This window comes from Nothobranchius furzeri, chromosome 1 (assembly GCF_043380555.1).
Source record: "Nothobranchius furzeri strain GRZ-AD chromosome 1, NfurGRZ-RIMD1, whole genome shotgun sequence".
In the NCBI taxonomy this organism is placed as follows: Eukaryota; Metazoa; Chordata; class Actinopteri; order Cyprinodontiformes; family Nothobranchiidae; genus Nothobranchius; species Nothobranchius furzeri.
In genome coordinates, this window is record NC_091741.1 from 97,053,133 (window position 1) to 97,189,873 (window position 136,741).

Here is a 136,741-nt window from a genome sequence, read left to right on the forward strand (position 1 = left end):
AGGAGGGCAGGAGGAAGCCCTGCGCCCCTGCCCAGGCCTGCCGACAGGCCATCTGGACCGGGGAAACACATGCAGAGTACCTGGCCAGACCTGGAGCTCAACTCTGACTCACATGATCCCTCACACACACACAAACGGCCCATGACACACACAGCACATCAAGGACAATTAGACACGTATCAAACACTCAAAAATAATATTATTAAAGCTGTTATGTCTGGTAGTTCTGGTTGCAGCTAGGATTTTAAACATCACATGTTTAATCAGAACTACAAACTCCCACTCAATCCCACACACACTCTTCCCAGTCTACGCTGATGCTGAGCCCCTTCTGATCACCCTGCCAATGAGAGTTTTACATATGGTTAAAACTGATTCTGCCTCTGTTGCTTTGGAGAGTGCTACATTTGGTTAAAAGCCATTATTATGGTAATGTGAGGGTGCTTGAGATAATGGCAAGATGAGAGCAGCTCGACTGCCTGTGACATAACAACCCTACTCTATCCATCTCTTCAGCTTCTTCTTCTCCTCCTGGCTAGCTCGCCTTGTGTACTGTATTCCACTCACCCTCCCCTCCTCTCTCTGACTCACCTCTCTTGCTGATCGAAAAACTGTTTTTATTCCCTCCCTTTTCTTTCTAGCTTTGTGCAGCATAGCTATTTTGTCATTATAACGAAACATCACAGTGTGCGAGCTTTTGCTGCGACCACATTTCAACCATGTTTAAAAGACTGCCTTTCCTGTGTTGCAGTATTGGTGAAAATTGCATGGTATCTGGTTTCAATCTGTTGCTGTTGAACCCGGTTGCTACCTGTGTCATGAGGAGCTGAGAGAGTTTATCCCTGGGATGAGAGAGCACAGCAGGAGCACTGCTGGTGGCAGAAATCAGAGTCCTGGATCTCGCCAAGCTGCAACACATTGCAAACAAGCAAAATGTCTCAAAACGTTCTCGACAGTTTGCAAATTTTTGCAAAGCAAGTTTTTTCTGAATAATTGCAGCCGTTGCAATTTAGTTCACATGATTCAGAAAGTTCAGCAAATGTGAAAAAACCTCTGAAACAACTGCAACCAAACAGCAAACAAACAGACAAACCTACGAATAATTCCCAACAGAAACTGTAAAACTACGTTTGCCTCATATGTTAACATGTGCTGGCAGTCAGTTGACCACCAGAGTCCTGACCGGTGAGGATAAGAAAGGTTCAACGTCCGGCGCCCCCCAGGGATGTGTCCTCTTCCCACTGCTCTTCTCCTGCTACACACGTGCTGTCAAAGCTTTGGCTCAGGACCACACTTTTAATCTCTCAATGCAAAGCGGGGTGTTTTAAAACTATCTCCAAATATCTGGTTAAAATTCCCAACAACACATTTCAATCATAATTCTCCCAATGTCTTAAAACTGTAGTTAGAAAATGATAGAATTAATAACACTATTGTTGAGGCTTTTTGGTTTTATTCTGCCTTTAGTTGTTTTTTGGCTTTTTAGTAACATTTGATTTTTCAGTCAGTCATTTTTGCAAAACAATGCCGTCAATTTGCAAAAACGCCGTGGTGGCATCAGTGGTCAGACTGTGGCAGTAATGTGGCGCAGTTGTGTCTTTTTATAAAAGACTAGGCAATGGTGGCATACAAGTGGCATGGGGCGGTCCCTGCACAGCCGAGGACTTCTGTTTAACTTGGACATAAATTGTGTTTTATTGCGACTGAAGCCACAATCGTTAGGTTTTTTAACAAGTCAGTCCTAAAGGTGTCTGTCCTCCACAGTCCCCGTGCAGTCTCTGGTGATCTGAGCTCCAGCTCTAACGGAGAGAAGCTCCAGGAGTGCTGCATTGCTCCAGCTTGCCTTCTCAGCTGACTTTGTTCAAAAAGCTAAATTAACAGCCCCTGTTTACTCTCATGTTCAATTAGGTTGCCAGCCGAAGCTCAGCATAAACTCCCTACGTCATCATGACACCTCCCTTTGTCACGCCAAAGTGCAATCGCCGTTTATGAGGCAATTACCGCAGTACTACTACCAAGCGAGGTTGAACACATGGTACAAAATTTGTGAAATGCCATGCCAGCATGGCGCTTTATAAGACACACAGTTGTGGTAATATTACACCAATTTGCCAGCACGGTGTGTTTTGTAAAAAAGACCAGTAATAATTAGGGCCACAAGTTTCTTTAATAGTTGCTTTGTGAGTCAGAGAGTGGAAGGCTAGTGAACCACTGGTCCATAACAACAACAACACCACAGACCCAGCTGTCAAACTCCTGGAGTTTACTGATGACATCACAGTGATCGGTCTCATCCAGGACAAGGATGAGTCTCCATTACAGAGGGAGGTGAAAACTGTGGAAGTGACCTCTTCCACCAGTTGGGTTACCTGTGGAGACTTCCTGGAAAACACTATCTGTTATTATTTGAAGTGGGACAGCAGCTTGTCTTCCATCCTCCAAAGGCCTTTCTGGAACAACAGAAAGGTTTGGTCAGCCAAGGAGCTGCTCATCCAGTTCTACACATAAAATGGCGGTGTGCTTCTTAATAACCATGGGGTTTGACACAACCACCAAGCAGAACAGGAGCAGACAGCTCTCCTCCCTCCCTCCAGGACTGGTTCACCTCTAAAGCCAAAAACTGCCTGATTCCACACATCGTACTCACTTTGAGCTTTTTTATTTATATCTTATAGAAGATTCCTTCATGCAACCACTCTCCCTGTCAGTCACTGTCTGGAAATAGTTACTGTTTGAGATCATCTAGATCAGGGGTGTCAAACTCAAACTCACACAGGGCCGAAATGAAACTCTGGGACGGAGTCGAGGGCCAAACGTAATATTTTTGAAAAAGTGATGGCAAATTTGCACGTTTTCTTTATCAACATATATGCAATTTTGAGCCTTTAAATTAGGAAACAAACTTATTTCTGCATTAACACTGAATGTGGAATAACCGAATTACACATGAGCAAGTCAGTTTTAAATAAAAGGCATCAGTGGTATTCATTACTTGTGGTTTAATCAGCATTTTTTAAATCTATTCAGGATTTATGTTTTCTTGTTTATTCATTTTTCTTATTTTTATTCTCCTTTTTTCTCCTGTAATAAGTGTCATCGCTGCTGTGACGTCTAGCTTTCCCCACTGAGGAACAATAAAGGGATTTTCTATTCTATTCATCTATCTGCAGCTTTTCCACTTCCTGTTTACTGTAGGTTAAATCTTTGCTCACGGGCCAACAACAAAATAAAAATATCATTTTATCTTAAATGAAAATGCAACATCTCACCTGTTAACTTTCATGTTTTGGAGCAGAAAAAGAGCATAAAACCAACATATTTAAAGCTCAGTTAGCTCCACTGGTTTACTGTGATGCTCACCTGTTCCAGCCAGATAACTGCATCATGGGGTTGATCTGAGCTGAGGAGGAGACTCCTGTTGTTTTGTTCATCTTCATCATAATAATGACAACATTAGATGACAACAGGTGCTCACATAGGTTTGTGCTGATGAACATGTCTGAGCAGCTTGACCACGTTGTTGTGTGTCGGGGAGGAAACACAACTCTGCAGCCACAGAGCCGTGCTGGTTTGAGCGTGTCGCTGTTCGCTGGAGTTATATCAGCTCTGTCTGGACGTTAGTTGGAAAACTTTCTCTTTCAGTCGTGAACACATTACTGAGCGGCTAGAATCTCCATTTCTGGGCTTCAACGGCAGAAAATAGCTGAGTGAACTCGACGCTGAGTGAGAGGAATGTAGTTTGTCCGAGACAGCAGAGCTGCAGACACCGGCAGCAGACGCTGGAAAAAAAACACAAAGGAGGGGGCGCGTCGGCTCTGCGTTGACGCAGCAAAGCATCATGGGAGTTGAAGTATTTGCGGTAAAATTGGCCAGCGGGCCAGTTTTAATATATTTTTTATATTTATCTCGCGGGCCACATAAAAATGCTCCGTGGGCCGCATCTGGCCCGCGGGCCTTGAATCTAACATATGTGATCTAGAGCTAATTGTCACACTGTGAGTGGGGGAGATTAGGACCCAAGATGCAGAACCAGGGAGACATGAGGCAGGAGTTGGAATAAACGTAAAAACCTTTATTCGGAGCGATTGTCCAAAAGTAAATCCAAAAGGCAGGAAGCCAAAACCGAAAATCCAAAAATCCATCTATGAAAAAAACCAAGAGACCTAGAGACAAAGAGCTCACTTAAAGAATTAACCTGGGGCCTTTGAGACAACACTGACACAAACAATGGACCAACAACACATTGAGATGCAGACAGGGTTTTATACACAGGGGCAGGATGATTGGGAGATGAGCTGCAGGTGTGTGGGGAGAGAGAAACCTGTGGAAATCAATCTACTAATCAGGGAGAGGATACTAAGCTGAGGAGGGGAAATAAAACATGACCTATGAATAATAACCAAACCTAAAGACTAGAAGAACAAGACAAATAACTAATGATCTAAGGAGGAAAGGAGAACTAATAAACTGGTGGGGAAGGGCCTAGAAGAAAGCCTGAACCTAGGAACCTACAGGGAAAAAATTTGCTAGATAATATAAATACAAAGAAAACTAAAGAATAAGTGAACCTGGGAAAACCTGGTGGGAGCTGGAGACCTAAAGGGGCACAGAAACCTAAGGGGAGAACCTGGAGTGGGGCTGGGGAACACTAGGAGACACATAAGGGGAACCTAGAGGGGGGCTGGAGAACACATGAGGGGGACGCAGGACGCAGACCATGACACCAATTTTCCAGGGTGTTTAAAAAACTTGGCCAATAAATCTAAATCTGATGGGAGACAGTGGCAGAGGAGTTAACCAGAGGGTTGCAGGCCCTCATACTGCTCAGTTTGTCGCAGTCGTTGTGTCCTTGAGCAAGATACTTCACCGTCCTTGGGGCGACGGTGGCACAGGAGTTAAGTGCTCGCCCCGTAATCGGAAGGTTGCAGGTTCGAGCCCATCTCAGTCTGTCGCTGTCGTTGTGTCCTTGGGCAAGACACTTATCCCACGTTGCCTGCTGGTGGCACCAGTGCTCGGCAGCCTCGTCTGTCAGTGCGCCCCAGGGCAGCTGTGGCTTCATTGTAGCTCATCCCCACCAGTGTGTGAATGTGTGTGTGAATGGGTGAATGACTGATTGTGTTGTAAAGCACCTTGGGGGGTCCCAGGACTCTAGAAGGCGCTATATCAAATACAGGCCATTTACCATTCCGTGCCTGCTGGTGGTGGTCAAAGGAAACTGATGGTATCAGTGACATCTCCACATTCGGGACCAGACCCCACGAGAAGGCGCTGTGGAGTTCTATGCTCGTTTAAAATAATAAGAGAATAGAGTTAGAGAACAGAATGGTTTGTTTTAGAGTAATATTAAAAATATTTTCTGTCACCAAGAATATTCTGTTTTAAACATTTGTGAGTTTTTATCTAAGTTTGTGTGTGTGTGTGTGTGTGTGTGTGTGTGTGTGTGTGTGTGTGTGTGTGTGTGTGTGTGTGTGTGTGTGTGTGTGTGTGTGTGTGTGTGTGTGTGTGTGTGTGTGTGTGTGTGACGATCGCTTGAGAAACTGGAGATGGGGCTGTTGTTGCGCCGGCCCATCAGCGTTCGAATCTGAAATCACAGTGTGCATGCTCAACTCATGCTCAATAGCCGCGGGTGTTTATGTTCTGTGGGACAGCTGCAGCCACGGTGGTTTTGCTGGTTAGCCAACAAGAAGCAACAGGAATAATGAGGAGAAATTTGCCAGTTTAACAGAAGTTAGAGATTAAACTATTAACTAATCTTAGTAGAGTGTAACAATGTCACCGATTGCTGGTGAAGGTTCTCAGTCATCCAGGTCATTCCAAAGGCAAATGGACTTCTTTGGTTTCCTGGAGATTTTTCACTTCTCATCTGAGGAACGTTGTCAATTCTGACAGGAATATGGGAGGATCGAGGTTAGGGATGGAGGCAGCTGGGGGTGGAGGGCTGCTGTACACAGGTGCCCCATAGCTCTAGATGGTGCTGTGTAAATACTGGCCATTATTACCATTTAATGTAACCCATGTGACACGGCCACTAAGAAACTTTACACATTTCTTACAAATAAACCAGTTCAATTTGATTCCCGTAGAAGGTTGGTATTTTTTGGCTCAAGGGTTTGAAGTGTGTCTCCTAATCTGTGGTCTGCAGATTCAAACCCACGCCCCTGCAGTCCTGCCAGTCTTTGGGAAAGACACTTTACCCTTGCCCGGTGGTGGTGGTCAACGCATACGACAGCCTCAGTGTGCCACAGGGCAGCTGATGCTACACTGTAGCTCACCACCAGTGTGTGAATGTGTGTGTGAAAGGATAAAGGATCCACTGTAAGGTAAAGCGCTTTGGAGTCGTCTGACTCTATACAAGTGCAGCAGTTTTGTGTAGTCGCCAGTAGATGCAGTCCAGAGTTTATCATCACCAGCAACGAATGTTTCTGGTCACTAAAGCTGAACAGTCAGGAGGAAAATGCGATGATGACAGAAAAGGGGCTGAAAGAAATGAAGTTTGAAAAATAAAAGTCAGGGAGATAGAAGAAGAGGGGAAACTGAAGATGGAGAGCAATGTAATGCCATGCACATCGAATTTCCTCTAATATGATTTTGTGTTCTGTGTCTATTCAAGTCAGCTCTGATTTGGCTGTGTACATAATCGCATCAGAGCAGGGATTTGCTCTGGCTCTTTCCTCCACTGTTGTGTTGGGTTTTTTTTGGGGGGGGGGGGGGGGTCTCTTATTGGAGTTGGCATCAGCCTTTATGACACAAATCCCTTCTGATAAATTAAAAATGATTGATTCAGAGTCAAAGATGGAAACTGCGACGCAGGCTACAAGCGCGTGTCCACGCCACAGTCCGTGATTAAAGCATGTGCGCGAGCGATGCCCCGTTCATGTGAGCGTGTTAAGCGCCATCGCCGGAGACGATGTGTGAGCGCAGATTTGTGGGTAATGTAAGGAGAAGGATGGGCTTACAACATTGGTTTCCTGACACTTTTTAAAGAACGTGAGAAGACGGCAGATATCCGATGTGTGAACCTCAAAGCCATCAGTGTGCATTTAATGCTCTAAGCTGCATGTCTTGCCAGCATCAACTAAAAGTGTGAAATTCTGGACCAAAAAGTGTGATCATCCACCAAGAACACGGAGTGAGCTGGGAAAAAAGTACCTACATTAGCTCAATTACTTACATCTATACACCAACGCGCACGGCATACAGGCTTAATTAAGTGAGCACATATAAGTCTACTTTGTCTTACATTCACTTATTCCTTCTAAAACAGACACACACACACTCTTTTTGACACACAGACACCCTGGTTGTGGGCTCTGGCTCTCCCAATTAAACAGAGGAGTGTTCCGGAGCATCGGTGTCGGGGGACTCTGCTTTCTTCTCCTCTGTCAGGACCCATCACAAAGGCTCCTCATTAGTGTCAACCTCAGCTGTGCCACCACTTTCTCCTTCCCTCTCCCCTTCTCCCTTTCCCCCTATACCGCTTTGACTTTTCCTCTTTGCCTGCCGACGTCTCCATCTCTCCATCTTCCCCGTTTGACTTATCCACATTCCAACACCTCTCCTGAAAGCTCCTGTTGTGTCCGACATTGTTCACTCAGCAAATCCAGGCCCTCACACAGACATGGGGGGCCGCCATGGAGCAGCCTCCACCGCGCCAACAACAGGTGTGTTTTCACACAACTTTAGTGACGACGAGTGAAGAGACAAATCAACAAAAAGAAGCGGCTCGAAGTTAGTCTCGTCATTAGACCAGCAGAAAAAGGATGGAAGTTGATTTGTGACTCCACATGTGGCATCACAGACACAATGATGTTAATGATCAACGTGCTGCGCGCACAGCGGCGCCAACTACATGTAAACAAGGCAACAGGGGAGTTGGCGTGGAAGCGCTGAGTTCAGAGATCACTCGATGCCAGCGAAGGACGAGATCGGGAGGAAAGGCAGTGAGATAAAACACATGATTGTTGTTTGTTTGTTGTTGCAGTTCCTTCTTTTTTCCCTGGAGCAACGGTTCCCTCTACCCTTCACCCCCTACTGTTCCTGTGCTCTTCCATCCTATTATCATCCTTGTAGTCCAACTCCGAGCTTTAGTCTGCTTCTGCGCCTCTCTGATTTCACTCTAATGAAGAAATTGAGCTTTGATTTCAAGGAAGGGTTATGGGTGCCATATTGGGATCCTCCACTCCTCGAGTCCCGGTGTGAACCTCCACATCGCTCTGATGCACGCTTCCCTTTTCTGCACAATTTGGTATCAAAGACATGATAATTAGGCTGAACAGAAGTTCATCTGGCTTCTATTATTTCTCTTTAATTAATAGTGTATAAGTTACTCCAATGCACTTTGTAACGTGTGTGTGTGTGCGTGCGTGCGTGCGTGCGTGTGTGCGTGCGTGCGTGCGTGCGTGTGTGTGTGTGTGTGTGTGTGTGTGTGTGTGCATATCTCTTGGAGCACACATAACTTTAAACACTGAGACGCCACACAGATAAAAGGCGCCAAGTGTCAAAAAGCTCGCAAACTTTTTCTTTCCTCCCCCCTCCCCCCCCCCCCCCGCTACACACACATAACCTCCCTCCTCTTTCTTCTCCTCCCTTCTCCTCTCCTCTCCTTTCCTCTCCTCCTCTTCTCCCCCCGTGCAGCAGCTCCCTCCTCACAGCGTTCGCAGAGACCTAATGAGGACATTTCTGTCACGCTCCTCAATCACACGCACAGCTGCCAGCCGCAGCCAGCCATAAGTCCCAGGTATCTGAGACTTTCACCCTCTTTTTTTTCTCCTGGAGATGAAAAACAACAAATAAATAAATAAACAAATAAAAGCATATTTAACGCAGTGCAATGATGTGAAGTAGGAGGAATTTGGAGGGGGGGGGGGGGTAGAAGAGAGAAGACTTAAAAGGAGACACAGTAGGAACAGAGCAGGGTTGACTTCACTAATCTCCAAGGATGCATAAAGTGAACATGCCAGCCACCTTCGGCTCGGAGAGACAAACTATTGGTTTGGTGATAAATAGGATTTAAGTTGGGGTGACAGCTCCTCTGTATGCATGCATGTGTGTGCGTGAGCGTTAGTGTATGTTTGCCTTTTGATTTTTCTGTGTCTATGGGCACATTCAGATGATACGCAGCAATGGGCATTCTTCCAGCCAGCCCCGGATGCTTTGCTTCGCGCCCGTTGAGAATTATCTCTCAGAAACAAAGATGGATGTGTCAGTGCGCTTATTAAAACATGCTTTTAGCCCTGGCCGCCACTCTTCAGGAGGAAATCGCTTTCTGGGGGAGATTGACAGAACAGAAAGGAGAAAACAACATCCTCATTTAGGCCCAACATCTCAGACATGATTGCTCCTTTTAAGCTGGGTGTTCCCACTGAAGATTTTTTAATTGTTGTTTGCTTCTTTCGCTCACATGGCTCCACGTTCAGCAGCCAGGCGGCCATGGCTGAAATCTTTAATTACCTTCAGTCCACCCCCCACCCCCCCTTCCACCCCCACCCCGTGTTTCAAACAACTGCATGACTAAATGTTTTCTTTTCTTCTCCTTTTTCTCTAAAACAACACAGTTAAGTCAACAATTTTCTTGTTTGTTAAACTGTTGAGCGTTTTCTTCTTAAAGCCACAAGCCAACAAACACTCCACTTGTATGGTGGCAGGGCAGCAGCCCGCTTTACTCCAACGCAGCCCACTCAGATTCAATCCAGCTTTGCCTCTATCACATTATCGCAACGACACGATGGTGTCAGCTTACAGAGGAAATGAAAAGATTGCTGTTGACAAATCATCGCTGACAAGAGTAGCTGGAGAGATCCCTCCAGCTTCACACAGGATTAGTTGTGTGCCATCTTAAAGACAAACACAGTGGCCCATGTGTTGCTATTTCCATCAGGGATGAAAACAAAAGCGGCGAGGATGGGGGGAGAGAGGAAAGGCTCGTCTTAAGTCGTGCAGAGATGATGGGCTTTCTTCATTCAGTATTAGCAGATTAGACATGTTTTATGAGCCAATCTCTGCGGATGATGTGCTGGTGAGAGTAAACGCGGGAGCACAGCAGAACAACAAAGGCGCGAGGTTCACTTTTGGATTTATAATTAAAGATGGAAAACAATATGGAGCGGGAAATGTTGTCATCTGTTGAGATGCAGCCTCACAGCGATTTATCTGCTTCATCCTCTGAAGAGACTGTCAGCTGAGTTCTTGTTATGTTTGATCTTAAATAGATATTTTATTCATGAACTGCACAATCTAGCCATTTAAACGTGCACATCCTGTCCTTTACGTTCGCAACATTCTTCCAGAAGAAAAAATAAAATAATAATTCAATCATTAGTTTGGCCAAACTTGCAGTCCTATTTTAAGCTGCCCGCAAGCCACAATGATTTTACATTTCCAGTCACGCGACAGTAATTCTTTGCCATCTTAGTCCCCGTTTTTCTGTTTTTCTTCTGATGTCGTGCCAGAGTAATCGAGGTAATCTCTGGCAAGAGAAGGGTGGAAAGGAGAGGAGAAGAGCGAGGAGAACGGGCAGGGAGGTTCTGCCAGAACACGGGATCAGAGCTTTAAAAACAGCGGATTAAACTCCTTAAATTCACTTTTCACACACACTTTTCAGCCAATGGCCTCAGTTTGTTGCTCTGACGTTTGTGTCAGAGTGGTCTTCAGGCTGGAAGCCCAGCATCCATTCCCCTCGTCACACGGACACCAGTGGTTCTTCTCTCCCCATGCTCTTTGTGGAGCTGAACGTCTCACCAAGTCATCCTTAGGTTTACTAATTACTCTCTGATGTGGAAGAAAAAACTGTGTGAACAAGCAGCAGCAATATAAGAACCATATTATATAGCTTTCCTACTGGCTACCTGTTAAACTCAGAACTTTAGGATGCTCCTTCTCACATACTAGAAAGCTCTTAATAATCAGACTCCGTCATGGATCAGTGATCTGATTGTGAGAAGCTACACCAGGTCTGGTGTTCTGCTGAGCTGTGATGACCTCCTGGTGGGGGCCATTACTGCTGCCAGCCACCAGACATTCTCCTTCTCCTGATGTTAACTTTTACTTTCTTAAACATAGAATGTGCTACTACTAGTTCATCTGTTTTTGCAGATGTGCTTTGTCTTCTCAGAGCCCCAGTGCCTCGATGCAATCTGCTGAGTTTCCTTACATAGGAAACGTCTAACTAATAGGCACAATGAACTGGAATCAGAGCCGTAGATAAATACACTGTAAACCCGAATAAGTTCCCAGAACTCAAAAATTTTGAGGCAATCAATTGCCTCAATTTTTTTCAGTTTTGATACTGAAAATTTTAAGTTTTCCTAAATAAAATTTCTTAATAAATTTTTCTCATACATTTGAAGTTTATAAAATTAAAATTGCTCATCCAATCTGTTATGATTCGCCCCTTTTTGTGCTTGTGTTTAACTTTTTCTCTGTTGTTTTTGTTCAGGTCAGCTGCAGCTCCTCTCAGGAATCCTCCCCTTCCCTGTGAGCCTCCTGGAGTGCTGCAGCTGAACCACATCATCTTGATTGCCCCTCACCCTATTTCAGGCCACTGCTGCCAGTCATCAGTGTGGAGTTGTCTTTGCTGAGTTGTACATGTATGGATTGAGTTTGGTTTTGGTTTTTGGTTCCCACAGTCAGTGGAGGAAGTTTTGTTTATTAAATCTTTTTGAACTCTGGATAAAGGATCTTTATTCCTGCAAATGGGTTACTGCAGAGGCAAACCGTGACATTACAACTCCACCAAGATGTCTGACCCAGCAGGAAGAACCCAGAGACAAGACCCTTCCTTACCTGCCTCTGGTGAGGGTGCTGCAGGAGAAGCCAGCCTTCCTGTTCTGACCCAGGAGCTCCGCAGCTGCATGTCAGGGTTGCAGCAGTTGCATGGACGTGTAGCCAGACTGGAGCAAGCGCCTGCTCCCCCTCGACAGGTTCGTTTGGGTCGTCCTGAAACTTTTTCTGGTACCGCAGAGGATTGTCGACCATTCCTCACCTCCTGCCGGCTCCATTTTGACTTTAATCCAAGCGAATTCCCCTCGGAGCAGAGCAAGGTGGCTTTTGCCTTGAGTTTCCTGACGGGCAGAGCCAAGAGGTGGGGGCTGGCTGAGTGGGATCGTGGAGCGGAGGTGGTTCGTTCCTTCCGGGCCTTTTCCACTCAACTCCTCGTGGTGTTTGATCCCTCAACACCGCACCGCGCGGCTGCTTCTGAGCTGCTCCGGCTCAAACAAGGAGACGACAGCGTGGCGTCCTATGCAGTACAGTTCCGGACGCTGGCGGCAAGCTCCCGCTGGCCTGATGATGCACTGGTCGACGTCTTCCTTCAGGGGCTCTCCAGCGAGCTCAAGGACGAGCTAGCCGCGAGGGAGGTTCCTGAGGAGCTGGAGGATCTTATCGATCTGGCTGTACGCATCGATCGGCGGAGGATGGAGCGCCTTCATGATGAGCTCCGCCCACTGACTTCTTCACCTCGTCCTCACCCGATTTCTGTGAGTGTTTCTCACCTGGGCAGTGACGCCCCGCCCTCGGAGCCCATGCAGCTAGCGGGTCGGGTGTCATCCTTTTCTCCGCCCTCACGACCGCCCACCAGTGTGCGGTTGACATATGGGACGAAACACGGTGAATATGACACCCTTATTGACTCCGGCTCTGATGGGGATCTGATGTCCCAGGCAGTGGTAAGCGAACTTTTGATTCCAGTCGAGGAGGTGTTTCCTGCATTGTCCATCCATGCTGTAAACGGTTCCCTTATCCACAAGGTGACTGCACGCACTGTTCCTGTCACTGTGACGGTCTCTGGGAACCACACAGAGCGGATGTGTTTTTTTGTGGTTGACTCTTTAGTGCCTCCTGTGATCCTGGGTTACCCCTGGCTAAGCAAACACTGTCCCCATATTGACTGGGTTTCTGGCCGCGTGTTGACGTGGAGTCCTTTTTGTTTATTGAACTGTTTGTCTGCTGCTCCTGTTCGCCCTGTTTCTAGCCAGCCTCCCTTGGAACCACCTGACATCAGTAATGTTCCCCCCGAATATACAGACTTGGCTGCGGTGTTCAGTAAGGTTCGTGCTAAGAACCTGCCCCCTCACCGTCCTTACGACTGTGCTGTGGACCTCCTTCCTGGTGCTCAACCTCCTAAAGGCCGTCTCTATCCTCTGTCCATCCCTGAGACAACAGCCATGGAGGAATACATTCAGGAGGGCTTACAGGCAGGCATTATTCGGCCATCCTCATCACCTGCGGGGGCAGGGTTTTTCTTTGTGGGCAAGAAGGATGGGGGTTTACGGCCGTGTATTGACTACAGGGGTCTGAATAGCGTCACGGTTCGTAACACTTACCCCCTGCCTCTCTTGCAGTCTGCCTTTGACCAGATTAGAGGGGCTCGGGTGTTCACTAAGCTGGATCTACGGAACGCTTATCATCTGGTGCGCATACGGGAGGGGGATGAGTGGAAAACTGCCTTCAACACCCCGTGCGGCCATTTTGAATACCTGGTGATGCCTTTTGGACTGACAAACGCACCAGCTGTGTTTCAGTGTTTTATTAATGATGTGTTGAAGGACATGATTAACAGATTTGTGTACGTCTATCTGGATGACATTTTAATTTTCTCCCCAGACCGTAAAACACATGTGCAGCACGTCAGGGCCGTTCTGCAGCGCCTACTTGAGAACCAGCTTTTCTGTAAGGCTGAAAAGTGTGAGTTTCACACCACCAAGACTAAGTTCTTGGGGCATGTGATCACGCCTGGAGAGGTACAGATGGACTGTGACAAGGTCAAAGCGGTTCTCGAGTGGCCTACACCTACTGGTCGGAAGCAGCTTCAACGCTTCCTGGGGTTCGCCAACTTCTACAGGTGCTTCATCAGAGGTTTCAGTGGCGTGGCTGCACCCCTCCACAGACTCACCTCGGCTAAGGTACGTTTTGTCTGGGACACTGCTGCCGACATGGCCTTTGCCGAGCTCAAAAGACGGTTCTCTGCGGCCCCTATCCTGACCCAGCCTGACACCTCCAAGCAATTCATTGTGGAGGTTGATGCGTCTGAGTCAGGGGTGGGTGCTGTGCTGTCACAGAGAGCGTCTGATAATAAAGTACATCCCTGCGCGTATTTCTCCTGCAAGCTCACTCCTGCAGAGAGAAATTACGACATAGGGAACAGAGAGTTGCTAGCTGTTAAGCTAGCACTCGAAGAATGGCGCCACTGGTTGGAGGGTGCTGAGCAGCCGTTTTTGGTGTGGACCGACCATAAGAACTTGGAGTATGTACGGACTGCCAAGCGCCTTAACCCCCGCCAAGCACGGTGGGCTCTGTTTTTTGACAGGTTTAACTTCAACCTCTCCTTCCGTCCGGGCAGTAAGAACATTAAACCTGATGCCCTGTCCCGCCAGTACCAGCAGGAAGGTGAGGCTTTGGAGTCAGAGTCCACGTTCATCGTGCCGCCCAACTTGGTCCTTGGGGTCTCTCGTTGGTCCTTGGAGCGCAGAATCAATGCTGCAGTCCGAGACCCCACTACCATTCCGTCTGGATGCCCCCCGCACTGTTTGTTTGTTCCCCCAGGTTTTCGCCCGGCGGTGTTGAAATGGGGGCATTCATCACGCCTGGCCTGCCATCCTGGGGTAACCAGGACTGCCTTCCTGGTAGCGCAGCGGTTCTGGTGGCCTACGGTGTCGTCTGACGTTCGAGCTTTTGTCTCCTCTTGCCCAGTGTGTGCCAGCGTCAAGTCACCCAGAACTCCTCCGGCTGGACTCCTGCAACCTCTACCTGTTCCCTCCAGACCTTGGTCCCACATTGCAATGGACTTCATCACTGGACTACCCAACTCTAAGGGTAAGACTGTGATCCTGACTGTAGTGGACAGGTTTTCAAAGATGGTGCATGCTATACCCCTGCAGAGATTGCCATCGGCTCAGCAACTGGCGGAGGTGGTGGTGCGGCATGTTTTTCGGCTGCACGGACTTCCGGAGAACATCACCTCGGATCGAGGACCCCAGTTTGTTGCAGCTTTTTGGAAGGAGTTCTGCAGACTCCTTGGAATAACGGTCAGTCTGAGCTCTGGTTTCCACCCTCAGACAAATGGTCAAGTAGAGCGCTTTAACCAGGATCTGGAGACCACCCTGCGTGCTATGTGCCTGAAGAACCCCCAGACTTGGTCCTCTCAACTCCCCTGGGCTGAGTATTCGCACAACACCCTGGTTAATTCTACTGGCTTCTCCCCCTTCCAGGCTGCCTACGGGTACCAACCACCTCTCTTCCCCCATCAGGAGAGGTCGGCTTCCACCTCCGGTCCTGCAGCATTCGTGAGGCGCTGCCGTCGTACATGGACTGAGTACCGTTCCCGACTGGTTCGGAACCAGGAACGGTTCACCTCCGTGGCTAACCGCCGGAGGTCTGCTGCTCCGGAGTACAAGGTGGGTGACAGGGTTTGGCTCTCTTCGGCTGATCTGCCACTGAAGGGGGGTGCCAGGAAGATGCAGCCCCGATTCATCGGACCCTTCCCCATCACCAAGGTCATCAACCCAGTAGCCGTCAGGTTGGAGCTCCCTCGGGCACTGAGAGTCCACCCTGTGTTCCATGTGAGCAAGCTGAAGCCTGAGAGACTCTGTCCCCTGCAGACGCCACCTGCGGTCCCTCCAGCTCCCCGCATTGTGGATGGCGGTCCTGTCTACAGCGTGAATAAGCTCTTGGCCTCGAGGAGAGTGGGCAGGGGCGTCCAATACCTCGTGGACTGGGTGGGTTATGGCCCGGCGGACAGGCAATGGGTCCCAGAACGCCACATCCTCAGCCGTGATCTGATCGATCAGTTTCACCGGGAACACCCCACCCAGCCGAGACGTCCGTCTGGGAGCCGGACTTTGTGAGGGGGGTTATGTTATGATTCGCCCCTTTTTGTGCTTGTGTTTAACTTTTTCTCTGTTGTTTTTGTTCAGGTCAGCTGCAGCTCCTCTCAGGAATCCTCCCCTTCCCTGTGAGCCTCCTGGAGTGCTGCAGCTGAACCACATCATCTTGATTGCCCCTCACCCTATTTCAGGCCACTGCTGCCAGTCATCAGTGTGGAGTTGTCTTTGCTGAGTTGTACATGTATGGATTGAGTTTGGTTTTGGTTTTTGGTTCCCACAGTCAGTGGAGGAAGTTTTGTTTATTAAATCTTTTTGAACTCTGGATAAAGGATCTTTATTCCTGCAAATGGGTTACTGCAGAGGCAAACCGTGACACAATCAACTCAAAAGTTCAACTGTAATGTTTACTTTGTGAAGAGCTTTGAGACAACTCTCGCTGAAATTGGGTGCTTTTTAGATAAAACTGAATTGAAATGAAAGCTCTAGATTTACCGGTTGATCTGCGTTACCCTCACCTGTGGTCACGAGCTTTGGGTAGTGACCGAAAGAACGAGATCGCTGAGATTTTCTCCGCAGGGTGTCTGGGCACTCCCTTGAGCCCTTTTCAGATTGACATTCTGGAATATGTGTGGACAATTCAGTCCGGTTTTTAACCAGAGCTGTGTTTTCAGACACACCACTTTTGCACCTGAACTTGTCCTCTCGGCTGCCTTCACACAGCAGGGTAAAGTTCCAGATGTCTGAGGGGGTGGGAAGGCTGTACCCGGATATTGTGTAAACATAGTGCGGCGGGAGTACATGCGTCATTTACCCAAACAAAGCTATTCAGTCAAACATCGCCGACGAAGAGATAGAATTCCTCTCACTGATCGGACTTATGTTAAGCATAATTCTGCGCACACGAAGACGCATAAGAGACCTGGATGATGAAGCTCAATGGCTAATAAAGGAATCACGAAGCGGTGTGAAGCGCTCTGTCGCGCGTCTAGGAGGCAGTACCGTAGGAGGTGAGCTGCCATGGTTCGCCGCATGCTACAGGAGTGAGCTACCTAGGTGCGCATAGCGTCCACCGGTCCCCTCCTCCTCCCTGTCCGGAACTCGACCTCACCAGTCTGAAGCAGCCACTCTGTCCGTGACAAGTCCGGTCCTGTTACTAGGGGCATTGTCCGGTTTAATTACGGAAAAGGTTATCCGGATATTTATATTCAGGCACAAGGGTCTTAAGGACAGAGTCCCGAACATTTCTGTTTTTCATGGCCTGTCTGAAGGGGGCTTTAGAGATAGGGTGAGAAGCTCGGTCATCCGGGAGGGGCTTGGAGTAGACCTGCTGCTCCTCCACGTCGAGAGGAGCCAGTTGAGGTGGCTCGGGCATCTGGTCAGGATGCCTCCTGGGCGCCTCCCTGGTGAGGTATTCAGGGCACGTCCAACCGGGAGGAGATGTGAGGGAAGACCCAGGACACGTTGGAGGGACTATGTCTCCTGGCTGGCCAGGGAACACCTTGGGATTCCCCCAGAAGAGCTGGCCCAATTTGCTGGGGAGAGGAAAGTCTGGGCCTGTCTGCTGAGGTAGCTTAATTGGCTCAACTGGAGTCAACAACGCTTAATTTTTCTGTCAGAAAAGTTTCCTGTTCACTAACCATGAAGGGGGTGGGGCACTTAAATGCAGCCAACCACTAGAGGGAGCTTGATTTTCTCTGGCTCAAATAACCACAAATGGTTTGATGATGAAACTGGACATAAATGCTGAATTTATTACAACACTTTCCAACCTTTAAGCCTCTTACCCCAGAGGCTTCACTGATCCTGTAAGCATACATAAAGGACTCTGTAAGGAGGCTTAAACAGGCTCTGGAGCAGCCCACAGGGTGGAGCTGCTCTGACACCAGCATCAAGGCATGTTCAATAATGCTTGACTTGTTTGGTGGAGACAATATGTTTGTACCGCCAGTCTTGACAGATCCATAGGAGCTTTTTACTCACACTGTCACTCACTCACACACCCTTGTGATTCTGTCCTCGTGAGGATATCATTTTTCACCGTACCTACCTGAAGCAACACCTGAACTGTTGTTTGTTTGTTCTTTCACACTAAAAGAAAAGGCATGTTTACGCAGCTCAAGTGTCTGATTGTCACCCTCTAAGATTTTAACTTTAAATGCAATATCAAGTGTTTACAGATAAAAGTATGAAGATTCTGCAGGATTTACAGGTGCAAATTGACTTCCCCAGGTAAATATAACGACTAGTCTGTGTCTTGGGACTGCAAGACTGGGCGCAGCGCTCTGTTTTTTGTTTTTTTAAGAAAAACTCAACATAAAATATAAAATCAATGAAAGATCAGCAACTGATTTGAGCAGTTACAGGTTTTTCTTTTGGGTTGTGACATCTGTGACTGACTGAACACTGATGGAAGACGCTTCAGAATGAGGAAAAAAACGCTGTTTTTTTTTAAATGTCAAAATCTTAGTGGTGAAAACCTACAATTTTTTTAGTCAGAGGGATTTAATTAAAAGTATATTCTGCAATTCCCACAGTGATGCCTGTTGAAGCTGTTATTAAGGACAAATTCATCTATGTTAGCTTGTATTTGCTAGTGTGAGCAGCTACCGTGGAGACAAAGGTATACTGAATTATAAAAAAGAAATACTTTTTTTTTCAGCCACAAAATCTATTAGTTTCCATCAGCCCAAACTCAAACATCGTCACTGCGAGCTTCCACTGAATCTTTTTAAAAATAAGTAATTATTACATTTCCTCCTGATTCCATTAAACAGCTTTTTAAAGTAATTTTGCACTTAAAAATGAATAGACTTGCAATTGTAGACAAATCAATCCATTGTTTAAGTCTCAGAAACAATAAAGTCAAATTAATTTTGGTCTAAAAGGCTTTAAGAGAAAGATAACTCTTTTTGACAGGATTGCACTTTATCTGAAGACTAAAATCCATCAGAACACCATTATTACCAGCTCATAATAAAAGTCGTCAGCCTTTAATGCGGATCGGAGTTCATGAGAGAAAGAATTGTGATGGATGCAGCCTCCTGCCCATGATAGAAACGCCTCTGTCTGCTTCCTGCCATGTCCAGAGGGGACAGTCTTTACAAGCCAGCTCTGGCCTGTCCTGTGCCCCCGTGCACCACCCTGCCTATTCGTGTGGACATCTGCCATTCTGACTGGTGTCAGCACCCGTTGCATCTGTTTGGCTAATGGCTTTTGACACTCCTGCACCCTGGGCGCCGCGCTGCTCTGAGTGTTAGGCATCTCATTTGTGCAGCGCATCTACAAACCAGCACATTGACCTATTCTTTTGGCTTTAGCATCAATGTCAGACTACGGCTCGCTGCCTGTTTCAATCCAAATACCACCAGATAGGCTCAGATGCCAGATAACCCTTTCTCTGGGAAACATCAAAGAGACAAATAAGTGTGCCATTGGACATGGCTGTCGGGGAAGATGTGGAGTTAACCCTTTCAGCAGAGCACCTCTGGGATGACTTCAAACACTTAATGATGCCACAGGCAGGAACAACTACTGATTACCACAGCAACTGCCTACATTGGTTGCTATAGGGACAGCTCAGAGAAAGCCAAAGAAAAGCTGAACAGTAACTCAAGCCTGTTCATGTTGGTGGCTGACTATAAACTTTCACAGAACTGCTATCAGCAGAAGTTTCGACTAAACTTTGATGCAGTGGAAAATACTGTGGGATGCATATGCAAATCAGCACATCGGGCTCCTGCAGGCCTGTATTAAATGACTCTACTGTTGACCAACAGCACGATGGATCCTCTGTGTGCCATCCATCCCAGACATATTGTTATATAAGTATTAGCTTGGGGGCAGCTTGCTCTCCGATCGGTCTGCCAGTCCTGCCTTCATACTCACCCTGAGCATGCTTTTTTTGTTGTATCAAACATCATGTGCTTCTATTTCTGTTCACGCTGCCTTAAGACATGGTTTTAATGCCTCTGTGCTCTCAAGCGAAGCCTCGGTGTAAACACAGAAAGATGAGGGAGACGTTCTACGGTTGTGTCCTGTGCTGCTTACGTCCACCTCAAAAATGTGACACAGTCAAGAGATTAAAAACAGAGCCGGGTGGCTGAATATTCCCTCCAGTTTTCAAGACTATCAAGCCCTGGCGTGTGGCCTCTATATTAGATCACTGTATACACATTATTAGAGAGAAGGGGCCAAGATGTATTTGTATGAGTCCCAGGTATGGCAAGTTTTGATTACCTAAGGTGGGATAATTCTCAGCTTCATAAAAATAGAGCAGCATCCTAAGGTGTGTGTGTGTGTGTGTGTGTGTGTGTGTGTGTGTGTGTGTGTGTGTGTGTGTGTGTGTGTGTGTGTGTGTGTGTGTGTGTGTGTGTGTGTGTGTGTGTGTGTGTGTGTGTGTGTGTGTGTGTGTGTGTGTGTGTGTGTGTGTGTGTGCGTGTGTGTGTGTGTGTGCGTGTGTGTGTGTGTGTGTGCATGTGCTGCTTGTGAGGAAGTGGACATGCATGTATGGATAGGGAGGTGTGTGAGACTAGAGAGAGCTATGTCACACCAAAAGATCCATTTAGAGGTAATATGATCTGTCTATCTGAAGGAGGGAAAAAGAAGGAGGGAGATGAAAGAGGACAAGGAGAGACAAGAGAATATGTGGACTTAAAAACCTCTGGGCCTTTAAGAGATTACTGCCTTATTGCTTTGAGACTATCCAATCTGACATCAGCTATGTAGCACTGAGAACAGCTGACCACACACACACACACACACACACACACACACACACACACACACACACACACACATACAGAGCAAAAGAGAACTAGCAATAAAGATAGAAACACAAGAATCAGTGTGAACAGGAAGGGAATGACGCACAGACTCAGCCAAAAACAGCTGAATCTTTGACTTTACCAAATAAAAGTTACCAGTAGTTCTTAGAGGTATGATTAAAAATGTAATATCAGTTTCACTGTGTCTTCTCCTTTTTCATGACATTAGTTGTTTGTTTCCCCACAAATGAGCGTAGCTGATCAAGTTATTCATCCGGGGACTTCAATCATGGCACTGTGTAACCGCAGGAATTCTGTATTTACGGGAGGTGCAAACACTCCAGTTGCAGTCAGCAGATCTGAGAAGTAATGAACCCCAGCAAAGTCACTGGGCTACAGATCTAGCCTTCCAGCTGACATTTTTGAAAGATATAGACAGAAAAGAACTGTTTTTGAGTCATATAAGAGTTGTTGGATTCATCCACATGAGGCATCGAAGGAAGCTTGTTTTAGCTCTCTAGATGATACTGTTTCTGTGTCAACGTCTTGTGGTCAAGCATTTATGGAGCTACAATGCTATTGCTTAAGTATTCAAACATAGTAATAATCTACTTTCAGAAAAACGTCTTAGTCCATTCAAAAGGGTTATAAACAGCCAAGCTCAGTTTACCTACTTTTGTCGGGACCTCTCATAGCTGGTGCCAGGGGGAGATCCAGCCTGTTTGCTGTATCTGGCTTTGTTGCAGTCACAAGGCTGGTTTCTAGCTTTGCTGGAGAGGCACATGAAGACAAAACAGATAACAGGTCCATTTGCTCAACTTTGGAAATTTATCTGGTGGCATTTCCATCGTTCTAATGCTTCACAGCATTGGGTACAAAGGATTTAGACCCCCGTCAATTTTTAACTCTTTCTTATATGGCAGCCATTTGATAAAATCAATTAAAATCATTTTATCTTCATTAATGTACACACAACACCCCATATTGACCGAAAAACACAGAAATTTACAAATTTCTGCAGAGTGGGCCCTGGGCTTTTGCAGCTACACTTGTCTGACCTCCATGCACCGTCATTCACCTCATCAGCCTTCATGCCACACACCTGCCTCACCAGCTATATATTCCTCAGTCAACCACCAGCACTCTGCCAGATTATTGAACGCTGATGCCAGTAAATTCTCCAGCACTCCAACCTCTGCCTGTATCATAGCCTCCTGACCTCGTTTCCACGCCTGACCCTTGCCAAGGACTGCCTGCCACAACGAAATTCGGCTGTCCACGACCATGTCTCTAGCCTCCACCCTGTACCTGCTTCGTCCCGATCTGGCTTCGACCCATGCCTGCCTTCGACTCTGCCCTTACCTGAGTATTCCTCAGGTAACACCTCATCATAGCTCAGGCAAAAAAAGACTGTTAAAACGTCTTACTGTATTTGGTGTCATCACGGGTCCTCTGAGTTCTGTTCATCACAGTTCATCCATAGTCAGTTCTATTGCACATTCATTTTGTTAAAGAGATTTGCACTGTTAGATATAAAAAGATTGGCTATGGGTAGTTTCAAATTACACTTTCAATGTGCACTGCAATTTGAAATTAGGTAGAGATAGCTGTTTGTGTGTAAAAATACTGCCCAACTAAGTCAGTCTCCTGCTTAACTTTCAGAAAATAAATAGAATAAAATGTGATTTGTATTTCATGGAAAATGTTTATGTAAAGCATAGAAAAGGCTGAAATATTTTTGTTATTATGCTCGCGTCATTTAATTTGTCAGTGTCTGGTCTTCAGGTGGGCAGTGGATGACCTCCGGTTCTACCTCCTGGGTCAGCCCTTCACCCTCTGTTCGGACTACGCGCCGCTGCAATTGCTCCACCGCATGAAGGATACCAACGCCCGGATCACTCGTTGGTACTTGGCGCTTCAGCAGTTCAACTTTAGGGTGACAGGTGATCCACAGGCCGGGGGCCTGGGTGGCTGTGGCTGACTTCCTCTCCCGCCTTGGGGGGAGGGGGTTGGGTGGTCCACCCAGGAGTTGCCCCGGCCTGAGTCGGGCAGTGGAGGTATGTGGTGGCGCGCCAGGTTGACTGCGTCTGAGAGGGAGGAGCAGGTGTGTCCGCAGAAACACGTCTGGACACAGCGGGAGAGAAGCTCTAATCAACCAGCTGTCTACAAATACTGGGGGAGTCGCGGGAGGGAGGTCTGTAAAAAGAAGCAAGGTACTGGGAAGGAGACGAAACGAGAGACATGGAGACTGAACTGTGGAGAGGAATCTGCCGGAGAGGCTGTGAGAGCGTGGACAGTGGCTCGTTAAATAAAGGAGTTGAGACTAAACCGCCTGTGTGAGTGTGTGTTAGTGCACGCACGCCCCGTTGGTAGTGGGGATCGCTACAGACTGATTGTGTTGTAAAGTGCCTTGGGGGGTTCCAGGACTCCAGAAGGTGTTATATCAAATACAGGCCATTTATCAATACCATTTACCATATAAGTGTTGGTTCCCTGGCCATCCAAAGTACCTTTTTCTTGGGCTTTTCTGGTTACAGTCTCCATGGGGTCCCTGCACTCTGGGGCAGTTCCTGGTTCTCTGGGGCTTGGAGCTCCCTCCATCTTTTACACATCTTTAAATATATTTTTAAACATTTTCTAAATGCATTTTATATTTTTACATTTTTTTTTTTGTTTTTGTGAAGCGCCTCATGATTTTTATCTTGTGAGGCGCTATAGAAATTATATTTTCTTCTTCTTTGGGGGCAGATCTGTGGCCCCTCACACTCTCTATTGGACGCTTCTATAGAGAAACCTTGCATATATAAGTGCATTTACACACACAGGTGCTCACATGGTGCTCTCATAAGTATGGACTTGGGCATTTTCAACACATGTCGGCTGTAGTTGGCACCAAATGCACTGTGATTAATTATCGTGTGATTGTTCAGTAAAACAATGTTTTTACATTTCCTCATCAGGTTGATGCAGTGATAGCTTGCTCTTGTTGTATTGTTGTACCCCTTTTTTCTTTAATATTCTCTTTCTGCAGGTCTAGAAGCAGACTCTTGTTCATTGATTGTTTATTTTTGTGGAACCCTAACCTATGTGCCTAACTCATACCCTAACCATAACCAATGCTGATCTAACTAACCCCTAATTCCTAACCCTAACTAAAACTTAATTCACTCTATACCTATAACTGGTATAGTGAGCTTCTGGTAAGCTTCTAAAAAAAAGTGACCTAAAAGATGTCCTCACTTTGAAAAATGCCCTCACACGTTGTAGGGAAAATGCTTAGAATGGTCCTCAGTATGTAGTATGTACGAGAACATACACACAGAGAGAGAGAGAGAGAGACTAGCTTCGGGCAACAAAATGACTATTCAGTGTACAGTTAATTCAATATTTACGAGTGGGCACACCGGTCTTTTAATGAAATGGCATTATTTATCGCATTTGGGCCCTTTACCAGGACTCTTGGGCCGTTGTGAGCCCCAATAAAGTTTAATTTGCTTTTAAAAGGTTTGAAGTTTCCAGTTGTAGGAAAATCTTTCAACAACAGCGGCCAGGGTAACATTACAAGCAATTATGCAGAGTGTCACTGGGTAGAGGGATGTTTGGGTTTCCCTCTTGGACCCGATTCTTTTCTGGCCCATGCTTGGATAAGTAAGACAGAAGTGGTTTGATCTGGTTTAAAAATAAGAGAAAAAAAATCGCACCTGAAGGAAAGTTCCCAGCACTAGGTAACTGAGTGCTTTACACTGACATGTTTGTAAAATGTGACTAATAAAGTTGGGCTGGTCCATGAAAAAAACAGAAACAAATACAAACAGGACAGGACAGCCTCGAGCCAGGTTGGTGAAGCTTTGATTGGGCAGAAAGGGTCTTTTCTCAGACATCTCCAGAGTTCAGAAACCTCCTCTCAAAACCAGAGAGCAGGAGGCCGGCATGGGAGCTGATCCAAGGAAGACCTGAACAAAGATTTAACTGAGGACACAAGGTGAGAGTGCTGAAAACTGGAGATGAGAAAAAGATTGTAAGTCTGAGAGAGTGAAAAAATATTTAAGAGTGGGCACATGAGACACAGGAAGAAGGCGGGGAGTACAGTGACAGAGAGGTAGTCCCATCCATCGCCCCCTCAACTCAGAGACATGAGGACAGAGGAGAGCCTGGCTGCTGGCAGCCACCCACAGAGCAACAGTAACTAGGGGAGAACCTTTTTCTGCCTGCCTCCTACTCCACATACAGTAAAATCCAGTACCTTTCCTCCCACCACACTCTACTTTCAGGCTCTTCTTGTTACCTCACCCACACACACACACATCACACTCACTGTCTCTCCACACACAGGCAAGCCACTGGTTAGTCAGTAATGGAGTGGAGATACTAAAAACAAATGGTGTGAACGCTGTTTTATCACATGGAGGTGTAGTGCTTCTCTGTGGAGTTTCCTCTGGTATTTTATCAGTGGGCCTCTGACTCTGAGGATCTTGTTTGTTGTTTTGCAAGCAAGAGTTTAATCTCATGGGCCATCAGAGCAGATTCACAGGCTGGACGACATCAAGACAAGTGGGATATTTTGTAAGTATTGATAAGAATCAGCTCACCTGAACTGAAGCATTTCAGGGAGTCAAACCAAATATTGGCATGCAAAAACAGCAGCAGCTTGAGGCCGTTTCAGTAGGAGTATCTCCACATTTCTGTTGAATCAACACTAAATTAACAATGGCGTAAAGTTAAACAGCTTTCACATAAACTGCTGCTAGAAATTTGGAACTGAACTGACTTTAAGATGGCAGCATTCAGGTTTGCAACCCCACTCAGGCCATTACCTGGGGAATCTGATCGGAATTACTTTACACTTCGTCTTAAGAACTGGCTTTTAAGCACAGAAAAATGTAAACACCTCTCATAATAATAATCATCATCATATGTTAGTTCCTAGACTTCATTATTTAACCCATGGTATATGCATGAGAGATTGATGGATGTGTTGCTATGGTTACTTTTGATTCATTAATGAGTTGCATAGTTATATGAATGTATGTTTTTATGTTATTGTGTTTTAATGGAGTAAGTGCAATGGCATAATGTTTTATTGTTGTATATTAATTGTTGTGTTATTTAATATGCTCATTTAATGTGTTTTCTTCTTTTTAGCTGTCATGTGCTTAGTATAACATCTTGCTAGTGGACTACAGTTGAAAATCAGCTTGCTGGATAACACTAGCACATTTACAGATATGTTGATTAATGTGCACTGTCCTTAAATAAAGTAAGAAAAGTAAGAAAATTACATTTTGTCTGCAAAATGGATCCAACAAATCTTGATTTGACACCTTCCCTCTGAATTTTGTATTTTATAGTAGAAATTATTTGTTTAGTGTTTATTTTACAAGCCTGCATTGTAGTCTTATACATAGGTGGGTTGGGGATGTCGTATTCGTTTAAGTTATTTAAATATTGACAGTCTCACTTTAATTTGGTGACTAATGGAAACTGATTTTCCACCCTTTTGTGTTGTAGGAAAAACATTTCCAGACCAAGAAGGTTTAATTTTCTGACAAGCATTACTTTGTGATGGACACTTAAATGCATGTTTTCACACAAGAAAGCCATGCTCTTATTGTGAAGGAGGGTGGTTCAGGAAGTGGAGAATTTCTGACGCGAAAAGAGGGGAGAAGAGGAAAGTTCTGGTTCTTAAAAAGGCTGTGCCCTCAGCAGTCTGGGAGGCGGCAGTGCAGGGTTTCTGCTGTCCCCCAGACCTCGTGTCGGTTTAAACCCCTTCGAATTGATGAGTTTTAACCTTTACTAAAAAGAAAATGGTAGAACTCTGAGTTGATCCAAAGGGATATTTTGTTGATGTCAACCAAGCCCCCACAATGCGGCTCAGAAATTGGTCTCAACCCGGAAGTACCAAAAATTGCAGTTCCACCCTCATCCACTGGGGGCTGGTGTCAGAAGCGAGCAAATCCTCATTGACTCCCATGTTAAAAATACCAATTTCACAGCAGAAATAAACATGTTTACAGCCTGGTACCAAAACATGTTTTTGGTTTAAATGATCTAGTTTACACTCATGACAACTCTGAGGGGGGTGAATTTTTTTCTCACTCTTCTGTTTAAGTGTATTAAAAGCCTAAAATTCTGTATAATTAATGAGCATCCGACCCACGTGACCACAGAGCTAGCTCCGTGGAAAGGCCTCAGTAGAGCCTCGGTCTGGCTTGGAAACTGTTTTGGGATTTTGAGTCTCTGTGTGTGTGTATTCTTTTTGGATATTATTTGTGCAATTTTGGACAAAATGACTTGCTGTGGCATTAATTGCACTAATAGAGCGTCCAAGGAGTCTCCACTTCATTTTTTTCAGTAAGTTAAATTATATTTATGTATTTTAGGTCACTGCCGCCTTTAAACTAGCTGAGTTTATCGAAGTAGCTAGCTAACTATCATTTTAACATGTAGCATGTGCTGTTTAACCATGAAATTTAGATGTAAAATATGGTAAAATAATTAATAGGGCATATGTCGATGGGTAAAAGGGTAAAACCCAGTGCATTTAACATAAAAATGGGTTGAAATACTACAGAGCTCTTGGAGGGATACTTCTGTGTTCCATTCTTCCACCCGGTTCTCCCCAGCGGTCAGCCCGGTGCATGTCTGACCGATGCGGCGCCCAGCTGCTGCACGGGCTGACCGCTTGTGGAGCTCTCGGACTCTGAGAGAGACCTGACCGCAGAAATACTGCAGCTCAATACCCTACCTGAATGCAAAGTTTGAGAGACGTGGTTCACTTCATTTAGCTAATATCAGTCTGCACTGCCTTCGGGCTGATTTGTCAAGTTCACAAAATGTGGAACGGGATGTAAGGTTAGAATCAGCGGCGAATGGGAACATAGCTCGAAGCCCTGGCCGACGAAACGGTCCACATGACTATTACTGTCAGGCTCGGAGAAAATTCGGGTTGTTTTTGTGTCAGTCGGTAATTCTGCAACAGTGGCTCTAACTAACGCAGCACTGGTTGACAGACCGCATTACAGTGTGAAATCCAGCTTTACACCACAGCGTGACCCGGTTCTGTGAGGAATTCTGTTCAGGAGGTCGCATTTCAGGCTCTCCACATCATACGTGACTGACTTTTATGTTATAATAACGATCACACACTAGGAATGTTATAAAGCGCCTATATCTGACAGTTTATTTTATATATTATCTGACTTTATAAAATCCAACAACAATGTGCTTCTATCTTTTTTTCAGGCTAAATCTACCCAAGACATTGGCTGTCAGACTGATTTAGTAGTCTGCAAGAATGCACTTGTCCAGGCTGACGTGAAGCCTTACCCGTAGCAAAGGTGAATTATTTTTAATAATCGTCTATGTAAACATTTTATTATCACCTTCTAGTTTTAATTTGTTTTACAGATTATTGTTACACGTGATTTTATGCTCTTTTAAACATTTATATATGTGCTGTTTCTTTGTTTTTTTATATAGCCACCCAGTTTAGAGCTCCCAGCTGCTGTGTGTCTTGTGACACAGGGACCATGATGGAAATTCATCTTCCAGAAAGTCTGGCTCATCATTTAGCCAGATTTCGAAGGTATAGGCCAAAGATGTTTAGGTTAGTTTTGATAAGGTCTGTGCATCTCTCATTTCATGACGTAACTTTTCATATTTTAGTTCCTGGGTGCCTTCAGTGTGCAGGGACTGTCCAAGCAGACATTCTATCGACATCAGGCAAAGCTCTTAATTCCAACAGTGAGCTGGCAGTGGCAGCTAGAGAGAGACCCATTTTAAATCAACTGTCATGTTTTTTATGTTACCCCCTCCTTGACATTTTAACAGCACATGTCGGGGTTGTAACACCAGCCGAGCCAACTCCATCTCTCAGTCGTGGTACACTTCTCCATCCACCTGCAGCTGGTTTATGTGTCACCCTTTAATTTTCTTCAGTATTTTCATTTCTTATTTAAATAATGACAGTGTTAAATTTGTTGACAGTAAAAATGAATCACAATTCTTTTTTTTTTACGTTTACAAAAGCAAAGCATGCTGGGAAATCTATACATCCAATCAGCTTTATCCAAGTTTCATCAGAAACGTCGCCGAAAAACCAACTTCTAGTTAACTTTTTTTTGTGGAGGAAAGCTAACAAGCCGTTAGTGTAGCACCAATGTTTGGAGTACAAATCAAGAAAATAAAAGGCAGCGGTGGCCGTATTATCTTTTTAAAACGATCATTACAGTTACTGCAGCGGTTCGGTTCATCTATTCGTGCGCTGTCAGATGCATCTGGAACTTTCCCTGTGAGAACAGAGTGAGGATACTGGATTTCCCTTTCATCAATATGTTTGCTGCATAGAAGAAACGCAGAACCTACTCAAGCCAAGTTTAAACTTCTTTGTCTGCCTCAAGACGGACGCACGCAACGCCATTATCCGTCCTTTCGAGGGCTCTCCGACAGGCTCGCAAGGACGGACGGAGTCAAGCTCTCTTTTCTAAACATCCGTCCGTCAAGACAGAGAACGCAAGCTTGTGATTGGTCAGGATGTCGCTGTCGCCTACAGTGCTGCCATCACTCTCGAAAACATTAAGAGAGAAGAATCCCTCGCTGAAAAACTCAAAGTATAAACGTTTTAATCCACGTGATTGGAGGAGTGAAAAGAAATGCAGCAAGCATTTTATTCATGGACGAAAATGACAGGAAAGACGGGAAACATGGGTTTAGAGGTGGCGAGCATGTGAAGAGGTTGAGGAGGATGAGTAACAAATTTGTCCGTGTTAAAAGTTTCTTAAATGCAAAAAAACTCAATATAAACACACTATCTTGGATCGGATACATGACAGGATACCACAGAACAGCACTACACCCCCTGTTGTCCTGGCGGGGAATTGCTTTGCAACAACCAGGGAGACGGAGAAGTATGAGGGCAAAATGTCTCCATCCGTGTTTGTGTGTCTCTCGGAGAAGTATAAATTAGGCTTCAATGAGCACAACCTGTGTGTGTGTGTGTGTGTGTGTGTGTGTGTGTGTGTGTGTGTGTGTGTGTGTGTGTGTGTGTGTGTGTGTGTGTGTGTGTGTGTGTGTGTGTGTGTGTGTGTGTGTGTGTGTGTGTGAGAGAGAGAGAGAGACCTGGTGTGTTTCCTTTTTTTATATATTTATTTAAATAAAAACCTGCACATAGCAACTCATTTAGTCCAACAAACAGCTGGGATAAAAGTTGCATGTAACCGTAAAAATGCAGGTGTGTCTCTTAAAGCAACAGTAATGCAAGAAAACTTTTCTTAAAAATTTCTTAGCAATTCTGTTCGTTTATTTATTTATTTTTTGCAGAAAATGTTTTGCATTTTGCAGAAAATCATAGAATTTTTCTTTATTGTACTTTTCTTTTTCAATTTGAGCTGATTATTGTCACAATAAAATATGTATTATTTATATATATATATATATATATATAGATAGATAGATAGATAGATATAGATATAGATATAGATATATATATATAGATATAGATATAGATATAGATATAACTTTTATATTCATATTTTAATAAAACATTAGCTTTGGGTCAAATATTCTTGAATATCTAAAACACATATGTCAGAGTCAAGGCCCGCGGGCCAGATGCGGCCCGCGGAGCATTTTTATGTGGCCTGCGAGATAAATATCAAAAATATATTAAAACTGGCCCGCTGGCCGATTTTACCGCAAAGACTACAACTCCCATGATGCTTTGCGGCACCAGCGCGGAGCAGACGCGCCCCCTCCTTTGTGTTTTTTCAGCGCCGAGGCAGTCAGAGGTAGTTGGGTGTCTGCAGCTCCGCTGTCTCGGACAAACTACACTCCTCTCACTCAGCGCCGAGTTCACTCAGCTATTTTCTGACGTTGAAGCCCAGAAACGGAGATTCTAGCCGCTCAGTAATGTGTTCACGACTGAAAGAGAAAGTTTTCCATCTAACTTCCAGACAGAGCTATGGCGTTTAAAGCGTGCCACAACCCGTGCACGCGCATTGGGTCCACAGCGCGCGTGTGAACGGGACTCGCGAGCGCAAATATACATGGCAGCGCGCATGTGAACGGGACTCGCGAGCGGAAATATACATGGCGAGAGGTCATTTGTGCACTGAGAGGGAGCAAACTGTGTCTGTGAGCGCACAAGGATGTGCACAAGTGACAAACCTGCGTGCGCGCGTTGTCAACGAGCACACGGCAGAGGAAAACGTGCGCGCGCGGCAGCCTCTGTGCGCGCTCGGCAGCCTCTCTGCGCGCTCGGTTTCTGACTCCTGCTCGCTCGGCTGTAAGGGCTTTTGGCACTCTGGAGGCGTGGCCTGTGGCAGATCTTCTCTGTCCTCTGATTGGTTAGTTTACCCCGCACTTTACCCTCTATCTATATAAAAAAGTCTGATATTAAGTAGTTTCTGGCATAGCTCAGCTGGGAGAGCGGATGACTCTCGCCCCGAAAGATTCCGGGTTCGAGTCCGGGCAAGGAAAATGCAGTAGATGTCTTGTTAATTTTTCTTAATTTCAGGTATTTTACAGTTGTGACCGTTCAACTGTCATTAAACGTCCGAATGTTTGCTGGGCAGTGTTTTAAAAAGTGCACATAAGCTAGATGGTTTTAACCAAGCCCCCACAATGCCGCTCAGAAAATGGTCCCAACCCGGAAGTAAGAAAAATTGCAGTTCCACCCTCATCCGCTGGGGGCTGGTACCAGAAGCGAGCAAATCCTCATTGACTCCCATGTTAAAAATGCCATTTTCACAGCAGAAATAAACATGTTTACAGCCTGGTTCAAAAAATGGTTTTTTGTCTAAATTATCTAGTTTATACTCATGACAACTCTGAGGGGGGTGAATTTTTTTCTCACTCTTCTGTTTAAGTGTATTGAAAGCCTAAAATTCTGTATAATTAATGAGCATCCAACACACGTGACCGCCGCCTCAGACCCACGTGACCACAGAGCTAGCTCCGTGGAAAGGCCTCAGTACAGCCTCGGTCTCTCCTGGAAACTGTGTCGGGATTTTGAGTCTCTGTGCTTGTGAATTCTGTTTTGGATAATATTGGTGCAATTGTTGGACAAAATGACTTGCAGTGGTATTAATTGCACTAATAGAGCGTCCAAGGAGTCTCCACTTCATTTTTTTCGGTAAGTTAAAATCTATATTTGTATTTTCAGTCACTGCTGCCTTTAAACTAGCTGAGTTTACCGAAGTAGCTAGCTAACTATCAGTTTAACATGTAGCATGTACTGTTTAACCATGAAATTTAAATGTAAAATACGGTAAAATAATTAATAGGGCATATTTAAATGGGTAATAGGGTAAAACCCAGTGCATTTAAGATAAAAATGGGTTGAAATATGACGGGGCGCGCCGCTTGGGGGGACACTTCTGTGCTCTATTCTTTCATCCGGTAATCCCCAGCGGTCAGGCCGGGCAGGCTGATCGATGCGGCGCCTCGCTGCTGCGGGCTGACCGCTCGTGGAACTCGGAGACAGATCTGACCGGAGAAATACTGCAGCTCGTTGAGAAGTCTATAGGGCATACAGCGTTTCCCTTAAATCCCACTGCCACGCCGACAAGATCCCAAGTTTCTTTGTTTTTGTTGGCGCTGTTTACCGAAGAAGCAGCGGGAATACCAGCAACTTTCATCAGACTCATAAAGTTAGTTTTTGCAGGGGACCCCCTGTATTTTACTGCTCCCTCCTGCAGTCTTCCCCTATTAAAATTTAAAATGTGTAACTTCATGTATTGGGATGAATGACTAATATTCATGTTAACTAAAACGTTAGGTATTTAGGGGGAAAAAACAAAATAATAAACATTATACAGATGTCAAATAAATCAAACTGTAATTAAACTATATATTTTCAAAGTCTAGATTCTGGATAAAATCCAACAACATATGCTTTATAAATAAACACTACGCATGGCTTTTACACACACACACACACGTTACATTGTGATTTCTTAGTAAATATTCTATTTGGCGAGAGATAAACTTTATTGTATTTATCCTAGTGAATCTATAATTAAACGGGTAAACTAGCAGTAGTACATCCAACATCAAAGAAAGTAAAATGTTATTATCAGGAGAGGGAGAATGATTAAGTGGTTAGCAGCAGTGTGCTAGCCGATGGTCCCCTCCATGAGGCCACCACAGCTCAGCAAAGCATCATTGTTGCTTCTTCTGGGGAGAAAAACACTTACAGAAAAAATAAAGTTAACAGCTGAAATAGCAGGAAATAATACAGTTAAAGAGCAGATTGTAGAAGAAAGAAACCCCTGGGTTAAACTGGTCTGTCTACTGCATAATGCTGAACTCTAACATGTGTCCTCAGGGAAGGACCTGATTGGTGTCCAGAACCTGCTGAAGAAGCACGAGGCTCTGCAGGCTGAGATCACAGGTCATGAACCTCGCATCAAGGCTGTCACCCAGAAAGGAGAGACCATAATGGAGGAAGGTAGAGCAGGTCTGGTCCTGACATGTTTCTGAGGTGTCTGCAGGTTCTGGCTCACTTTGTTTGGGTCCAGGTCACTTCGCTGGTTCAGAACCCTCGGCCCGTCAGAACATTCTTATCCACCACGTTCTAACACCAGACCTGTTAACCCGACAGCAACAAGTGGCTCCAACTGACGATGAGACCGGGAAGGAGCTGGTTCTGGCTCTGTACGACTACCAGGAGAAGAGTCCTGGAGAGGTCACCATGAAGAAGGGCGACATCCTCACGCTGCTCAACAGCACCAACAAGGTTCGTGTGCCCTTCACAGCCGAGGAACGACCTCCAGCTCAGAGCGAACATCTCCACACCTGCTTTGTGTTTGTGTGACTTTAGGTTGTTTTACTTGAACTCGCGTCTTTAGCTGAATGAGGATGGAGAGACGGGTCGGACCTGGAGCAGGTCGAGGTCTTGCAGAAGAAGTTTGACGACTTCCAGAAGGTCGGACTTTTCCTCCTCTCTGTCTTCCAGCAGCAGCTGTCAGATCAGCTCAGGTGATAATCAGCAGGTGCTTTTGTCCTGCAGGACCTGAAGGCCAACGAGTCCCGCCTGAGGGACATCAACAAGGTGGCATCTGAACTGGAGTCAGAAGGTCTGATGGCTGAGGAGGCTCCTATGGTTCAGGCTCAGGTGAGCGTCACCTGTCTGCAGCAGCTGGTCCCTCTCACTTCCTGGTTTGTTAACTCTGCTCGTCTCTGTTTGTAGCAACAAGAACATCTGGGTTCTGCTCCTGGAAAGGTGCGTGTTGTCCTCCGCCTCCACCAGAACCAGACGTGGTGTTTTTGTTACCACTCATTTGTTTGTTTACAGGATGAAGCCGACTCTAACCCCGGCTTTCCACAGGAGCCGTCAGCAGCACGTTACTGCAGCAGCACGTCATAGCTGCTGATAGGAACCGCTGTGGTCAACAGAACCTTTTCCACTGGAGCCGTCAGCAGCGCGAGTCGGCCGCGTCTCAGGAGCAGCATGTCGCGGCCTTTACGCGCCGGTTCTATTTTCTACGCGCGACGCCTCTGAAACGGGTCAAGTTCGACATTTTTGGGGAAGGAAAGACAGGAAATCGGACGCGGAAATTGAGAGAAGCTACCGAGATTTTCAGAATAAAGAACGTACTGCCTTCCGGTTGCTTTACTTTTAAAAAAGGTTACTAACTGAGCGGCCCCGTGAGAAGTTATCACCTAGCTAGCGGTCTCCTTTGTTTTTCAGGTCCGTATTGGCGATTATAAAACGGACAGAACATAAAACACAAACCATGTTGTAGTTTTCTCCTGCTTGTTGTTGTGTTTACTGACGAAGTCACTCGAGTGACTTCGTGCTCGGTCGGTGAAAGCTGCTCCCGTGCTGCTTCGCGTCTCGTGGGAAGGGCCAAGCAGCAGCTTACGCGAGCAAGACGTGCTGCTGCAGTAACGTGCTGCTGACGGCTCCCGTGGAAACCCGGGGTAACACGGCGTCACCCTAGAAGGTGAGTTCATTCAGCTGATCAGAGGTCACCTCTGATGGCCGCAGTCACGGCCGACCGTGCTGACATCACATAGGAATTCAGGTGACCCGGCAGGCACCAGGTGCTGGTGAAAGTGGGGACATGTCAGCTGGTTGCCATGGCTACAGTTATCTTTATGCATCTGTATGACTGCTGACTGGTGTGTGTTTCCTGTGACCTTTGACCTCAGACCGTACGGTTGGGCGTTCAGACGACGGCTAACTTTAATTCCATCAAGGTAAGAGGAAGCTCTTCCCTTCCTGTCTGAGCGATCCGTCTCCAGGTTTCCTCGTCCGGCGTCCAGCCCGCTGGCGTCCACCTTCATCTCACTGGGTTTGGTTTCTCTCCAGGAGCTGAACAACCGCTGGCGCTCGCTGCAACATGCTGGGCAGCGCCCATGAGGTGCAGCGCTTCCACAGGTACCCCGCACACTTATGCGCCGCTTACGGGTCAGTAGAGTTTGGACCCACACTCAGACGGAGTTCTGATGTCTTCTCAGAGACGCTGATGAGACCAAAGAGTGGATCGAGGAGAAGAACCAGGCCCTGAACACAGACAACTACGGCCACCACCTGGCCAGCGTTCAGGCTCTGCAGCGTGAACATGAAGGCTTTGAGCGTGACCTGGCAGCTCTGGGTGATAAGGTCCGCATTCCTGATCGGTACCAGGACCCGAGTTGTCTCTGGAGACACGTTCTTCATGGTTCTGGTGACTCCACCCCAGCCGTTCCTGATCAGCGATCAGCGGGGTGCTTTCCTATTTAAGGTGGATGGAGGACAAAATTTGACGCCAGAAGATTGCCTCAGTTTTGGTAGTAACCAGCCACTCGTGTTACCTCTAGTGTTCCTAGGATTAATGTTATTTCGTAGTGTTTTTGCTCTTATATTGGATTTACCATTCTTCAGGATTCCTGTCGACCTCATTGGATACTGACCTCTACTCCAGGATTTGGATATTCAACACACGGACCTTATCACCACCCTCCATAACCCACCTCTCATCTCACCCAGTGCCCCATCCACCAGGACGCCCCGCTTCTCTCCACCTCTGCTCCCTCTCCTGCGCTTCCTCTCTACCTCTCTCTCCTCCAGCCAACACGTACACCCACCACAGTAAGTCTGCTGAACACCTCTGCCTGCCTACAATGGATTTTGAAACCAGAACCTAAGCTCACCTGTGTTCTCCCTCCTCCAGATGCTGAGCTGTTGTTGCAGTTCCAACCACAGACTTATCTGTGCACCTTAAGTTCCTCCTTATAAATAAATCATTTTTTTCCATCAGTTTTTGGTCAGTGTTGTATTCTGCATGTCTTGGGTTAAGTACCTTCCTCCAAACATGACACTCCTCCTCAAAGAGCAAATCTGTTCAGCACATTCTGACAGACAGACCACCATTCTTCTGTCATGATGCTGTACAGGACATTTTTAGAGTTTTCCTTTTTAAAGATAAATAGGATTACATTTAAATAGCAATACTTTCACATTATCATTTTCCCACACTTCTGTATAACTGTATTTTGTTGTTTTTCAATAAAGAATGACAAACTATTTAAGTTTGGATTTGTTGCACACAAATATAGATCTGTAAAAAATATCTACAAAGCTAATGTTTACATAACAAGTATGATTGGGTTTTGCAATACGGCACTCAAGTTTATTTTAGTAAGATTTTTAAACCAAGTAAAGTTAGTTAAGAACACATTTCTATTGGCTGCTAAGAAACTGTTGGGATTTAAAATGGGCCTGTTGTACAAATAACTTGTAAATGATTATTCCTCACTTTTGTCTTAACCAAAGAAATTCCAGTAATTGAGCAAAAACATTTATTTTTAACACTACAGTTTATAAAACAGGGCGCAAAGTGTCGGCACATGTATGTATGTCGATGGTCCGCCCCAACCGAACCAGGAGACACAGACGTCAGGGAGGCCAAGGTTGTCTCTGCAGCTCTCTGGGCACCACGCCTCACTCAGCTGTCTCCAATGATCCAAATGGCTATGGAGAAAAAATAACAGGTTTGTCATAATTGTTTAAAGTACAAAACCATACATGAAGTGGTGAGACAGGTATGTGGAACTTACACTTGCTTTGTGTAGCTGATGTTGGAGACACACAGGCTGCCATGGTGACATTTAAACAGATCTAACAAAAAAATAAAAATGAAAATTAAAAACTCCCAGACCTCATGTCATATTTACTAATCAGCTATGGCTGATTTATTGTTTGGATCACAGTGAGTTACACTAATTCTAATATGTTTTTATTTCTATTATACATACATACTTTTTAACTGTTATTTTCACGACTGTTATCAGGCTCTCTTGTTCTGGTTCTGATGATAATTCCGTGTCTTCCAGTAAGTTATCTTGTGCTTACTTCATCTGTAGAATGTCTCTTTACTTTTGGTAAATTGTACTGAGTCCAGAATAAAGACTAGTTGGCTGTACAAGATACAAACAAGTATCACATTTTGGAAATATATGAAATGTATTTAGGCTGCTAATTTAGCTCGAATACTAATAACTGCCATATTTTCCGGACTATAACTCGCACTTTTTTACATATTCTGGCTGGTCCTGCTACTTATACTCCAGAGCAACTTATATAACAAAATATGTAGGCTACACCGCGCTGCTGCGGGCCGACTCCGACCCACACAAGAATGAGTTCCCCTGTCCCGCTGGGAGGGTTTCAAACACCGCCAGCATCTGTTAGAGCCTGTGGCGGGGTGCTGAGGGCCGGCTCCAGCCCAGGAATGAGCTGTCCTCGCCGGCCGGGAGGGTTTGAAACACCGCCATCCTCTCCTCTGCTGGCTGTTGTTCATTCTGTTATGGTTACCGGTGCTTGTGTTGCTATGTGAAACGCTTGGTCTCAGATTTTGTAAGAAAGATAATAAAATGTCCCCCCAAAATACGACTTAAATATATTTTCTCTTATTCATGATACATTTAATGGCTGGTGCGACTCAGGAGTGATAGCGCCGAAAAAAACTGTACTGAAAACTTGCTCAAAGCAAAATGTTTTCATTACGGAAATAAATTATAAACTTACCGATTTAAAACTTTTTTAATACTGGTACTTCTCACGAACAGGCGCAGAAAACCTCCACCTAAACTCCGTGTAAGGTTCAGGTCGATGGGTGTTCCAGTTAGCTCCGGTTGGGTTGAAGCTAGGTGGCTACATCCGTTAGCTCGGCTCCCACCTCCGCTTTAGCTTTGGGTTAGCCAGGGTTAGCTTCAGGTTAGCTCGTAGCTAGTTCGCCTGGGTGTCGTCACTCGAGCCCAGCCTTACAGCCACACCCTCAGCGCCTCCTCTCTTCCCTTTTATGGAATTGTCTGGGCTGGACGGAACCTGTGACACGGTCAAAATGGCGGTGGTGGACACCTCCCATTATGGACAGATAACGTGTTATTGAAGCCTATGGAATCGAATTGTCCAGTATATGTACAGTCTATGGTTTTAACCATATAAAATTACATTTTTTGTGATACTGGAAAAATACATACTGAAATAAAACTACTGATTGAAAACTTTATGACTGTGGTTGTACAATATATGACTCACTAATACACTGCAAACTCCCTTAGAGTGGGGCTTCCAGAGAGAGAGAGAGAGAGAGAGAGAGAGAGAGAGAGAGAGAGAGAGAGAGAGAGAGAGAGAGAGAGAGAGAGAAGTTCTTGCCTCATTAATGAATTGTTTATTTTTTTTCAGTATTTAATTGACAAATTATCCTTTCAAATAATTAATTGATGAGTTACATAATTGTCCATTTCATAAAGAAACTGCATATCAAGCTTTCATTCAGATGACCTTCAACAGTGCTGCACCCTGCTGAGGGACATCCGAGTAAAACCTTGAGATGGCCATTTTCTGTTCACTAACTTGCTTTAGTAAATCCTTACTGTGGTTAAATAAATCAGTTGTTGAACCCCCACTCCTCTGTTTGGTCTCCTTTCTTATTACAGCCCACCACTTCCAGTCTGGGTTGTAACAATCTGCAGACAGATTTCTGAGTATCTCCTCCTTTGGTACACAGATCCTCACTGAGCCATGTACTGTGAACAAATAGTTTCTCCATGATATTATCCAGCAAGGTTCCGTTTTTGTCAAAACAAGGGTGAGGTAATGAAAAAATTGAAATATTTCATTAAATTAACATTTAAATTATTTATATGCATCATTAAAATAAAAAAAACATGTTTTGAAATATATAAAGTGCACCAAACTTGACTCAGTCCATTCAACAATTCTAAATGGACAATTATGTAACTCATCAATTAATTATTTGAAAGGATAATTTGTCAATTAAATACTGAAAAAAATAAACAATTCATTAATGAGGCAAGAACTTCTCTCTCTCTCTCTCTCTCTCTCTCTCTCTCTCTCTCTCTCTCTTTCTCTCTCTCTCTCTCTCTCTCTCTCTGGAAGCCCCACTCTAAGGGAGTTTGCAGTGTATTAGTGAGTCATATATTGTACAACCACAGTCATAAAGTTTTCAACCAGTAGTTTTATTTCAGTATGTATTTTTCCAGTATCACAAAAAATGTAATTTTATATGGTTAAAACCATCTAGCTTATGTGCACTTTTTAAAACACTGCCCAGCAAACATTCGGACGTTTAATGACAGTTGAACGGTCACAACTGTAAAATACCTGAAATTAAGAAAAATTAACAAGACATCTACTGCATTTTCCTTGCCCGGACTCGAACCTGGATCCTCCAGGGCGAAAGTCACCCGCTCTCCCAGCTGAGCTATGCCAGCAAATACTGAATATCAGACTTTTATATATAGATAGAGGGTAAAGTGCGGGGTAAACTAACCAATCAGAGGACAGAGAAGATCTGCCACAGGCCACGCCTCCAGAGTGCCAAAAGCCCTTACAGCCGATCGAGCAGGAGTCAGAAACCAAGCGCGCAGAGAGGCTGCCGAGCGCGCACAGAGGCTGCCGCGCGCGCACGTTTTCCTCTGCCGTGTGCTCGTTGACAACGCGCTCACGCAGGTTTGTCACTTGTGCACATCCTTGTGCGCTCACAGACACAGTTTGCTCCCTCTCAGTGCACAAATGACCTCTCGCCATGTATATTTGCGCTCGCGAGTCCCGTTCACACGCGCGCTGTGGACCCAATGCGCGTGCACGGGTTGTGGCACGCTTTAAACGCCATACAGAGCCGATATAACTCCAGCGAGCAGCCACACGCTCAAACCAGCACGACTCTGTGGCTGCTGTCGTGTTTCCTCCCCGACACACAACAATGTGGTCAAGCTGCTCAGACATGTTCATCAGCACAAACCTATATGGTGAGCACCTGTTGTCATCTAATGTTGTCATTATTATGATGAAGATGAACAAAACAACAGGAGTCTCCTCCTCAGCTCAGATCAACCCCATGATGCAGGTATCTGGCTGGAACAGGTGAGCATCACAGTAAACCAGTGGAGCAAACTGAGCTTTAAATATGTTGGTTTTATGCTCTTTTTCTGCTCCAAAACATGAAAGTTAACAGGTGAGATGTTGCATTTTCATTTAAGATAAAATGATATTTTTATTTTGTTGTTGGCCCGTGAGAAAAGATTTAACCTACAGTAAACAGGAAGTGGAAAGGCTGCAGATAGATGAATAGAATAGAAAATCCCTTTATTGTTCCTCAGTGGGGAAAGCTAGATGTCACAGCAGCGATGACACGTATTACAGGAGAAAAAAATGAGAATAAAAATAAGAAAAATGAATAAACAAGAAAACATAAATCCTGAATAGATTTTTAAAATGCTGAATATACCACAAGTAATGAATACCACTGATGTGTTTTATTTGTAACTGACTTGCTCGTGTGTAATTTGATTATTCCACATTCAGTGTTAATGCAGAAATAAGTTTGTTTCCAAATTTAAAGGTTCAAAATTGCATATATGTTGATAAAGAAAATGTGCAAATTTGCCATCACTTTTTCAAAAAATATTAAGTTTGGCCCTCAACTCAGTCCCAGAGTCTCATTTCGGCCCCTTGTGAGTTTGAATTTGACACCCCTGATCTAAAATGTAATTAATCAAGTTTATGTCATGGTCTGCGTCTGTGTCTTTCCCCATGTGTCGCCTGATGTTTTCCATCCCTCTCTAGATTCCCCTTTTGTGTCTCATAGCGCCCTCATGTGTCCTTTGTCTGCGTCTCATTTATGTGTCTTCTGTTTGTAGCCCTTCAGATCATCCCCAGCCCCTCCAGTTGTAGCTGCAGCCTCTTTGTCCCCAGCTCGGTGTGTGTGTGTCATTCCCCAGCTCAGTGCATGTGTGTATGAGTGTATGTGTGTGTTAGCGTGCGTGTGTGTGTGTGTGTGTGTGCATGTCCTTTCCCCAGCTCAGTGTGTGTGTGTGTGTGTGTGTGTGTGTGTGTGTGTGTGTGTGTGTGTGTGTGTGTGTGTGTGTGTGTGTGTGTGTGTGTGTGTGAGTGAGTGAGAGTCCTTCCCCCAGTCTTTAGATTTAGTTTTGTGTTTTATATAGTTTTAGGTTATCTGCCCTCCACTGGTTCTCTTCCCCATCCAGATAATTGTTGTCACCTGCCTTCCCTCCAGCCTCACTCCACACACCTGCTTCCTGTTTCCCTAATTGCTCCTCCCAGTCTATATAAGCCCTGTCTTGTCTCTGTGTTGTGTCGGTCCATTGTTGTTAGTCAGCTTTGTTTTTGGTGCTTTGTGTGAGCTTCCTGTCTCGTCTCCAGTTTGTGCTCTAAGTGAGCTTTGTTCTCCTATTTCTGGATTTTGGATTTTGGCTCCCTGCATTTTGGATTTATTTTTGTTCATCCTACAATAAAAGGATTTTTACTTTATATCAACTCCTGCCTCGTGTCGTCTGGGTATCTGCATTTTGGGGCCTAACCATCCTCTCAAAGTGACAGATTAATTACAAAGCCTCTAAGATAACTTTGCATATGGATAACTTTTTTTAATCAAATCCCATCCCCAATATAAATACTACAGTGACTTTAAAACATTGTGTTTGTATTAATCAGTATGATAAAAGTTATTTTTAATGAGTACGATCACAAAGAAACCATTTTTGTGTTAAATTACAATAGACCACTCTGAGTTTCACATGCAAGTGAATTGAAATAAGGTGTGAATAATAATGAGAGTTCCAAACTGACTATTTGGACAGATAACTTTTCAATTTGACAAGAGATAATCTCCATTTCTTAGGTTAATCAGATATCAATGAGTAAAATATATTTACAATGTTTCTATAGACCTCTAAAAGAACCATACACCCCTTCCACACTAGGGCCACCTCCACTCCTCTCCACTCCGCACAGTCAGCCCCAGCCCATCCCAGCCTGGTAGGTTGATTACACACATTCTTCCACACATCCTTATAAATGCCTATGTGACTGAGCATATGGGTGGGTTGCAAAAGTGGCGCGAAAAATTGCCGCAAGGGTATCAGTGATGTCATGAGTGCATCTTCAAGAATGTGGACGGGGCAAAAGGTGCGCAGAGAAGTCTGAGTTGTCTTCTTTTAAATTAAACAAATTTGGCCATAAGCAGTTTTGCTTTTGGAGACTCTGACTCTGATATTGCATCCTGCTCTGCTGTGTCTGTCCTGGCACAGCTCAAGTCTGGAAGCAATCTGTGTGTGTGTGTGTGTGTGTGTGTGTGTGTGTGTGTGTGTGTGTGTGTGTGTGTGTGTGTGCGCGCGCGCTCCTCAGAGAGATACAGAGAAAAAGAGACGGCTTCGGTCAGAGGCTTGTTTCCTCCACAGTATCCAGAAGAAGAATAACTTGCTCCTGCAGGAAGCCCCTGCTGGCTGATTCTATCTGCCTGGCTGAGGCTCCACCTAATTGTAGGCATGAATTTTAGCCAGCTAATCAGTTGGTAGAGGGTGTGTTGGACCAGTTCAGCCCAAAGCAGTCTGCCTTGGGAAGAGGGCTGAAAAAACGACTGGTTGCATGTGGTTATACATACCCATACCCCATCTGGAGCCGGTGCTAGCGTGGAAGCCCTTTAACCAACTTATATAAATATGGGACATATGCAAATCTCACCTTTTGCATCACGTTGTTTTGCCATGTGGGTCTCTACTGCCTCTGTAAAAACTCCAAACTTTGCAACAACAAAAAAATACACCCATCAGTTTCACGAATTATGTGTATAAAATTGTACTTCATGAATATGTTTTGTATCGACCACAAACCTTTTATAACTTAAGTAAAAAAAAGTCATAATATGTCCCCTTTCAGTGTTGTTTTAACTAAATCATAAAGCACCAACTGACCAGAGGAGAATTGTCTTGAAACTGGGAGTTAATTTAGTTCTCTAAATATTTTATGCTACCTTTTTCACTTTGTGGAGCTCAGGTTTGTGCCGTCTTACATTCATGCACTGAAAATGCAGGGTTGAAGGTGTTAAATAGAGTAAAAGTCACCTCTTGTCTCTACAGGTGTTTTTGAGATCTCATAAGAGCTCCAGTTCTCCTTTGCAGACACACACAAACACACACATTAGTGTAGGAATACCTGGGCTGCACTGAGAGCTGAGAGGCAACCGATATCAAACCTCGTCTGTGCCCTTGGGTCGCTGAACAGAGACAAGACCAAGCTGACACAGATTTTGAGAAGTGGCACAGAGAAAAGAAAAAATAGATGGAGAAGAATAAAAATGTGACAAAGACATAGACACATGACAAGAATTGGTGACTGTGGTCATTCGCAACCCTGAGTCGCGCTACCTTAATAGAGATCAGAGGGGTTACATGAGGATTGGATCAGGTGGAAGAAAAAAAGGCACTTCAGAGTTACCCTCCACAGGGAGGGCAGCTTATATGTAAAAAAACACCTCAGACAGAAATGCAACTGACTTCAGACATTACACAACATAAGTGTCCACTAGGTGGGGAGGTAGGGTTTGGGACTCTCCACATGTCAGCAAAAGCAGCCGCGATAAGCAGCGCTCTTCCTCTCAGTCTGGACAGGGGTGGGAGGTTGTTGGGTTTAGAGGGCACAGTGACTCCTGGAACGATTCAGCGGCCTTCACAGCTTGCAGTGCCGCCCAGGCCGGGATAGGGAGACAGAGTTGCCATGGCAACAGCAGCATTCCACATTTCTTCTGAGGGGGGGGGGGGGGGGTATTTGTTTCAGCCTCACAGGCTCAAGGGCACCAGATTCAATCCGTCTCTGAGCTCTGGGAGTGAGCGAATATTCCTCGACTGCTCGTTAATTTTCCGATAAGTCAGGTAACCTCCCAGGCCAAATAGCAGGAAACCTGACACCAACACCACGAATATCCATACGTCTTCAGAATCCTCTACAGACAGCTGAGATAGGCAAATCAGGTTCCACTGTTTCCAGGAGTCCATGATGTGCCCAACTGGATCTGTCCCAGAGGGGCACCCGGGAGCCCCTTCTCCCGTTCTCATCGTTGAGAAAATGTTGTCAATCGCGTTGAGTGGCCAGATGACCAGGTCCATTTTTAATAATTTCCAGTTTCCAGAAAAAATGTAGAAGCTCCGTACACCCAAAGACAGACAAAGAGCCTTGGAGATAAGATAGGGAGGAGGGGAGGAAAAAAAGCATCTGTACTCTCCAAGAGACAGAAGAAGGTACACAAAGGGTGTCCCTGAAGCTACAACTGCTGTAAGGTCTGTGATAAAACAGTAACATTCAGAGGTGTTATACAGCAGGTAAAACATACATTATGCACCAGCGATATGCTTCAAATCATGAACTAGCTGTCAGCACTACTGTAATATAAATGTGTGTGCTGTGACATGAGTAATCCTGCTGATAGGCTCTAAACCATGCTGAAAGAAGTCATGCTCCAGGTTGGTTGTTGCAGTCGCTCTAGTTTGCGTGGCTGTTTTCAACCAATAAGGTAAGATTACGAGGAGGGGGAACCCATTAATGTCAGATCACTGATGGAATATTTATGAAGCCATATTAAAAGGCTCATGTTCATTATTTAAGGCAGCAGGTCGTGTGTGTGTGTGTGTGTGTGTGTGTGTGTGTGTGTGTGTGTGTGTGTGTGTGTGTGTGTGTGTGTGTGTGTGTGTGTGTGTGTGTGTGTGTGTTGTGTGTGTGTGTGTGTGTGTGTGTGTGTGTGTGTGTGTGTGTGTGTGTGTGTGTGTGTGTACTCCAGGGCAGATGTAGGCGAAAAAGGGCTTTCCTCATGACACTGAATAGTGAGATGCTTTATTCTATATAAACATGGGCTCTTAACTGTAAAGCAAACACACGCACACACCCTCTCTCTCTCTCTCTCTCTCTCTCTCTCTCTCTCTCTCTCTCTCTCTCTCTCTCTCTCTCTCTCTCTCTCTCTCTCCTCTCTCTCTCTCTCTCTCTCTCTCTCTCTCTCAGAAATAAAACACCAATCTCGGTGCAGACTAGCAGCTCAGAGCAGCTGTTCAATTCTATTTCAATTTAATTCAAGTTTATTTATATAGCGCCAAATCACGACAAGAGTCGTCTCAAGGTACTTCACATAATAAACATTCCAATACAGGTCAGTTCATTAAGCCAATCAGTAAAAAGTTTCCTATATAAGGAACCCAGCAAATTGCATCAAGTCACTGACTAGTGTCAGAGTCTTTACAACAATCCTCATACTAAGCAAGCATGCAGCGACAGTGGAGAGGAAAACTCCCTTTTAACAGGAAGAAACCTCCAGAGGATCCTGGCTCAGTATAAGCAGCCATCCTCCACGACTCACTGGGGATCGAGAAGACAGATCAGACACACGCGCGCGCACACACACACACACACACACACACACACACAAATATACATGCCAAGTAGTAATTCTATGGTTGCATTGTGATTTCTAAGTAAATATTCTATTTGGTGAGAGATGAACTTTATTGTATTTATCCCAGTTAATCTAAAATTAAATGGGTAAACTAGTAGTAGCACATTCAATGTCAAAGGAAGTAAAATGTTATTATCAGGAGAGTGTAGCATGGGCAATCTACATACTAGGATTTAACACTGTTTGCTATCAGCTTGGTTAGATCTTGAGAAAAGGATCAGGCACATTAGCATATGAACTTATATCATGCATAAATATGGAGTCACACTCCTTTCTATGTTCTATTGTTCGTGTGTTGAGTTGGCGTCCGGTTTCTCCTATGTATGTTTTATTGCAGAGTTAGCATGGGATTTCGTAAACAACTCCACATTTAAGTCCAGCTGGTATCTTGTCTTTTGGGTGCACTAGTCTGTTTCTAACTGTTGTGTATGGTTTTGTTGGTGTGTTTATGTTGTGTTTTTTCATTGTTGCTCTTATTTTTTCTGTTATGCCTTTGATGTATGGTAGGGTTATCACTGGTTTTGGTTCTTGTCTTTCTGGGTTTCTGGTTCTTTGCTTTGGTTGTTCTTTTCTTTCTGTTGTTGTTTGTTGATTTCCTTTGTTTATTGGCCATGTCGGGTATCCACAGGTCTTTAAAGCGTGTTGTATGTGTTTGTCCTCTTGTTTACGGTCTCTTTCTTCTTTTATCATGTTTGCTCGGTGAAATTATGCTCTGATTACTGACATTTTGTGTATGGTAGGGTGTTCTGATGTCCATAATAGATATTGGTCTGTGTGTGTTGGTTTCCTGTATGTGTTTATGTTTAGGGTCCCGTCGGTCTATCTGGTTTTTTTCATGTCCATAAATGCTATACTGCCTTCTGTTTCTGACTCATAAGTGAACTTTATGCTGCCTGTGTCGTCAATGTTGTTTAAGTGTTGTGTTAATGTTTCTGTTTGTCCTTTTGGTATGATTTCCAGTATGTCATCTACGAAGCGTTTCCATAGTTTTATTTTGCAGTTTGGGGGGGGGGGGGGGGCAGTGGCTATGGCTTTTTGTTCTAGGTCTTCCATGAAAAACTCGCACAGGGTGGCTGATAACAGGTTACCCATGGCGAAGCCTTCCAGTTGTTTGTATATTGTGTTGTCGTATGTGAAGTAAGTGGAGTTAGCTACCAGTGCTATCAGTTGTGCTATGTCCTCTGCTGTGAGGTTTGTTCTTTTGTGTAAAGTCTTGTCCTGTCTGATTCTGTTAACTACTATGTCTATGGTTTTTTGGGTTGGTGTTTTTGTGAACAGGGATGTGACGTCATGTGAGATGAGTATGTTCTTGTCTTCTATTGTAATCTCCTTTAGTTCTTTTGCCAGTTCTATACTATTCTTGCAGTGTTGGTCTGTGTTACCTAATAACGGGCTGATGATTTAGCTGATTTCTTTTGCCATGTTGTATGCTGGTGTACCTATGCTGTCTACTATTGGTCTAAGTGGGGTGTTTTGTTTATGAATTTTTGGCGTTCCATATATTCTTGGTGTTATGTTTGCTGTAGGAATCCAGTGTTTGTACATTTTTTCTGTTATTTTGCCTTTTTCTTGTAGTGGCTTCAGTAATTTTTTCATGTTTTTCTTAATGTTTTCTGTTGGGTCTTTTTTTAAGTATTTTGTATGTATTTTTGTCCTCTAGCATCTGGTTCATCTGTTGTTTATATTTTTCTCTGTCCATAACTACTGTAGTTCGTCCTTTGTCTGCCGGTAGAATAATTATCTGTTCATTTTTGGATAAAGCTGTCATGGCTGATTGTTCTTCTTTTGTAATGTTGCTTGGCTGTTTTTTAATATCCCAACTACATTATTTCTGAGTTCTGCTTTCTTTCCCTCATCTGTGATCTGTTGACATGCTAGTTCTGTTGCTACAATGAATTCATCATATGGTATTTCTTTTGGTGTGACTGCAAAGTTTAAACCTTTCTTTAATATGTCCTCTTCTGCTTCTGTTAGTTCGTATTGTGAAATATTACATACCCATGAGCTTTGTGTGGAGTTACCTTGTATTTCTCCCCTCTTTTTCTTGTTTATGAGTTTGTTTAACTTCTTTATGTGTCTTTCTTTTACTTTTGTGAACTCTTTTTCCTGTTTTTCCATCATGTGCCCTTTAATTAGTTCCTCCATTTGTTTATCAAGTTTGTAATTCCTTTTTAAGTCCAGGTGTCTTCTTTCCAGTTCATCTTCTACTTGCTTCTGTTTGGTTATAATAACCGCGGATAAACGGAGAAGAAAGTGACGCCGCCATCAGCGTCAGCCTGAGGAAGTTTGCAGCCACAAACGAAACGTAGCGGGAAAACAGGTAACAAAACTGTTCTGTGTTTTAAAAAAGAACTACAGCATGGAATTTGGACCAACCAGATCTGAGAAATTTGTATAGGCATTTACCAAGAGTCCACAAACACCCCCTTTCTGAGATGCTTAGAAAGCTTATTTTATGCTTTGTTGATAAACTGATATTAATATGTGAATATACTGATAATAAATCATTATTAAATTCTACAAGTAGACTCATTTGTTGTATTTAAGATCTGAAATAAGTCATGAAATACGGTAAACATTTACCGTATGTTAATTCATTCATTACTGTGAAGCAGTGAAGGCATTATTAAATTACCTTGGGTAAAACAGTCATTGTAGGTAATGTAATTGTAATTAATCTGTAAAGTGAAGAAATAATTTTATAAGGCAAAATAAGAATAATTTTGTTTCAAGAGAAAAGAGTCTTCATGAGACCTTGGGTTGCAGCTCCATGTCAACATGGGAGATTATTTTGACGAAGTCTCTAGACCAGTGGTTCCTAACCTGGGGTCCCGACCCCCACAAGGGGACGCCAAAGCCTCTCATTGGGTCGCCAGGACCTCTCCACTTTAAGGGGTTAAAACTTCATTTATTACTTGTTTATAGCCTGCATTTTGCTCACATTTTTTTCATGAGTGAAAAGTTTACAGCTATTAAGACAGGAAATAATTAGTACAGAAAAAGTAACACACTTTTAAGAACATTTTGCTCAACTCACTGTTTTATTTTCAAGTGTCAAAAGTTCATTAAAGATAGGACTGGTTGATTAATCACAGCCTTTACAGTAAATAATCTAGTATAAACGGTAATATACACATTTAAGTACATTTTGCTCAGTGTATTTTTTATGTGTCAAACGTTTATTGAAAGGAATGATTGATTTATCAGTGTTTACAAGAAACAATGTGTTCAGAAAAGTAATACAAACTGTCAAGCACATTATGCTCTGTTTGGTTTTGTTAATGACTTTGTTCTGTACTGGAGCCTACTATTACTGTTATCTATTGAATCAAAGCATATTAAAATGTGCTTGAACAATTTTATCATTTCTTAATAATGTTTGTACTTCAAGAGAGAATGGGAGGGGGTCGTCAAAAATTTGACTGGTAAAAAACGGGGTCCCTTGGGAACAAGGTTGGGAACCACTGCTCTAGATGGTACAGCTAGAGAAGGTAAGCAGGGAATTGTTTTGGTATGGGGAACAACACGATATTCCTGGCAGAAGAAACCTGCCGGACACTTGAATGTCTGTTGACCTCTGACATTGATAAGGCAAGCTGAGGACAAATGATCTTAATGGGCTTCTCCAACGCTACACTGACAAAAATCAGAATGCAAGAATGAGAAGAAAGACTGAGCAAAACCGAGGAGTACACACACTGGGACTGGAGACAAGTGAGACCAGATTGCAGATGATTAGTGAGACAGAAGTGGTGTGGAGATGGACGGTGGTAGATCTGGGGATACCTGGAGGGTAACATACTCTAAGAATGACCAAAATACTATAAACCATAAATATCCCTGAACAATAATCAACTCAAAGCACTAAAACAATGGTGCCTAAAGCTGCACATGTATTCCCTTCATTTAAATGACTCCTATAAACTGTGTAAAGTATTTAGTCATGCTGCCGTTTGATGGTGCCTTTTTACCGAGAGGCAGCCTTTCATCTTTCAGGTCCAATATTTACTATCTTCACCCTTTCATCTCCAAATGTCTCTCTTAAGCTGCAGCGTTGTTTACCATCTCGCTGAAAAGCACATATGCCAAGTCAAGTCACTTTTATTTACATATAACGCACTTTCACACGCCCAGTTGGGAGACCAAAGTGCAGTACAGACATAAAACAAACATACACACGCACAACAATAATTCTAAATTTGAATAAAAAATGCAATTAAATAGAATGTAAAACGCAATTAAATTTTAGAAAAGGTTAACGCATCATTCATCTAAACCAAAAGCTAAAGAAAAATAATGAATGTTAGGGGCTTGTCTATGGAACTAGGATTGGGACAATATTACATGTAACTTGTACCAAGCTTTGTAATCTGTAACATGTTTTGTAACTGTAACTTCCATTGCATAACTTGTAATTCTTGTTTTGTAACACAACATTTGACACGTAACATGAAACTTTCATTTCGTATCTTGCAGAAAACAATCACTGTACAAGTTTCAAATCACAGCTCTCAAAACAAACATCTCAGTCTACAGTTATAAAACTTAAGTCTACAAGTACAAAACATTTTGTCCCAATTCTAGCTTCCTTCCCAAAGAACCAATGACAGGCTTTGTCTGACCAGCCAATCATGAGTCTTGGATTCCTGTCCAAGACAATTCCTGTTGGAAGCAAGCTAAAATTGGGACAAGATGTTTTGTACTTGTAGACTTGCGTTTTTTATCTGTAGACTGAGATGTGTTTTGAAAGTTGTGATTTGAAACTTGTACATTGATTTTTTTTCTGCAAGTTACTAAATAAAAGTTTTATGTTATGTACCGAAATTACATGTTACAAAATGAGAATTACATGCTACAAAACAAAAGTCACAGTTACAAAACATGTTACAAGTTACAAAACTTGGTACAAGTTAAATGTAATATTGTCCCAATCCTAGTTCCATAGTTGCCTAACATTCAGGGGCAAGGCATTCTACAAAGTTGGAGCCAAAATGGAAAAGGCAAGATGCCCTCGAGCTTTAAGTTTGGAGGGCTGAATGATGAACAGGTTCAGGTCAGCTGAACGGAACGACCGGGCTGGGACCTAATCATTATGCGTGGCTCTCACATGGGAGCAATACTGTTCAGGGCCTTAAATGCAAAGAGGAGAATTTTGAAGTTAATTCTATAATTGATCGGAAGCCAATGTGGGGATGCCTAAACTGGAGTAATACGTGCCCGCCTTGGTATATCCATCATGTAAACAGGCTGCGCTGTTCTGGACCCTCTGGACTCTCAAAATGGCTTTCTGGCTCACGCATGTATAGACAGAATTACAGTAGTCTAGCCTGGAGATGATGAAGGCATGAGTTAAAGTTTCTAGTGATTGTTTAGTTTAGACAAAAATGGTTTGATCTTGGCAATATGGTGAAGGTGTAAAAACAGGTCTTCACCATATTATTCACTTGACTATCAAACTTCAGTGCACTGTCTAAAATAACTCCCAGGTTTGTAACAGATATTTCCTCATATGATTAGCAGTTCCCTGCCTGTCATTTGGTCTAAACATGATAGCCTCAGTCTTATCCTCAGTGAGACCTAGAAAATTTAAAGCTATCCAACATTTCACATCGGCAATGCAACCTAACAAAAACTGGATTGCGGTAGTACAGCCTTGTGCCAATGCAGGTACACCTGGCAATCATCAGCGTACAAGTGAAATTTTATTTTGTACTTGTGAAAAAGAGCACTAAGTGGAAGAAGGTAAAGGGAGAAAATTAGAGCAACAAGAACTGATCCCTGTGGAACCCCCAACTGAGGTTCGTACGTGCAGATGCAAACTCTTCTACACTTACTGAGAAGCTTCTTCCACATAGGTAAGACCTCACCTATTCAAGGGCTGATCCCTTAATACCCACCCACTTCTCAAGCCTGTCAATCAGAATGTCATGATCAACTGTGTTGAATGCTGCAGATAAGTCTAGGAATAGTAGCAGTACTCTATCACCTATATCAGTAGCCCAGAAAACATCGCTCAGAACCATCAAAAGAGCAATTTGCTTCCTATAATAGGTCCTGAAACCAGACTAAAACTCATCCATGATGCCCCACTTGTCAATGAATATCATTAATTGTTCATGTTCATTATCCTGGAGATAATTGTTCATAGACAGATTTCTGCACATGTGGACAGCAAATCGCTGTTGGATGTGTTTCAGTCCACCTTCAGGCCACACCATCACACTGAGTCTGCTTTGATTTGAGTGCTAAATAACATTCTGGTGGCATCTGACTCTGGGTCTAGGGTACTGCTGCCCCTGCTGGACCTCTCGGCGGCTTTTGATACGGTCGATCACCATATTTTATTGGACCGGTTTGGGTCTTGGGTTGGGGTGACGGGGGTGGCACATCAATGGTTCCACTCCTACCTATCCAAACGATCCAGCTCTGTCCAGATTGGTGACTGTGCATCGTCCTGTCTTCCACTGCCTTGGGGGGTGCCACAAGGCTCCATTCTTGGACCACTGCTTTTTTCTATCTACCTTCTGCCTTTGGGCAAAATCCTGAATCAGCATGGCCTGAGCTATCACATCTACACTGATGACTGCCAAATATATGTACCAATGGATGAGGACAATGCAGGTTTGCAATTTGCTGCATGTTTAGTAGATGTGAAGGGCTGGCATCCATTTTCTTAATGTTAAATGATAGGAAGACTGAGTCTATGGTTTTTGACCCCCGCAACCACCATGGCTGTCACTCTGTTCGTGACCTTTTAACTTCCAACCCCAAACAGTGCGTGACAAGTCTCGGGGTAAAGCTAGATGCTGAAATCTCACTGGCCCCACCGATTGACTCAGTCGTGAGGTCTTGCTTTTACCAGCTTCGCCGCATTACTCGCCTCAGACCAATCTTGAAGCGGAGGTATTTGGAGTCAGTGATCCATGCTTTCATTACCTCTTGCCTGGACTATGCAAACGCTCTCCTCGTTAGTGCTCCGGTCTCTGCCCTGAATCGGCTGCAGGTCGTCCAGAATGCTGCTGCCAGGTTCTTGACAAACACGTAGCTATATTACCCCATCCTGGCATGTCTTCACTGGCTCTCCTGTCATTTTCAGAGTACATTTTAAGCTAATGACTTTTGTCTTTAAAGCACTCAACGACCTGGCACCTCCCTATCTCTCTGACCTGCTCACTCCCTATGTACCCACGCGCACGTTGGGGTCAACTGGCCTCCTGCTGCTTTCACCTCCCCGGGTGCATTACAAATCATGGGGTGAATGAGCATTTGTACATGCTGCCCCAAAGCTGTGGAACTCTCTACCTATTATAGTTCGAAAGGCTCTATAATTGGCGGCTTTTAAATCTTGTTTAAAGACCCACTTCTAGCAATTTAGAGATAGACCTGTAATTGGCTAATACCGATGAGTCGATGCCAGGTTTCTTTAGAAGATTCACAACAACATGTTTAAATGGGCTTGGTATGACACTCAGCAGCAACCTACTGTTCAGAATATTCAAAATTAGCTGTCCCAGCAAGTAAAAAAAATGTCCTTTAGAAACCCAGGGGGTAAAAATTTTTCAGGGGAACCAGACAATTTCATATCTTGTGCCATTTTGAGCGATTCAGCTCGAGAAACTGGATTAAAAACCTCCAGAGAAATAATTGCCTGCTGCTGAATGCAGGTCTGACTGTCAACAGGAAGGTTGTCGGTTCAAAACCCAGCTGTGGTCTTTCCGCATGAAGTTAGAGAGTTCTCCCCATTCATCTCCGGTATCCCTCCCACAGACATAAAGATGTGTGTCAGGTTGACTGGAGGCTTTAAATTGTCCCCACAAAAGTTAGTGTCTCCATGTGACGGACTAGAGACCTGTCCATGATGTCCCATCGTCTCTCCATCAGTGAGAGTTCATCATTACATAGATAAGTGATGAAAAGATAAGTCTCCCAGATGTGAGTTAATGTTTGTCAGCTGCAACACAGAGAACCGCGGCTGAGAGATGCATCTCTGTTAGGTTATTTATGATAAACCAGTAGTCACAGTTTGGAACTTTTTACTGGTTTGTATTTACAGGCTGTTCCTCCCGTGTTCTGCCAGTTAATGCTTCCTTAGATGTGTCTCAGAAACAGGAAGCTCAAACACACTCCCTCTCCCTGAAGGACCAAATCCAGAAATGTTCTACAAACATTTAATTAAACAAAAACACTGAAATCACAGTCAGGAAACAAGACTAACACTGAAACCTCTAGATGTCAACATATAAGCAAAGGTGATTACTTTAGTCTGGGTCCCATTATTGGTTTTTAGGCATCATAAGTGGGTGAGAAAGGGAGAGTGGATGTTGGTGTGTGTTCTGTCATCCTTGAAGTTTCTCCTCATCATTATTGCAGCAGGTTTGATGCACAGAGAATCCAGCTCAGCGTTGGTGTTTGTGTGGATCTAACATGTAAATTAAAAGCCTCTCCAGTATTACCAGCATTATTAAAGCACAGATTACTTTGAATCTTAATTAAACTCTGCTTTATGTTTCATTATTATGTATTTATGCTATAATCAAGCAACAGTGTCTCTCTCCCCATCTCCCTCTGTAGTCACATCTCCCTCCATCCTGATCTGAACCTTCTTTAGTTCTTTTTCTCCTTTCTGATTCTGTTTTCTTTCCTGTCTGTTCAGCAGGTTGGACCTGAGCAGAAGGCTCAAGGTTCTGTGTGTAATTTCATCGATGTTCACAGGCCTGTCACAGAGAAAGGAATCTGTTTGTCTTCATTATGTTTTCTCCAACCAGACAGCATGAAAATCAAACTGACAACGATTCCAGACACCAGTGACAACTCTGACATTATTAAAGGGCTTGCTTTTAGCACACCCTAGTGTCTGTTGGTGAAAGCAAAAGTGAAACTTATCTCCTTTCTGTGCGTTTGTCTTTTTAACACCTTAGGGCTGGAAGATACTTGCTGTTTAACGAGGCGTACGAGTGTTAAAAGTGGCTGCCACGCGTAACTTGTGCTGATTTCAAGCGTTGTTTGAGCATGTCCCCCAACATTAGCATGACATGTCCAAACGCTGCAATATAAAAGTAAGTGGGGTTGGCTAACCAAACAAGACACACTCACCATGGCATGGTGACTCCATCTCTGGTTTAGAGGTATTTCATTCCATCTATGTTACTGCTGCTGTCCTTTGTGATCTCAGAATAAACCAGTTACAGATCTCTTCTATTGATTGTCATGTTTGTTTTAGTTGTACACTACTAACCCGGCTTTATTTCCTGTCTGAGTACTCTATTGTGCCCCCAGCGGAATCCTCCAGTACTACATGCAGTGCAGTTTGGTGCAGCAGCAAGTATGTGAACAAAAACAGCCTGCTGCCTGCACCAACGCAATATCAAAAAGCAAGTACCGTATATTCCAGCCCTATCTCCTCAGCCTTCATTAGTGTCTACAGGAGCAGCTCATCACTAAATCAAACACATCAGCTTTGTTCACGAATTAAAACATGCAGAAAACGTGCTGGAAGCTGACTGCAGTGCCAGGTAGGTCAGCTCCACTTTTACTAAGTCCAACAGGGAACGGGCCGGCACTCTGAAGTTGCAAGTGTGACATTCTGACCACACTGGGCAGTAGGGGTCTGACTGACATTTCACTGACCCTGTAAAAGGTAATTTTAGCAAACACTGGCTCAAGAAAATGATTAGAAAATATGAAAAATTAGCATGGTATGGCTTTAATAGAACATGATACACTCGTACACAATTTTCAAAATTCCAGTGGAAAGGAAAAGAAGAACGCTTGCAAACATTTTGAGAAACTTTAGAAACATTTGCACAAATGTTGTTTGTAATCACCAACATTGCAGCCCGGCTCTTTTTGTGTTTTCTGACATTAACTGCACATGGATGTGTGTTTAAAAAAGTTACATTCATGGAATCGGATGAAGATGTTTTTCTTAAACAATAAAATTGTATTGCAGATGTTTAAATAAGAGTTATGTTGTCAATGGGACCTACATATTAATATTTTAGCACATTTTCAAAGATAAATTTGAAATTCAGTTCAGCTGATTTTTCTCGATTTTTTCCAACTTTGTTTATTGAACCTTTGAAGTATTAATAAACATACAGAATGTGTTGTACATAGAAAAATACATATACTTAAGAAATTCCGCTGTATGCTAAACATTTATCTCGATTTTTAAGCACTTTACAAAAGGTTGATTTCATTTCAGTTGCAAACACAGATGGTGTTTAGTGTAAGAGGGATGAACAGTATTTAGCATATAAACAGGAACGCTCTTTTTACTAAAAATGTTTAGCGTGACTCTTCAGTTTAACAATAAAACCAGAACACAACCTAAAAAGAAGCCACCTGCAGACATCATGACAGCATTTAAACAGGGGTTTGCTCGTAGAGCAGAAAAAGCTCCATCCTCTGACAGTAAAACAGAAAACTGCTCCAGGCTCTGAATTTACAACTCAAAATGTCAAAGATTCAAAACAAAAGTATTTAATTTAGCTGTTGAATATTTCAGCTTTTCAATTTATGCTAAAATAAAGAAGTTTTGCAATTAATTGATTTTTCAGCTCAAATAAAGAAAGAAATAATTAAATCTTGAGCAAAATGAATCACAATTAGTACTTTGTGGCGCTTCATCAGGCTTCCTGACAGCTGGATTTTTTTTAGATTTGGATTCAACTAATTAAAATAAATAATCGTAATCAGTCAGGTTCAGGATGGAGCCTCATTAGGGGCCGCCATTTGTTCGTGTGTGCATTTCTATCATACATTTGAATCAGATTGAGATCCAGACTGTTTGCTTCATTGGTCCTCTTTCATGTTTAGAGGTAAAACATCTTCTCAAGAGGGAAAAATAACATATCAACCTTAAACTTTGATGAATGAAATTATTAAATGTTGTATATGCTGGGACAGCAGTAGCTCAGGAGCGAGCGGGTTGTCCAGTAATTGGAAGGTTGCAGGTTTGATCCCGGCTCCGACCAGAGAATGCTGCTGTTGTGTCCTTGAGCAACACCTAACCCATGTTGCCTGCTAGTGGTGGTCGGAGCCTTTGCTCAGAAGCCTCGCCTCTGTCAGTGTGCCCCAGGGCAGCTGCGGCCACAGTGTAGCTCATCCCCACCAGAGTGTGAGTGTGTGTGTGAATGGGTGAATGACTGATTATGTTGTCACGTGCCTTGGGGGGGTTGTGGAACCCTAAAAAGGCCAAATAAAATCACAAATCATTTACCATAAGATTATTAACCTCAAAGACCTTCAATCAGAACCAAACTAAAATATTAGGCTTTTATTTTTATCTAAAGCAGAGTATTATCGTTAGTGCTATCATTACTATTATTAGTAGTATTGTTGTTATAGCGTTAACCCTTGACATCAGGGCATTTCCAGATTCTGACGTAAAATTTAAGTTCTATTTCAGTACGTTGATCATTTTTCGGCTGAATTTCACTGTCTGTTTTTTGCTGTTTTTTACATTTTTCTGCATAAAGTTGTTTCTTCTTAATTTTATTATCAGTCATTTAATTCAGAGAACAATCAGGTTAAAGAGGGTTTATAGTGCTGGTTTCCTATTGGCCAGCCAGGTGCCACAGCTCCATCCGGTCCTTTACCTGCAGACTCGTCAAGTATTGAGACTTGAATTTTAAAGTAAATTACTGATTATAAAATGTTTGTTTTATTTTTAGGTATGTTTCATTTATCCAGGAGGTTAGCTGTTATATAAGTGTTTTTCGTTATTCTTGAACCCAGTGAAGCTCACCCAGACTTTTAGTTTTCTCGGTAAATAAAATCAAAATTTCATTAACATGTCATAATGATAATTAATGCTGATTATGTAGCAGGGATTGATTTAAATGGCTCCATCTGTCCTGTATCAGATTAATTGACTTAAACAGGACTTGTTTTTAGTTTGCGTTTACTTTTTATGGAACATTTGATTTGATTTTTTGTTGCCGTCAAAATGCTCAAAAATATAAAAAGACCCAAAAATCCCCACTAATGAGCTCAGGAGCAGAATCTGAACTTTCTGTTACAAAACATACAAAATGTACCCTTTAGTTTTTCTCTAAGAGGAAACATTTTCTAAATTTAAAACAACACTATTGATCATAAAGGCTCCGGTATCACCTCTTGACAATCAGAGGAAGAGTCTGTAAACAGTTTAGTGGTAAACCAGGAAACAAACATATAAAAATCACCTGATATAAAAATACTTCCTGAGTGCCTTTAGTTCCTTGCTGCTCAGTGGAGGCCCTGTGGAAGATAGAATAAAAACTAGAGAGAAACTCTGGACCTCTCCCCCCCTAACCCTGAGATCAGTGGACTCAGTGGTCTCCTTTAAAAAGCAGCTGAAGACTCACCAGTTCAGACTTTGATGTGACCTTCATCACCACCCTCCCCTTATTCTGCTCTTCCTACCAACTCCACCTTTCCCGGGATCCACTGATTTCCCTCTTTCCTATTCATTTTCTCTCTCCGTTTCCTTACATTTTCAAGCACAAATTTTTTTCTCATTTTAAACTTTTTTTTGTATTTTTGTTTTCATATTTTACATTTTTTGTTTCTGTGAAGCTTCTGTGATTTTTATCTTGAGAAGAACTTTATAAAAGATTGTTTTCTTTCTTTCTTTAAAGTCAAGATCGAAAGAAATTAAAAATTAGAAAGCAAATCAGGAAAAGGCTGAACCACTGACACGATGGGTTCCTGAGTAGAACAGGAAATCTGTAGCATTCCCTTTTAGTTGTTCTATTAAAACGTGTGCCTCAGTAAGAGGGGGGTCTCTCCAGTGATGCTGTTTAGCTCCCGGCTCAGAGAGATGCCACGGCCTCCCGTTAAACATCCCCATGTGCGCGCCACTCAGCATCAAGAGAGAGGATATCCTCTTGTCTGCACACGCACTAAATCCCACACTGAGCCTCACCCACGGCCAGCAGCTCCCCCCTAACCTCCCCCCACCTCTGCCCAAAATCTGTGTCGGTTATGTAAAACTTGGAGTGAGGGCTATGAGAGAGGTCCCCGGAGAGCAGCGCTCATCATACATTAAACAGCACCCCAGGTCTGACTAAACACCGGCTCATTAATAAATAATGATGGCAGTGGTTAAAAATAGATCCCCCACAGCCCCCTACCCCACCCTGCGTCTCCCTTCTCCACGTGGGGGGGGGGGGGGGGGGGGGGGGGGGGGCTCTGTTCTGCTCCATAATGTTGGGATCAGCACCTTGGAGAGGGCCGCTGTGACAGCTGATCAGTGTGTGTGTGTGTGTGTGTGTGTGTGTGTGTGTGTGTGTGTGTGTGTGTGTGTGTGTGTGTGTGTGTGTGTGTGTGTGTGTGTGTGTGTGTGTGTGTGTGTGTGTACACCAGGTGTACTCAAATTCCCCAGTAAACAACAGCTGAGGAATTAAAACCAACCCTGATGACAGCAACGTTGTCCAACTCTCCTACCTGATCTCTTTTCTCCCATCCCTCTCTCATCCCTCATCCTTCACTCTGTCCATCTTCCCTCCCAAAGCTTTGCTTCGCTCTATCCTGTCTCCACCTCTCTTCACTCTCATGACTTCCTGTCCTTTAATCCATCACTCTTTTGCTTTTTTCCTTATCTGAATACGCCTTCACCTCCACTCTCTGCAGAATACATCCATCCTTCACCTTTTTCTTCCTTATTTCCTAAAGAGCTCTATCCGTTCTTCTGTCTGATTCAAGCTGCAGGACTATTTTTTTACTCTTCTCCCCCAAAGGGCAGACGGATTTCTTTTCATGAGCGCTGAAAACAAGAAAGATGAGGGGAATTTGAAACCCCACGGAGAGGATGAAATGGGTGATGGGTAGAAAACACTTTGGCAACCTTTAGCTAGTAGCTGGAGGGTCTGGGAGAGGGGGTGGGGGGTTGAGGCAGACCTGGGAAAGTGGGGATTTTTTTTTCTTTCAAAGTTTCATTCAGAAAATTTTCTGTGAGGTCTTTAAAGCCTCATCATGATGATGGAGGAAAACTAAAACAGATTTTATATAAGGAAGCCCTCCAGAAAGTTCCACTTATATCTCCTCCTTCCAGACTTGATGTTTCATGACCTCTGACCTTTACCTTTTCAAAGTGAGGCCATGCAGTTCCGTTGAGTTGTGGATAATTTTGTGCTTTAATTTCTTCAGGACAGATTTTACTTTTAGAGATGGTTTGGCTGCCTTCGTGTTGTCACACATGTTCCACCAAAGTGATTGGTCAGGTCTGCAGGTCTGGGTGTGGCTGAGCTCAGGTTTTCAGCTTTTTCTCAGATAATCGTGATTTCAAAAGTTGGGTTGGATAACTCAAGAATGAAATCACTGTTTGAAAACAGTTTTTTTTTTCACATTTGTCCAATTTGTCACTGTCTGAATTTAGAAAAAATTAGAGGTGGACAAAGAGGAACAAGTGGAAAACTGTTTTTCACATTGATGTATTTGAATCCTGCTTTTGAAACAACATTCCTCCTCAAGAATCCACATGAAGGTCTCCAGGTGAGTCAGTCAGATGCTGCTGCAGTGATCTGCTTGAAGGCTTTTGAAGGTCACAGCCTCCACCTCTGGTTGGCAGCCAGCGGACACACTGCCGGATCAGGTGGAGCACTTTCAGGAGCCAAAATCCTTCAGTGAAGCTTCCATCCAACAGAACAGGGCTGAAAAGAAAGTACAGGGATGAGCACAAGGCTGAGAGGAGAGCATGAAGAAGACACTGGGAAACGCAGAGGAGGGACAAGAGAGAAATGAGAGTGAGGTGCAGAGGTGAGAATGGAGGAGCAAAGTTTTTGAGAGGAGGAGAAAAAGAAGTGAAGGGTGATAGAGGAGAGGAGTGGTGGATGATGAGGGAAGGTGAGCCAATCGTCCCCGCTCACTTGACCTGTCCAATTACCACGGCGACGGTTAATTAGCACCAAGGTAAGCTCCAGTAATTACCACATTGTCTCGGACAAGAGGCTGCTCACACTGATCACACACGCACGTGTTGCTATGGAGACCTACATTCCTCTCCATCGCTTTGCTGCAAAAGAAAGAGAAACAAAGATGGAAATAGATAAAATAGATGAGAAGAAATAACGAGAGCAGAAACAGGAAACGAAGAAAGCAAACAAATGCTCTACAGAAGGCAAAGGAAGTGTGTGTGTGTGTGTGTGTGTGTGTGTGTGTGTGTGTGTGTGTGTGTGTGTGTGTGTGTGTGTGTGTGTGTGTGTGTGTGTGTGTGTGTGTGTGTGTGTGTGTGTGTGTGTGTGTGTGTTAACAGCTCTCTCTGTTGAGGAACAGCTGAAAAAAGCAACAAATTGATCGTCAAGCCTCACAAACTCTACACTGGTGCAAATAGGAAACGTGAATTAAACCAACTAAAAGAGAAGTAGTTAGAGGAAAATAACACCACACAATTATCAGCTTGACTCTCCAAATTGCCCGTTAGTGACATTTGCTCCTCTGAAGCTCACGTTTCCAAGGGCAACCCTTCATCAACCTGCGTGGATCCACACCACCTCTAACACAGACAGGTCGTGACATCCTGACATGGATCCTCACCCCTGCCAACACCTTCAGCCTTTGGAACGCTGATACTGTATGTCCTGAAACACACATGTGCACATCCACACACAGAAATGTCTCCCCTGTTTAGCTGAAAAGTTGCATAAGCTGTCCAAAAGTGTGTTTCTCAGAGGTAATGTGTGGAAGGAAGAGTGGCCTGCTCATATATCTGTGAGGGAACGGTTCGGTAGCTGTCTCTGATCTGTCTTTGGGTCAGAAACACTCACCTTATTTACTATGCTTAAGAAAATTAAGACAAACAAGAGCTGATGAGGTTTATTTAGCAGAAATAAATGTCACCTTTCCAAAAAATTTTAAGTCATTACAGTAGGAGAACTGCAAAACTTTTTTTTCTGTTTTTAGAGGAAGCCAAATGCTCCACACTCTAACACTCTCTATCCTCTCCTGCATGCAGACCAACCCTCTCCAGGGCTCCTCTCGTTCTTTGCTGGACAGACAGCACCATCATGTGGTCAAAGGCAGCACTGCATCTGCAGAATAAATTAAATACACTCTTTATATCAGCAGACCGACAGTGAACATAGTTCAATAGCATTTTATTAATAAGCTGCTAAAAATAAATCAAATGAACATTTTTATAAAATTTTATTATCAAGTCAGTGAAATTTAATGGATGTTTCTCTGATCTGTTAAATAATAGAGGGGTTGTTACTCTGAGCCAGCTGTTTTGACAAAGGGTCAACAATGAAACAACCAAAAAAAGAAAAACGGAAAACAAAGATAGCTTGCATATGAAGGTCACCAACGTTCTTTTTTGATTTTCAGAAGTTTTGCATGTGACTATTGGGTCTGTCGGTGTTGGAGCCTGGTGATACATGGATCCTTCAGATGTTACGTCTTTCACCAGCACCCGGATGGAACATTAGTGTGTGTCATGACCAGGAGTTTTGCTGTTTCTCCCAGTACAGTCTCAAGCACACGGAGATTCCAGGAGACCGTTACTGTAGGAGAGCTGGGCAGTGCCATCATAGGTCCTTAACCTAAAAAGAAAAAAGAAAAAGTGGTTCAATATTTTAAGTTTTCCCTGCAAAAATTTGAAAATGTTATTAGATAAATGATACATTTACAAGAAACAAGATAAATTGGTATGCAACAAACTAATTGCCCTTTGGAACCAATGAAGTTTTCTGAATCTGAAAAATATAGTACAATATATTATCAACTGAAATATAACAAAAATATTTTCCCTGCAAAAAGGAGAAAATGTTATTAGATGAATGAGTACTTACATGAAATATCAATAAGAAAATGTGGCCCAATATTAAAGTTTTACTTGCCAAAAAACTAAATGGGGTCCAATTATGAAGTTTTCTCACAAATAAATGAGAAATGTGGTCCAATATTGAAGTTTTCCCTGCAAAATTTTGAAAATCCATCCATCCATTCATTATATTCTGCTTATCTGAGGTTGGGTTGAGGGGGCAGCAGCCTGAGGAGAGGCCCAGACTTCCCTCTCTCATCCTCTTGGGCCAGCTGCTCCAGGTGAATCCCAAGGCGTTCCCTGGCCAGCCAAAAAACATAGTCCCTGCAGTGTGTCCTGTGTCTCCTTTAGGTCTCCTCCTGGTTGGACAACCCCAGAAAACCTCACTCAGGAGGCATCTTAACTAGGTGCCTGATCCACCTCAACTGGCTCCACTCAATGTGGAGGAGCAGCGAATCTACTCCGAGCCCCTCCTGGATGACTGAGCTTCTCACCCTATCTCTAAGGGAGAGCCCAGCCACTATGCGGAGAAAACCCATTTCAGCCGCTTGCATCCGTGATCTTGTTCTGTTGGTCACTACCCAAAGCTTATGACCCTAACCCTAACCCTGGACTGAAATTCCTCAAACAGATCATTAGAGTTTAGATGCTCACATACAGCCGCTTGCATCCGTGATCTTGTTCTGTTGGTCACTACCCAAAGCTTATGACCCTAACCCTAACCCTGGACTGAAATTCCTCAAACAGATCATTAGAGTTTAGATGCTCACATACTTGGTTGGCCATTATTTTCTCCAGGACTTTGGATAAAAATGAAAGGTTAGATATTGGTCTATAATTCATTGGGTTATCTGGATCCAGAGAAGGCCTCTTAAGTAAAGGTTTGATTACAGCGACCTTAAAATCCTGTGGTACATACCCATTTACTAAGGATAAATCAATTCTATCTAGAATGGGGGCAGTAACCAAAGGAAATGCATCTTTAAATAATTTGGTTGAGATTGGATCTAAAATGCAAGTTGAAGGTTTAGATGAAGCTAATATTTTCGATAACTCTGAAAGCTCAACTGGATCAAAACGGTTCAAACTAGGGGTTGTATGAACTAGTCGACTAGTCGACTTCACGGCTCTGTAGTGACGTTTTATGCTTGTCATCGACTAGTCGCTGTCACGTGATAATGACTGACAAGATGCAGTCCTCGGAAAAGACAGCAGGTGATGAGCCCCTGCGTTGGTTGCCAGAGCGTCGGTACTGACACCAGCGGTAAAACAGACATTTAACCAAACTGTGACCTTCCCCTCACCCCCATCCTAATCTTAACCAGTTTGCCATGCAAAGCTCTGATCGTTGATGCGCTCCAGACATCTGCGTCCTGAGCACCGCCAAATCAGGTGTCAGCACCTCAAAAACTAATTAAACACGCGATCGTTCATGTCGGCTCATTTCCTTTAATGTTTTCTGTCTGTTATTTGTGCCTGATGCGTTTCGCTGCTGCGGAGCGAGGCACATCACCTGTTTTGTTCTCCGGTGACACCCCCCCCAAAATTCCACTATCTCCGCTCCGGCACGAACTCCGCAGCAAAAACGGTCCCGTTGTAGTCGGCCGGCGAGCAGCGGCACTCCACTGTTTTTCTTTAGGATTGAGAGGAGATGCAGGAAGATAATAAACAGACAGGACAGAAAAATAGTCAAATAAAAACAAGTTTGTTTTTGTACCTGGTGGTTGCAACAAACAGACACCATTGAAGGTAATCAGAAGTGAGGAACAGAAGATGAAATAATTATTTTAATGTTAAGAGCAGCAGGAAAGGCTGCAGGCGCATCAGTGAGTTTGCGGCTGCTGCGCAGGGGGAGGTGGGAGAGGGCTGAAGTAGGATGCAGAAAGTACCGTTGTTAAAAGAGATGTGTTAACTTAGAAAATGTGGGCACAATTTTAATTGTCAAAAACTCCAGCGAACCTACCGCCCCCCGCCGCTTCAGGTGTATGACGTCATCAACGACTAGTCGAAGTCGACTCGATTTTCATTACTTGGCTGTCGACTTTTTAAAAAAATTAAGTCGTGCAACCCCTAGTTCAAACACAGATGAGGTCCTACAGTTACCTCTGATGCTGCCTCACTTACCGAGGAAGAAAAATTTGCATTAGAGAGGATGCTAATGATTTTGTTTCTAATAGAATTAATTTTACTCATGAGCAATCCCGTAAAGTCATTGTTGCTGAGGGCTAAGGGAATAAATGGTTCAGAGCTATGAATCTCTGTAAGTTTGGCAACTGTACTGAAAATAAATTTAGGATTCTCAATTACCAATGAAAAATAAGCAGTTCTAGCTTGTCGAAGCTTATTTTATAAAGTACTAGACCACTTTTCCAGAATAAGTAGGACTCCTCCTGATGTGTAATGCCATTGTCTCTCCAATATCCTAGAGTTCTGTTTTAAAGTATAGATCAGAATTGAACCAGGGAGCCAACTTCCTGTGCTCAATTACCTTCTTTTTTAAAGGGGCAGCATCATCTAATGCCACACGTAAAGAACATTATGAACTAGATCGTTAATTTGTGAAGGGCTAGAAATTGTCCACTGCTAAGTTCTTCTGACATACTGAAGACCGTAGATGGAATAGGTGATTTAAAAGATGCAACAGCGTTGTCAGAGTTCGACTATAGTGAAATTTACTTTCATGTCTAAAGAAGTTATAATAAACTCAAAGGTAATCAAAAAGTGGTTAGACAGATTGTACGGAAATACTTTTACCTCAGTGGTCTTGTCCCTGTAGCTCCATGTTGGTACACACATAATTTAAATCACATTTAACTTTTAAATTCTACTTTCGCTTTTGTCATTTAAACTCTACAATTGTGACCAAAACAAACATATCTGCTCTGCATTCTCCAGTGAAGAGGGCAGAAACACTGTTAAAACAAACAAAAAATACATTCTCATACTAACAGTGTGAGCAGCTCAGTGTGAAAAATGACAGTTTAACTTCCTTTATTAGCAGCAATTTCTTTACTGATGAGCAACCGTTTGGAGGCAGAGCAGTCCCAGCACACACTCTGCTTTCCTTTTGATTTACAGAATTGGCACAAACAAAATACAAATTTACAACTGTGCTCAATACTGACTGTAAACACAAAATAAGATATGATACAAACTCAAGAGATTTTTCTGCAGTTTCTTTAAGTTTAGGACAGGAAATACTTTTTTATTCATGATGACATACTGTTAGTTTAGAAGGAATTATTTCTCTCATTTAGGTGTGGAGGAAGTCAAAAATCTTCAAGAAATTGAAAGACAAAAATATTTGATTAGTCAAGAAGGAAAAAAATCTTAAATGTTTAAACATGAACAATAAATAAGGTGATAAGGGTCATAGTGTTTGTACTCTGTGATTGATAACAGACTTCTGCCGTTTACAAACAGCTGAGGTGGAGTTTGTCTCCCCCTGCTGGTTGATAGTATCAGAACTAATGAGGAAGAGAAGCTTTCCAGATGCCTGCAGCTTGATCCAAGTCTGCATCTGTAAATACAGAAAATAATTCCTCCTGACCAGCTGATGATTTATACAGTAAAATACAGTAACAACTGGAGAAAGTGCAAAATTTTATATTTTACCATGAAAAGCTAAAAGTCATCAGTTTGCTCAAAGCAGAAGCGTTACCTCAAGAACCGATGATGTAAACGACTAATGTGTTTATTTAAGAAACTATTAATAATTTCACATAAAGACGACACAATTATACTTATTACAAATAATACATGAAGTATGCAGAAGTGTAATAAATGACAGATAATTACAGTCTGAGTGGTGATAAAAGAAACCACTCCACCTCCTGCAGCAAACTGAACTTTATGTGAAAATTAAAAACAACCGAGTGACATCTAAACATAGCAGTCAGATCCACTCAGCCACAGGACACCTTCTGGAGACAAATACAAGTTTGAACTCCTACACAAGATTCAGAGTAAAATAAAACAATACAGATTAACAAAAGGCTGCAAGAGTTCCAGGTGAGACAGTTGTAAGGAAACAACGATAATAAACGTTTATTCCAACTTCATCTCAGCTTCATTGGGTGTCTGCTCCAGAGACCAAACTTTAGAGGGTTTCCAAATCAGTTTAGTCAGAATGTAAACATAAGACACAGGAACCATGCGTAATCTGGCCAGAAACACACAGATGAAACAATATCCTAACTTATCAAAAACAGATGTCTGACATACTTGATGTCAAAAACTGACATTAAATATGTCCGTGTGAACCAGAAATCTAAACAGATGAAGAAGCATTTCTGATCTGATTATTAACCATCATAAAACTCTAAGTTCACAAAAGGTTAAACCTCAGGTAAACTGACTAAATGCGAGGAAAATGTGCAAAGGGAGGGTTTCTGAAGCACTCTAAAACCTACAGTTAAAAGAAAGCTAAATCTACTCTTGGCTTTAAAAGCCAACAGGGGTGACGTAGAGAACCAACGGGAGCGCCTGGACAGCTGGACTCATGGAGGTGTCTCCATGTTATTAGAAGTCGTCTTTTTCTTTACAGGCTTCTTCACCGTCTTCTGTTGTGACTAGAGGTGAGAAGACAAGCAGGTGGTGGGCTTAGGGGTCATTCTGAATTTGGAGCAGATATTTGTGTCTTTCTCTAGTCCTACCTCCGTCTTCACAGCTGCAGGTTTTTTTGTTGTTTTTGTGCTGGTGGCACGTTTGGGAGCTTTGTCTCCTACGTCGTCATCAGAGTGTTCAGTCCTCGTGTCCGACTGGTCGGAGCTGTGTTGAGACGACGTGTCTTCAGTAAGAGACGCAGCTACCGAAGAACGGGCTGCAGGAGTGGAAAAGATCGTGTTAAGAAAGGAACAACTAGAAAGTTGTCATTCACCAGAGGATCTGATTTTACACACACACACACACACACACACACACACACACACACACACACACACACACACACACACACACACACACACACACACACACACACACACACACACACACACACACACACACACACACACACACACACACACACACACACACACACACACACACACACACACACACACACACACACACACACACACACACACACACACACACACACACACACACACACACACACACACACACACACACACACACACACACACACACACACACACACACACACACACACACACACACACACACACACACACACACACACACACACACACACACACACACACACACACACACACACACACACACACACACACACACACACACACACACACACACACACACACACACACACACACACACACACACACACACACACACACACACACACACACACACACACACACACACACACACACACACACACACACACACACACACACACACACACACACACACACACCAGCAGCAGTGAGGAGTCATATCCGGAATCCCATGCTAACTCTGCAATAAAACACACACAGGAGAAACCAGATGCCAACTAAACACAAGAACAATAGAACATAGAAAAGAGTGTGAGAAAGAAACAAGTCAAAGACACACGAGAGCAGCGACACAGGAAGCAGAAAGTACAATAAAGAAATCAGTTGTAATAGACCACTGCACAAGAGAGAATCATATAATGCAAACACAGAACAACAAAAATACAAAAGATGGATCAAGGACGCCACAGAAATGAGACATGGACACACAACCATGAACAGAGACAATGGGGTCTACACATTGGATAATGCATGGGACTGTGTTAGAGGACGACCGATATATCGATCGGGCGGTCGATATATTAAATTTTTCTATATCCGCCATCAGCTGAAATTATCTTTAACAGAAAATTTAAAAAAAACTTCTAGACTAAAGAAAGGACCGGAAGAACCCCAACACACTGGTTTCTCTTCATGCTTTGAGTTTGTTTTATAATTTAAGTTCAATAAATATTTAGAGATGTATTGGCTTATTTAATTTATATAGCCTACTGTGAGTGTTCAGTTGTCTTTCACAATGTGCTGCTAAAACGTATATCTATCGGCCTAGCTTTAGATATCTGTAACAAAATCCTTTAAAAGTTGGTATCGGCCTTAAAAAATAAATAAAACATATCGGTCGGTCCCTAGACTTTCATCAGCGAGGTGAATGCATCGACATGGGTGAATGCAGGCAGCAGAGGGCAACACCGTCCTCTGCTGCCTGCGGGTAAATGGAGGAGGAAGTGACGCCACCAACATCGACACAGCTCTGAGGATGGTTAAAGTAAGCCGAAACGTTAGCAAACCAAGGTAAAGAACAACTTTTTATTTTCTGTGTTTTAAAGATATTGGCCAGAGGCAAATTTCCTTTGAACGGCATGTGTGAAGAAGTATTAAAACCTCAGATGAAAAAGGTTTGGGGATTTTCACAGCTGGAATTTTAAGAAAAACTGATGTTTTTGACCGGCGCGGGAAAAACAGAAACCAACTTCCAGTCTAAGCCCTGGGCAGCTGGTGACGTTTCACAAGGAGATCTGCTGAAACAGCTGTAGAAAACAACCTCCGACTCCGGTGTTACTGCGTTATAGTTAAAGCAAAGAACAATGTGTCATTAGTCAGATGTAGCTTCTGAAGCCTCTGCTAGGCGGTCAGATTAGGTTTTTTCTCTGGGATACGGCGACGAGAACAGATATTAGATTACCGAAGTTCAACCGAACTCCGATCCCACCAGCTGGATAGCTCTACCGGAGGTGCAGACATGTTTCAGAACGTTTGACTCTGAAGATCCGATTTGAACATCGAGGTGAATTCTGTTCATCTTCAGAACCAAAATTGATACAGTTTGTTTACTTTTGTTAAATATTTCATTTCTTTGCTCCACTGGGAGCTCTAAGCTGATGAGTTGCCAGCTGGTCTTAGCTCCATCATGTGTCCCAATATAGTTCAGTAATCTACAGATATGTGTGCTGCCAGTTTTACCGCTCCACATATACATTGATATAACTCTGGAAAATATATAACTAATAGCTCACCAGAATAAATCTTCCTGATGCTGGAGTAACTCCTTAGTCTGACTCGTTTGCACTAATCCAGGATGGCACGGAAGTTCTACTGGTCCATGGAGGATCTATTGTTGATATGGGGATCATCTTTTAGATTATATCTGTGTGTGTGTGTGTCGTAGCTTTCCCAAATGACTTGTTTTATTCCTTACCGGAGCTAACACAGTTAGCAGTGTTGCTGCAGTCATGCTAACAGGACTCAAGAGTCCAGAAGTACCGGTGTGGCTGTAGATGGATTTATAGATGTAGGTTAATATATTATATGTTGTGGCTTAAGGTTCAGCTTTAGTTTGAAAACCAGCGAGTGCAGTTGCTTCCACATCTCTGTGCTCAGACCCACACTAGCAGCAGTGCAGTGAGACAAAGAGCTCTCCTCCCACTCAGACACATGCTCTCGCCCACAACCCTCCACCCCCATCTTCCTTGTCTTACATCACAGGCCTCCACTTGGACCAGCCTCTGACTTTAAACCACAGAAACAATCTTTGTGGACAACTTCAGTCCTCGTGCTACGTGCATGAGTCACATGGTCTTACTCTGCCGTGTGGTGGCGCTCTTTGAGCGGGGAAGCGTGTTGACCCCGGAGCTCATCTCGTCCATGAGGTCTCGCCTCATCCGCACCTCTGAGGTGTGCAGACCCAGCTCCTCCTCTGTGTTTATGAGAGTCAGATCCTGCATGCTGAAACTGCGCAGCTTGTCGGACAGAACGCCCTGCCCCTGAATGCCACAAAGAAAAATAAAACATTTGTTATGAGACGAGATGAAAACACGTTTTCTTTTTTGAAGACCAGTTAAGTAAAGGTTCACCAGATGAAAGGTTTAGATGAACTGAATCCAGCAGCTCATTCAGTGTTTGTCTTAAGGGTTACATCTCTAATAATTTATTAAGCTGGACTGAATTTCTAATAGATGTTTAGGATCATGTGACAGAACACTTGATTTTTCTGCAATGAGCTCAACAAGCATGCAGCAGAAGGCTGATGACATGGGCTCACCTTGGTGGCTGCAGTGACAGCAGCATTAGCGGCGAGGTTGAGACCCCGTTTTCCAAACCTCATCATGGTCTCATAACTCCGGTCTTTGGCCTGAGCTATGTACTCGTCTATTTCCTGCAGAGGAAAGATGTTAGAGATGAGAAAACAGACATCAGGGTGTAGACGTGTGTGCAAAGATGACTGAAGCGCACCAGCTTTGTGATGGTCCTACCTTCTCTTTGTTGGACAGCGTTGGGTGGACAAACTTGCGGTAAAGGACACTGGAGCCTTTAGTGTACGGGGAGAGAAGCCAGATCACAAATGCAATCTTTAGCTCAAAATAAAATGGAAACCTGGAGGAAGAAAAGGGCGAGCATCAAGAGAAGAACCAGGACGAACCTCTGAGACTGAAACTGTCCCACACTTAAACAAAAGTTAGCCAATCATAAACACACCTGGACATTTCTGTTATACTTGAATTACAAATCTTGAGTTTTCCCAAATCTAATCAAAACAATAAAATACCTCTAAAATGACTGAATCCTGGTGTGTCTGTTTATTTAGTGGGGTTGGTTGATTGTAGTAAACAAAGCTAGTAAACAACCAGAGAGCCAAACTCACTTCATTTTCCAGCAGGACTTGGCACCTGCACACAGTAACAAAGCTAGCAGTACCTGGTTTAAGGACCGCGGTGAGATTAGCCTGCAAACTCACCTGACCTTAACCACATAGACAATCTATGGAGTATTGTGAAGAGGAAGATGCAATACGCCAGACCAACGATTCACAAGAGCTGAAGGTCGTTATCAGAGCAACATGGGCTCTAACACCTGAGCAGTGCCACAGACTGATGGAGTCCATGCCACGCCACATTGCTGCAGTAATCCAGGTCAAAGAGCCACAGCTAAATATTGAGACCTGTACATGTTTATACTTTTCATGTTCATACTTTCAGTTGGCCAACATTTCTAAAATTCTTTTTTTTTTTTTTGCATTGGTTTTAATTAATATTCAAGTTTCTGAGAAACTGAATTTAGGATTTCCTTTTGCTGACAGTTAATTATCAACATTAAAAGAAATAAAATTTTGAAATATATCAGTCTGTGTGTAATAAATGAATATAATACACAAGTTTCACTTTTTGAATGGAATTACTTAAATAAATTAACTTTACCATGATATTCTAATTAAATGTCCAGCAGCTGTAGTTATTTTACTGAACTGAGTTACTATACATACATAAATCCCTCAGTCCTTCATACAAACTATTTTATTAGAAATCTGAGAAGACTCACCATGATAGAAGCAAGTCTGTGGCCGTCTCTGCTGTAGAAAACAACGCAAACACTATCCAGTACATCATCCACTTTACCTGCAGAAACACAGAAAACAGCACAATCATAAAAATAGCACGTGATGAACACACACACACACACACACACAATCTAAGTTTATCTGAACCCGCTGGACTAAAACTAAACCAAGTTGATTAAAACTGATTTTAAATCATGTTTATTAGAATTGGAAATAGAAAAAGACACTATAGGATTCGGGTGATTTAATTAGTCAAATAGCAGAAAAAGGAGGCTCCAAATATGGCACCCCCCTTTCCCTCTTCATCTCTCTTCCTCCTGTCACACGCTGCTTCTGCCTGAACAGCAATGGAGAGAGAGGGTTACCATGGTAGCCAGCCAGAAGGAGCCCGTTTCTAGGCTGAGCTCCTCCTCCTCCTCCAACTGATGCAGCTATGAGGTAAGCAGGAGGAACCCCACTTATACCATCAACACTGCTGGAGGTTACCGTATTTTCTGGACTATAAGCCGCTACTTTTTTCCCACGCTTTGAACCATGCGGCTTATAATGAGGTGTGGCTTTACTGAAGATTTTCCTTCACCTGCCAGGGGGCGCTTTAGCAGAACGTGAAACAGGTGGAAGTCAAAAGTGGAAATCGAAGAAAGTGCTCATTTTAATTTAGCACATGCAAACAGCCGCCACGAAGAATTTTTTCTAATCCATACCCCCTCATCATGGTAACTAAACGTATGAGTTCATACGTTGCCGCATTTAAGTTGAAGGCCATCGATCTGGCAGTAAAGGAGGGAAACAGTGCTGCCGCACGTAAGCTTGGCATGAATGAATGAATCCATGGTTCGGCGCTGGAGACGGCAGCGGGAAGAACTCATTCATGCCAGCTTCACCCCGGGATGATGACAGCAACACAGACAGCGACACTGACATCGCCACAGAAAAGGTATGTGACGAAGCTCTTCTGAGGCTGTTCAACTCCGACACTGAACAAGAGGACTTTAATGGCTTTAGTGCGCAGGAGGAAGATGAGAGCGAATGACTTTTTCTGGTAGGCAAGTGTTTTATTTACTAACCAGGCATGTTTTGTGTGCAGTTTTTATTTTCTAATCATCCAGGGTTTATTAATGCTGTGTCATCACTGTTCTTCTAAACATGCAAATTACCGGTAATAATGTGTCCGTTCTGTTTTTATTTTATAACCATCCAGAAATATGAATGCTATCAGTGCTGTTTTCTTTTCTAAACTTGCAGGCACGCTCACTCGTGTTTAAAATTCGTTTTGTTGAATTAAAACAACAAGGGAAAACCTACGTGTAGCATCTTTCTGTCTAATTATCTTATGTTATGGCCATACATGCGCTGTGTGCCGGAGACCTGCATGTGGCTGCTGCGTCGCGGCTTGTATTTGAGTGTGGTGTGTAGAAAACTTTTTTTTTTTTTTGTGTGTGTGGCTTATGTCGAGGTGTGCTCTATAGTCTGGAAATTACGGTATTCCCTTCTAGTTGCCCCTAGCAACAAGGATTCATTCGTTAGCTTGTGGGTGATTTTTGACATTCTCTCACAGATCAAACAACCTGGAGTGAAGAGGAGTTTCTATAAAACAGCAGATTTACAAAAAAAGAGAGGGAGATTATTTAACATAGATGATGTTTGTTGTGTGGTTTCATACTGTTGATCAGACCATCACACTCCATTGGTTAGGTCTGAAACTTTTAAGCCTGTTTCCATTTTAAAACAAGCGTGGCTTGCATCTGTATTTCCTCCACACACACCATCTGTTGAGTGGAAAAAGCTGTAAAACAACAACACAGCCCTAAATCTAAATGCTAAAGTTAAAACATTTACAGAATGCTAAGTTAGCCAAACTTGGACTAAAGGTTTGGTAGGATAAACCAAACATGAGCTGAAACGTAACGCTGATGTACAAAGCTGCTTCATGTGACAGACCACACACACAGAAACCAGAGCAGTTGTTCTACATCAGCATCGTGTCTGCCAGGCAACCATTTAGACCCAGACTCAAGTTGTGTGATGCTGATTAAAATCATTTTAAAAACCACAAAATAACGAGTGGAGCCAAAAGAAAATGGCAACTGCTGATCAGAGGAGGCAAAACTGTTATCTGTGCAGCCATTTCTTCACCAAAGGGTAATCATCGGGGTTGGGGATTAGTTCAGGATCAATGGCATCCTTGATGCTGAGCAACGCAGCAGGTAATTAGAACTATTCATCCTGGAATATGAAGAGTCAATGTAACAAGTCCTGGTTTGACAAGTCCTGGTCATCTAGTTTGATTTGGATTACACTTTGATTTATTGGATTGGATTGTTTACAACAAAGAAACATTCTTATTTTACCGTTTGTTTCACAGCATTAGTCCAGCAACAGAGGGGTTTAATAAAGGGAGAACCAACAAGCTGATCCATGTTGGAAAAGATTCTAGAAGAACATAAAGACTAGGGATGTCTCGTTCCAATATTGATATCAGATATCGGCCCAAATACACTGTATTGGATTATATCGGACTGCATCAAAAATCTCTGATATTAGCAGTACGCTTCGCTTTAAATTTCATTCCAGCAGTGCCCAAATTCAGCATGCAAAGTCCACGTGATCAGGACGGTGCGTGTTAGCAAAGTAGCAAGGAACAATGTCAGCCATGTGGCTGTATTTTTTGTTAAAGTCAGAAAAAGACAGTTTGGCTCAGTGCAGCATTTGTCATGCACAAGTTTCCCATGGTGGAACAGAACCGGGGAAGATTAATACACCCAGCCTCATTGTGCATTTGAAGCAGGATCACAAAACATTGCATGAGGATTTTCTGAGTGTGTGAAATTGACACTTTAGACACTCAACTGGTAGCAGTTGGTCAGTGAACAATATTGTGTTTTCCCAACCTCAGCTGTTCACATTTATGTAACCAAAGGTTAATAAAAAATTGGTCAGTTTTTTATACTTACTGATGCTGGCTTTGTTTTCTGTTCGAGTAAAATCACTTGATCAAGCCTTTTATACATTCCGCACTATAAAATAGGTAAAAGTATGTATGATTTGTGCTGATATCGTATCGGGCTGATATCGGTTTTGATCAATAATGAAAGCTGCAATATCGGTATCGGAGGTGAAAGTTGTATCGGGACATCCCTAATAAAGACTTTTCAACAATAACTAGAAGAAGACTATTCTGACTTTCTTGGGCTTTTTGCTGCAGTCACCAGACTTCAGCTCCACTGAAAATCATTGAAAGAGCAAGAGAAGCTCATCAAGCTTTCATGTGATGGGACATTTAAGTCATCAGGTTTAGCTCAAGCTCGTGGAGTTCCTACAGCTTGAGCGCTGCTACATTCGGCAGCCAGTGACCCAACACCAAACTGTAAAGCTGCATTTTAATGAAAAAAGAAAAAATATATATGTACTTTTGTAAAAAGTACATTTTAGATCCCCAAATTCTTCCAATTACTTTCCAAATCTGAAAAATCTCATTGATCTTAATCTGAATCTTGACAAACCATGATGACCTTACTCTTCATGAGAACATACATTAAACACTAGATTAAACTTTAAAAGGCTGCACTAGCAACAGCAGCTATAATTTCATCTTTCTGTGTGCCGACACCATCACAGCGACCTTATTTGTGTCCTATTTAAACTTCTGCTCCGTAGCTTCAGCTTCATCTCAGATAAACTGATCAAAGTGTTTAATATTAGCATGCATTACGTCACACGGTTGAAGTACTGCTCACAGAAATCAAATCTAGCCATTAACTCTGCAGCATCAAACCTGTGTTCCCTCAGTTCTAAACAGGAAAATACAAAGAGTATAGATAGAAAACAACAGCCCAAAGCAGAAGTCAAACGAGACAGAAAGGTCACCAACGGTCTGCTGCGACAGCATCCAGGGGTGGTACTCACATATTCCTTCACATTCTTCGTTTTGACAGCCTTGTACGAGGCGTAAGCCGGGTACAGCGTCCCAAAGGCGAGGCTGGAACACCAGAGGAGAAGAGAGGAGAGGAGTTCCAGGTCAATGCAAGAGGATTCAGCAAAAGGGCACGACCTCTGGGTATCGACATCTAACAAACACACTCCTTTACCTTAGCCTGGCCTAACTGAGTTCACGTAAACAAAAGGGATCTTTCATGCTGCACCACTTTCCAACTTCTGCTTGAATGAGGACAGTGGTTTTCCGTTTGTTGATTTTTTTTTAAATGGAAAGTAAAATGATGGATGGTGGCTCATGAACACACGCTGGACTGATGACCAATAACAACATTAGAATGGAGATCTGGGAGTCAGGAAGACTGCAGTGGGATAAAATGGAAAAACGCACAGGTCTGCCAGGGGTGGGGCACCATGTGTTAACAAACACACCCACCTTTGGCTGCAACCTTTGCTTTTGTGGGGAGTTCTGCTGATGTGACAAAAATTAAAAAAGGGACAGAAACAAATATGCAACCAGAAAATCACCAGTGTGACTCTGAGCTAACAGCTGTGTTTGTGACTAAAACACTCATTCTAGGGATTTAAATGTGCATCACACTGGGAATTCTTATGGAATTTGTGCTTCCAGTTGAGCATATCCATTTTTTGTACCCTATTTTGAGCTGTGGCTTCTCGGTCGTGCGTGCAGAGCCTAGAGCTTTACTAAGTGACTCGTAGCAGCCTCCCTCAGCTGCCTGATGCCACAAGCCTCTTTAGGCCCTCATCACAAGTTCACCTCCAGGGGTTTGTTTGATGCCGTCTGCTCTTCTCTCGTTGATTTCGACAACATTGCTTATTATTATTCACCTGTTTTTCATTAAGCTTTGACTAAAATGAAATGCAGCTGCATATTTATGGAGCTGAGAAAGGGATGCGGATGTGTTTGATGCGCTGAGGTCATTATAATGCATATCCAGTCATGCTGTTCATCTCCAATCCTCACATGACTACCTGAGAAAGGCGGAGGAGCCAGATGAAAGAACTAAAGAAACCATTTTCACCGTTTTCCTTACATAATCCAGGAATATTTAAAGGTTTACACTGCTTCCTCATTTTGATTGCACGGGGATTGTTGTGTTTAAGGTGCATTTGATTGATTCTAGATGAAACACTTATCCATCAACCGCCACAATAACCCGTTTAAAGCTTCTACAAAGAAAAACATGAATGTTTCCCTTGAAAGGCAAGTGAAGTTGAGGCCTGAACGGCATCTGATCACTTAAACATCCACGCAGTAACAATATCACACATCTACTGATGAGTTTGGGATGCGCATTCCTACCATTGGCTGCAATATTCAGCTAAACCATCACATTTAATGAACCATGTCAACACTAAACTGTACACAAGCTCGAGAGCCCAGCCAGGCGGTTTTGTTTGGTTCACTAGTCCGCAGCGAGGCTTGCATATTGATCAGGCCGACTTGGGACAATACAGCAGTCTAAAAACACGACCTGCTCCTTTAGTATGCTAGCCTTGTGTGTGGTTAATTATTGAACGTCGTTAGCTGCCAACGGCTAACGCACGCGCTGGATTGTGCTGCATCATCCCACAGATTACATTGAAACATTAAAACAATTAAGCAGCAGCTTTAAGTCGGCGAACAATCACCAGTCTGTTCGCGGTATGTGTCTACTTTACCAAAAGCACTAGCTCATGTATTCAGACCGAGTGGCTTCTACACCACACCGTGATGAATGGAGAAGCCACTGATGTAGCTAAACACTACAGCAGATGGAGCCCAGCCCATACTCACACAACTATCCTCGAAATAATCCAGGACACCATCTCACTGGCTGTGAGCTCCTTTTTGTTAGATTCCGGTCCAGAAAACTCTAGCTGGCTAGCGAGCTGGACCCCATTCCCCGTCCAGGACTGGGAGTGTTGAGATCGACCAGGAGGCTCCTGCCGCTGTGCTGTCAGGTGAGTAACGGCTGCCGCTGCTGCGGTCTGCTCTGAGCGCTGTTTCTTAAAGGGACATGCCCCTTATCGATACTCATTTCAACTTTCCAGCACAAACGAACAATTGGGTAGTTAGAACGTCCTTTATTTCAGCATTGTTCAGCAATGCAAATAACTTAATTCTCTGTTTTTGGCTTTCAGCTCGATCATTTGTAAGGAAAATCCACATTTACATCAGCTAGTTTCGTAATGTTCTGGAAATTGTAGTTCATTTCAGATTAATGGGTAAATTATCCTGGGAATAAGTGACATATTTCCTATATCCAACTAGCATGTCATTTAACTAGCATGTCATTTTAATCAGTTATGTCGATTTTAAACTAACCTGTGATTATATGACACAACAGCCTGCCTAAATGAAGTTTGCTCAGGACAATAAAACGGTGGGCAGAGCCATGTTTTAATAAGTACATGTGTGAATAATAGCTTATAAGCAGTAACACGAATAGCCGTAGACATGTTTACTGCACATATTAAACCTAACATCTTTCTTTGAGTGACCTTGATGTTAAAAAGCACAACTTTTAACATCATTCAGTTTGAGAAGTGGCCTTAATGAGTGTTAGACTACTTAGATTAACAACAGATCTGGCAGGCTGAAAACTAACACTCGTAACCTACTGGGAAAGCTAGCACCTATTGTCTGGTTTCAGGTCTACAACGTTCCACTTTTTAATTTAAGACAAACAGGTTTTAATATTTTGTGTTGTGCTTCATTCTCATAAAAACATATCAGTTTGAAATATGATCCATACAATAATCTATAATTTGAATTCATTCAGAAAAATCTGCATCTTCAGAATAAAATAAGAGTAAAGGAAAATCCAAATTTAGGCTTTTTATTGCATCTCAAAGTATTACAGACACTGATTTTGCACAAAAATGGTCTTTTTAGAGAACAATAAGAATTAAACCAAAGTCATTTTTGGAAATTTTATTGTGAAAAAAAAATCAGACTGCTAAGATCAATATATATATTGATACAATGTTAATGGCCAGTAGTTCTGTTCAGCTGCAACTGTGATCCTCAAACATTGCTGGAAGTCTGCAGTTCACCAAACCTCTGGGACAAACACATGTTGGAAAAGTAAAACAAACTGCCCTCTTCGAAGCTTTCCAGATCATTATCGTGTGTATAAAAGTAAGGTTTCTTACTCTAAAAATAGAAATAAGAAAACTAAAAATACAAAACTTTGGTCTGCTTCCCTTGGTTGGCTGGTTAGTGAAGTAACTCCAGCCACAGACAGCAGAAACAATCAGCTGTTGAAAAACTAAAACAAAGAAAAAAACCTACAAAAACAGATTAGCCTTGCATCTATTGAAGAAATAACTTGTCATTGAAGGATAGCCCAGAACTCAGGATTCATCAGTTGCTTCTATAGTAGCTGAACCTCTGCTCTAAAGGCACGTCAGCTTTTTTTTAACTCCCTCACTCAAACATCTTACATTTACAATGAAAACAACAGAACACACTGACCTTAAATACAATGTTAATCAAAAGAGAAATAAAAAAAACAACTAGACAAATTTGAGCATACTGTGTTACAGCGATGGAGGAACCCTCCCATCGAAGCGTTGATTAGCCCCTCCCTACCCAACCTCCCCATTACTGAAATGTTCTTTTTCCCAAAATTCAAACGTTCACTGCCCCCAACAACATACACCATCTTCAATGTGTGTATGCTGCAGCTCAGACTTGTGTAGATATGTGACGTATGCTGTGAGTGTAAAGTGGAGTGGTCTCAAAAGGCCCTAGGGGGGACGGGGATTAAGGGCGTGACAGCTTAGGTTCATGTGCCTTCAGTGTTCCGACAGCATCCTTCACTGCATGATAGATGATGTTCTTCACCTACGGGAATGCAAAAAATGGTAGCGTTAAAACATGACAGACAAGGAACTTTAAGCTCCAACAGCTGCCAGATGTTGAAGCGACAGTAGTAGCGGCGCCGTGATACAGGCTACCGCAGCGTGTTTTTCCCTAGCTGTCTCCGTGACTGTGATTGGTCAAATGGCGACTCGAGACCCACTAACAAAGATGGTTTGTGAAGAGGATGAACACTCCTCATTTTTCTGAAACTGATTCTTATAAAGAGCGACTGAAACCCGACTAAAGACTCACCTTCCCAAAAACAAACTCTTTGATTCAAGTGAACAAATTTGGTTTCATAAACGGCAATTTTCACTGAAAAGCATCAAGTTTGCAAGTATGAGACGAACGTATTTTAAAATCACGTCAATACTAACCAAATTTAAGACTTTACTAAATAAATTTAAGACTTTTAAGGGTCTTAATTTTCCTTTCATCAAATTGAAGACTTTTAAGACTTTTTAAGACCACGCGGATACCCTTACAAAGTACTGAGTAACTATTACTAATTACTTTTTAAAAGTGACATTCCCAACACTGGTCCCTAATAACATCAGTTGATGCACACATTTCCTGAAGGTGAATCAGCTTTTGAATCTGAATTTAACGGTTAAATCTCAACTTTGTGCACTGCTCAGTGTTGGAGTCAGACACCTACATTAAGTTACTTTACAGTATTTATCATGCAGATGTTATTAATGAACGTATAAATACATTAAAATTAATTTCTGCAACAGCACCTGGCTGGCCGAGGATGTGCCTGACTTTACTATAGACAAATATCGGCTGATGCTGATATACCGGTCTACCCCTAACAGAAACCCTGCAACGATTTGTGCCATCAGAAAAACACAAAGGTTTTTGGAAAGAAGATAAGCTGCTTTTCCAAGTCTGCATACTTTTATTAGAATATATTAATGTCTGCTGTTGCAGGAAGCTGACAAATCAGCCTCTTTGCCCCTCCCTCTCACACACATGAACGGTGCAGCATGAGGGATGGAAAATGAGCCACAGAAACAGAAAACAGCTATGAATCATATTGGCCATAGTAGTCAGGAGTGCTGTAAAACCGTGAAATTGCACTTCTAATTGGAAAATAATACGATTATTTAGCCATAACTTTTACTTTAATGTGTTCTGAACAAACTGCAACAGACCACAGCATCTATTCTGACTTTAGAGGCAATTTTGATGATCTGACCTGTAGCTTGTCTTCATGGTTTGTATGAGTTGTTGAAAGGTGTCTGAACTCCTGCGTCAGTCTGAAACAGTGCCTCACATGCTCAGGAGACACGAAGTCCTCTGCCACCTTGATACAGCTATACAAGTTGTGTACCTGGAAGGGAAAAGTCATGGGAAGAACAAACGTGGTAATGACAGCACACATTTCCTTGAATCAATGGGTGTTAATGACTGATGCATTTGTATGAAAACTATCATGTGTCTGACCTGGTGAGGAGCTCCAGCAGGGATAAACACAGCATCTCCTAGGAACTGTACAATGGCCCAGCCCTGGACGCCGTACTCCTCATAGAGTCTGCGTCTGAGCCCCTGGTCAAGGTACCAGCTCTGGTCATGAATAGGGTCATGGTCTGGAGGGTTCTCCTGACCTTGCTCCTCTCCCACCTGATACAAATAACATAAAAGATAAGGCTGAGAAAAGATTTACTGACACTATTGTAAGCTCCTCCCCTTTTCTATTTACTCAATGACAAATAAGTCAGTGACAGTTTGTTAAAAACATCTGCAAACACTGGTGCAGTTTAAAGGGTCTGATCTGAGATCTGTTGGCCACTGACCTTGCGGAGCAGTTCTCTGATCTTCTCAGCATCTTTGGCAGCATAGATGTGCCAGAGAGCTCCAGGCTTCTCCTTCCCTTCATGCACCCTCCTCTTGGTCATTTCATCCACATCGCCCTCCTCTATGGTGGTCATGACCTCTGGAGACCGAAATAAAGATGCAAACAAAACAAACAAAAACAGGCAGGATACCAAACATTTATCAGTTGTGTCTTTAAAACATAATGTCTGAATTTCATTTCCTTTTCTGATTACAGCCGATATTAAAGGGGTCCTAGAACAAATTTTTAATTTTGGAAAATGTTCAACTGCCGTTGATGACTAAAGTCATCATTTTAAATCCAACTGATCGCTGCCGTTGATGACTAAAGTCGTCAATTTCATTTTTTTACGTGGCGGGCGTCAGATCGAGCCCCCGCACTGTGAGAACAAACATCACGGCGCTAAAGCTGATCTTCATCTGCGTATGTCACATGATCAGGAAGCAGGAAATCTATGTACTAGGAGATAGTTTTGGGCCGCTGTTATGAAAAAAGTAAGGAGCGAACCGGATTATGAAAGAATGGATAAACACGCGGACTCTTTCTGATGAAGAAGTGAGTCCGCTCTTTGTTTTGGTAGTTTTGGCATTGACATCACAGAGCAGAAAAAACACTCCGAAACGCTGGCTCCCAGGGGCTTTCTGATCAGAAAAAGGCTGGCAGTGAAGGAGTTATGGGTCATGTCACGTTAAATCCACCTCCTACGTCCTACTGAGTCAGCGGAGGTGAGCGTCGTGCAATGACGTTCCTGAGGAGAGGTGCTGACAGAGAGATTCAGAGATCTGTCTGGATATTCTGTCAAGTTTTGTGATGGGAGCAAAACGTCTCTCCGGTCTCCGTGGGGAGGGGGGTTGTCCCTTCTGTGAAAGAACCTGATAACAGAACATTTTCAGGTAATGCTAATACGGAAAAACGACGAGAATAAGGAGTAAAATAGTTTATAGTTTAGAAAATGGTTTCCGGTCCAAAACAGGAGATTTGACAGGTGTGATCCTGAAATTGTGGATGAACTGTCAGCAAAGGCTTTCACATCACAACTCCACTGAGCGGTCTCAGTGTGACTTCCTGTCTACTTCTGTGTATGCGGGCTGTGAAGCCTCCACACTGCAGAGTGTTTGGTGTTGCATTTCAGTTATGAAATGAACAACCACAAAAAAAAATTATCGGATTTACTCAAAAATCGGAATTGAGCATTAAGACCTGCAGTGTGAAGGTAGCCCATGACGCTGCCTGAAGCTATGTACAGAATCCAGATAAACCAGTAGGCAGCTATGGATAAATGATAAATGATCCGCACTTGTATAGCGCCTCTCAGAGTAAGGACTCCAAAGCGCTTTACACTACAGTGTGTCATTCATCCATTCACACACTCATTCACACACTGATGGTGATGAGCTACGATGTAGCCACAGCTGCCCTGGGGTGCGCTGACAGATGATCAAATAATCTATCTGCCTCCATTCTGTCAGGAATTCTGTCAGTTTGGTTATTCCCAGTACATCATGGAACTGTACATGTGTGCTTTATGGTAAATAGCACCTTTGTAGGGTTCTACAACCCCCCCCCCCCCCCCAAGGCGCTACACGACACAGTCATCCATTCACACACTGGTGATGAGCTACAATGTAGCCACAGCTGCCCTGAGGCACACTGATGGAAGAAAGATTGTGGAACACAGGCGCCCCCAGTTCCTCCGACCACCACCAGTAGGTAAGGTGGGTTAGGTTTCTTGCTCAAGGACACAACAGCAGCATTCTCTGGCGGAAGCCGGGCTAGAACCTAAAACCTTCCGATTACCGGACAACCTGCTCTACCTCCTGAGCTACTTTGACATCTTTGTTGCTCTCTTCTCGTCAGACAAGTACGTTAGCAGTAGCTCAGGCTAGCTTTGTTCTGCAGTTAGCATCAACACCTCACACATTTATATATTGCCAACATTGACGTGGGTTGGGACATGCAGATTTTAGCGTGCCTAAACCGTTTCTCAGTGGCCATTACATTATTACTAATTAACATAAGAAAGCAGGTCAGAGATAACACAAGCTTTTTGGTATGCTACATTAGACACACCAAGCTACCTATATTCAACAAGGTAAATGCGGTTTTAAATTCTAGAACCCCTTTAATCTCTGTTAATTTTCATTGAAAATTCCAGCCTCTGATTTATTTTGATGAACTACAATACACTGCTACACCTGGAGGAGTGGCTGGAACTGCTAAATCTAAAACTCTCTTGTTGAACATCATTATTTAAGAACTGGATCAACATTCATCTTTCACACATTTTTACATAAAACGTTACAGAAACGTGGTTCTCAACTGGCCGTCCATGACCCAGAAATGTTTCTCAAGCAGTCTTGAGTGGATCTGAACTCTGTGTGTTGTTTAACAGTTTTATTTTAGAACACTTTCATTGTTAAAAGCTCTGTTCACACCAACAGATTTTAAAGCTACTGTGGCAAATCTGCAAAACAAGCTAGCTTAAAACATGTTTTCATGCCTGTTAGCAACATTCTAACATAGTATAGTTATAAATACATTGTGGAGATTAGAAAAAACCTAAAAAAAAAAAAACTACGTGGTTCTCTCGCATTTGTCTGAAAACCTTGGCCAATAACACGACTCAGACCAAAACCCACTTTTGAACAATCCAGCTGTTGGTCTCACCAAACCATTGCACTCTCATATTTAGCAACAGAACACCAGTGGTGTAAGAGGTTGTCTGCTCAATAACATAAGAGAAGGAGAAACAGCCGGTGTAGGTAGCTGATCTGCTCGGGCTGCCAGATCAGCTCGAGGTCCTGCGCCTGCTGATGACGTCACACTACAGTAAATCCACTCAGCTTTCACACAAGTTTTGGAAAGAGTTTAGCAGTTTTGTTAATGAATCCTTGTTTCCATCCATCCATATTTGGCCACTTATCCAAGGTCGGGTCACAAGGGCAGTAGCTTAAGCAAGGAGGCCCAGACTTACCTCTCCCAAATTGGGCTCGGCTCTGGGCAGTACATCCCACCCCCTTCCCCCGCGCTGGCTGCTGCCGCTGCCAACACACAGGGGAAACCCCGGATATACAGTATATATGTATAAAAAAAAAAGTTACACAACAGATCCTGAATCAGTCAAAACCGCAAAAAATCCGCAGCTTTGACGGTCACGTAATCGTGTTGTTTGAAATCGCAATTTCGGTCCAATACCGATAGATCGTTCAGCCCTGCCAGACACTGCAGAGAAAACTCATTTCGGCCGCTTGCATCTGCGATCTCGTTCTTTTAGTCACTACCCAAAGCTCGTGGTCATAGGTGAGGGTTGGGAGCCCGAGTCGGAACAAATAAATTATTTATTACCGCCTAAACCTTTTCTTAACTGTAATTTGTTAACAAAACACCATATTGTCTTCTTTTGTAAAGAATGTGAAAGTACATAAAACCAACATCAGGCTGTGCCAAAAAGCACAACAGTTTTTATATGTGAATTTTTTTTTTTGTATTTACAGTTAGCAGCCATTTCCGTTTGTATGAATGTAGAATTCGTCTGTATATTTTGTTGGTTCTTATGTAGATAAATCCATTCATTCAGTCAAAATGTTGCTAACTATTTGTTCAATAAAGTTTGGGGATTTTTTTTGCTCCATTTCATCAAAATCAAGAGCTGCTGAGGGTCTCCATTATTCAGTTGATACTTTTGCTTTTATTTTACGTTTCCTTTGGCAATACAAACATATTTTCCCCTAAGTGTGTTTTGGACTACAGAACTAGAACCGCAAAGACTACATCCGCAAATTTGTTAGGACCAATCAAAATGTTTAGTGTCAACAAACTAATGTAACTTTTATGAACGCGGTATCGTACCTTCCATAAGTCCTACATTCAGCCAATTAACTAGTGTGACGTCATCGGCAGCCACAGGACCCCGACCTGATCTGGCAGCCCGAGCAGATCCGGTACCTACACCTGCTGCTACCACTTAAACTTTAGGATAAAGTACCAGACTCCCAAAAAGAAAAAACCTTTGAAGTCACAGACAACAAAAGATGTTTGGACCTAGAAAACGGCAACTAGTGTTTAGCGCCATCTCGTTTACTGTGGCAATGCGGGTTCCAGTATCAGGCGGATGTGGCCCAGGTACTATACCCGAGGAGAAGGGTGAGAGTTCAGTGACCTTTTTGTGTGTAAAAGCTAGCTTGTTTTGCAGTTTTGCTATTGCAGCTTCAAATAACAATGTATGGATTTTGAATCTACATGAAAACACAATTTGTTGAGAAAAACGGATATTTAAAAACTCGATTCATGTGTACATGACAAACAACAGTAACTTCATCCTGATCATGTGAACAAACTTTGTGTTGAAAGTTGAGAAAATAAACAAACTGACTGATTTTGGATAACCTCTAGTCACTCTATGATTTGCTGTTCACGTCACCTTTGGCTGGAATTTCTTCTTCTAGTTTGGAAGAACTTTTGTTTGTTTTCCAAATAAATGACACAATGTCTGCCTAAAAATACTAAATGTATGACTATAGCAAAGGCTGAATTTGCAGCAACATATTTGTCATCTCTGAAGTAAGAACCCTCAGAATTCAAAAGTTAGCCACAAACACTGATACCTACTAATACGGTTGTAAGAACTACTGCGGCGGCGCAGCATCTCAGCAGACGGTGTGGCTTATACTTGTTATGTCTGATGGTCAATGGAGCCTCAGCAGAGTTTATATCAAACTTAACTAGAAGTGGGGTCAGACACCCCTGGGCAAACATTCCTGATTAGTTAAAGTGTAACCTAACATCACCATTAAGGGGCAAATCTACTAAAACAGAGGGGTGACAGACTCAAATATTCTGGAGCTTTTCTCTACCCATTCTGTTGGAGCCTGTAAGAAAATGGGGACTTGTTTTTTTTACTTCATAAAAACTGACAGCTTTGCATGCTGCTTGATCCAGGAATTTAAAGAAACCTTTTGAAAATCAGGCTAATTGCTTAAAACATCCACACAGGAGTCCATCTCTGCAGATAGTGGACCAAGTGCGTGAATGGCTAGAAATGGTAATTAGGCTGTCGTGTAACTTCTAAGTTAGGAGTTGTCAAAGAGCACAAAAGTATTAGAAAAAGTGAAAAGCTGAACAGGAATCAGCTAAAACAAAAGCAGGGCCAACAGAGCTTTGCTGCTTGACAAAGAGAAAAGCAGGGAAATGAAACAGAAACTATGTATAAATGTCTGAGTCGTAAGCCAGCTGAGAACCACTGAGGCAAAGAAAACGGTTTACAAATTCCACAATCACATTTACTAACACCATGTTCACATTCACAATCTACTGGTGATTTAGAGCGGTTAAAGACCATTAACACATTCAACTACCGACTCATCTGTGTTCAAAAGACAAGTGAAATCAAACAGATTTATTATTCAGTCAATATTTGTCTACCAACAACAAAAAGATAATGCCACAGATTTACCCTTGTGTTAGCATGTAGTTAAGCCATTTAATGACAACTGTATTAATAATGTGAAGTGAACAGATTTATAATGAAGACCATGGTGTGTACTAAGTCTGTGGTTCAAAGAGGCGGAGGAACTAGAGGATGACGACAAAATTAAATTGGTCTGTGCCGGAATGGGAGCCTGAGCCAAACTGGTGGACTAATGTATGCTCAGAACCAGTGTCTCACTGGTTCAGTCTAAATACCAGTTAGTAAATCCACAAAACTTCAGTGAGACATACTTTACTAAGTCAGAGCTCCTGCTAGTGTTTCAACAAGACTAACGCCACAATGAGCTGTAGAAACCCTGTTCCTCTTGACAAAATCCATCAGTCCTGTTAGATTAACAACAGTTCAGTTTTCCTCCACCAACCAGCAGACCAGTCAACAGTCCACCTGTAACAATTCTACCCTTCTATCCATTCTTCCTCCAGTACAACAAAAAAATAATAGGAAGCCATGATGATCAGTTTATGTTATCTGTTTAAACCCTACTGGTGCCATCTTCAGGAGGTTTAAAATTCCTTTTCATTGTTACGCTGATGACACTTAGGTCTACATTCCTGTTAGTAGCTTGGGAATTAGACAGCTTAAAGGCTGTTTATTTGACCTGAGATCCTGGACGGCTGAAAATGTTCTGATCTGAACCAAAGTAAGACAAGAGCTGTTAGTGACTGGTTCTTCAGCTAAAGCGAAGATGAGCTATGAGCTCCTAGGTTGTCTTGCTGATTTAGTAAATCACACGTCCGGAATCTTGAGGTCATTTTTGATAGTGACCTTTCATTTGAGAGACAAATAAGTTATTTGGTTAAAAGCTGTTTTTTCCTACTTCAACTTTTGTCCAACGTCAAACCTTTTTATCGCGGAGGGATCTTGAGATAGCGACTCATGCTTTTATTTTCTCGCATCTTGATTTTTGTAACTCTGTGTTTTGGTATCAACAAATATTTAATACGGAACCGGTGCAAGGAAATATGACCCAGTCTCTGACTTTAGCTTCTTTACACTGACTTTAGAATAGAGTTTAAAATTTTACTGTTGGTTTTTTACATTTTTGGACGGGAAGGCGCCTACCTATTTATCCGACCTGTGTGTTCCCTATTGCCCTTCCAGAGTGCTAAGGTCCTCTGGTCAATCAGCCTTGTTCGTTCCCAGCACTAGATGTAAAACTAGAGGAGACAGGGCTCCTGCTTGCTAAATCAACACAGCCTTCTGCAGTGGCAAGTCCATGAATGCCGATTTTCCCTGTGACGTAAAAGAGACTGCATTATTCTGACCCAACCAACTACTTCCTTGCAGGTGATGGAGGTTCAAGAAAATGTTCATGTTCAGCATGCATATGCAACAGACCGTATTTCAAGAATATGTAGTACACGGTTTCTCCATGAACGAGATATTTAAAAGGTGACAATAAGGACATCTTAGATATCCTAGTAGGTTTGAATGAAGGCAGCTGGACTTCCTGGGTTATCTGACAACGTTTCACTTAAAAAAAGACAAAGAAGTCCAGCTACGTTCATTCAAACCTGGATGACTGAGAACCTACACCAGGGCATTTTAGAACTATTGCTAACAAGGAGCATGGGCCTCACAAACAAACATATTAAAATGCGAGAGTGTGTGTGTGTGTGTGTGTGTGTGTGTGTGTGTGTGTGTGTGTGTGTGTGTTTGGTGAAAACTGAAGGGAAAAAAGGATGTAGCTCTAGATGCCCTTCATTCACACTACTCTCCCACAGTCTACGGACCAGAGCACTGCACACCCAAAGCTAACGGGGAGTGAAGAGAGTCCAAGTCGACATAGACTTTCCAACTGAACCCAGATCAGTTCATTAAAGTTTTATTACCGCAAAAAATGTCCGTTTGAACCCAACCCCAAAAGCCAACATGAAGACACAAAAGCATGGAGCTCTAAAAGGTAAACAGGAGGTCACGTTTTCTTGTATTCAGGTCATAAAAGTTGCATCACAGAAGACTACAACATCGCACGGGACATGCAACAATCAGACTGAGAAATGGGTCCCTGTGCTCTGGCCCTGAATGCAAAAACAGAAGAATGGTACGCAGGAGTGAAGAAGGGGAGTTAGTTGAGAAGAAGGGCATGCTACTCAAGTGATACAACTGAAAGACCACAAACCTTTGTATCCAGAGATTTCTGCCTCTGTGAAGGAGAAATTTGGCCACATTGTAAATAAGTGAGACCCACTGGAGGGTCTCTCCAGTGTCCTTTCCAAGCACATTAAGCCTGGCACAACTAAAACCTCTAGCTCTAATCGCCATAGCTCCTAGGAAAGTTGTGATAATAGCTGTATGACTATTCAGGTTGTGTTAGCTGATATTTTATAATTCACATAATAAAAACAACTTTTAATTAGTATAAAACATTTTGCATATTTTTACTTTGTGAAGTCATTTTGTTATCAGATAGCAGCTTAAATGATGTGAAGGCATCATGTGTTTATGCAGATTAAATGTCTGCGTATGTATGGGACGGTAAAGAGAGTTTCCATGTACTGACCTTCCTCTTGGTTGTCTTCTCTTTTAGGGATGCCAACAAAAACCATGACGTTGACGGCGTCAGACACATCCAAATGAAGGTTGGTGGTTCCGACCTTTCTGTCGTCTGCTGACGTCAAGCCTAAAGAGTAAAAGATTCAGACAGAGAGGGAAAGTGAAGAGAAATGTTTAGGTGTGCAGAAGGAGAGAAGCAGGACTCCAGCAGACTATCTCGTTTACCATAGGCGTTGTACATCTTTGGTCCAAGGTCAGGACGCACAAAGAAGTTGGGCAAGCGTGCAGCAAGGTTTAGACGGCCGTCTCTCTTTGTGTACTCTGGCAGCGGGAGGTTTTCCATCAAATCATCAAACCTAGAAAGCAGCAACAGTTAAAGAACTACACACAGTGAAGAGGGAAAGCTTCCTTCTTAACATGAGCACACGTGTGTTTTAAGAGGATGTGGCATTGAGCACAAACCAATAAAACTAATTATGTTAGTCCGATTCTTAAACGCACAAACAGTGTTTACCTAGTGGGCATCATGTCCCTGAAGTCTTCGCCCGGAGGCCAGTCCTTTAACTTTAACACCATGGGCCTGCCATCGCTGTCCTGCAGTCGCTCTGCTTTCACAGAAACACATCAAACTACATCAGAGAACCACCGGTCTAGAACCTGTTTAAATGTAATTCAACCCAAAAAAACTTTGGTCAGAAGGGTAAATACTTTGTGTACTCACTAGAGATCATCTGAAAACCGTCCCAGAAGTCTCGCACCTTTACATCTGAAATAATAGCACAGTTTCTACAGTTGACCAGGTCCACATCCTGGTTACCAAACTCCTCACTGAAGGCCTCAGGCAGCCACAGCTCAGATTTCAGGCGTTTATGGATTCCTGACACCAACACAGGCTGGAAACGAGGAGACACGAGTGACAATCTGAGTATAAATAATGAGCAACAACCCTTTTATTCTTACTTGGCCTTGCTTCCAGCACTCTCTGAAGATCTTCCAGTTGTTGCCGTTGCTGGGATCCTGCAGGCAAAGGAGTCGCCCATCACAGAGCCAAGTGTGTGAGGTATGTGGTTCCAAAACACTGAGACCCATTACTCCTTCTTTACGGGCCCCCAACACGCCAAGTTCGCTGCCCTCAGAGGTCCCAGAGCGACGGCCCTCTGCTTTCTTGGTCTCCACGACTGAGGCAATGATGTGATCCAGGAAGTTTGGTAAGCTGCTCTTCAGCTTGTCACTCTACAGGACCGAAAACAGAGCTGAAGGTCTCGCCAGTAGATGGCAGTAAAACATTTTAGATCCGGTTAGTGTTCTTACAGTAAACTATCATTTTAGATTCACGAGGACATCTGTTCAACACATGATCAAAGCTCACAGTTTAGATTCTAAATGGAGAAAATTAGCATTTATATTTATATTTTGGGTCTTTTCAAACAATAACTGTTTTTTCCTGCAAAGTGGGTTTGCTTACAGGTTATTTAATTACTCTGGAGCTTTGAGAAAACAGACAGACTGACAGAAACGTACGCTTGCCGAGGTAAAAACGGAGGGGAACGGTACACCACTCTCTCCAGGGCCTTGAGGCAGCTTGCCCGGTCCAGAGTTGAGCAGGTCCCGGAGGCTTGACCCCTCAGGTTTGGACTGGATCATGCTGGAGCCGAGTAACAAGCTGTTAAATAACTTTGGGCTGGAAGCAGACGGCTTTGAAAGGGCACTGAGTGAGTCCAGGCCGAAGGGAGGCCGGCTTTCTCGGCTTATTATGGAGCGAAGAGAACCAGATTCTGGAACAAAGATCATGGGTTGACTACATATCTGAAACTGAACTTTATTTGTACTCAGTGATGATACCAACTCAATTTTAAAAACTTTCCACTTACCCTTGGTGTCATCCTTCGCTTTCTGGGTGGCCAAATCTGCCAGCCAGTGCAGCGCAGAACTGTTGCCTTCTCCTGAAGAGCGTGAGTCCTTGGCAGAAGACTGAGAGACGTGACAGGAGGAGGAGGAGGAGGAGGAGGGGAGGGAGGGGGTACTGGAGGTGCTACTAACAGAGCTACTGGTGGTGCCCACAGTTTCACCACCCCCACTATCTGAGGGCACGGCTGCTTGTGAAGGCTCTGTTTTGATCACCGACGTTTCTCCCTCTGGTTTTGGAGTCGTGCTAGAGGCAGGTCCTGCAGCTGCAAGGCCACCTCCACTGCTAGACGTAGGCTGCTGACACACACACACACACACACAAAAGGCAAAACACTCAAGTAAAGATGTAAACATGCAGCACAGAAAAAACGGTGTGGCAGAGTAATACCTGTGAAAGGCCATTGGGGGCGGAAGGGCGCACCAGAGACTTGGAGTGTCGACTGGCACAGGGACAGTTGGCTTTTATACCCCACTTGCCTCTTGCGGCGTGCACCATGTCACCTATATTGTAAAGAGCTGGGGAAGAAAATGAACATTAAAAAACTATCATGGCGCCCGTATGACATCATACCCATGTCCCACAGCTTCCCTCATGTGGTGCGTTACCTGTTCCAGGTATAATTTGCGTTGGCATGAGGTTTTGTGGCTCGTGAGGCTGGCCTTTGGCACACTTTAACCAAGAGAAAACATCATCTTCTGGCGTGTCATCCAAATCTGAACCGAAACATCCACACAGTTACACGTTTGCACTTATCCGAGCTGAAGCCAACCCCAAAAGAGTCGACACAAAACCATCACTGTGATAAAAGCCTTGAGGTACCTTCTCTTGGCCTGTTCCTGCGGAGCCGATAGCAGTCCAGACACACCCCAAAGCCACACTTGCGACAGACCCAGTGGATGTTGAACAAGGTCGTCTCACACACGTCACACATTTCTCGGACACCACGCACGGCACGTTTCCAGGCCACTTTTTCTGGAACCCATTTAGAAAATGAAGTCATCGATCACCGACGTGAATGCAGATAGATCTGAACACACGTGATGCTGTTATACTCACGGTGAGGCTCCACCATCATCATGGCCTCCTTCTCAGACATGACCAACTGACAGAACTGGTCTCCCACGTTGGCCAGAATGTACTTGGATGTATCGAGGTCCAGGCCTTCTTGAACCGCTGGTGCAGGCAACCAAAGACCCATAGCCATGGCGTCGCTCTGCTGAGGACTCAAGAAGCCCTCCACGCGGAGTATTCCTTTACGTGTGAAAGCCAACCTGGTCACGTAAAACATCGATGAATAAAGAGTGATTAAACAGTTACTTTCAAGAGGCTGACGCACAAAGAGCAGAAACGTGATTAGTACCTTCTGAAGTGGAAGAAACGACAGGCCACATTTGGGTCATCGTCATCCTCACTGTCTTCATCAGTGGTTCGATATTTACGGTAACGCTCCAGTCGGCACTCGCGGCACTTGTGCAGGTGAGGAGCCACACTGATGCAGGAGCCGTCCTGAAGGAAGGACTCACCGGACTGCTTCAGACGGCGCACTTTGCTCTGATCTTTGAGTACAGACTGGCCCACTGAGAGAGAACGCCGAGTGTTACTTATCCTAATCCTGTTTGTCACCAGATTTTCCTTTGTGAGCTTTGTAAAAAGGACCTGGACTTACCTTTGAAAGGCTTGTTCCGTGGGCGGCTCTTGGCGGCCCCTTGGACTTTAGTTTTCTGTGAAATGGTTCCACCCAGGCCGGGGCGTTCTCCTGGGATCTGGCCTTTCTCGGGGCCCTCCTCGTTGTCGCTCAGGTCCGACAGGTCGCTGTTGCTGCTGGAGTCAGAGTCGTGTTTAGAAGACGGGCCTCTTTCCTCCAGGCTAAACTTCTGACCCTGGTCAAAGACCTCCTTCATTTCACCAGGAAAGTTACTGCCAAGCACAAGGCAGCCTGAGGCAGAGGTGGGCATCTCATCCACTTCTTGCTCCTTCTTCATCATAGCTGTCTCACTTTGTATCGTCTGAGGTGGCGTAGGAGTGGAAGAACTGACAGAACCAGCTGCTGAGAGTGCTGGGAAAGTAGAGGACAGCATACCTTTAGGCAGCTCCACCATGCTGAACAGGTTCGGTTTGCTGTCCAAGGCAGCACCCAGAGTTTGTGGCTCAGTCCCAGTGAGGCCAGTAAAAGAAGCTTGAGGGGTTTTATCCCCATATGCCAGAAACGGATTTGCAGATGCTTTGGAGGACTGCAGAAAAATGTTCTGGTGGTTGTCTGAAGACTTTGACTGCAGCCCTATCACACCTACAGAACTGTCATAATTAGTGTTCTTCTTAATGGCACTTTGGGCTCCGGAGACCACGCCGAGACAGTGTCCTCCTGCAGCGCCACCCTGGAAGGCAGATGATTTGTTGAACACACCGTTTCCTTCTGAAAGGGCCTCAGGCACTTTGGGCTGCTCAGGCTTTTTTAGCCCTTCAGTGGAGGCTGCAGGCATGAAAAGGCCCAGAGGCTCTTTTCCCAGACTCCCAGACACTCCAGTGAAGAAATTTGGGTTCTTGGAGGAGGGCTGACCCGGTGGAAGGGCTGGGCTGGTGCCAGAATTCTGATTCATGCACTGAAAAAACAGGTTTTGGTCTTGCTGAGGCTGAGTCTCACGCTTGGCTCCACTAAAGCCAAAGCCAAAAGGCCTTGGAGCACTCAGGGAAGCTGCTGCAGTAGTGGCGGGGTCCCCGTTGGTCTGAGTGGTAACGTCTCCAAATACAGGAGCAGCGGGCACCGATTGGGCCAGGGGAAAACCCGGTACTGTTTTTGAGCCCTGAAAAAGAAAACAAAGGAAGAAAGTTTAATGATATTGTAACTAATTTGAACAATATCCATCACCACGGCAACAACCAGATCACCTCACCTCAGTCTGGCTTCCCCAGGAAGGAGCTTTAGGACCGAAACCCACAGACGCAGACAGAGCCACGCTGGGGCTGCTGTCCTGGGACCAGGAAATAGTGACTGGCCCCGGGGACACGAGAGCAGCGGTTTTAGAGAACGTTGACTGGCAGGGCTCCTCTCGGTCAGGCTGAGGAGATGGGGCGGGCTTCGGGGCTGGAGCTCCGGGGACCAGATTCGGCATATGCCCTAGAGAGGGAAAAGAGGCCGTGGAGAAGGGGGAGGGCGCCGGTTTGAGGGGGGGAGGATTGGGGGTGAGAGTGCTGGTGGAGTCTGCTGCTCCCTGTGTAGTGAGGAGGCGACCGTTCTCCTTGATGCGAGTGGGATAACGAGGAGACGAGGCACTCGACGTGTCCATCTGGGACGTGGGACTGGCGTTCACCTGGGGGGGGATTCCCTCTGTGGAGCTTCCGTTTCTGGTTGTGCTGCTGACTCGTTCTCCAGAGTCTCCAGCTTTACAGGAGTCCCCAGATATTTGTGCACTTGTGTCACAATCTGTAGCTCCTTTAAACCGTTTCAAGTTCAAGTCCTCCTCATCCTCAGAGGGAGTCCTACGTCTGCGTCCACCATCCCCCTTCACCAAGTCACTGTCCTTACCTCGTCGTCCGTTCTTACCAACCTTACAGGCAAAAACAGCATTCAAGTATTAGATTACACTTTTTACACCCCCAACTACCACGTAAGTTCCTTTAAACATTTTTACAATCCTGGAACAGTTTACAGGATTTTATTACATAGAATAATGTTCTAGAGAGTAAAAAGCAGAGGAAGTACGTTGTTCTGGAGTCTGGCAGCACAGAGGAAAAGCTTGTTAACATTAGAAAGCATTAATCGGCTGTGTGTTACCTCTTCGTCTGTTAGCATGACGTGTATGACACGAGGGTCTACCCTCTGATTCTCTTGTCCCTGCAGAAAATTCAAATACAGTTTAATAAAATAAAACTTAATTCACTTAGACATTAACCAGAGAAAAGTTTCCTTTGTTCGGTTAAAGTAAAAGCCCTTTCTACTCTTTTATGTTTTCGTACAAATATTCAACGCGTGTAGAGTAGAGGGGGAGAGCATTTCTGTCCACACGTTTTATAATTCAGGCTATAAATAATCTTTCAGGAACATAAACCGCCGATTGTAAATCTGAGAAGGATCAATAAAGTTATAATGAAACAAATCAAAGTGCTGAAACGACGCAAATCTATCATGAAGAAAACAGTTATCAGTTATTTTGTTTGAAGACATTTTAGCTGTTTTTTTTCTTCATCTTTTATGTCTGTAAATGTATTTTTTTTTCCAGGGTAAAAAAATAAGTTACCAGATGAACCATCTGGCCTCAAATCAGCATCACGATAAAGCAGAGATGGGGAATTCTGGCATCAACAAGTCATCATCACGCCGTGTTTTTCTTCAGTTCATCAACTAAACCAGGGGATTTCAATCAGCACACTGAATGAACCTGACTGTTGCTGAGCAGAACAAAAGCACGGCAAGGAGATGACTTGTTGATGCCAGAATTCCCATCTCTGCGATATGGTACGCAGTTCACCTCGATAACGACAACGGATAACAACCTGCACAGTGACTAGTCCTGATCGATCACATTTATAGAAAACCATAAATGTTACCTTGTCCAAAGTAATGTCCATGATGTGAGAGATTGGATCGTGATGCGAGACCAGTCCAGAGGCCCAGCACTCCTCAAACTCTGGCTGGTACACACGAACCAGACGTCCTTGAAGGGTGTAGGAACCTGGTGACATAAACAAGAGGAGATCATTCAAATCCAGTCCACCGGTTTGAAGTTCACTGCTTCAAGAAGCTACAGGGACTGAAATGTGCTCCACCAAATAGGGTTACGGGTTAATATAAGTAAAAGCCCTCCTCAGCCCCGATCACAAAATACACCTAAAGAATAACAGCTTTAGATGAGATCATAGTCGTCCTTTTATTTAGTAGTTCTAATAAATTCTACATTTTAAAGGGAGACCTGGCAGTTTTGGCTTGCTTTTAGCACCCAACGCAATTGACGATTAAAGTCATCAATTGCGTTTTTTAATGGGTCGAGCTTGGGAACGAGCTCGTGTACCTCGAGAGTAAACATCACTCTTCTAAAGTGGATTTTCACCCGTGTGTGTCACACGTCACGTGATCATGTAGGGCTGAATGATTAATTGCATATGCAATTAAATTGTAATGTGACAAAAGGACATTTTCTAATCGCAAAGGCTGCGATTTGACTGGCAGTGAGTGGTTAGCACAATGCTAAAATACACTGAAAAACCCATAGGGATGCTAATGCTAATATCGCCGATTACATTCTTACAAATTACGAATTAGGAACGTGCCAAATTATTACATTTGGAGTCTAATAAAAGTAAAGACTGCCATCAATCAAATGAGCACAGACAGGTATTTTAGTAAAGCTAGAAAACTGTAAGATACTTTAACTCCACTGAGTTTTGGCTAGCAGCTATGAACGTAACTGAACTACGGAAGCTGTGCATGGACAAGACGCCAAAACTCTAAACACAAAAGACTTCAATAAACGGGACACACTTCTTTCCTGCTGAGACATTTTCACAGTTGATGCTAATACCTATGCTCCTTCAAGGGATGTGCTCCTGGCTGCAAAGCATTGCACCTTCAAATACAAATTTTTTTATTTACTTGTGAGTGTTTGTTTATGTAGACAAATAAACTTGATATATGTAGATACATAAACTTGTTGATATTCAGTACAAGTTAGATGGATTTGTTTTGCTTCCGTTAGTTGAAAAATATGAGAAAAGCCCCTTGAGAAAATAATTGTGAATTAAATCGCAATTGTAATATTGAAGAAAAAAAATTGCAATTAGATTACTTTCCAGAATCATTCAGCCCTAAAGCAGACAATCCATGAATTAGGAGATCGGTTTGGGGCGCCGCTATGCCTAAAGCGAGGAGCAAACCGGGAAAGCTTCTGCAGCTCACACTTCGACAACGGATTGTGAAAGAAGTACAGAAAAAGCTAGAAACACGCCGATTCTTCCTGATGCTAGAAGTGAGTCTACTCTTTTTTGGTAGTTTTGGTGTTTAAATGGTCATAGAGCACAATGTTCTGTGACTCTCCAAAACCACTGGCAGCGAATGAGTTAAAGCCTGACTTCAGCAGGTCTGACAGCTTGTGTTCCCATACCAAAAATAAAAACACATTTCAAGTTTAATTATGTGGAAAGCTTCATTCAAACCGAACACTCGTGAGACTACAGGAGGAGGGCCGGAGTCTTACCCTTCCTGAAAATCTCCTGCAGCTCAAAGTCAGCGCGCCAGCTGGAGATGGCAGCCTGCAGCGAGGGCTGCTCCAGCAACAAGGGGTGTCTCATGTCTTTATCAACCTGCAAAAAGACAAAACACAGTCCTGAAACACTGATGGACAGTAGTAGGGGGACGGGGACATCAGGGGCGTGAAGCAAACAAATACTGCTGGCTTCAGTAACAATCACGCAATTGAGATATAAACCCTATAGGCGTTAAAAATGATGAACAGGACATCAAAATAACATTTCTTCTGAAAAAACTTATGTTTTTTACTATTTATACAACCATCAATTTCTTCTACTTTAAATAGTAAAACACAAGAGCGCGTCGTACCTCAAATCTCTGGATGTTTTTATTATCAGGCAAAAAATCTAAATTCTTGTTTCCAAAGTACTCCACGGGCACCAGCGCTCCTAACCCCACTCTGTCCACCAGCGAGCGGAAAATCTGCAGGGAAACAGAACAGCAAGTTATTATTTAAAAACTGCATCCAAGTAAACGACAAAGGAGCTACAAAATAAATAAAAAAAATGCTGCTCACTGAACCTTAGCACCCTGGTTGTTCACTAAAACTTGTACAAGAACTCAGAGAAGCTAAATAAGGAGAGCTTGGTCCAAGTAGAGAGCTAAATTTATGAATGACTGTTTTTCTATTTATATGAAATGATCTGTGTAGAAAAACTACAAAAGTCAGTAAATAATGACTGTTTCCAAACCCGTTTTGTTTCTATCATGAGCCAGTGACACATACCAGAGCAGGCCAGGCTGATGCTGACATCGGCGCTCCGGGTGTCCTGGTACCGTCGCTGCGGGTCACCCAAACGATGGAGTCTTCAAACATCACGGCCTTCACGCCCCCATCATACACCTGCACCCATGAACATCTCTGCGATGCGTTTTCAAACTCCACAAACACCTACGGGTGAGCAGAAATAAACAAAAGAAGAATAAAAACACTTCTCAGAAAGTCTGGACTGAATATAGCCGAGTGGATTATTTATTCAGTGTAGCACCGTCTGATTATGTTTCTAGAATTTGTTTCTTCTCTTGGTAGCTGCTCTTAAACATGTATAATGTAAAACACACCCTTCTGCATTCATGATAATGGGAGTAATGACCAGCTGCATAAATTAGCTTCTTCCTCTAAGGAGCTAACGGGCCAAACCAACACCAACTAAAGCACAGGTTACCTCTAAGGCTGAATAAACAACACAAACCGCACCAACGCGGTTCAGTCACCTACTTGTGAAAATGTAAACTAACCTGCTTAAATCCTATTTAAAGAAAGCTAAAAACCAAGATGGTTTTGAACAAAAGTCAATAGTTGAAAACCACGGTGTAACATGATCCAACCAGTCTCACTAGAGCAGAACTCTGATTCAGTCTGGCGACGGTGGCCCACTCCATAACCGAAGGGTTGCATCTCACCAAGTCAGTTGTAGTTGCTATGCCCATGGGCAAGACACTTCTTCTGGTGGTGACTGTGTAGAGCAGCCTCGCCTCTCTCAGTGTGCCCTAGAGTAGCTGTAGCTGCAGTTTAGCTCAGCACCACCAGGGTGTGGATGTGTGCATGCATGGGTGAATGACTGGTGTGTTGTAAATAGGCCTGGGCGATATGACGATTTTAGACCGTTTTACGATCCACACATCTGACGGTCTGTCATTTTTGAGAGACCGTTTTATCACCATTCACAGCTCTGCTGTTGAATTTCTGCCTCAGAATGAAAATGGAACTTACCTCAGGCGAATGACACGCCTTTGTTTGACCCTTAACCAATCAGAGTGAGTCATAGTAATAAAATGTGGTTTATTTTATTTGACCACAACATCATCATGTTCTGATGAACCACTGATGTCATTAACTGATGCCGTCCTTCACCAAAAACAACTAAACACGTCCTCATCGCGTCTGGATTCTCCTACTGGAGCTAAACTCCATCAGAAAGTTGGACCATGTAACGTTTGCATTTCACATCCAAGAAAACAAAAGTCTGAACCCGGCATTAAGCTAAAGACATTGACACGGTCAGTTATTTGGTCCTTTGATTAGCTTTGCAAACAGAAACGCTACACATCTGCTGCAAAGGCTAAAATTAGGGATGGACAATATTAGAGGTGTGAATCTTCACTTGTCTCCCGATTCGATTACGATTATTGGGTCAACGATTCAATTTGATTCGATATCCCGATGCATCACGATTATTTCATATTGATTTGTTTTCATCGATAAATAGAAGATGTCAAATAATTGCTTTTTTTTTTATCTAAAATGTAATTGACACAACCTGCCATCCCTCAAAAGCTCTCCATTCACATCAGGTTAGGACAAAACATTTTAAACATTTAAGAAGATTTAACAAAGTAAAACATCTGTTTCCTCGTTCAACACCACGCCTCAGGCTGAGAAAAACGCGCTTTGCAAAAACTCACAAAATCTAAAAAAGTACTGAAAACCTACAGGACACATAATGTAATAATAAAATACATAATGGGTTCATATACGAGTGTTTAATGTCTCTGAGAAGCTTTAGAGTCCAATATTTATGTCACAGTTGAAGGGTGTCAGAAATAACACCAAATGAAATGTTTGACTTTGTTATTTTATGTGAACCCAGTGGTTCGTTTCTGAAATGTTGGAGAATGAATCAAGTTCTGTTTGATGCAGAAAATAAAACAAAACAAATTCTACACTTCCAATAATATTTAAGATGTGTGTTTTATTCTTCCTGATAATAACACCAGCAGAAGGCTGTGGGCTGGATTAGGATTAAATTACCCAGCTGATGGATCTCTTTCACTAACCAGCTAACTACAAACCTTTCCACTAACCTGTCCTGTGGGACCCTCACCATGTAACCCTCGTGTCCATGCTGTCTCTGGAGGAGCAGATAGGAAACAAGATCTCCTGTAACTTAAAATGGACCAAAGCTTCCTCCCAGTTTCTCTTTAAACTGAATTTAACATCAGTTTATCAAAGTAATTTATTGTCATTTCTACCACATGTGCAAGACATACAGAGAAACGAAACAAAAGAATAAGTGGAACAAGAACTTCTATTTCTCTCTCCTTTTAACTTCTCTGTGTCCCTAAATAAAAGAGACAGACGATCACGCTGCAGCCGCCGTTATTGACCCCGCCCCCTCCCCACGACCGGATCTCCCTACATTACAACAAGCAGTCTGACTGAGCGCTTCCAGGAGAAATAATAATTAAATTATGAAAATAATAACGCGTGTTTGGATCATCGGTTTGGAGGAGCGTCCTCCGATCGTCTCTCTTGTGTGAGCAGACAGTCTCTCTCTCTTTCTCTCTCGGTCGCTGAACGAGCGAGCGGAGCGCGCCGCACGACAACCAGCTCAATTAACATAATTCACGGCCCAAATCCAACAGAACCGGTCGGGCTGATTCGGTTCCGGTCTGGTCTCGGGTGACAACTCTAGCGCTCAGCCCTGCAGTACCACATTAAGGCGGAGGTAAATGTGGAGGACGCTCACTCTGACAGATTTGGATGCTGCGCTGGTGCCGCCGTTAAAAAAACAAAACTACATTCCACTATAATCGATTATGGCGTACTCTTCTACGATGCAGAATCGTTTATGTCCGCATCCCGATGCATCGATCATTTGATTATTTTCCTCAGCTCTAGACAATATATCAGCATCAATATAGGTATCGATCGATGTTAGTAATTTTTTAACATAATGGTATTGGGTCGATAAATAAAACTGGGCCAATATTAACAACCGACATTTTTTCCATCTCGTCTCCATTTGTTTGCCTGTTTCAGAGAGTGAGGGGGTGATGTGTAATTGTTTAGTCATGTGAACAGTGAATGAAATCATCTCATAACCGCGAATGTGTGTGTTGTGTGTACATAACGACGTAAACTCAAGGGTTTCCCTTACATAGGCGCAGCCGTGGCGAAATCCCACCGCCACGCCTACAAGACAGCAACGCTTCAAATCTCATGACACATCTGCGTGACCATCACCCACAACTTGAGTCAACGCAAGGCAAGCTAACGTTAGCGTTTTAGCTAAAATGTGTGATCCGAGGATTTGGGTTGAGGGAGAATGGAACGAGTCGCTACATAAAGCAGCTGCAGCGCCGCTACCTGCATATAAACCGTGTCGCGGACACCGCCATGTTGAAATGATGCTATGCATTACGGGGCTCCCAGGGGCAGATTAGAGTTGGTCTCTCTCCGAGAATAATTATGAATTTAACAATGATTACTGCCTGATGACATTTTCCCACATCTGCAAAGCTCACTGGAAGAACACAAACAGAGGACAATATTTTCCTGATATAGGGTTTATTACTCAAGTAAGGGTAAAAAAGTATCTGATTAGAAGGCTACTTGAGTACTGAGTATCATCTGATCTAATATTTTTAAAATGATGACATCAAACAGACATAAAATCAGAAGTTATGGGCAAATATTGGTATTTTAAAGACTAAAAGGGAAAAATGTAAACAAATAAAAAACATAATTACAAAATAACACATTTTAGGCTAAATTTAGACACAAACTGAGGACAATATTTTCCTGATATACAGGGTTTATTTAGTTGTCTGAAAATGTAGCACGTTTAAAAAAAAATACCGCGATAATACCGAAAACCGTGATAATTTTGGTCACAATAACCGTGAGGTTAAATTTTCACACCGTGACAACCCTACACCTGTCCCATATTTCTGTTTCAGGTTACACAAGTTTGTTTGTGTTTGTGTGTATGCATGGTTGTATTTCCTGTCTATACATGACGTGCAGACTTGGAGTGACTTGGGATGGTCAAGCTGTGGGTTCCTGGAGTCCTGTAATGGCTAAGACTTAACAGTAAAAAAGGTATTCCACAAGCTGTTGTTTATCCAAATTCCATTTTTGTTTTTATCTACTGATCTATAATTCCTTATCGGTACATTCACATATAGGTTTGATTACTAACAACACTGATTTACATTTTTTGTGTTTCTTCTTTTGATTACTAGTAATTACATTATTTCTGTTAGAAAGATATTCACTGATATACATTTCTGCATTATATTAATTGCAGCTGATTTCTTTCATCATTTATGTCATAATCAATTTATTTAGATTTTTGCCAGTTATGGGCTACAAATTATTTTTGCCTTCTGTTTTGATAAGATTTTGCTCAAAGAGTTGATTTTCCCTCATATATTTAATAGGTTTATATTCATTTTGTTCTTTTTGCAAGACTTTTTCCAGTACACGTAGGTTACTGCATTCATTTCCTACACCTGAACTCCGTTCACATAATTTGCTACACATAGCACATATAGGCACATATAGTGCTAGGTTTATTTTTGTTTGTTGTTTTGCATCAGACGTCTATCCGTGTGTGTCTACTTTGAAGTGCCCTGTGTCTGCTCTCCTCCTCCTCTAAGTTTCGCCATTGGTCTTCGCTTCCTGGGAGGACCTCTCTACACCATCGCCTGATTCGGCTGCCTGATGTGTAATTGTTTAATCCTGTGAACAGTGAATGAAATCATTTCATAACCGTGAATGTGTGTGTTGTGTGTACATAATGACGTAAATTCAGCTTCAATAATTTTCATTCTATAAAAAATCTGCTGATTTTAGAAGCAATTATGTCAGTATATCAGTATCGGCTATCAGATATCGTATCAGGCCAAAAATTTTATAACGGTGTATCATTAGCTAAAATATCTAATATTTTAACGTTTGAACGCAGCTTTTAGAGTTCAACACTATAAAATCTGTTTGGATGAGCAGAATAGTGGCTTTCTCCATAAAGTTCCATTGATTTTCCTGAAAAGTCCGTGTGTCTGTGTTGTCTTTGATGCTCAGCGAGCCTCCATCTCCAACCAGCATGTGTTCAAACTGTACCTGCAGGGAATTTTTGCTTTGGATTTTCCACTAATGTGGTTTGAGACTTACAAGCCTATAAATGAAAGCTGGTTCCCCTACAGATGGAAGGGCCATTGATGACTGCCCCTGACCGTTCACCAGTAACAGAAGTGTATTTTTAACGCCACAGACAAAAATATCTGATGTGTTTTATGTTTCATTGAAAAGAGGCTTATTCTGTCACTTTGTCAGGTTTCCATGTGGTCTAAATCTAATCAGACTTTTGGGTTGCTTGGTTTTGTTTTAATATTAAAGTAAAAACACAACTTTGACATCAAGGGGGTCAGGCATTGGACCAAAACATAGTTGGAGAACTTGTTTAAAGTTCATCAGTGAAATCCTCCTTGGTGCAAGCAGTCTTGTTTTTAAAGGAGAATATTTTGTGACATCAATGTTTATGTTTCTCGCGTTGCATCATGATATTGTGTGGCAAGAAACAGTGTATTTTGTCCAAAATTCGATTGTTTTGTAAGTTTGGAGCAGGATTTAGCGTCACAGATATTCTTGCTGTGTGGTTGATGGTTCAGCCCATGGGAGGCTTGATAAAAGTTTTATTGGGATTTCCTCTATAAATGAGTAAAATATGAGAGATGATAGTGGACGACCCGGATTGTCCGAAGAAACCTTGGATTCTTGCTGCAACGGACAGTTTGTGATGCTCATGTTGTTCATTCAAGTATTTAATTGCTCAGCAGATTGCTCTCGTTTGCGGCAGGCTTTAAATAACTTCAGTGTTGTCTTCAGTACAGATTTGAAGCTTCTCTCGAAACTTTCTCCTGTCTGTAGGCGTTAAAGTGTTCATATGTCGGGGATTTGCCCGCTAACTCTCTTAAAAGTCTAAGTCGCGTACTTCTAGCAGGCTGTGTTTATTTTTAGCACACAGTCACTTGCGCGTACACAAAGATGACAAAATATCAACAAAGATCCTCCTTTTGCTGTAATAAAACACAAATACTTATTTTTCCTTTCTGAAACTTAGTTTAAATTCTGGTTTGGATTAAATTTGAACAAAAATGGGTCAGTGTGTGAGATTTTCCATTGATTTTGTTAGTGAAATTTGACCATAGAGTACTAATGCTAACTTGGTAGCAGCCACCTGCACAGCATTCACAAATGCCGTCATGCTCGGACGACCATTCTGCTAAATTCAAAACAAAACAAGTTTCTGCCGCCATAAAACTGGATCGCTACCATCTCAACAAACTAGAGTCAACCATCCAAGAAAAATAATTTTAAGAAAAGAAAAAACTTGTTTTTCTAGCAGATGACAAAACTTTAGATCTCAGTCGTTTTTCTGACTTGAAATGCTTGAGATCAATCCATGCGTAAAAATAAAAAACACCAGAAAGTAAAAATTAGCCTAAGAAATCTTAAACAATCTGGTGTTGAACCGTGACATAGTACGTACGTACGTACATTAGTTTCAAAATCAGACGTGCCCGTGTCGTGTTACATTAAGCAGCTGCTTTTAAAAGTTAGAAAAATTATAGTCAGTGAAAGGAAAAAATCTCTAGTTATTTTGTACAGAAATATTTTAGACAAACCAATCTGACTTATTAGTTTGACCATTTAAAAGGTACCAGCTAAACAGGGGAGTGTAAGTTCCAGGGACCTCATTTATCAAGCTTGCATACGCACAAAACGGGGTAGGAAAACTGCGTAAGCAACTTTCCATGCAAATTTTGGTATTTATAAAAGAAAACTTTGCAGAAAAATTTGCGTAACTTTAAGTTGACTAAGGACCTGGCTTACGCACATGTTGGACATGGAGAGCACAGTGCTGCTGCTGAGGATACAATTATGAAATCCTGCAGCATTATCACTTGTACTGCTTCGTTTTCACACAGAACAAGACCCCCCCCCCACACACACACACACACACACTCACACACATGCGTGCACTCTCTCACACACACACAGCCTGAAGTGCAGAATACAGAATGCAGAACATCAGTAGGGGACAGATTGAGACAGAATGTCATGCGTCTGTGACAGTGTGTGTCCTGTCACTGTGACCCGATTGATCATGCGTCCTGGCTACTTGGACAAGGGAGATCTCTGTTTGGGTGACTGGTTAGCGAGTGCGACTTTCACCTGGGAGTCTTGGGATCGGATCCCAATTGGACCATTTTTTTTATATCCGCCACAGATCTCTCTGAAGAATTCACAACATTGACAGCTTCAGCAACGCTGTGCCACTCCGTGGATTTTCTCTTGTTTTGCAAAAGCACTTCCTTTCATTTCTCCACCTCACCCACAACTTCCTGATTTTCCGCTTCTGTGAAATAGGCTTCCTTGATCTGCCTTGATCTACGGTCGCCATGTCATTGGTGGAGCGACGCAACAGCCGACTTATGTATATGCATGAGATCCACAAGGCACTTTGCATTGACTATTTATGGCAGTAAGTGAGGGGAGGATGTGACTAAAAAGCAGCTGAGAAACTTTCTAGATAGTTTCTGATTTATGAAGCGGAGATTGTGTGCAGCTGTGCGTACTCCGTGTTTGATAGATCACAAACCTACTTGGCGTAAGTAAATTTTTTTTGCTGAGCTTAAGTACGGTTTTAGTAAGGATTCTACGCAATGTCTGATAAATGAGACCCCGGGTAACTAATATGAAAATAATGTTAACCTGAACTTTCAAAGAAAGACGTTAAAAAGGATATTAGTGGTGTAGAAGTGTTTAGAATCACCTGTTTTAATGGTAGGCTCATTTGTTTTGCTTCACTTTCCAAATTTCCAGGTTTTTTTTTCAGCTTTCTATACATTTTTTATTTATTTACTACTTTTTAGTTTAATCGGAGCGCTTTAGGTTCCACTTGTTTCATTAGGATCCACCCAGACTGCCCTTGGGCTTTATGCTTAATTGAATTTCTGGATCCTATTTATATTTGTCTGAAACGAAAATGTGATTGTCGATGTCAGATGACGTGATTGATAACAGGTTCTACACTTTTAGAAATAATAAAGACACAAAGTCTTAAAGCAAAGATCTAGATGCAGGTTAGAAAGTGTATGAATGTTCCACAAAGTTGTACTTTATTGAAGTCTAGAGGTTCTACAATACAACTAACCAGACACCAGAATGATTATTACCAAGAGGAACTTGGTTATTTACGAGGAGACACCTGAAAGGAAAAGCTGAGAGACACAGAGTTATGTTATGTTGATATTCTGTCATCCACCTGAAATAATTTTGAGATTCATCAAAAGTAACCAAATTAAGTTCACTATTAGACCCTCAGACTTATTTAAATGTCATTTTTGACAAAAAGTGAACTTTATCAAAACCTTCAGCAGAAAACCATTCGAGGACAAATAGCCTAACTAAATAATATTAATAACAATTCTCCCCTCTAGAAACTTTTCAAAATAATGATTAGCTTAAATAGTTTAACCAAGCTTTCAACACTTAAATGGACACATCAGGTGTTGCTGAATTGGTATCTGTGATACAGGTCAACCACTCAATAATAAAGCAACCCAATGCGTTTATTCAACATAGCTTAAGGACTCTGAGTTAATTAGATTTCAATTGTCTATCAAATTGAAACTTAACATAATAATTAACAATCTGGACTCACCAATAAAGTTCTAACGACTTCTGTTCGCCTCTATATAAACTCATGGCCTAATAACTAAACTAACACTACTAGGTCGCGCGGACATCCGTTTTGTTCTGCTTGTTTATTATTTCCAGCTGATTTATTGGAGCGTTTTTCACGGGTACTTATGTCTAGTATTTCTCTCGTGAGCAGTGTGGGCTGCAAAGTAGGAACTGATGTTGTTGGATGCCTAGAAGCTAAAAAGGCGAACAAAGCAAAGGCCAGAAAATCCCCGTCCTCGATTTTGGCTTCTCCTCCCAGCCTGACTGCGGCTGAGGGGGGGAGCGGGTGCTAGTGTTTCTAGCGTGTAAACGCCCGCTCGGCTGGGTTTAAAGCTCAACTAGCATCAAACACGCGTTTCAAGTATACGGACTCATTTATATTTAGTTGCGTGATCCAGCACCATTTGTTTATAAATACTGACCGTCAGCCCTGCAGCTGGGCTTGTTGTTGTCGCCTCTCCTCCTTTGCTAACCTCCGGAGCGGCCAGGCCGATGACGCTCACCGCCCGCACCGTTCCTCGGAGCCAGTCCCGGGCCCAGACAGCCTGCTCCGCCTCGGATCCATTCGCTGGCCTGCCGTCGTCCAGGAGCAAAATCAGACGCTTCCCGATCAATTCGAGAGAGTCCCCCATGTTTGCTCGCCTTCAGTGAGCCACCATGAACAGTTTAACTTCTCCGCTCGGGATGGGAACTCAAGAGAGCTAATGTTAAGAAAGGCGATCAAAAACCTGCTGCGGCTGCCTTTTGTTCTTTACGTAGATGCACCGAGGGGCTCGTTTCGGCCGCTGCACCTGGAGACACGCAGCGGCGGACCGAGTCACGTCAGCAGTTCATCCAGTGGAAACGTTTTTGTCCTCGGTGGTAACACGACTGACTACCCAGCTCTGTCCGCCATTGAGCCCTGTAACAATCAAACGCACTCCTCTTGGTAGACTGGCAGCACTGCGGACACGGAGCAATAGTGGGGAAACAGTGACACTTAGTGGTGGAGGTGTGCACTACATCTCCTGTGTTATTTTGTCCATGGTCACTTCTAAATGTATTTTAAAAAATATAATTTTATACTTTTAACATCAGTTTATTAACATAGGCTGATGTTTCAAATGGAGGAAATAATTAATAATAATAAAATAATGTTGATAGTTTTTTTGGTAATATGTCAGTTTCATTAACATTTAACACAAATTTGTTTTACAGTAAAGTATGTTTGGAGGTTTCCATTAGAATCGGATTATACTCGTGTTTTATTATAAAGGTTATCTTTGGCAGATTTCGTGTTGCTGCAGTGGTGTCAGTAGTTATCGGCTTTGACCGCTAGGGGGAGCCACCATTTTCAGTCAGTGTTGCAAAAAGGTCAGATTTTGTCAAAGCCTAGAACTAAAAATTACTAGCCTACCTGAAAAATATGTTTATTTATTCTGGTCTGCCAGGCTAAAAAATATCATATTAATGAAGTTTTGGATGAAATGGAAGTTATAAAATAAGCATCCGTGCATATTTGGTTTGTAGTTTTTATTGGAGCAAATACTCAGACTTTGGCTTCATTGGATAAAAATAAATCTTTCTTGTAAATTATATGTGAAAAAAGTGTGACCTAAGTTACCTTTTTGTTAAAAAAAATCAAATTATTTATTCCAGTTAAATGATGAACAAAATCATAACAATAAAATATAAAAAAGATGACACAACACACATTTGTCTGACTTTCTTCAAATAATCTGCACATTGTTCTTGTGCATCTTTGCTTTTTAGTCCATTCTTGTGACTAAGATATTTATAAATCAGGGCTTAGGGTTATTTTGAAAGAGCTTCACAAGCCAAGCAGGAGATCTATGTAAACTAATGCCTGCAAGGCATGCAGAATGTGCAAGGACCTCACTGTGGAGATATCTGTGTATACGTCTCTGCATTCACACAAGAGTGGGAGAAGATCGCCATCAACCTACTGATGAAAGGATCACGCCATTAGTTCTATTGTTTAAACTCACATGTCATTGTTTTCAGAATACTTTTGTAAACGTGTCTCGTTTTTCCTGTTTAAACATTTGTTGATGTGCTGCTCTCACCAAAATAAGAATGAGTATACATTCAAAAAGGAAAGAAAAAGAAACAACTATTTCTACAATTAATTAACATGTCATATGTGATCTATGTATCATTACCATTTACAAGTTATTGAATCACGTTTTTATTTACATTTTACAAACTGTCTGATCTTCTTAGTCAATGGGATTGTCCAGCAATATAAAAACATTTATTAGACGTGAACGTTTTATCTCAAGCCCTGACACCATCCAACAGTTAATCCAACATATTTCTGTTCCCTCTTCTTGCCACTAAAACACACTCTTGTAGGTGTGTAACCGACTAAGACAAAACGATGGCCTGCCGTGTCGGACGGCTGCTGAAGATGCACCAGTGGTGATGTGAGCATTCATTGGCCTCCTGAGCAGGAGGCTACTGGCGTTTCTTCATACAGCTGTGGGGCATGCATTCAGCCTGTTCCTCCAGCTCGGGGCAGGGGATGCCAGCGTTTGCCGGCCGCAGCATGATGTAGCGTGTGCGATGGCGAACTCCTCCTGTGGAGCAGGGTCCCAGACACAGGCCCCAAGACGACCAGAGAGAGACTTCACAGTCTAAAGGTGTCACTGTGTTGATGAGAAGAGCGATGAGGGAATTAGACGCGCTGCGGAGACAAGGCGTGCTTGCACAGTAATCCTCCTAAAGCACAAGATTATTGCTAGATTTACCAGACGTCACAATTTGATTTTAATATCTAAAGTCACGCTGAGTCCTCTGGGAACGCTTTTCCAGATCAACCTCTGCGGAGAAGTCTCTGACTGCAGTTCTGGACTGGGTCACCTGTCTACTTGAGGGATTTCTGTGCTCCTACCTGAGAAGCGCTGGGGGCTGATGGAGTTGGGCAGAATGTGATTGGAGAGGGTGTTGTGACGATCTGGCGATCCATGCTGCCGGGTTATCTTTACGCTGGCGATGGGTGGGAGCTCCTTCAGTCGAGGGTAGAAGAATGAGTTAGCTGGGTGGTTTGGCATCTGAGAGGTGATCTGCAGCAGAGAGCACTTTGTTAGAGAAGCCAGCAGATTCTCAGTAGAATGGAAACACGTGGACAAGAATGGATAGTCTATTGCGTAAGGGGGGGGCTCCTCTGACTAAAATCATATGAGGATCTGCCAGCAATTATTTCGTGGAGACAGCTAAGACTGATGTTCTGTTACCTCACTGCTTATTCTGAGAATTAGATGAGTGCTGCAGAATTAAAGCGGCAGCAGAAATCAACAGATGGTTTCCTCATGGAGATTGTACCTGTGTGATGTTTTCTTGGGGGCTGGTGGGGAAGTTTGGAGAGGAGAACGTGAATCCGCTGTCTGTCCCCGCGTCGTAGGGCTTGAGGTCGACGCTCACCTCCTGTTTCCACTGGTTACCCTCACAAAGATTCAAACTATTCACACCGACAAACCAGTCAGGACTGGGGATCATCTTCACCATCAGAGACAGCTGTTAGACAGGGACAGCAAACAGGGATGGAGAACCAGTCAACAGCTAGTTCAAAGCAAACAGAATAAACAGTCAAACGCTGACTGTGGTTATTTCATGGCTCTTACAGATGATCTTTGCTACTTATCAGAAGCTGTTTTCACATGTTTTGTTGATAGTATACTTGCTCATAAACCACCATGGATACTAGTGTGTCAGTCCATACACCGCCATCTGCTGGCCGAGTATGGAACAGAAAAAATGTCATTTAACCGTATCAATAGCATAAAAATAAGTCTGAAGATCAAAATGCGTGTTGGACTAACTAAATCCAAATATTACACACCGTGCCTGGAAAATAAACATTTAGTAAATAAATAATCACGGCTGAGTTTGTCACAATTTATCCATAAGAGGGTTAAATACGAAAAAGCAAAGTGCACACACAAGAAATGTCAGCTGGTCTGCTAAAACTGGACGTGTTCCACAAAGGAGGTCCATACCTGAACACTGTACTTAGAAATACACATTTAGTGCTGTGAAGCAAGTCCAGCCAGTACACCTTAACACAAAACCATTTCTATCTCTCAGGCTAAATTCACCCTTTAGTGGAACCTCCATGTTGGAAAATCGCTGCATCATCCTTTAGTTCTTTCTAAACTGTCCTTGCAGACTAAAGTACTCCTGGTGTGGACAATGATCTGAGAGCAGGATGGATCAAATAGCAGGAATCGCTGCAGCATTAGCCAGGACAATAAATGCAAAGAGCCTGACATAACACACACACACACACACACACACACACACACACACACACACACACACACACACACACACACACACACACACACACACACACATAGGGACTTGTGGCTTTAAAATGCAGGAGCCTGCATGAGTGCATGTGCGTCCAGTCTGTCTCCTGTTCAGTGTGACAGAAAGTCTACTGAACGATGAGCATTTCCTGATGGATGATCTCATAAAGGAATTGGAGTTGGGGTCCCAGCATAGTGAGGTGGTGGGTGACCAGGAACCAGACAGTTTAAAAATGCTGCTTCACTTGTAGACTTCTATTTGAGGATCTGAGTTCAGCTTCCATTCCAATGGTGTGTGAGGTTTAGAAAGGATGGAGCTGACCTGGGCAGGCAGAGCTTCTGGGACAGGAGCTACAACGAAGAGACAAATCAGAATCCGTTTTGTTCTTTGTCCCTGTTCTGGCCGTCCGTTTCCACCCGCTTCTCTGAGTCTGGATTGTAGGGGTAGCAGCAAAGAGGTCCCAACCCCCCTTTCTTTCTCCAGCAACCTCTACCTGCTCCACTGGTTGGATCCCAAGGGCTTCCCTAGCCAACATGGAGATCCAACCCAGGGGCCTGCTGACAGGACATGCAGGAAACACATCTCCACGGAGGCGTCTAGGAGTCTAATGCCCAAACCATCTCAGCTGGCTCCTTTCTCTGCTCTTTCACCCTGAAACAAGCGTTTCCAACAAGTCATCTGGGGTATTTCTCAGTGGTGCTTTTTAACATGCAGGACCAAGAGAACCTCTGATGCAAACGGTTATTCAGCCATGGACGTAATTTTTTTTTTGGGGGGGGGGGGGGGGGGGACATGTTCTCCCCCACTTTTTCCAAAGTCAAGTTTTGACCCCTGCACTTTTTACCATCCAAAAACAATATTACGCTATATTTAATTGACACTGGTTGAGCTCTAGGACCAAGCGGAAAACAACCGTTTATGTTGAAGCCTGTTTCCCATGAGTTTATACTGCAAAGATACCCCCCCCCCCCCCCCCCCGGGTCCCCCCCACTTCTGAAGTGAAAATTATGTCAATGTATCCAGCGCTTCAGCAATCCCTCGCACTTTTCTTCTACTGCGTGAAATCTTGGTATAAAGTATGCAACCAAGTTCAGCAGCACCTTTAAGCCCCTGCTCTGTTTCATTCTCTCACATTTTAAACAGCACTGATATTTTTGTCTTTTCCATCTGTTTCGAGTTACACATTTAACAAAGCAGACAGCTTATGAATATGGAAATAGGGGTTGTGTGTGTTTGGCATTCTTGGGGCATTTCATCTGAATGATTTTGTTGGGTTCAAGAGAAGAATATGACATTTATAATAAATGAGAGCGCAACAGCAGAGAGGCACCGCCACATGAGACGATGATGTGAACAGGATTTTATTATTCAGTCACGTCCAACACAAACACACAATATTTTATTTTTTTCTGTTTGGACCGCAGATCTAAAAACAGACAACCACAGACAGAGCAGAAGACAAGCTAATGAGATGCTGGTTTTGACCAGCACTTGCCAAAAATGCCCTCTGACAATCTTATTTATGATTTCTTATGACGTCAGGTTCAAGTAGTTGTGCAAACAGAGAACTAATGTAGGACACAGACATTTAAACATGATTGTACTTCTTAAAGCTCCGATGAACACACACACCTTTCCGTTTCGCAGTCTTTCCTCTCATTTATCGGCTGTAAATGATAGGTTTAGTTCTATGAATGTCAGTTTTCAACAGTGCCATTCATCAAAATCTTTCACATCTGTTGAAGCCTTGGCCTAAAGCTCAGAACTACAATAAAAACTCAAACCTGTTGGTAGAATTAATACAGTTGCCATATCATCCTCCAGAGCCAACAGTGAAGAAAGTCAAAGCCTAAAATAAAGTCTAATGTGTTAGCTTACACTATTTAGATGGTTGTATATACACACACATATATATATATATATATATATATATATATATATATATATATATATATATATATATATATATATATATATATATATATATATGTATATATATATATAGATATATAGATATATAGATAGATAGATAGATAGATAGATAGATAGATATAGATATAAATATATATATATATATATATATCGGCCTCAAAGCCTCCAGATGGAGTATTAGGATTTGTACCTTCATCACAAACCTGCCACATCCAGTCCTATACATGTCTACTTCCCGCTAGTGCAGGATCTACAGGTGTTGACAGCCAACTTTTGTCTAACACTGTTGTTATATAACTACATATGAAAATAAAACAGATTGTTTTATAGTTGTTAGGCTGAAATTAGGGAAGTTAAGTTTAAAAAATCATCCATCATTTTCCTCCTCTTATCTGGGGTTGAGTCGTGGGGGCAGTAGCCTAATCAGGGAGAACCAGGCTCTCCCCTCCCCAACACTTGAGCCAGCTCCTCCGGGGGAATCCTACTGCCGTGAGCCGGGGTGAGTACTCGCTCTCATCATAACCATCTCTGAGTGTGTTGCAGGAGAGGGAGCAGCAGCTGCACCCGATCAGCTGATTAGCGGGTCGACTATTTAAAGAGATGTTGAACACTACACCACGCCGGATGATTACTACGACTCGGTAGTTTCCAGCTTTCGCTCTAGTTCTCTTGGTTACTCGTAACTTCTCTAGTGTACTTTTGGCTCTAGTGTGATTTTTGCATTTTTTGGACTCACCCACCTCAGGTTCTCTGCTCATCTGGAATTACTCGCTCCACCTCCATAGGACTCTTGGACTCCGCATTCAGTCACGTTCATCATCCAACTCCCAGGCCGACCCGCTCTCACTTTGGACCCTGTGCTCCCTCTCCAGCTCAGAACAACTCCCCTCTGGATCCACCCGGCTCTCAACCTCCCCTCATTTCCCAAACCTAATCATCCCCTGTAAGTCTCCTCTCAGTATCCCTGCCTCGACCATTTCCCATGGACTCACCTCTGGTTTGCTCTCTCTCCAGACCCTGGTTACCGTTTTTCCTGATCCGCTGGAATTCCCAGTATACCCTCAGTTCCCCTTATCAATAAAATCTTTTTTACTTTTCCATCGATCTGTGTACGGTGTTGTGACTCTGCATGTCGTGGGTTAGACTCCTGCCCCAAACCACAACACCTACGGCGTACCCTGGCCAGCCGTGAGACATAGTTTCTCAACCGTGTCTCATCCCTTGTGCTTAAAATACTAATACGTATTGGATAGTACTCCTGGGTCACTTACAGTGAGTCACGCTTCCCTCACTTGTTTGACTGACCTGGTTGAGCGGAGTTGTGTGTTTTGTTATTTCCTTATTCAAGCTCTGACTTTTGTGGTAAATACTTCATAATGTTGTATTTATGCAAAACATAAAGTTAGGGTGGAAAAATGTTAGGTTAGCATTGTAGCTAAATGCAAATAACTAGTTAAGTCTGGTAGCTATCGCTGTCTCTAGTTAGGTATTTAGTTGGAAAGTTGACGATAGCTCAGCAACATTAGAAATTATTAGTGGGGAACTGGTGGATTTGTTTTGTTTTCCGCAGACAGCAGGGACAGCAGTAGCTCAGGAGGTGGAGCATGTAGTAATCGGAAGGTTGCAGGTTCCAACCCGGATCCCACTAGAGAATGCTGCTGGTTAAGTGTCCTTTGGCAAGACACTAAACCCGCCTTGCTGGCTGGAGGTTGTCGGTGGGACAGATGTTTGGCAGGCCTTGCCTCCGTCAGCGAGTCCCGTCGTAGCTGGATGACTGATTGTGTTGTGAAGCACCTTGGGGGGGCTGTAGAACCCTAAGAAGCTGCTGTTCAAATACAGACCATTTACCAGAAAGATCTGGAGGTGTTTCTGGTCTTTCTGCTAAGCTAACTGGCTGCTAGCTTCGTGTTTACACAGAGGAGGAGAAAATGCACATGGGCTAAACATCCTGACGGAATATGATGGAAGAAAGTTTGAAGCGGATGGACCATGTTGTGGAGGTCTAACCGATGGTGAGTGAGACTCCTGCTGCCAGAGCTTGGTTTGTCTGTTTGTTTTTTAACACAAGTATAGATTTTTGTCAAGTTCTACTCGAGCATACCAGTGGGTTTCGAGGCTGCATGATCACCTCCGTGGAGCTGTGCCCGATGCCGTTAGGAATCCCAGCCGTTCGGTGCATGGCTCCGACGGAACGTTTTTTCCTGGCCTCCTTGGCCGCCTTCATCAGCTCCACCGTCAGCCCAAGTTCAGCAAAGCTCTGCACTCCTGGACTGGCTGAAGCGCCTTCCTCCCATAGCCTAAAATGGCGATTATGGCTGACCGCTAAAAAGGAAGAAAGAAAATGAAGAAAGGGGAGACGATGAGAGTGAGACGCTTATTCACTAGAATCCTCGTCAATGTCAGTGAAGCACCACAGAGCCTCAGCCAGATGGTGAGATCATTTCCACCGTGGAGCCTACGTGTATTTCTACAACTGTTTCCTACTTCCTGCACTTAAGCTGATAACTCTGATGGAATTGTCCATCTGCATGTATTATTGCAAGGGTTCGTTCTCCATCTATCTCTGCTGAAGCCACAACAGGGGCTGGAGCTGCCAGGAAGTAGGTCAGGATCCTGCTACTGGCAGGAGAAGGAGGACAAAAATTACTTTAACTAGTCTGAAAACCCATGTTGATACTTTTTGTACACTCCATGCCAGCAGAACCATTTTCTCCCCGTTTATTTTGTAGTTGTGTCTTTCTGGGAAATCTGTCAAATTAAGACCCAGCTTTAGATTTGAACCCCAGGTTCTGGAGCGCTGGTCTGGGTCAGTGGTTTAGGGGGCAGAGTAAGGTTAGCCAGAAACACGCTGACAAACGCTCCGATGGTTCTGCCTTACCTCACTTTCCAGGGCTGCGTAAAGCCTTGCCCCCACAAAACTGTGCATTTGAACTTAAACAGTCCAGACACATGTATGAACACACACTTAGCCACACACACACACAACCTGCCCAGCACACTTCACACACTATCTTGTTTCTCCCCTCGCTGCCGTTACTTGTGCACTTAATTACATTTCCATCCTAACAAATTTCCCACTCGCATCAAAAACTTGAAACTTGATAATGCGTCACAGTCAAGCTCCACCAAGGACATCAAAGCTCACTCTTTCTAAATTGCTTGTGTATTTTTTGGGCCTGACTCCAGTCCTCTGTTGTCCTCGTCCACATGTCCCCATTGGTATTCACATTACACACGGCCATTAGTTCTCAATCAGTCTATACCAAAACCTCCCTTTTGTCCCCTACAGCCCACCATCTTGTTTTTTTCTTCTTCTGTGACAAAGACTTCTGCTCGCCATGCCAATGGAAATAACTACCAGTGTGTCAGAACTGCTGGTGCCTGTCTCAGTTTGGGATAAGTAGGGCATCCTCCTCCTCCTTCAGGGTAAAGGGGCATCAATGGGACAGCTGGAAACCAGACAAGGCCATTACTGCCCCAGCCCTAACATTTATATATACCAGTTTCTCAACATCTGCCATCCGAGGCTCCATAACGTTGGGGAAAAAGAATTAAGAAGTCTGAAAGAGCAGGAGGGGAAGAAGAAACGACTTTTTTTATTTATTCTGGCTCCGAGGTAAGTGGTCTGACCCAGTACACCTCAAGTATCATCACCCACATTCATCAGCCCCCAAAACCACCACTCTGGTCTTCACCGCCAACACTGTGGTAAACCAGCGGAAATGTGGGAAGGAGTGTCGGATTGAGTCGAAGACATAGAGAAACGTTAAAGGTGTGGCTGGACAGCAGTTAGAGAAGCTAAGACAAATGCCATCTGGTAGCTTTTAGATGGAAGGTGTTTTTTTTATGTCTTTCTGCGTTTGTGTGCTGAATGTGCTAATAATGATGTCCTAAACCTCATCATCGGGTGAAGCAAAGGTTCGGCTGTTGCCTCAGTGAGCTCTTTAGCTTCCCTCACTTCTGGCTTAAACCCAGGTTTTCTCAGGAACCCTTGAAGTCATTCTCACCTATGAGTTTGGACCACTGCGCTGGGGGTCGAAACAGCGGATACTGCTTTGGAAAGGCCTGCGGGCTCCAGTGACCTGTAAAGACGAGGATGTAGGAAGCAGGACTCTTGGCTGTGCAGCCGGTCCCGTTGAGAGGTCGCGAAGGCCCAGCAAAAGTGAGACAAAGTTTCACAAGCACGATGAGCAGCTTCTGCAGCCAGCCACAGGTCAGGTGCTCTGATGACATCATCTGAGAGGAACGGGGAGATGAAAAATATGTTATTCCTCAGGCATGGAAGAGATCTCTGGGCTTCCTGTAGAAACTCTTTAAAAAGCTACCCCTAAAGCGGGTTTTTGTGTGGTAAAACGTGTGAAATCAATAGCTGTCTCAGAAGTACTTGGCACTTGAGCTGGCACATTAAAGGATTCTAGCATGAACGCTCAGGAAACCAAACCCTGGGCAACCCTGGAAAATATTAAAAAGGGGGGAAAATTCCACATTGCTGCCCTCATATCGCATCACAACCTTTTTATCTAAGAACAAAGTGGAGTGAACCCGCTGACCCTCGTGCTTTTGAACACTCCTTTTGGGCTGGACTGAGCGCATGCTGACCCAAAGCCAGCCGCTGGCTCCGGGACAACAGTTGAAATTCATCGGGAGCCTCCCTGAAATAAAACAACACGTATGACATCTGAAAAAGGATGTAAACTCTGTCTGATCTCACTGACTGACCATCTACTGACCAGCAGCTGCTGAGTCAGACTAGCACTCTATTAACAGGCAGGGAGGGTAAGGGGGGAGGGGGCACCTGAACAGAGATTCATATATATTTAAAAAAAAAAAAAAGCCGCCATGTGTTTTCATTGTGGCCGTGCAGCATGTGAGGATGCACGCACAAAACCTTAATCCTAAACTTATCAGGTTTTTAATGCACGGTGCACCATTAGAGAAAAAATTTAACTACATTGCAAAATAATCTTTTTTTTTTTTTTACATTTAGTGCTGAAACAAGTTTGTTTTTTGAATGGAAATCAGGTATTTCTTGTTTTATTAGAAGAATCAGAGGTTTGGGCCTTTTTCCTGTGTTTCTCCGCTCTAGCTGCAGCTCCAAGCAGCTGGAGAATGCAGACAGTTAAATTTGGTTGAGTCAACCAGCACATACACACACATTCACCGTCAACACACATCACACCCATGACCTGCCGCATATTGTCCCTGAAGTCTATTTCCAGAGGTCGGATTGAATTACTCTGCCGACATAGCTGCAAAACTCCAACTCTGACACTTTTCTGACCGCAGCCTTGTACGCTGCTGAGCGTTTTATCATTGCCGGCCTCCGTTAAATTCATATTAACCACGGCGCAGCTTAGTTGCCACCAATAAAAATACCTTGAGTGTGGAGACTCACGGTGCTCAGACACCAGCTTTATGTCTCTGCAGGAGGCGTCTGGAGATTCAGATGCTGTCCCAAAGCGTCACTTGAATTAAAATTCATCCCCCAACATGGCCGTTTTTGAAGTTCTTACAAAGATTTGAATGATGACAAGTGGGATTTAGAGCAGCAAAAAGACTTATCTGTAGAAAATCTTTATTCTGAAGAGATCTAGCTTGGACCTAAGTGAGAGAAAGTTTGTGAGGACATCCTTTTTCCTCAAAAAAAAAAACTCAACCCCCTGACTGACCTTTTGAACTCCTCACCCTGACATGATGGCGTACTGAAGACACATTTCTTGAATTCTCATGGCTCACAGACTTCCTTTTTGTCAGTACAGACACACAAGACTGAATCACAAACATGCTGTCATCAGTCCACTTGGACAAATCCATGTTCATTTTGCTTTTCGGCACACACAAGCCTATCTGCTTTGAGCATCTTTAATGCACCGTTACAGCAACCTCATGCAGAGATAATCCAAACACTCGCCCCAGCTCACAGACGTTCAGGTATGCACACACAAGCACAGATTTGTGCACACGAGGCTCATTTTTAACAAGTACTCAGCAAGGAAGGTAATTTGCTTTTTTAATCTTTCACTGGGTAATTGTGGATTTAATAGTTTGTGAGGAGGAAAAAGACGCATCATCCATCTGCCTTGAATTACACTCTTTCTTCACACATGTTTGGTGGTCTGTTGCATTCATCCATGCACACGCATGCACGCACACACACTCTTAATGCGATGCTCTCTGGAGTTTGGAAATCCGACCAAGATGTTGTAAAGAGAGAAGTTGAGACGGCGTTCAGTGACTGCTGACGCTACACCGTCAACAGAAGAAGCAGAACATAAACAGAGCTGTAACAGAATGAATCATGTGAAAATGGTAGATTTTCATGAGTTTGTGTTTTAAAGAGACTTTATTGTTCGCATTTTTTGCTCGAGATCCACACCGGCATGAGGTCAGTGGTGGAAAAACACACGTACCTCCTTGAAATACTTCACACAAATATTTCAGGGTTTTATTTATTCTTTCGTTCCACCTTAATCCTCTCTGATCTTACCTTCTTATTGCCAGTGGAAATGTGGGTCTTTTTATTTATGGCGTTTGTGTCATACGTGTCAAAACCAAATCTCTTCAGATTTAAACACACACTCATGCAGACCTGTTTATACAGTGGAAATGGCTATAAATACCATAAATGTTGTGCAAGTCAGGGCAAAGGCAAACCTTCCACACTGTCTCTAACTTTTAATGTTGATAACTGACACACATTCGCCTACATTAAACGTAAAGATTTAATGATCTGATTGCCTGTTAATAACTGATGACTGCAGTTTTGATTGCATTCTGGCTTCTGTGAACTTTTGCTGATAAAATCATTATATTTTAATTAAAAGTTAAAAAAAAGAGTTTCTTTAGATCAAAAAGTTGTGTGTGTGTGTGTGTGTGTGTGTGTGTGTGTGTGTGTGTGTGTGTGTGTGTGTGTGTGTGTTTACCTGTGTTGGATCCGTCTGTAGCACAGGGAGGACGCAGCTCTTCTCTGCCGTGGCTGGTGTAGCGTTATCGACCTGTACCCCTCTGTGGGCTCCCTTTATCTCCTTCCAAATTTCTTTCCTCCTCCCTCTCTCTCCCTCCCTCCCTCTCTCCCTCCCTCTCTCTCCCTTTCTCTTATTGTATCTCCTCATGTTACCCTCCTCCTCTTTTCTCCCCCTCCCTCTCCTTGTATGGAAAGGCAGTTAACATCCGCCTCTCCTCTATCTCTAATCGTGTCTTTCAGCAGCCTTCTTTCCAACGAGCCAGTCAACATGGCACTGCCCCCCCCCCCACCCGCCGCCCCCCTTTTTTTAACAAACCTCACTCAGCTTTGTGTGTTTTATGCCCTTGATTTTCAGCACAAGCCATCCCACTCAGACGGTGTAGAGTTGCTGAAAAATAGCTGTTTAATGCAACCTGCCTGAGTCTGGATGGAAGCTCTGGCTTTTAAGCTAATTTGACTTTGATTAGAAATCACTGAGAATCAAAGGGCTCAGAGTGGTCTTTCCTCTCCCCTCCACTTGAAACGATTTTCTCCTGTGGCAGATCCAGCTGTGATCTCACACAAGGAACCCTCCAGTCGGGCGTGTGTGAGAGGGGATGAGCGGTCACTCGTTCACACAGCTGGTACACACATGGACAACCAGGGAGGTTTCTGTTACCGGCCTCCACTCACCTAAAACTCAGACTAAATAAGACAGTCTGCATGTGTTTCAGGGTCTGCGTGAGACAGAGACTTTGTTTCCTGATAAATCAGCAACCTGTCACAGACGTTACACACAACCAAATCATGGCCACAGAGGCATGTTGGCTGCATCAGGAGGACATCTTCAAAGCTCTAAGGACCTTTAAACTTTTCAGGAGTAAGATGCGCTGTAGAAAAGCTGGATCAGGAACTATTTACATTTTATGTCCACCAGTCAAAGACAAATAAAGTTTCTCTGCATCTGTTCCTCCCTTCATTGTTCAAATTCTGTCATCGTTGTCTTCTGTTTTTCAGCTCGGCTTTTCTAAATAGTCAATAAATGGAATTGAAAGGCCATGAATGCATGTGTAGCCTAGTTCTCCGTTTTAATCAGCTCAAAAACAAAACTTATGTCAAAATAACCTATAAACAAAAAAGGATTATGGCCTGCTGTGAAAAAGTGTTAGCCCTCTTAGATTTTTTTGTTTAATGCTTCAGATCAACAAAAAGGATTCCAGCGTCAGACAAGATAACCTTTCAAAAACGAAATACAGCTTTCAAATGTTTTCATGCACTGAAAAAAGATATCCAAACTAATCTTTCTGGTGTAAAGAAGAGTTCATGGTTTTAAAAATTACAGTGAGTCATCCGGGTCCTAAAGCTGCAAAGCCACCCAGAGCATCACACTGCCACCACCATGTTTAAATGTTGCTGTGCAACAGGACACAGAAGCCTGCATCTGAGATTAACTTGCAGACAATTTTCATGATTCATGATCCCAAGCTGTGTTGTTTGAAAAAGAAACCATTAAAAGTATTTCTATTGTAGAGCAAACATCTGCTTTCTTTTTTTTTAGAAAATTAAGTTGTGGTATTTTTAATAATTCAATTCAGATTTTTTTCTATAGCGCCAATTCACAACAAAAGTCGTCTCATGGCATCGTGCTATGTAAATATTCCAATTGAACCGACTTATCAGTTCAGTTCACTATTTCAATTAGTTAAATGTTTCCTAAAGAAACCCAGCAGATTGCATCGAGTCACTGACTTGTTGTGTCAGTGTCTTTACAGCAATCCTCATACTAAACAAGCATGCAGCGACAGTGGAGAGGAAAACTCCTTTTTAACAGGAAGAAACCTCCAGAGGATCCTGGCTCAGTATAAGCAGCCATCCTCCACGACTCACTTTCCTGCAGGTGGGCGTTTCCTGGAGAGTGGCACCAGCTGTTGCCGCTCAGCAGCGATCATGGCTGGATATTTAAGGAGTAGTCGCGACACTTCGTCAGGTGATTAACTCCCTTTGGGTATTTTCTACAATCGCTTTTCGAGATATCTTTGAGTACTGCTCATCGACATACATACGGTAGTGCTATCAGCATCTCTCTTAGGGCAGCAGTAGCTCAACAGGTTGAGCGGGTTGTCCAGTAATCGGAAGGTTGCAGGTTCGATCCCGGCTCCGGACAGAGAATTCTGCTGTTGTGTCCTTGGGCAAGACACTTAACCCACCTTGCCTGCTGGTGGTGGTCGGAGGGACCAGTGGCGCCTGTGTGCTTAGCAGCCTCGCCTCTGTCAGTGCGCCCCAGGGCAGCTGTGGCTACATCGTAGCTCATCACCATCAGTGTGTGAATGAGTGTGTGAATGGATGAATGATACACTAGTGTAAAGCACTTTGGAGTCCCTACTCTGAGAGGCGCTATACAAGTGCAGGTCATTTATCATTTATTTGTGTCTGTTGAGTCTCCCGCTGATCAACCTTTCCTATTCTCCGGTGTTACGTCGACACGTGTTCCCCCCTCGAGGTCTGTTTCTTTTGCACCCAGCTGCAAGTTTGAAGCATCCACTCGCAAAAAATGTCTTACCCTAACCATAACCCTGAAACAAAAAATTGTGCTACACATAATGTTTTCAAAAATTATATTTATGCAAAACATACATTTTTGGTGACAGGGGGACATGGTTAGAGTAAAGGTTAGGGTGAGGGTTATTTCTTGTGATTGGGTCGTTTCCACTTGCAGCTGGGTGCAAAAGAAACAGATCTCGAGGGGGGAACACATATCGACATAACACCGTAAACCAACACCATCGCCTCAACTCCAGCCACAACTCCTCGGATCTCGATTACTACTGCGTGTCACTCTGCTCTCAGTCCAGCACTTCCGCTCACCACCGCTCACCCTCCTCCTCCAGCTACCCATCCTGGTAAACTTGGCTTCTTCTCGAGAAAAACCATCTCCTGTTCCTCCTCTCCTCGTGCACCACAGACCAGACTCCACTCCCTCTTCAGAACTCCCCACTCCCTCACCGGCACGTCAGACCATTCTTTAGTTGTTGTTTTCTTCCTCTTGACCCTTGCTCACCACCTTGTGTTTCCTCACTAGATCCGTTAACGTCCCCATCAGTTCACCTGCTTCACAAGTCATCCAGCAAAACCAAATAATGATTGTTTTACTTACCTTATTTTTTGTCCAGCTCTGATTCTGCATGTCCTGGGTTAGAAGATTAAACCACAGCATGACACGTATGGAGAACTGTCAGCACTATAAAACCTGGGGCACACCGGAGGCGGACGCGTTGCACGCGCACCGTCATTTTAAATTGAAGCCATTATAGTTAATGAGAGTGGACACACGGGGAGAGCCGCGCCACATCCAAGAAATGCCGCGCCTAGGCACTGAAGACAGGTGCCAGTTCTATCTCAAGCTACGTGGAGTACTTCACAGACATTACGACGCAGAACGGCGTTACAGCACAAACTCAGCCACAGTTTTGATAACTTTAAATTACTATTGATCTTAAAATATTCAAATAAATAGCGTACTTTCCCATTTTTAATGAATTTGAGTGTCTCAAAACACGACGGTAAGTTTGATCATGTATAAACAATAGTCACTTCCCGCTTTCTGTTCTCAAATCCCGCGTGATGTGACTCGCGCAACTTTCCAAGATGTGCTCAGCGGCGCGGCGCATCCTGTGACTTCTCAGAATCTCGGGCACGATGCTGCGTAGCGCGTCTGCCTCCGGTGTGCTTCAGGGTTAAGCCTATAGCAGCACTACACACTTTATGTCCCAAAAAAGATTAATGGATGAAAAAGCCAAAAAACTTGACGTTATTTGCCATTCTAATTAGGGAATTTGTTATAAAACAGGTGAAATAACCTTTTTTCTGCCCACCCATTTCCCTCTGTTTATCTGGGGTTGGGTTGTGGGCGCAGCAGCCTGAGCAGAAAGGCTCAGACGTCCATCTCCCCAGCCTAGCTCCTCCAGAGTAATCCTTATTAGAGCCCGGGCCAACTGAGCAACATACTCCCTCCAGCGAGTCCTGGGTCTTCCTTTAAGCCGGGCAGACACTGTTCAACCTTTTCACTTTTTTGAGCCCACTTTCCCCTTGTGCGAGAATCTACAAGATTAGGGGTGAGTAGTATACAAGGGTATACCAAGTGACCAGCTACCGATTAGCAATCATAAGCTCGCAACAATTTCTGGCGTGTTTGATATTTTGCTTGTCCCTCGTGAGGGTATCGCACTAGTGAAGTGGCACTGCAACCCAAAAAGTACCAAAACCGCTCACGGCACATGCGCAAACATGCGTCAGCAGTCAGCACAGCTCGCCAGCTATCTCCCTATTAACACATGTTGGTCGTTTTTATGTATACTTTTTTTTTTGCATACAATGACAATAATTGTGATAAAACATTGATTTTCTTTCTTTCGTCTTCCTCCTCGTTTCTGTGTGTCCACCCACAGCAATCCCGAAGTACAACAGACATCAATATCAACACAATAAAAGTCTGGCATTTTGTGTAAAAACTGCTGTTTTTAGCATGTTTTTAGGTCCAACGTGTTGCTACCAGATGTATAGAGTGAGCAGTCAGGTCGCTTCTGAGTACTGGGTTGTACAGTGTGAGCACATGACTTGTGATATTTGCTCTGAGAGGAAGTCTTACAGTTTGAGCTGAAGTTGAACGTTAGGAGTGAAAAAGTTGCAGTGTGCTTTAGGTCTCCTCCTGGTAAGAGTGCCTGAAACACTGCACCAACGAGGCATCCAGATACCCGAACCACCTCTGTAAATGTACATAACAAATCATCTTCATGCTCCAGGGTTACTTGTGGAGTACCACAGGGTTCAGTGCTTGGACCAATTCTTTTTACTATATATATGCTTCTAATTGGTAAAATCATTAGACAGCATGGGATAAACTTCCACTGTTATGCTGACGATACTCAGTTATATTTATCCATTAACTCGGATAAACCTAATCGGTTAGTTAGATTACAGGCTTGTCTTGAAGACATAAAAAATTGGATGACTCGAAACTTTCTGCTTTTAAACCAAGATAAGACCGAAGTTCTAATTTTTGGACCCGAAATTCTGAAAAGGAAATTTCTTAGTCAATCACCTGACTTGCATGGCATTAAATTAGTCTCCGAGAACAAAGTAAGGAACCTTGGTGTTATCTTTGACCAGGACATGTCATTCAAATCCCACGTTAGACAGGTTTGTAGGATTTTCTTTTTCCACCTTTGGAATATTGCTAAGATTAGAAGTATCCTTTCCAGGAGTGATGCTGAAAAACTAGTTCATGCATTTATTACATCAAGACTGGATTACTGTAATTCATTACTCTCAGGAAGTCCACAGAATGTAGTTAAAAGTCTTCAGCTTGTCCAAAATGCTGCAGCTGGAGTTCTGATGAGAATTAAAAAGATGGATCATAACTCTCCTGTCTTAGCTTATTTACAATGGCTGCCTGTTAAATTCAGAATAGATTTTAAGACCCTCCTTCACACATATAAAGCTCTTACACTCAAAAAAAATATATAAATGCAACACCTTTGTTTCTACTCCAATTTTTCATGAGATGGACTTAAAGATCTAAAATTCATTCCAGATACACAATATTACCATTTCTCTCAAACATTGTTCACAAATCAGTCTAAATGTGTGATAGTGAGCACTTCTGCTTTGCTGAGATAATCGTTCCCACCTCACAGGTGTGCCACATCAAGATGCTGATCCGACATCATGAGTAGTGCACAAGTGTACCTTATACTGCCCACAATAAAAGGCCACCCTGGAATGTGCAATTTTGTCTCACAGCAAAATGCCACAGATGCCACAAGCATTGAGGGAGCGTGCAATTGGCATGCTGACAGCAGGAATGTCAACCAGGTCTGTTGCTCGTGCATTGAATGTTTATTTCTCCACCATAAGCTGTCTCCAAAGGCGTTTCAGAGAATATGGCAGTACATCCAACCGGCCTCACAACCGCAGATGACGTGTAACCGCACCAGCCCAGGACCTCCACATCCAGCAAGTTCACCTCCAAGATTGTCTGAGTCCAGCCACTCAGACAGCTGCTGAAACAATTGGTTTGCATAACCAAACAATTTCTGCACAAACTGTCAGAAACCGTCTCAGGGAAGCTCAACTGCATGCTCGTCGTCTTCATCGGGGTCTTGACCTGACTCAAATTAGGCACCACGGCATCTGGATGCACCACGGATTTGAGCCAAATTAGGGCTAAACCAACAATAAACAAACTATGAAAACAACCATGATTATAGGAGGACTACACAGAATGCAGTGTTTATTCATGATTTCCACATAAATTATTTATATGCTTTGATATATTCATCCCATCATGAATGGCAAAGCAATTAAAAATAAGCTAATTACTCGTAATAAAATGCTAACAATTTGATAGGATTAATTTTATTTACAATATAGATTGTCAACTGTTACTGGTATTTTAAAATATATATATTTATAGATATTCTTTATAAAATGCCTTTTGTAAACAGTGCGTGTTTAATGTGCTGGTTAAAAACAACTGTCTTACCTCCACTGCTAACACTAGCTCAGCTCTATTATGAAGAAGCATTGCTCTGGTGTTGACTCGGCTTTTCCTGCGCATGCACATTAGGAGGTGTGGCTTTCGGCTCTTTCAGGAAGGGCGGGGGAGTGGGCAACAGCCGTTCGAATTTAAAAATCTCCTCCTCACCCTGCCGGTGTCATCTTACGGACCGTGCCTTTAACTGTATTATTTCCTGCTATTTCAGCTGTTAACTATTTTTTCTCTAAGTGTTTTTCTTCCTAGAAGAAGCTACAATGGTGTTCTGCTGAGCTGTGGTGGCCAGCACCTGCAGTGCTGCTACGGAGAACGATAAAATTATGAATTCCAGAAGCATTATCACTTGTACTGCTTCGTACGCACACAGAACAGGACACCCCACACACACACACTTCTCCTCCAACTTCACTGGCTGCCAGTCAACTTCAGGGTTCATTTCAAGATCCTGGTTCTGGTCTGTAGGGCCTTACATGGACAAGCACCATCTTACATTGGTGATCTTCTTAGTCCCTACACCCCCAGCAGGTCCCTGAGGTCCAGTGATCAAAGCCTACTGGTTGTGCAGCACCAGGCTAAAGACCAAAGGTGACAGATCATTTGCTGCTGTGGCCCCCAGACTTTGGAACTCTCCCCCTGAGCCTGAGATCAGTGGACTCAGTGGTCTCCTTTAAAAAGCAGCTGAAGACTCACCTGTTCAAGCTGGCTTTTGTATGACCTTCTTCACCTCTCTCTCTTTATTCTGCTCTCCCCACCTATTCCACCTTCCTCAGGATCCACTGATTTCCCTCTTTCCTATTCACTCTCTCTCTTTCTTAACATTTTTTTAATCACAATTGCCTATTTTTGCTCATTTTAAATATATTTTTAAACATTTTCTAAATGCTTTTTTATATTTTTACATTTTTTGATTTGTGGAGCGCCTCGTGATTTTTCTCTTGAGAGGCGCTATAGAAATGATATTTTCTTCTTCTTCTTCTACTCTGAGCCCCTCCCAGAAGACCAAGCTTTTCAGATCTTTTTCTGTGGAGTCCCAGAAAGACCCAATTGGATTCCCTCTTCATTTTAGTTCATTTTAAAAAAGGAACAGAGACTCATAATTGTTTATAATGAGGAGACATATTTTAAACTTTCACTTTCACTTTTTAAAGTGGTATCATCCACAAACATCAATATAATTTGAGGGTTTATTTGCCACATATTCATACAGCCTACAAAACAGGGCACTGAGATATCAGCCTTGTGGGACACCAATCCTCAGTCCGGTTTAGGATAATTATTTACATAGTTAGTCATCTGGATTAATTGTGTTAATAAAATTAAACAACCACCTACAGATGGAAATACTCAGGTCAAAGTTAGCTTGTTAACCAGGACAGGCTAACTAACCATGGCCTAATATATCTGCTGATTATGAACAACTAGCTCAGCATCCTTATGTGTATGTAGCCAAGCAGGTACACGGGAATGGTGTAAATGAAAATCTCACGTTTTCAGTTCATCCTGGTTGACATTAGGACACACATCTGTCCCTGCAAACGGGAACCGGTGACCAGTTTTTATTACTGTAACACATATGGTCACGCAGTGCACAGTAAAACCGCACACACCCGCACGCACGAACACACACACACGCACACATAGAGATTATCATTAGGACACCAGATACAGCAGCAGATCTGCTCAAATGACGCAAAACTCCAAGACAAATGGACTTTTTCTACATCTGCATCCTTCAATCACACACTCACGTCACTGTTACTCAAAGCCAAGCAAGTGAAGTAAGAAGAGAAGAGCCATGAGCTAATGGCAGAGGGCTGCTCAGCTGAACGATGTCCGGTGCCTCGGGAGCCCTCTGCCAGAGAAACAGAAAACCAGAAGAGCAAAATTAAGAACAGATCAGACCACCTCTCAGATCTGTCTGTGGCAATCAGCTTGCATCTAAATCTAAAACAATATTAATAACAGGATGCACTCTTTGTGTTTTGGTTAAATCACATCTACAGAGTAGCTGTAGTTTGAGTCTAGCAGGGTTAAACTCTGCAGCTGAGTGCATATTCACAAAAGTAGGTCAAACAATGGACGTATAAATTGCGAAAAATGCCATCCAATGAAATAATGTTTGGAACATCAATAAAATTGTTGCAATTAGCCAGATTAAGACTGGATTTAAAACGTTTAATCCTGGTTTTTAGGGGCCCAGATCTGCTTCCTGGTGTAAAATCTGGGAAAAATCTTGTCCTGGTTTCCAATCAACCTTTGCTGGCAGTCACAGCGGCTGAGATGGTGACAAATCAGACACAGCTGGACACTACAAAGATCCTTTCCACAAGGATGTGAACAACCATGATTCGTTTTGGGATTCCATATAAACAGGATATTCTGCAAAAGATGAAAACCAGGATAAGCCTCAAATCCAGAACACTAAAGTCCATATAAACACAGTCCATGGTGAAGTAGACCTCACACGTAGAACTAAACATCTGATTAATTTATTGTTTTCATGAAACTTGTTGACACCCAAACGACTCAGTAACTCTTTAAATAAAACGATGACAATGCAGCAAACACATACCGGGAAGAAGCATCTGAGCCATTCAATGGCTGAAATAATATTCAGTCCTTTCAGAGACAACCCAAGACAAATATTTATCCCCCCGCTTTTGGGTTAGTAGTACGATCCCTTCCAAATGGGATACCTCATCTGTCCAGAGACCAATTCATCACATGGGCAAGTATGTGCAGGCATGCCATAAGCTACCACATACATTCTGCTCTGTCAAACACTCCTATTAGGACTGAAACATCATTTTCTTGTGGATGTTCTCACCCTGAGCATGCGTATTCTGTAAAAGTAGAAAAAAACTGTGAATATAGTGAAATTGGTAACTATTTTGGCTTAGGAACAAAGACATGTGCCAGAAATGTAACTATTGAACCCTGAAAATGGCTTTATTGTTTGATTTTTGGAAACTGTGATGACTAAAAATAGAAAGTTTTAAAACTTAATTCCATCTTTTAATGCCAAATGTATGTACATTCAGAGTAAATGTAGATAGTAAAACATAAACACTAAACTGAAGCATTTGGAAACTGAATAAACAAAAAGAAAAATTAACTTGTTTTTCACTGAAACCCACAAGCGTGACCACGGAGTGCAGGGACCCTTTTTTACAGGGCAGTTAACTAAATTTACTGACTACAGAAGTCAGACGGGAACCACAGCTCATACTTTACTGGTTTGACAGCGTGCTCCCAGATCCAGCGAGGCCCCTGATTCGTCGCTTCGTTCTGAACTAAACAAACAAATAAAATAAAATATCTGGCAGCGTGGTGTGAGAGCTGATGGGACGTGTGGATGTCCCAATGTCGGGTGGGAAACAGATAAACACTGAGCCAATGCGTGTTTGAAGTGTGTGAATCAGATCCTGTAAACACTGCTCGACATCCTGGGCCTCACGCAGTCTCACGTGATTGGGTAACATCCTCATCTGTGTGACCTACAAACGGGCTCTGTTAAGGTTACATCAGTCTGTGATTTGGCTCCGTTTAGAATTAATCCAACAACTCTTGGACTGATCTTTCCTGGAGGTTTAATCACCTGTTCCTCCCACTTGGACCACGTTTTAGTGAGCAAACGTCTGAATAACTAAGTGAATGTGGAACTATTTCAAACTGATGAGGCTTGTTTTTCCAATCTAACCAATGGTGGTGTAGTTGGTAGCACTGTTGCCCTGCAGCTAAAAGGTTGCAGGTTTGAATTCTGTCTGCAGCCTTTCTAAACAGAGTTCTCCCAGTTCAGACATAAAAACCTGATCTGCAAGTGTGTGTGTGTGTGTGTTGGACTGGTGACCTGTCCAAGGTGCCCCCCCCCCCCCCCCCCGCTGAAGTAAGGCACCAGCTCCCTGCGACTCTGAGGGATGGTGAGTGAGGGTTATAACTCCATAAGCTCATGCTATTTTTATTAAATTATTTGTCGATGCAACAAGATCTGACACTCATCGCTAGAAATGATGATTGCACACATTTCCTAACACGCCTGCCCTGTTTTTTTTAAATGTAGCTGATTCCTTCCTTTTCCCAGTTTCCTATCATCAGGCAAACATGGAGCGATGTGGAAATAGTACATTTTTTGTGCCAGATGCATTTTTTGCTCAGCAGAAAGTGTACATAAACACGGGCAGAACCCCCTCTAACACATGCATGTGTGGAGAAACTGGACCAGAGCAGAGATGCAGAGCAGAATACGTTGCAAATGTCTATTATGGATTAGACCCACAAAAGATGGGCAACCCTTGAATTAATTTTGGACCTGGATGTTTGTGATGAAGCAACAAGAGCGGTAAGGAAAAACAATCACACGTCCACCGGAGCAAGAACTCCTGGCCTTGACATGACGCAGTGTGGTTATGAGCTCACATGGCATTTAAAGATTAGCTTTTTCCACTTACTCGCTAAAATAGGTGAGAGTAGTTATACCACGCTGTGCCCACACACATTCTGGCAGTGAAACAAAATGAAGATGGGAAGACTTGGTTCAGGAGTATGACCTCATTTAGCCGAGGTGAAATGAATCCACCTGCAGTCGTGTGGTCTCCCAGATCCCTCAGCTGGATGGAGGCTAAATGTACCAGATTTAGATTTATTAGCTTTCATTCATACAGGAAAATGGTCAACAGTCTTTAGACATCTGCAGAGATGAAAACGTGGGGACTTGCATCTGTAATTGGCTGCAGAGGGACCCGCACAATATCTGATACTTGAGCGCAGCCATCAGAGCCGAGTGTGGCTCCAGATGACATTGTTTTAAAGGATGACAGTAGTTTTGTGGGTGATGAAGGCGCCAGGCTCTAAAAAAAAAAAAAAGGCTGATTATGGTTTCTGCTTCTGCTCCACTGACTGGTTAGAGCTAAATTAGAGCATAACCTTTATACATTTCTGAATAATCGTTAGTGCCATCAGGGCGCACAGTAATCCCTGGACACAAAACTTGAAATGTAAATAATCTGTCTCGTTTTAGGAGAAAGCTTCTGGCTCCGTGCATGTGGAAGCGATTACAGGGCCCGTGCCCCCCACCCCACCCCATTCTGCCCCGTGGGCCTTCACAGCCATCCTGGCACTCTGTAACTCCATATAAAGAGCTGCCAAACTATTTTGTTTGTGGCACATTTTGTAAACACCGCTTCAGGTCCCCACATTAACCACATACTGGCAACAGCCATTAATAGTCTCCAACATGCTAACCGCTAATAGCCAACAAGTAAAACAGGCTGGAAGCAAAAACAAAGCAGCAAGTGTTAAATTTTTAGGATTTTATTAAAATACGGTGTTGAGTTTACCATTGGAAGTTACCATCACAAACATGATTGTTTCTAATAAAAAAGTAAACAAAACAAAAATAAAGCTTAAGAGCCTAGTTACAGATTTTTAGGTGTTTTTTGTTGGTTTTTGCAGTCTGATAAAAGAAAAAAAATCGATTCACAAGTGTGAGTGGAAAAAAATGTTCACATGTTGTAAAAACACATTTCCCAATTTTCACATCACACGCAGTCACTTTCAAACATTCATTCATTCCTTGTTAGATGGTTAGATGTCAGTGCCAAAAGAAAGCAAAACGGGGAGAGAGAAACAGTTCAGACTTGTGCACAGAGAAGGATCGGGAGGTTTCTTTCTGAAAACAGGAGGTGGGTTTGGAGGGAGAAGGGGTGAGGAACACCTCTGACGAGGGACAGACATGGGACGACTGCTGGAGGATATGTGTGCATTTGAACCCTGAGAGAGAGAGAGAAAGTGACTTGACTCCCACTTAAAATTTCAGCTTTTTTGTCAACGCCACGCCAGCGTCCGCTGCACCACGCCCCGCTCCTCCCCGCTGACCACAGGGAGGCCCGGGCGGTGCTGAGAGAGATGCTCTCAGAGCCGTCGGGAGTGGCTGACGGTGGCGGGGCAGTCTCACACCCAAGAGTGAAATGTCAGCTGTGAGAACACACACGTGATGCTGGGCTTGATCTATTACAAAAAAACAGAACCGTAACAGTAAAAAACAGCTATGCAAGGTAAGAATCCACACTAGATTTATGAGATCAAATAAGAAAAACAAACGGCTAAATGTGGAAACGTGTAGTTGCAGTAAATTCAGGCCTGTCGGGTGTGAGGAGCTTTTAGCTCATCCCCCTCTCCTCCAGCTGGGTGCGTCTCCTGACTTCACCTGCTCTGGTCAACTGTGTTAAGGCAGTGAGTGGCTCCGTGACGACTTTCTAAGACAGCTACTGTTACGAGGAGAAAGGAAGTAAGGCCCACAGGAAATCAGCCGGGAAAAGGATGAGCGGGATAAGACGAATCAACGAGGAGCAGAGTTCAGACGAAACAGAAAAGGAGGCAGGCGTCTCGTTTTCTCTGAAATGTTTCAGTACAACATGTAGAACACAGACAGCATCATCCATTTAAACCAAAGTCCTACAACTAAACTAAACAGGTTTGCAAACAGTGCAGCGCTGGACTGGAAAATAGAATCATCATCATCATCATCATCATCATCAACAGCAAAATTTAAGATTACTAATATGCTCATAATCCAAACTATGAAGGGGTTACTCCTTTTTTTCTTCTAGTTTTTAAAAATATATACTCATCACATGACAGAGGAGCCAGGACAGACATGCTCCGTGTCTCTCATAGACTCTGAAAGGGAAAGAAATTATACAACACTGGGAACTGACCACGACAAAAATGGCAACTTGGGCTGAAAACACGCTGACCTCACATGCACTACAGGTAGAGCAGCTTAAGAATGAGGGAAGGAAGGGAAAAACAATAACAGCATCTATTACCAATGTTTAATAAAAACCACCTGTTTTTTAACCATTTCTCATCAGCCAGTAAAAACTCTTACAGTCTGAATCTTGGGGAGAAACGCACGTTGGTTTTACTTTCAATCCGATTGGTTGGTGGGGCGTTGTACTTTTCCTTAGGTTTCTCTAACCTTCCAGTAACGGAGATCATACAGGTATCTAGAATATCTGTACAAAACAAAAAGGATAACAAGGGTCTGCATGGTACATTCAATATCTGTTAATGAGGTACTAGAAAGGTGTTCCCCGACTCCGGGGCTTTAAGAGAAACTCCGAGGGGCAAATCCTTTGGAACGATGACGCTTGCTTGTCACAGCAGAGCAGAGTGAGGGGTAATGCAAACAAGCTGTTCGCCTGCTCCTACAGGGACTCTCATCCACACGGTCCCCTCACACCTTTAGGAGCTGGTGCCCTGGACTGTGTACACATGGTGGGGGTGGGGGGTGAGGCATGAGAGAGGATGTGGAGGGGGGGTGGGGGTCCAATCAGATGATGAGTAGGCTGATCTCTGGTCCGTTATGTGAATGGTTGCAGTAAATTATTCCTAAATGTGAGGCCTCGCATATGAGCAGCCAGGCAGACAGCGCCCTCTGCTGGCAGGTGTTTGAGCACCAAAAGCACAAAAGTAAAATTCCCATTTCTAGCTGTTGAGCAAGACATGGGAAGGGACATCAAAGTGCTTTGTGATGCAATGCTCTCCATCATTGTTTCATGATGTGATAGCACACACACACACAGGATGAATCTGAATGAGTAAAACTGTCTTTGAATAAAGTTAAAACACTTAAACTGACTAGGAGCTGAGAGGATAATAAACTTTCACAGTTAGAGAACTCAACACTGACTGCACTACAGATCCCTCTGCTGAGCGAGCTTCCGTTAGGGCCAGGGAGACAGTGAAGGATGGTGGGCCGAGTCTGTCAGGTTCACTTCAGTACGTATCGTCCCAGATCAAAAGACGATCAGAGGGGGAGGGGATGGAAAAAACAAAAAGAAGAGAGCAGTAACACGAGCCATTAATGTACAAAGTGGAGCTTCAACTGTTCTGTCTCGGTGTCGCCGGTGGTGAAGACCAGCGGAGGACTGCTGGAGGCAGCAGACTGAAGCCTCATGTCAGAAAAGCTATTAAAAAACAAAACAAAGAGAAACACCTAGAACCACAAAAGATCATTTTCCATTAAAACGACAGCCAACTAAGGAACGAAGCCAATCCGATCACTGAATCCTTGAGAACAGTTATTGCTGACGTAGTGGGGGGAGAGCAGGGGGAGGGGGGTGAGATGAGGATGGAGGGATGGTGGGTGGGATGGGGCAAGCTGTTTATAGGTCACTCCTGGGCTGGTTGTGTGATCAGAGAAGACTGGAGATCCATAACGAGTCACACTGGTGCTCCGGAGGCTCAGGTTGTGTCTGATCCTGGGAGGTGGGGGTTTGGTTTCCAGAGATGACGGAATGTGCCGGTGCCGGCAGAGAAGGGCTATTGGTCGGAGGGGATGTCTCTGTCGGCCTCAGCCTTAGTGGGCTGCCCCGGAGATGGGGCATGGGGGGGGTGGGAGACAGGGGCGATGCCATGTGCCAGGGTTCCTGAAACCAGGCTCTCCACGCCTGCACCTGCTCCTGGGAGCCCCCCTGCTGCTGCCACGTTGATGAGACCTGGAGGAAACCTGAAACAGAAGGAAGAGAGTCCACATCAGTTCTGTTCACCCTTACAACAAAGCCTGGCATGACCTAGCCCCCCTCCTCACCTGTAGACAACAAAGCCTGGCATGACCTAGCCCCCCTCCTCACCTGTAGGCAGCGCCGTTGAGCTCTGGGTGTACAGTAGCTGCCTCCATGCTGGGCCACTGTGAGGCTGCCATCAGATACTCCTTATTAACACAGTTCTTCAGGCTGTCTGGGATCCGACCTGCAGAAACGAGAGGGTAACACCCGGGTTAGTTTAAAATCTCCAATTATAAAAAAATATTTACAGAGAAAATACAGTGAAAGGAACCATTGTCAGCTGCCTGTTTGTTTCCGTTTTGAGTCGTGTTGCTGTACACCTGGCCTAAGTAAACATACACCTGTCCAAAGTAAACATACACCTGGCCTAAGTAAACATACACCTGGCCTAAGTAAACATACACCTGTCCAAAGTAAACATACACCTGTCCAAAGTAAACATACACCTGGCCTAAGTAAACATACACCTGGCCTAAGTAAACATACACCTGGCCTAAGGATACGTACACCTGGCCTAAGGATACGTACACCTGGCCTAAGGATACGTACACCTGGCCTAAGTAAACATACACCTGGCCTAAGGATACATACACCTGGCCTAAGGATACGCAGACCTGGCCTAAGGATACGTACACCTGGCCAAAGTAAATATACACCTGGCCTAAGGATACGTACACCTGGCCTAAGGATACATACACCTGGCCAACGTAAACGTACACCTGGCCAACGTAAACGTACACCTGGCCTAAGGATACGTACACCTGTCATAAGGATGCGTACACCTGGCCTAAGTAAACGTACCCCTGGCCTAAGGATACGTACACCTGGCCAAAGTAAACGTACACCTGGCCTAAGTAAACATACACCTGGCCTAAGGATACATACACCTGGCCTAAGGATACGCAGACCTGGCCTAAGGATACGTACACCTGGCCAAAGTAAATATACAACTGGCCTAAGGAAACGTACACCTGGCCTAAGGATACGTACACCTGGCCTAAGGATACATACACCTGGCCTAAGGATACATACACCTGGCCTAAGGATACGCAGACCTGGCCTAAGGATACGTACACCTGGCCAAAGTAAATATACAACTGGCCTAAGGATACGTACACCTGGCCAACGTAAACCTGGCCAACGTAAACGTACACCTGGCCTAAGGATACGTACACCTGGCCAACGTAAACGTACACCTGGCCAACGTAAACGTACACCTGGCCTAAGGATACGTACACCTGGCCAACGTAAACGTACACCTGTCATAAGGATGCGTACACCTGGCCTAAGTAAAAGTACCCCTGGCCTAAGGATACGTACACCTGGCCAAAGTAAACGTACACCTGGCCAAAGTAAACGTACACCTGGCCAAAGTAAAGATACACCTGGCCTAAGTAAACGTACACCTGGCCAACGTAAACGTACACCTGGCCTAAGGATACGTACACCTGTCATAAGGATGCGTACACCTGGCCTAAGTAAACGTACCCCTGGCCTAAGGATACGTACACCTGGCCAAAGTAAACGTACACCTGGCCAAAGTAAACGTACACCTGGCCTAAGTAAACGTACACCTGGCCTAAGTAAACGTACACCTGGCCAAAGTAAACGTACACCTGGCCTAAGTAAACGTACACCTGGCCTAAGTAAACGTACACCTGGCCTAAGTAAACGTACACCTGGCCAAAGTAAACGTACACCTGGCCTAAGTAAACGTACACCTGGCCTAAGGATACGTACACCTGGCCTAAGGATACGTACACCTGTCATAAGGATGCGTACACCTGGCC

General features: G+C 43.4%; 5 protein-coding genes and 1 long non-coding RNA gene across 16 annotated transcripts in view; 1 reads left to right on the top strand and 5 right to left on the bottom strand.

Moving 5' to 3' along the window:
• Positions 1–31,565: 31,565 nt before the first annotated feature.
• Positions 31,566–35,825, top strand: LOC139072178 (spectrin alpha chain, non-erythrocytic 1-like). 5 transcript variants are annotated; one of them, XM_070555536.1, is made up of 11 exons: positions 31,566–31,712; positions 32,907–33,029; positions 33,100–33,317; positions 33,402–33,506; positions 33,591–33,695; positions 33,771–33,803; positions 34,736–34,783; positions 34,896–34,964; positions 35,045–35,356; positions 35,451–35,657; positions 35,740–35,825. In XM_070555536.1, exons 9-11 carry the CDS (start codon positions 35,149–35,151, stop codon positions 35,802–35,804), a joined length of 480 nt encoding a protein of 159 aa, XP_070411637.1. In that variant the 5' UTR covers positions 31,566–31,712; positions 32,907–33,029; positions 33,100–33,317; positions 33,402–33,506; positions 33,591–33,695; positions 33,771–33,803; positions 34,736–34,783; positions 34,896–34,964; positions 35,045–35,148; the 3' UTR covers positions 35,805–35,825. The 5 variants fall into 5 exon arrangements, with proteins under 5 accessions (XP_070411637.1, XP_070411648.1, XP_070411640.1 ...); XM_070555539.1 differs by lacking the exon at positions 31,566–31,712 and having other exon boundaries at positions 32,901–33,029; positions 33,183–33,317; XM_070555547.1 differs by lacking the exons at positions 34,736–34,783; positions 34,896–34,964; positions 35,045–35,356; positions 35,451–35,657; positions 35,740–35,825 and adding an exon at positions 33,876–34,003.
• A 528-nt stretch (positions 35,826–36,353) lies between these two features.
• Positions 36,354–37,815, bottom strand: LOC139072182 (uncharacterized). The gene is made up of 3 exons (XR_011521780.1): positions 37,596–37,815; positions 36,626–36,686; positions 36,354–36,539 (listed from the first exon to the last, which is right to left on the bottom strand). It is a non-coding gene; the product is annotated as an uncharacterized lncRNA (long non-coding RNA).
• Positions 37,816–65,752: 27,937 nt separating this feature from the next.
• reep2 (receptor accessory protein 2) lies at positions 65,753–77,321 on the bottom strand. The gene is made up of 8 exons (XM_015943972.3): positions 77,118–77,321; positions 75,293–75,365; positions 71,368–71,444; positions 70,305–70,425; positions 70,094–70,207; positions 69,635–69,815; positions 66,730–66,896; positions 65,753–66,645 (listed from the first exon to the last, which is right to left on the bottom strand). The coding sequence occupies exons 1-8, from the start codon at positions 77,147–77,149 to the stop codon at positions 66,574–66,576; spliced, it is 837 nt and encodes a 278-aa protein (XP_015799458.1). The 5' UTR covers positions 77,150–77,321; the 3' UTR covers positions 65,753–66,573.
• A 921-nt stretch (positions 77,322–78,242) lies between these two features.
• On the bottom strand, positions 78,243–107,484 carry kdm3b (lysine (K)-specific demethylase 3B). Of its 5 annotated transcripts, none has more exons than XM_070552241.1 (25): positions 107,065–107,484; positions 97,892–98,056; positions 97,474–97,587; positions 97,112–97,217; positions 95,469–95,593; positions 94,696–94,755; positions 93,815–94,468; positions 92,590–93,724; positions 92,284–92,500; positions 91,980–92,194; positions 91,743–91,895; positions 91,529–91,636; positions 91,311–91,438; positions 90,886–91,216; positions 90,536–90,789; positions 89,975–90,247; positions 89,736–89,907; positions 89,529–89,622; positions 89,240–89,370; positions 89,022–89,141; positions 88,641–88,664; positions 80,990–81,129; positions 80,640–80,816; positions 80,392–80,526; positions 78,243–79,172 (listed from the first exon to the last, which is right to left on the bottom strand). In XM_070552241.1, the coding sequence occupies exons 1-25, from the start codon at positions 107,272–107,274 to the stop codon at positions 79,092–79,094; spliced, it is 5,322 nt and encodes a 1,773-aa protein (XP_070408342.1). In that variant the 5' UTR covers positions 107,275–107,484; the 3' UTR covers positions 78,243–79,091. The 5 variants fall into 5 exon arrangements, with proteins under 5 accessions (XP_070408342.1, XP_070408340.1, XP_070408339.1 ...); XM_070552239.1 differs by having other exon boundaries at positions 89,529–89,619; positions 90,886–91,219; XM_070552238.1 differs by having other exon boundaries at positions 90,886–91,219.
• Positions 107,485–108,962: 1,478 nt separating this feature from the next.
• Positions 108,963–120,040, bottom strand: spon2a (spondin 2a, extracellular matrix protein). Its single transcript, XM_015943962.3, has 6 exons — positions 119,809–120,040; positions 116,893–117,121; positions 114,987–115,207; positions 109,967–110,158; positions 109,536–109,707; positions 108,963–109,290 (listed from the first exon to the last, which is right to left on the bottom strand). The coding sequence occupies exons 1-6, from the start codon at positions 119,995–119,997 to the stop codon at positions 109,100–109,102; spliced, it is 1,194 nt and encodes a 397-aa protein (XP_015799448.3). The 5' UTR covers positions 119,998–120,040; the 3' UTR covers positions 108,963–109,099.
• Positions 120,041–134,523: 14,483 nt separating this feature from the next.
• The window catches only part of ctbp1 (C-terminal binding protein 1), a 25,100-nt gene continuing 22,882 nt past the window's right edge, over positions 134,524–136,741 (bottom strand). For all 3 annotated transcript variants that reach the window (XM_054738983.2, XM_054738984.2, XM_054738982.2), the window contains 2 exons: positions 135,018–135,135; positions 134,524–134,893 (listed from right to left, as the gene is read on the bottom strand). In XM_054738983.2, the coding sequence (XP_054594958.1) occupies positions 134,707–134,893; positions 135,018–135,135 (305 nt within the window). In that variant the 3' untranslated portion in view covers positions 134,524–134,706. The remainder of the gene's footprint in view (positions 134,894–135,017; positions 135,136–136,741) is intronic.

What these genes read in the sequence shown, in the direction of transcription:
- LOC139072178 (XM_070555536.1), top strand. Translation starts at nt 35,149, where the DNA reads ATGAAGGCTTTGAGCGTGACCTGGCAGCTCTGGGTGATAAGGTCCGCA. An exon ending in AGAAGATTGCCTCAGTTTTG is followed by an intron (nt 35,357 to 35,450) that starts GTAGTAACCAGC and finishes ACCATTCTTCAG; the next exon opens with GATTCCTGTCGACCTCATTG. An exon ending in CAACACGTACACCCACCACA is followed by an intron (nt 35,658 to 35,739) that starts GTAAGTCTGCTG and finishes TCCCTCCTCCAG; the next exon opens with ATGCTGAGCTGTTGTTGCAG.
- reep2 (XM_015943972.3), bottom strand. Translation starts at nt 77,149, where the DNA reads ATGGTGTCCTGGATTATTTCGAGGATAGTTGT. An exon ending in CGCTGTCCAACAAAGAGAAG is followed by an intron (nt 70,208 to 70,304) that starts GTAGGACCATCA and finishes TTTCCTCTGCAG; the next exon opens with GAAATAGACGAGTACATAGC. An exon ending in CTGTCACTGCAGCCACCAAG is followed by an intron (nt 69,816 to 70,093) that starts GTGAGCCCATGT and finishes TGTGGCATTCAG; the next exon opens with GGGCAGGGCGTTCTGTCCGA.
- kdm3b (XM_070552238.1), bottom strand. Translation starts at nt 107,274, where the DNA reads ATGGGGGACTCTCTCGAATTGATCGGGAAGCGTCTGATTTTGCTCCTG. An exon ending in TCATGCTAACAGACGAAGAG is followed by an intron (nt 94,469 to 94,695) that starts GTAACACACAGC and finishes TTTGCCTGTAAG; the next exon opens with GTTGGTAAGAACGGACGACG. An exon ending in AGTGCTGGAAGCAAGGCCAA is followed by an intron (nt 89,908 to 89,974) that starts GTAAGAATAAAA and finishes CCTCGTTTCCAG; the next exon opens with CCTGTGTTGGTGTCAGGAAT.
- spon2a (XM_015943962.3), bottom strand. Translation starts at nt 119,997, where the DNA reads ATGAGGAGATACAATAAGAGAAAGGGAGAGAGAGGGAGGGAGAGAGGG. An exon ending in CCCAAGAAAACATCACACAG is followed by an intron (nt 109,708 to 109,966) that starts GTACAATCTCCA and finishes TCTCTGCTGCAG; the next exon opens with ATCACCTCTCAGATGCCAAA. An exon ending in CAGCCCCCAGCGCTTCTCAG is followed by an intron (nt 109,291 to 109,535) that starts GTAGGAGCACAG and finishes TCATCAACACAG; the next exon opens with TGACACCTTTAGACTGTGAA.